General features: G+C 40.9%; 1 protein-coding gene across 1 annotated transcript; it reads left to right on the top strand.

The window, feature by feature from the left end:
• Positions 1-40,863: 40,863 nt before the first annotated feature.
• LOC136874404 (kunitz-type serine protease inhibitor A) lies at positions 40,864-92,151 on the top strand. Its single transcript, XM_067148037.2, has 5 exons — positions 40,864-41,044; positions 58,627-58,810; positions 62,212-62,366; positions 86,059-86,232; positions 91,634-92,151. The coding sequence occupies exons 1-5, from the start codon at positions 40,954-40,956 to the stop codon at positions 91,639-91,641; spliced, it is 612 nt and encodes a 203-aa protein (XP_067004138.2). The 5' UTR covers positions 40,864-40,953; the 3' UTR covers positions 91,642-92,151.
• The last annotated feature ends 26,666 nt before the right edge of the window (positions 92,152-118,817 follow it).

Genomic DNA, 118,817 nt, shown 5'->3' with positions numbered 1-118,817 from the left:
GCGGATGTTGCTGAGAGGTGTCCGCCTGGCGGTCAGGCGAATTTTCGCGTGTTAAGGATTGCGACGTGCTTTTCTCGCGTCTGGAAGATCGCGTTTTTGTCTCGGGATATGCCTCTGCTACTGATTTCTGATGTTGCGGCATGCCCTCCGATGCGAGACAGTCCCCCCGGGAGACGTGATCCGGGTAGGTGGCGAGGATGTTGAGAGAGGTTGTTCACTGATCCCATTCCAGCACATGACTGCCGTAAATCAGTGCTTAATCAACATTCATGCCAACTCTACAAGAACGATGATAATATGTTCTAGACGAAATAATTATTTCACGGCCGAATATTAACTACTGTTTATGAGCATTTCGAGAACCTTAACTAGGTTCATTTGCCTGTAATTTGAGCATAATCAACTGATTAATTTTTTAAAACATTCCTATCAAGTTTTTTAAATGAGTCTATTCTCATTACTTCAGAAGACTAGTGTCAAGTGAAAAATTTTCATGTGGACTAAAGTGTTCCTCAATGTACTCGTATTTATACTTTTAGCTCAGTGTTTACAAACCCCATTTTATTTAATGATTGTGCCGTTATTTTAGTTTAACTTGTGTGAATGAATAGTTGAAGATGACCGACTCAAACGGTAGAAACTAATCCTATTCGTAAAAAATAAAATGCATTGATTAGATGGAATAAAAACATTAGGTACTTGACCAAGATTTTAAGAAGTGAGATATGTTTTATTATATAAAACTATTTCTTTGCATTTCCCAGTGTAATAATAATAATAATAATAATAATAATAATAATAATAATAGTTGTAGATTTATTTCTCTATTTCTATTTGAAGCTTAGAATCACTATCAAAATATTTGACTCAAAGTGACTTTGTTTCTCTACTGACTCTCTTTAACAGATAATATTGTCTTACGGTCTCCGGAGAGGCCTGATGCAGGTCTTTCAATTTGGTGCCCTATAGGCGACTTGCGCATCTGTGAGAACGAGACTCTACCTGATATGAATTTTACTGATGAAGACGGCACAAACACCCAGCCCCCGAGCCAGAAGAATTAACCAATGAAAGTTACAATCGCCGGCCCGGTAGGGAACCGAACCCGGAACCTATTGGAATTGGACAAAAGGCTTGCATGTTGACCATTTAACCATGGAGCAGGACTACTTAACTTTTGACAGTTTAGCACAATCCTAGTAATGTTCCTTTGGTCTTACTTTCTCGTATGATCATCTGTTTATCATCATCTTTCACTCTTGCAGTTACCTCCTGACTCAATATATATTCTTCATTTTGAATCACCTGACTGGGTGGCTCACACGGTTGAGACTTTGGCCTTCTGACGCCAACTCGTTTCGGTAGATTTAACGGCACGTGAGAGAACTGCGCGACTAAATTCCGGCATCTCGGCATCCCCGAAAACCGTAAAAATAGTTATTGCTGTGTAAAGCAAATAACAGTTAATCATTCTGAATCTCTTTATCCCAGCAGTCTCCACTACCTATTCTGTCTTGCATCCTTTCTACCTTGCTTAACCATATTTCTAGCATATGTCCTTCAATATAGTACTGGTGTCAGGAAAGGCATGCGACCGTAAAACTAGGCTAAATCCACATACACCGCCGGCACCGAGTAAATGGGTAAAGATCAGGAATTAATAAAAGGAATTGTAGTGTTAGCCTATTTCTAGCAAACATATTACATAGTTTACATGACTGTCACTAGTAAATTAGCATGCGTATAAATTGCGTATAAATATGAGAGCGTCACCGATGTGAAACCGTGATTCATACTTTCATTGATCCACTCTGGAGAGCTCGTACGGATGTAGGCATGACATTGAACATTTTCTTGGCATGAATCAGAGCGTTGCACTGTACTTGTCGCTGGGTATGGATCCGTGAACTGTAATCTGCTTGAGTGTAATGTACTGCTAAATATGTGATGGGGAAGGAACACACTTTATCGTATCTATGAAAAACTTAACATCAAGAAACTCAAAAAAGAGCATTTTTGTTCAAATCTCATTAATACGGCCTAACATATTCCACAAATATACCATTCTCCAGTTGTCTTGTATGGTGCTGAATGTTGCCGTCATCGAAATGCTGAGGTGGACATCGGGACTGATACTGCACGACTGTATTAGAAATGGCGTAGTTCGCAGGCGAAATGGAATGGCACCAATCATTGAAAATTGAGAGAAAGCCGTCTCACGCTGGTACGGGCCTGTACGTGGACAGAAGCAGTAAGAGTTGTAAAAGATTCTTTTATATTGCACGTAGATGAGAAACGGCCGGTAGGAAGACCAAAACAGCGTGGGCTTTACATCCTGCATGATGATCTCAAGCTAACAGGCCTGCACCCTGATCAACCACACGATCGTGTAAAGGGCAAATAAGGGTCTAAACAGCATACCCTACAGGGACAAATATTAGGGTATAAAGGGATAAAATATATGTCAAAAAGGCCAATAAAACGACCATAAATTCCTCAATATGACTGTTTGTAAAAAAATAACTTTAAAAATATGAAAGAAAATATTTACCCTCAAGACGATATCCAAGGGATCTAATAAATTGTGTCGTTATGGATTGGTATCCTTAGTATCCGCCTCCATGGCTAAATGGTTAGCGTACTGGCCTTTGGTCACAGGGGTCCCGGGTTCGATTCCTGGCACAGTCGGGAATTTTAACCATCATTGGTTAATTTCGCTGGGTGTAGGTGTCGTCTTCATCATCATTTCATTCTCATCACGACGCGCAGGTTGCCTCCCGGCGTCAAATCAAAATACCTGCATCTGGCGAGCCGAACATGTCCTCGGGCACTCCCGGCACTAAAAAAAGCCATACGCCATTTCAGTATCCTTATAACGGAGATTTATCCCATCAGTCGAGTGAGGTGAAAAATTATATAGAACAAAACTTAATAAGTATTATTTTAGATGGTAAATTTTTTTAACCCGACATTAAATTGTGATATTGAAGTACATAAACATAAAATACAGTATTAAATTTAATAAAAGAGTCCCTAGTCCGCCTTTTTTGGTATAGTGGTTAGTGTGATTAGCTTCCATCAGCGGAGGCCCGCATTCGATTCGCGGCTCCGCCACGAAATGTGAAATGTGTTACGAGGACTGGAGCGGGGTCCGCTCAGTTATCCTCCAAGTGGTTTTCCGTGGTTGCCCAATTCTCCTCTAGGCGAACGCCGGGATGATGTCTAACTTAAGTGCACGGCCGCTTCCTTCCCTCTTCCTTGCCTATTCCATCCAATCTCCCCGCCCCCTCTACCCACAACGCTCCTGTTCTGCATAATAGGTGAGGCCATTTCGGCGAGGTACTGGTCCTTCTCTCAGTTTCACCCGCGATCCAAAATCTCACACTCCAGGACATTGACCTCGATGTGGTAGAGGTGGGATCCCTCGACGAGTCCGAGGGAAAAGCCAGCCCTGGATGGTAAACGAATTAAGAAATGATAAGAAAAGAGCCCTAAGAAGACGATAGAGCTTATGAAGACCTTCAACATCATGAGTTCATCGAATGGGGGCTGAAAGCGCACAGGGATTATCTTCTTATTCTCAGGCATCATTTGCATTCGCCGGACTGAAATTATGGACCCTTAAGATATTTATATTTTAACGAAATTGTTTGAATGTATTCTTTGTCTCAAGCAGCCACCATGTGGATGAAGATTTTGGAAGTAAAAAATTGAAAATAAGGAAAGGTGAGTATTTTGTTCTGAAATTTAATCCTTGCCCAACACACACTTTCCAAATTACGTTCCATCAATTTCACTCATTGCACTGCGACCTCCATTAGCTTCATAGAATCTGTCCATAACTCAGACGCCTTCTAAAGCTTCACCCACTGTTGGTATAGGCGCTTCAGAAGTTTATTCTTCCTCTTCTTCATGGTCAATGTGGCCCTTATTCTCTACTTCACTCCACTTAACAATATCGTCGTCCCTTTCTGCCTCCATTGTAACTATGGCATCGTATATTGTAGTATATGTTTCATAGTGATTCAGAATACCCCAGTCTATTTTTTGCAACAATTGAAATGACGGCAAATTTTCATTACCATCATTTACGTCTTTAGTAGCTACAGAATGCTCGAGTGGCAAGATAAATATTAAAACACTTTGTTTCTTAGATTTTCCTAACTCCTACTGAGGTTTCATATGAGATTATGTATGGGGGTAGACTCGTATACGGCTGTCGTATTAAGGAAGGCTGGAAAAGTGCTTAATCGGATATGAAACGAATAACTTTCCTTTCTTTCTTTCTTTCTTTCTTTCTTAATCCGTTTACCCTCCAGGGTTAGTTTTTCCCTCAGCCTCAGCGAGAGATCCCACCTCTACCGCCTCAAGGGCAGTGTCCTGGACCGTCGAACTTTTGGGCCGGGGGATACAACTGGGGAGGGGACCATTACCTCACCCAGGCGGCCTCACCTGCTATGCTGAACAGGAGCATTGTGGAGGATGGATAGATTGGAAAGAATAGACAAGGGGAAGGAAGGAAGTGGTCGTGGACTTAAGTTAGTTACCATCCCAGCATTTGCCTGGAGGAGAAGTGGGAAACCACTGAAAACCACTTCGAGGATGGCTGAGGAGGGAATCGCTCCCCCCTCCCCCACCCCCCATCTACTCAGTTGACCTCCCGAGGCTGAGTGGACCCGTTCCAGCCCTCGTACCACGTTTCAAATTTTATGGCAGAGCGGGGAATCGAACTCGGGCCTCAGGGGGTGGCCGCTAATCACACTAACCACTACACCACAGAGGCGGACGAAACGAATCACATTATTATACAATAAGAATTAAATCAATGACACTTAATTGTATTTAGAATATCATGTGAGAACTTGACTAAATTTGAGGTGAGCGATATGCCGTGCGCCCCATGGTTATCTTCTCAACAGCCGTAGTCTGACACAAGTGCAGACGAGGAGTCATTTTTTACAAATTGCTTTGCGTCGCACCGACACAGATAGGTCTTATGGTGACGATTGGATAGGAAATGGCTAGGAGTGGGAAGAAATCAGCCGTGGCCTTAGTTAAGGTATATCCCCGACATGTGCGTAGTGTGAAAATGGGACACCACGGTTAACTACCTCCAGGGCTGCCGACAGTGGGGTTCGAATCCACTATCTCCCGACTGCAAGCTGTCAATTACGTGACCCAAGCCTTGCAACCCCTTGACGAATCTCAGCTGGACTGTTGTACGGAGCGTAAGTTTTAAAACATCAGTTAGGCGATGTTAAATGGGGATTTTTATTGATTACGAGTAAGATGAAACGTAATGTTTAGTTATTTGTCCGCCTACTTCGTAATTTCCAAGAAGGGATTGATAGGAGACTCCCATTGTTCCCGCATATTTATTTCTCTTCTTATCACAGTCACATTCACCAGGGTTTCCATTACCAAAACAATCTGATTCGTTAGTTTAAAATAGCTAACATGCTGACGAATGTTTTGTAAATATGGTGATGCTAGCGTTCTCATTTATAAGCTCCGCAAATCCCGGCAAACCCTCCCCTATATCGTTATTACACATTTTTCCTCAGAAACACTTACATTTGATAACATTATAGAACAAATGAGAGGTTTTCAAAATGCAAAAATTATACAGTAATTAATACCAGCAAAACCTAATATGTGTGACTGATACAAAAACGTAAAAATTATCTCATCATCAACAAAGTGTCTTTATCAAGCTGCTGATTCAAATCCGAAGCGATGGTCTGAAGATGAGTATAAAGAAACGTGTAACTAAATTAATTATTTTCATTCACAATTACTTGATCTTTTAAAACCATTTTGCCTGTAAGAAGTGAACCTTTCCTTCAGTACATAGATACTCACATGTTGGGAGACTGTACAGAAGGGGAAATTTTGATGTCATATGTACATTAATTTATTCATTTATCAGGTCAAAATTTTATTTTTACTTCTGAGTAAGTTGTCTGCGTGCCCCCTGATAATTCTGTCAGGCCCCATTGTGGGAACCACTGTTTTAATGGGATGTACAACTAGACAAACATCCTCTCTTATCACTAAGTAGAAGTAAGAAATGAAGAGGTTCAACCTTTCAAGGAAATTACAGCATTGGCAAAAGGGAAAGAAAAGGAGGGGGTACACAAATACGTGGAAATTAAAAACTCCCTAGGTCCTACAAGCCTAATTCCTTTGGGGTTAGAATAGAAGAAGAGTTGACCAAGGAAGATCAGATAGAAGGAAATAATAATTGAGGACCGATTGAGTTGATCTACGTGGTCCGAGAGATCGTGGGTTCAAAATTCATTGTCGTTAGCCCTGAAGATTGTTTCCCGCGGTTTCCCGTTTATACTACAATTTGTTTATATCATACTGACACAGAGATGTCTTATGGCGATAGGATAGGACAGGGGTAGGAATGGACAGAAGGTGATTGGTTTGGTTTCGTTTGGATGTGTTTGGTCTGTGAGGTCTTCACACGACATGGAAAGGATTCTTTTGTGAAAGCATCAAACAAAATTATAATTTTCATAATGTACAAACAAAATGTTATACAGCATATAAACATTAAATATTGAGAGAAAATCAATCAACATTCATATTTTAATCTCACTTCTGATCATAATATTCCTCGAATCACGACGTTTTTCTTGACTTTATGTCATTTTATTATTATGTTTTAATGGTAATTTCACTTCCTTGTAAAATGATTACTTTCTATTGGCAGCATTTCAGATAATTAGACTAACTACTAGTTAATCATCAGCATAGCTTCTTATTGCAACCCAGTTAACCACTTTCAAAGTTCGTAATACTTAGAATTAACCACTGTATATATTTTATGTAATTTATGTTTATATTATTTATGTAACTTAACTTATCCTCTTCAAATTTCAAACTCAAGATTTTACTTCAATTTTCTTCTTCTACTACTACTACTACTACTACTACTACTGAGCCGGCCCCGTGGTGTAGGGGTAGCCTGCCTGCCTCTTACCCGGAGGCCCCGGGTTCGATTCCCGGCCAGGCCAGGGATTTTTACCTAGACCTGAGGGCTGGTTCAAGGTGCACTCAGCCTATGTGATTAGAATTGAGGAGCTCTCTGACGGTGAGATGGCAGCCCCGGTCTAGAAAGCCAAGAATAACGGCCGAGAGGATCCGTACCACACGACACCTCGCAATCTGCAGTCCTTCGGGCTGGGCAGCGGTCGCTTGGTAGGCCAAGGCCCTTCAAGGGCTGTAGTGCCATGGGGTTTAGTTTGTTTTTACTACTACTACTACTACTACTACCACTACTACTAAAATACTTTCATTCCTCCCCTGAAGGGGACGGTGAAATGAAATGAAATGGCGTATGGCTTTTAGTGCCGGGAGTGTCCGAGGACAAGTTCGGCTCGCCAGGTGCAGGTCTTTCGATTTGACTCCCATATGCGATCTGCGCGTCGTGATGAGGATGAAATGGTGATGAAGACAACACATACACCCAGCCCCCGTGCCAGAGAAATTAACCAATGACGGTAAAAATTCCCGACCCTGTCAGGAATCGAATCCGGGACCCCTGTGACCAAAGGCCAGCACGCTAACAATTTAGCCATGGATCCGGACAAGGGGGCGGTGGGGCTCCTAGACGGTGACGCCGTCTCTCATACCGATTTCTATCGGAGAAGAAGATGTGCGGAGAAGGTAAGAGGGTTAGCGGCCGTGGCCTATACTAGGCAGGAAAATGGAAAACCACGGAAAACCATTCTCAGGGCAGCCGATGTTGGGGACCAACCCCTCTACTTCTCCCGAATACAGAGGCGTAGAGCCACGGTAGAGCCGTGGCCACTTCTCCTCTGCTCGGTCGGAGTGCAGAGCTGTCAGACCACGGACCAGCCGTGGCTACTGGTGGGGCGAGACCCACTCTGCATTCTCCGACCATAATAATTGTTCTGTGTAATTTTTTAATGCCACATGGAGGGATTCATAAGCCTCAGTGGCAAATAGTAACGAATACATTGAAGTTCAAAATTCAATTCAACGATGAAGAATCCAAAGAAAAATAACAGATAAGAGATTTTAAAATGTATAAGAATAACATAAATGGTATTCTACTAGTTTGTCGTTGACGGGCTACTGTTTGTATAATAGCGGTAATACTGTCTGTCATCTAGTGGAGAGAAAAGGCATCACACCATTTTTTTAATTTTTTTGCACACGTTAATTTACAATAGTCATTGTTATAATATCGTCGAGTTGTTTTAAAGGCTTAGGGCAATAGAGGTTATGGCCGCTGTGTAGAAACGTATCTGATAATCGACGTTATTATGGTGGCTGAAGCAATGACGGTAATGCAAAGCTTGGTTAACTGCTCAGGATCCTTGAATAAGGTATTATTCCCATCAATTTTTAGAAGAATGCAGAATACCTTGAGAGAAAACCACCCACAAGGGAACTGTTTGTGTTGGATCAGTCCGGTTTTGAAATGAGACTTAGAAGGAGATCAATTAGGGCATCATAATAATGATAATAGTAATTTGCTGTGAAACACTACTTGTCGTAGTTTTAAATGGATTTTTTTCCCTAGTGGTTTAACGTCGCACTATCCGGTTCAATAGTTAAATGGTTAGCGTGCTGATCCTTGATCACAGAGGTCCCGGGTTCGATTCCTCGGACACTCCCGGCACTAAAAGCCATCCGCCATTTCATTTCAACGTCGCACTAACACATCGAGGATTTTCTATGAGTTAAGGATTGGAGGGACGAGGATTGGGAACGTGCACTCATGACCTTAATTAAGGTATAAGTCCAGTATTTGCCCGGCGTGAACATGGAAAACCACGGAAAACAATTTTCAGGGCTGCTGACGGTGAGATTCGAACCCATTAGCTCCCGAATCTAAGCTCACAGCTACGCGACCCTAACTGTCATCAGCTTGGCCTTAAATGAATGAACCACTTGTATGTTGACAGGGATGAAAGCAGAATCAATTCTAGGATTGTTGAGACTGGAATTCGAACACCCTACTCTAGTTGTCAGTAATCGTGAGTCGTAAGAATGAATCATGAAAACAAGTGCTTCAAGTTACACCACCCACACCAGGATTTTAGCTTTAGCACCGCTTTTAGGCAACACCATACCACGTGCTGGGTATGATTACTCCTGCTCTTTACCAATACATACCTATATTCTAGATGGTTCTAGAACGAAAATAATATCTTCAGCCTTCCGGATGCGGACACACTATTTCTCAAATCGAAGGTTAACCTAATATGCGGGCGTACTGGTTTGTAATAGCTGCTGGTAAAAGCGCATGGCGCTGTCTGCTATTGCATGATCTCGATGCGGGACAGGTTCACTAACCTGGCGAAGGAAGCTTCCAGACACGCCGCGATTTACGTCAGTGTGCTTTAGTATCACCTTTCTCTGGCAGTGAACCAGTGACATGAGACTGGCTGCCTCCTTTCTCCCTATCTAGGGTCAGCACGCAATGTAGGACCGGCACCCAGCCTTATAACTAGACATCGGATTTATATATGCTGTATAAATCACATACATAAGAAAATGATGAAATATGTAATTGAGTAGGCATTTATTTTCATGCTATTGATCAGCTGTATAAATTGCGAACGATAACATTTATTTACTAGACTCACGCGATTCACCCACACCAATGTATAATAAAATCATTACCGTATCACGAATAAACAACTGAACTAAAACGAAGAAATCACACTACTTATAGCTGCGGCTCTTCCACTAGTACAAACAATCCGTGCTCATTTTGTGAAACGTATCCATCTTTTAGTAAGGTAAGGTGAGGGTGTATTCTGCCCGAAGGGAGGTCCGAACCTCCGTAGAGGTGTGCCTGAGCCGGAGTTTACGTACGGTAGGGTGGCCAGTTCCTTTGCGTTCCTCCATTCCCTTACCCACCACCAACAACAGCGCGTGGCAACCCATCCAAATCTTGACCACACCCGATGTTGCTTAACATCGGAGATCTCACGGGATCAGGTGTTTCAACACGGCTACGGCCGTTGGCAATCTTTTAGTGTTCATTGTTAAAACATCTGCACACGTCTCCTAGAGAGAGAGAGAGAGAGAGAGAGAGAGAGCGAGAGAGAGAGAGTGTGTGTGTGTGTGTGTGTGTGTGTGTGTGTGTGTGTGTGTGTTTTGTGAGCTCGCATCCGGGAGATAGTGGGTTCGAACTCCACTGTTGGCAGCCCTGAAGATGGTTTTCCGCGGTTTCCCATTTTCACACCAAGTAAATTCTGGGGCTGTACCTTAATTAAGGCCACGGCCGCTTCCTTCCCATTCCTAGGCCTTTCCTAACCCATCTTTGCATAAGACCGATCTGTGTCGGTGCGACGCAAAGCAACTAGCAAAAAAAGACACAGTGTGTTACTTAATATATATGATAAATCAATTAGTAAGGTTGTAAGAAAACTGTGAAAAAAACACAAACGTAAAGAAACACGCTTAAATACATTCTTTTTTCTTCATTTTACACTGCACACCCTACTATTCCCGTCCATAATTTGCTTTGCGGTACACTACATCAGTCTTTTTCAAGTTTTATGGTATAATTCTGCCGCGTTTGTCTGTTAAAACTAGCCCCAATGTGGAGAATTTTCTCTACATCCACGGATGTGACAGGGTAGAACTTGAATTGGGGAGCGAGTGTAAGTGTTAAAACATTCTGGTAGATTCACATTATCAATCCCAGCCAAATATTTGTTTATAGCTATAATGATGTCGTAGCCTGGATTACATTTAAGGACATGTCCGAGGTTTCCTGGAACACCTTCCAGTTCACGCTTCATGTTCTCTATAATGTCAGAGAATCACCAAGACGCATCCCACGTGTTTCTAACATCTTCATTGATTCTGGTATGATTTGGAAGTGTGTTTTGTTAAGTGACAGCTCCCTTTGTACCATTTCATTGCCTAAAGAGTTCACGGCATTAATTACTTTAAATTTTCTTGAAGACTGCCTGTAAAACATGTAATATTCGCAATAAAAGTCAAAAACACGAACAATAAATCCGAAATTTAAATATATATGCACTAATCTCATACATTTTCTTAAATTGTATTTATTTTATGCCTTTTTATGTGGCGAAGTTAGGACTCACGACCCTCTCTTGCACTTAACCAAAACATACAATACATAGTTACATAACTGGAAAAAATAACACCGTTTGCAGTCTCTAGAAACTACCATAATAAATGGAGTAAATAGTATTATATTTTTTATTTTGTTAATGATTAATATTATCTATCTACATCACCCAACATTAGCTCCAAATCGTACTTGCTCTCATTCACACTAAAATTCATACAATCTGTTCACGTGTTTAAGAGGAAACAACGGAGTTGATCACCACTATAAAAAAGTGGAAAACCAAATCCCGTGGCCACACACAACGTCATAACAAATTCCTCACGACCATGCAAGAAGGAAAAGTTCTGAGGAAGAAGGGAAGAAGAAGACTGGGAAGGAAGTATGTGGATTCCGTGATGGACAAACTGAATTTCAAGAAATATGCTGACTTAAAACGCTCAGCATAGGAGTGAAAAACGTGGTTTCAGCGACAAGGCCTTGCATTTAGGGAATGAATGAATGAATGAATGAATGAATGAATGAAGAGTCTGGGTTGAGTGGCTCAGACGGTTGAGGCCCTGGCTTTCTGACACCGAATTGCCAGGTACGATCAGCTCGGTGGTATTCCAAGGTGCTCAAAAATACGCCAGCCTCTTCTCGGTAGATTTACTGACACGTAAAAGAACTCGTATGGGACAATATTCTGGTACCTCAGCGTCTCCGAAAACCGTCAAAGTAGTTAGAGGGACGTAAAAACATTATTTATTTAGTTATGTTGTTGTACGTTGGGTATTCAGCCCGAAGGCTGGTTTGATCCCCTGCAGCTCCGCCAACAGCTGTCATAAATAGCCTAGGCGACACTGGAGAGGCGTACTAGGGAAATGAGGAGCGAGGTAGTTTCCCGTTGCTTTCCTCACTGAGCCAGAAGTTGCTATTACATATCAGTCTGCCAAGTCCACTGAAATGCATGCACCAACCCACCCTATGAGCGATATTTTCACACCATTCATAACAGGGACTGGCTGCATAAGCAATGGTATTACTAGCATCACTCATACCTCAGTCACTTTCATATTGTCAAAGCCAAGGATGAGACTGAGACAGGTCAATGAAACTAACAAATTTGATATAGCCCATACCGGAAGACATAGTGCACTGTAAACACTACATCTCGCCAGCAAAGGCATATTTATTTAGTTATTCATTTATTATGAACGAAGATGATTATCTCATGAGTTGTCCTTGAAGATAAGGATAATATCACGACACTTCACTCATTATTACAATCATTTTATTAAATCATCATGAATTCACTTAGCTCTACTGTACGAGTACATAGCACTGAAAAATAATATTGGAGCTGGGGGCTTCCTTCATTCCATTGCTGACTCCGTTGAATGACTGGTAGTAATGCATTTATAAGAAAACAAACTTAGATGAGATTAGCATAATCTGATATTCTGCCAAGATGTTCAGTTAGGCACGATCGCACAAATTCCCAACGTGCAACTAGTCAGCTGTGCGCAGTAGCTTAAGTGCGGCCAGTATCCAGTATTCGGAAGATAGTGGGTTCGAACCCTACTGTCGGCAGCCCTGAAGAGAGTTTTCCGTGGTTAACCATTTTCATACCAGGCAAATGCTGGGGCTGTACCATAATTAAGGCCACGGCCGGTTCCTTCTCACTTCTAGCTCTCTCCCGTTCCATCGTCGCCGTAAGACCCATCTGTGTTGGTGCTACGTAAAGCAACTAGCAAAAAAAAAGAAAAAATGTCAGCTGTGCTTTATCTTGTTTGTATCGCACGTCAGGAATCTCGATTTCTCATGAAAAGCGAACATTTCCTTCTCCACATACACTTTTCGTTGTCGTAAGGTGTTTGATTGGTTAGAATTAACTAAAAATATTCCGTGTTTACATTACTTAAGTAGCATTACAAGCATAACAACAACTGTGTCACGCAGTGACTTTCTACTCAGTCCGTCGCATCCTGTGAACAACATTCTATCTACGAAGAGATGGTAATATACTGTGGACATTAAAACAATTGTATCTCCAACTTTCATTAAAACATGTACATGTGTCCAACCGTGGATCACATTTTCACTAGACCTTGATCTGTATACCAATTCAACATGTTTGATCTTGAAGCATTAATATTACAAATTTAGTGAATATTTTTTGTACCTTTACGCCCAGGTCTATTCTCTGCGAGATACAGTGCCCACAGTGTCTTGAGGTATGGGAAAAAACAAATTTCTTCCCTTCATAAATATCTTTTGGTCTCATTCTTGGCTTTGACAATGTGAAAAGTATGAGCTATCCTAGTAATTCATATTTCTTACAGTCAGTCCCTTTGATGAATGATATGAAAGTGTTGCTCATAAGGTCGGTTGGCGTGTACATTTCAGTGGGCTTTAGAGACTGATACACAATAGCACAGCGAGGAAAGCAACGGGAAACTACTTCACTCCTCATTTCTCTAGAACAAGTTTTCAGTGACGCCTAGACTGTCTGTAACAGCGGATGGTAGAATGAAATCCTACAACCTGTTTTCCAGTCATTGACCGGGTCAGGGATGTAATGAATGAATCAGATATAGGCTGTTAGTGCGATGGGGTCGCCACTCCCAAAGTGATTTATTAATGAATGATAGATGCTATGAAATGAGAATGGAGAGTGTTGCTGGAATGAATGATGAGAGGGAAAACCGGAGTACCCGGAGAAAAACCTGTCCCGCCTCCGCTTTGTCCAGCACAAATCTCACATGGAGGGACCGAGATTTGAACCACGGTATCCAGCGGTGAGAGGCCGACGCGCTGCCGTCTGAGCCACGGAGGCTCAGCGGATGGTAGAGCTGTTGGGAATTCAAACAACCTTTTGGCTGAAAAGTCAAACAAAACCATCACGTCTATGAATGTGGCTGGTATAGAAGGGATGTCTGTCTACAGTATCTACACGATTGCTATTCAGTCAGATAGCTGAAGATGTAAGAGTCAGCACGAAGACACCTTCAAGCAAGTTGCTTAGTTTTCAAGACCGAATTCACTGCATCTTACAGCAGATAGCTCTTAACTGTCCTTAAGAGGGTTGAGTGAACATAATTCGAAACTTCATACTAGGACTGACTTCCTTCATGGTAGAATTGCCAGCGTTCTCTAAGTATTCACTTACAGTTTCAAATCAGTGCAATATACCATACAAGGTAGTTTTTTCCTTCGTCCGGCTTCGTAGATAACTGATTATCATGATACCCACGACTCAGAGGACTCCCGGCTCGATTCCCGGGCACTTCGGGGAGTTTAACATTCGTTTATTATTTCCTTCGATTTGGGGATTGCATGTTTGTTACGTCTGCAACATAAGATTTTATCCTAGCTAGGGCACGATCCTCACAGACGCGGAGGTCATCCATGGGCGTCAACGCGAAATAATGGATGCAACACGTCGTTATTATATTATCTCCTTCGATCAACTGCCGAAGGACCAGACACAATAATTTACTGTCAAAAATTCAAACGCTTGATTTTTCCTGAACTGTCTATTCAGCATTTCCCAACTGGTGATCCGCGTACCCGGAGGGAAACACACCGAGCGGTTAAAGGGTACGAGAAAAATAATCAGTAATAATACAAAAAGTCCGCCTCTGTGGTGTAGTGGTTAGCGTGATTAGCTGCCACCCCCGGAGGTCCGGGTTTCGATTCCCGGCTCTGCCACGAAATTTGAAAAGTGGTACGAGGGCTGGAACGGGGTCCACTCAGCCTCGGGAGGTCAACTGAGTAGAGGCGGGTTCGATTCCCACCTCAGCCATCCTCGAAGTGGTTTTCCGTGGTTTACCACTTCACCTCCAGGCGAATGCCGGGATGGTACCTATCTTAAGGCCACGGCCGCTTCCTTCCCTCATCCTTGCCTATCCCTCCCAATCTTCCCATCCCCCTACTAGGCCCCTGTTCACTATAGCAGGTGAGACCGCCTGGGCGAGGTACTGGTCATACTCCCCAGTTGTATCCCCCGACCAAGAGTCTGAAGCTCCAGGACACTGCCCTTGAGGCGGTAGAGGTGGGATCCCTCGCTCAGTCCGAGGGAAAAGCCAAACCTGGAGGGTAAACAGATGATGCTGATGATGATGAATAATACAAAAAGGCGTATACAGATTAAATCTGCGAAAATTAGAGGAGCTGCAGAATAATATAAAATAACAAATACTTGTACCTTGTACCTCAGAAGCAGAGTTGCTTGTTAAAATATAGTTCGTGGTCACTATAGTGGCCTTTGTTTCATATGGCCGGGGTTTGATTCCCTGCTGGGTAAAGGATTTTAACAATATTTGGTTAATTCCTCGAGCTCGTGGATAAGTATTTATGATCGTTTTACCAGCCATTTTCATTTACACATAACATATCACACCACTCACTAACCGCAGAAACACAAAATAGTGAATACATCCCACCACATAGTGTTAGCATGAGGAGAACAAACGTTCGCAAAACTTGGCTTAATCCACGTAATTGGTCTTGCCTTTCAACTGGGAAATAAGTCAGGAAATAAGTAGATCATGTTTAAAATTTGTTTAGAGATGCTGCAACGCGAGTGTAAACATTTATAGGAGCTTCCTCGGAAAGGTCTAGTTCAGTCTTAACTGTCGGTCAGGCGTTGAACCAATTGTGTACCCATGTACAGTGGATTCCCGCTATCGAAGCTACACTAAGTTCTGTGCTACGAATATTATAAAGTTATACTGGCCTGTATCTTTAGTGTTGCAGTTGATTTTTATTCTATACTATGACGGATCTGAATTCTTTCTACACTCAAAAGCGTACGGGAAATGCCAGTTCACGCTCCAACAGCTACTTTCCGTACACTCACATTAAAAAAAGCATCTCAGATTGGCGAGATTTTGGTTCCCTTACCAACAGCTTCTCTGATTGGTTAAAATGTAATCATGGGTATTGATTTATGAATTATAACCCCCCCCCCCATTTTAATCATTTGTTCACGTATTGTTGTATCGATTGTGTTGGTCTTGGCCGCTCGATCATGCATGATTTGGTTGGTGAAAAATGAAAATCCACAGCCCGTTTCCAGTCATTCGACCGGGTCAGGAATGGAATGAATGAAGCCCCCATTTAACGGCGACGATAGGAAACGTGCCGGCTGCCAAGCCTGTCGCACTCCTCTGAGGCGATGATTAATGAATGACCGATGAAATGATATTGGAGAGTGTTGCTGGAATGCAATATGACAGGAAAAACCGGAGTACCCCGGGAAAAACGCGTCCCGCCCCCGTTTTGTCCAGCACAAATCTCACATGGAGTGACCGGGGTTTGAACCACGGAACCTAAGAGGCCGACGCGCTGCCGATTTGTGTAGTAACGTACGAAAATTATATTATACTAGCAAATGTACACGTGCTTTGCTACGGTATTCTACCTTGTATACGGAGTTCTATGTAAATTACTATTCACGCAGTGAGTAAGATTATATTAAATTGCACGTCTCTTAGCGCTATTCGAGAAACAAAACGGGGAGGACCCCATACGTTGTTTCCGATGTAAGGTGCACGTTGGGAAAATTTTGATGATAATGGCAGATTACATTTCTTACAGCCATTCACAATCGTGTTCGGGAGTTTCTATAATAACGGCAGGCTCACTTGCCAACTGCCATTAACCATAGTGATGGCTAGTTTTTATTATAAAGACAGGCCCCATTTCCTAATGCCACTCACAATCGAGTTGGGGAGATTTGATTACATTCTAGAAATGCTGCGGTATCTAAAGTATAAAGAATCGAGATACGACAATAAGGCATAGGACCAAAGTTGTAGATCTCTCCAAATTGAGCAGCGATTGTGCAACCTGCTTTGTGAAAGGACTTACCATTTAGAAAGTAGTTAGCACGAACCTAAGGACTGCAAATCATTGAAATTGCCTCCACATATCGATACATTCTGGGGCCTAAAAGTAATTCATTTGAACAGGCTGGAACTTTCAGTCACCGGGCGAGTTGGCCGTGCAGTTAGGGGCGCGCAGCTGTGAGCTTGCATCCGGGAGATAGTGGATTAGAACCCCACTGTCGACAGCCCTGAAGATGGATTTATATGGTTACACATTTTCACATCATGTAAATGCTGGGGCTGTACCTAAATTAAGGCCACGGTCATTTCCTAGGCCTTTCTTATCCCATCGTCGTCATAAGACTTATCTGTGCCGATACAACGTAAAGCAAGTTGTAAAAAAAATCCCTCAAACGAAAGTGCCCAGTGACCAAGCTAAATTATGTACATAACAAAATTTGTTTTATACGAAACGACCTTTCAGATATAATGCCCGAATTTACAGAAAATCAATAGTATAAGAGAAAATGGAAGAAAACTGTTGTTGTTTACCTATAAAACCCTATTCTACCGAGTGATTTTTAAATCATATGTACATTTAAACCTTCCTCTGAATGAACATACTCTATATACTGTATGAAGTTTGGTCGAGATCTATTGAGCCGTTTCGCCGTGATGGTAGAACAGACGGACAAACAGACACGAAACCTAAAAACCACTGATCCGGTCTTGAGTTGACCTAAATCGGATAAATATCTGAAAAATTGGCAAAATAAACGAAATTACAGGCAGCGGACCCCCTACAATTTTATAAGTATGGGCACGTTTAGAAGTGCATACCTTCATTTCCAGATATACTGCTTTTAAACAGTACGTCATATCAACAGACGGATTCCGTCATCAGACGCCTCTTTTAGTGTCCTACATGGCTGGTCCTATGACATTTTCTCGTATCTCCTATATTTATGGGTTAGATTGAGTTAAAACATTAAATAGGTTGAAATTTGGGTACAGGTTTCACATATTAATTTATTTCTCGGATACTTATGTGGCAGCTGGAATCATAAAATTTGGCTAACATATGACCAATGGTCGTGTCAATATGTGTACCGACTTTGATGATTCTGTCTTTCCTACAAGTGTGCCAAACAATAAGATATACGTGTAAAAAGTACTAAATTAACTTTAAATTGAGAAACGCAGTTCTATCTAACGCATAAGATATCGAGATACGACAATATGTCATAGGACGAAAGTTGTAGATCTCTCCAAATTGAACGACGAAAATACTATCTTGTTTAGTGATACGACTTACCGCTTAGCCACCAATTACCCCGAAACGAAGGTCTGCACCATCATTAAAACTGCTTCCATATTTCGGTATGTTCCGGGGCCAAAGAGTGATACATTTGAACAGCTTGGAATTTTTTCTCAAAGAAAGAGTGTCCAGGTTTCTGGATTGGCACTCGGACACATACGGAGTAATTAAGGAAGAAAGTATTACAGGTAAGAAAGTTGAAATTAATACAAAATAGGATTATAACTGACTACAGCTGGATAGGACAAATAGGTAAATACTAAGTGGCTGTAGTAAAATGAAATGTCGCGCACTAAATTGTGATGATATGAGTTACGGATATAAGAAGGCAGCAACAGAGGAGAAATGCAGACGTACGGATTTTAGGTAAACAGATAAGATGACCTAGGGTGTTATTACTTAAGCCTAAAGAGGCAAGACAGAGGCAGTAAACTGAATGCGGAAAACAGAAGTAGAAGAGAAATGAAGTAAAATTGTCAGCAATCGCCAGAAAACACCTTACGGTGTGAAATCATGGCTACACTCAGCGCTACTGTTCAAGTATTAACAGCCCCTTCAGAGCTATTCAAAGACGATTGTAACCTTCAAGGATATTCAGCAAATTTTCCCCCGGAATGGCAGAATGACTCCTCTCTCACCTTCTACTCAAGGAACAACCACGAGTTTACAGGAATGTTGATGAAAATGACATTATATTACGGGTTCGATTCCCGGCCAGGTCGGGGATTTTTATCGCCTCGGATTAATTCTTCTGGCCCTGGGACTGGGTGTTTGTGTTTGTCCCAATACTTTCCTCTTCATATTCACACAACACACTACACTATCAACCACCACAGGAACACACAATAGTGATTACATCACTCCATACAGGGTTGGCGTCAGGAAGGTCATCCGGCCGTAGAACAGGGCCAAATCCACATGTGCGACACAGTTCGCACCCATGACCCCACAGATGTGGGAAAAACGGTAGAAAAAGAAGAAGAGAGCTAAAGGAAAGACAGTAAGGAAAGAGGAACACGGTCTGCAGGTGGAAAAAATTGCATGGTTATATTTTATTACGACATGTTTGTTTATGATTTCTCACTGTGAAGGATATTCTAAAACTACCACACTGGAGAGAAGAGTCCTTGTGAATGACGTTGCACATAATCTCTCACTCTCTACCCGTATATTGCTCTGCTTTTAGAACATTAAATTGTTTCTTTATGTCATTTTTATTTGCTTTGAAAAGAAGTACAACCATTCATCGATCTATTAACAAATAGATGTTACAATAATTACTGTACAGAATTGGTAAAACAAGATCCAACATTTAATTTCATTAATTGGAACTTAAAACTGGTAGCTGACTTCTTATGATGATTTATTTTAAAATCGTATTTCTGGTGAGTGATATTTCAAAGCAATATTCCACATGACTTCGTTACTCACTGTTTGTGAACTGTACGTTGCTTTCGGGCGGTTCAAGCTACTACTGGGCTGAGCTCTACCAACAGACCCTCCAACAAGAGTCCGATGTTAGAACAAATGGGTCCAACCTCAGTCGCATACTCTGTTAAACACATGTTTTTTGGGGATTAACATAGTGGATTCTTTCCCGACGAAGACTGATAACATCTGAGGGTGACTAAATGCGAGAACACCACGTCGAGTAACTAAGATGGTAGAGCGTTGGCCTTTTGAGCACAAATCGGCGCGTTCGACCCCAGGTGGTATTTAAAAGTGCTCAAATACAACCAGCCTCATATCGATAGATATACCGGCATTTAAAACAACTACTCTCGGATAAATTTTTGGTACCTCAAAGTCTATGAAAACCGTAAAATTATTTATTGCGACGTAAAACCATATTATTATTATTATTATTATTATTATTATTATTATTATTATTATTATTATTATTATTATTATTAAATGCAGAAACCTCATGTCGTTAACTTCCAGGACGTTACAAGGACACCTGTAGGGTAAATTTTTGAGATATTAGTTTCTCTTGAAATCTATAGGAATTGAAGGGGCGTTGGACAAATAAAATTATTATTATTAATAATAATAATTTTTAGATCTATGGAATTTCTTTGAACAGGTGCCATTAGAGGTGCAGGAGGCATGGGGTGTCAGATGGGACGTGTACCACCCAAGAATTTTCTATGCCACGTCTCATTTAAATGCTTTATTCCTTTTTTTTTTTTGCTAAGGGGCTTTACGTCGCACCGACACAGATAGGTCTTATGGCGACGATGGGATAGGAAAGGCCTAGGAGTTGGAAGGAAGCGGCCGTGGCCTTAATTAAGGTACAGCCCCAGCATTTGCCTGGTATGAAAATGGGAAACCACGGAAAACCATTTTCAGGGCTGCAGATAGTGGGATTCGAACCTACTATCTCCCGGATGCAAGCTCACAGCCGCGCGCCTCTACACGCACGGCCAACTCGCCCGGTGCTTTATTCCTTTTGCAATGATAAAATGGTGTAATTTGGATTAATAACAGAACAGTAAATGTAATGAACATATTTATTTATTTATTTATTTATTTATTTATTTATTTATTTATTTATTTATTTATTTATTTATTTATTTATTTATTTATTGACTACCCTGGTAGTTTTAACCCAATTTAACATGCTTGAATTTGGGTTTGGGTTTGAACCTCACCGTTGGCAGCCCTGAAGATTGTTTTACAATGTTCCCCATTTTCACACCAGGCAAATGTATGGGCTGTACCGTACTTAAGGCCACGGCCGCTTTCATCCCACTCCCAGACCTATCGTTTCCCATCGTCGCCATAAGACCTACAGTATCTGTGTCGGTGTGACGTAAAGCAACTTGTAAAAAAAAAAAAAAAGCCCTACTAACGGCAAACGGCATTAATAGTCAAAATGTCACCCACAGCCTTCTGCTGTTAAGAGTCACAACTTAAGTAAGAACAATTCACCAACCGCAGCAACGTTAACTTGATTTCTTCCCCCTTCATTTACGATTCTCTTGAAAGAAGATAACATAACCATGAACTAAATACACTAGATGAAACGTGAAGTAATTCCAAACAGAAAAGTGCAAATCGAGTTTCTACTAAATTTTTCAGTTTTTTCTGTTTACTTATCATATCCTGTTCTTTCTTTATCCACAGTTTCATTACTCTACCTCAAAATACTTATAGGGAAAATAAAAAATGAATTCCAAACAGCGTTGAAGTTTTAAGTACGGTTTTTGAATAAATGTTTTAAAACGAAAACATGAAATCTTTACAAATTTTTCCATCTACCATTTTTACTCGAATATGATAAGAAAATTGTTTTTTCTGAAAAAGATTACAGTAAACAAAAAATTATCATTTGCAACAATTTGATTGGGTAATTCTTCAAAATATAAATTAAATCTCTAAACGTATTTGACATAAGTAGATAATTTTACTCATTAGTATTCATTAGTCCTTTTAGAAAGCATTATCCAAGTTCCAACTTTCCATATCTAACAGTTCCCGAAAAGGAAATTCGATACCTTCCTTTACGAAAATATAGTATCGAGAAAATGTGATATACAGATGCTGATTACACCATGTTGAAGAGATGCGCAGACCTTTTAAATAATTTTAGAGTTAAATGCACACCTAAGGTAACAAACGTATATACTTTGTGTGTATAATTTTGTTCAGAAAATTTCGAATAATTTATTTCAGAAAAAAACAAAAATGAACTTTTCTTTTTGCTATTTACTTTACGTCGCACCGACACAGATAGGTCTCATGGCGACGATGGGATAAGAAAGGCTTAGGAGTGGGAAGGAAGCGGCCATGGCCTTCATTAAGGTATAGCCCCGGCATTTGCCTGGTGTGAAAATGAGAAACCACGGAAAACCATTGTCAGGGCTGCCGACAGTAGAATTCGAACCCACTAGCTCTCGGATGCAAGCTCACAGCCGCTCGCTCCTAAACGCACGGTCAATTCACCCGGTAAAATGCACTTTTTGATCCCTTCACAGTAACCAATTCGAACATAAGTTTAACTTATACAATAAATTTCACCAGATTCACCTAGAGTAGATTACGACGAAGGAAATGATACTTATTTTTAATGAAAGAACATATAATCTGTAACTTTTACCTGAACACTGTTGACATTTCCGTTTGACAACATAAAAAGCAGCAAACACAGATTTCAAGTGCTGTATTCTGAGACATCAATGGCCATCACAATGACAGTATTCATCCCAGTTCCACTGCGTATTGTTTTTATTTAAAATGTAACATGAAAGGGTTCATATCAAGCTATCTTATTTACGTATGTGTCATACATACCCTGTAGTTCGATAAGTTAGTGAAGCGCAATCTACTGATTTCTGAAAACAGAGCGGAACGCACCCATTGGTGCTTACCGTTGTATTGAAATTTCACTGATAAACAAGCTGCCATTGTAGAGTCAATCAAACCATCAGTGACCCTTTCTATTTTCTACTTTATGAATGACAGTATTCCTTATGGAAATATAAAAACAAGTCAACTGTTTACTTATTTATCAGTGCATGTTTTGGAGTCCTTGTTTTAGTTCCAAGTTGATAGCAAAATTGTTTACGCTTTGTATTCAATCAATCTTCTGCAATGTGATTTCCCCGTGTGTAATATATTTGTTTCGATGTACTTGCACAGAGAGAAATTATTTTTGTTGTAATTCTCATGGACTATATGCGATTAATTACAACGGATAGAGTGATAGTAAAGTACGTTCGTATCACCTCATAACTTGCCATCCTAAACGTTTGATTAAAAATAAACAGACTGGGCGAGTTGACCGTGCGGTTATAGGCGCGAAGGTGTGAGCTTGCATCTGGGAGATAGTAGGTTCGAACCCCACTTTCAGCACATTTTCACACCAGGCGAATGCTGAGTCCGTACCTTAATTAAGGCCACGACCGCTTCCTTCCCATTCCTAGGCCTTACCTATCACATCGTCGCCATAAGACCTATCTGTGTCGGTGCGACGTAACGTAAATTGAAAAGAAAAATCAAGTACTGTAGTCGAAGATATATTGTTCAGTCATTGGCCACGTTACAATTCCGTTATTGTATGTGTGTCGTCTGTCCACATTCATATATAACAAAAAAACAGAAGTAGAATTGTTGTGATTTATAAAGGTAGGTACAATATTCTCTGGAAAAACTGAAATTTGTAACTCTCTGAGTATCAGAGCCAGAATTGTGGATAGGGAGGGGGTGGGGGCATAATGGATATTAGGACTCAGAATGAAGACAGCATTAATACGCAAACTATGGTTTCTTTACACCCAGTGGGAAATATGTTCCTATTTAATTTACAGAGGGATCCAAGGAACTAAGAACCGGCTGATGGTGATTTTCCAGTGAGTGCATGTGCATGTGCATGCATCTCGTAAAGGGGACAAGGTTTCGCTAGTTGTTCGCTGTTAGTTTGGATCCGAATGTGGTTGAGTTCAGTTCGGTTGTTACGCGTAGTGGTTTTCTTTCCTCTTTAGTTTGAAGAATGCGGTTTACCTGGATAATCCATTCATTAATATTATTACGTTACACTGTCCATTATATCGATAATCACCAAACTCACGAATGTTCATGTGCAGGTTATTCGTGCATCCTAAAATATTTAAATGTACTGTCGTGTGCATTATACACTGACTGAGCAAATGTCATGGGTTAGCGGAGCACTGATGCGTAGGTGTGTTGTCTGCGCACCCCCCCCCCCCGTGTGCCAGCGGCAGTTGTATAGGAGACCTTGTGAGCAGCAGTGGCTGTGCATGTGACAGGTGTAACATGGAACGTCGTCTTGAACTGACACCGTTCGAACGGGGTGTGGTGGTCGGGGCCCGACTGATGGGAAGTGCGATTTCGGAAGTGGTGCGGGAATTCGGCTTCACACGATCAACCGTATCCAGGGTGTATCGTGAATGGTTGAATGCGGGTGTCACCGTCCATAACAGACGAACGACCGGCCGTCCAGCCACCCTCGATGACCGTGACCGGCGACATGTGAGACGGATTGTCAATAGTGACAGACAGGCAACCGTGCAACAAATCACTGCTCAATTCAACACAGGCCGTGCTAGACACGTCTCCCAGTGGACAATCCATAGGAACATGGGCTCTATGGGGTATGGGAGGCGGCGCCGCACACGGGTGCCACTGTTAACCCAACGTCATCGGGCACAACGACGCGCATTTGTCGCCAGTCACCAGGGATGCACACTGGAACAATGGCGTAACGTGATATGGTCAAACGAATCACGATTTCAACTGCACCATGCCAATGGGAGGCACCGTGTATGGCGCAGTCCACATGAAGCGATGGATCCCGCCTGCCTCGAAAGTGTGGTCTAGGGCGCTGTGTCTCTGTTATGGTCTGAGGTGCATTTTGCTGGTATGGAATGGGCCCCCTAGTTGTTCTGGAAGAGACTTTGAATGGTACGCGGTATGTTGAGCTGCTCGGAGACTATCTCCACCCATTTTTGGCCTTCCAGCGCCCAGACGGTTCTGCGGTGTTTCAGGATGATAACGCGCCCCCACATCGCTCCCACGTCGCCCGGGAATGGTTCCAGGAACATGCTGCGGAGGTCCAACGACTGCCATGGCCACGCAGGAGCCCCGATATGAACGCTATCGAGCATATGTGGGATGTCCTGGAACACAGGATCCGTGCCATGGATCCTGCACCAACGAACAGACCAGCATTGGCGGCCGCTCTGCAAACGATTTGGTGTCAGCTGTGTCCAGAGGACTACCAGGGACTTGTCGACTCACTTCCACTGCGTCTCACTGCAGTTCGCAGGGCCAGAGGAGGCCCCACACGCTATTAGGTGACTATCCCATGACATTTGCTAAGTCAGTGTATTTCCTTGCCTTTGAACTAGGCTTGCTGTAAGTTGAATTGTTAAGAAAGGTAACTTTTACGACAATAATAAACCCTTTGCTGCGTGTCAATAGAGTACTGCAAAGCAAAGCAAAGTCACCTCCGTACAGGCCATGAAGGCCCTTGGAGGAGTGGAAGGTAAAGGCTTCCGCCATTGTTAACCTCGGCACTTGATGGGTAAAGTGGTTAGCTCTACGCCCGGCCGCTTTTGCCCCCGGGAATTAACCTGGTACTCATTTTTGGCGTAGGCTGAGTTAACCTCAGGGCCATATGCACCTCCGGAAGTGGAAATCTCGTTTCTTAAATTTTAAGACTTTCTGGCGGGGATTCGAACCCACGTCCTTTCGGACGAACCGAGCACGCCTTTACCGCCTCGGCCAGGCAGCCCCTAATAGAGTACTGCATCCACTGTTATTGGCCCAGCGTCTTTGTAAACACTGAATTTAAGCTCAGATTTCTGTCGTTAATCAGTCTGTGCGGCCCTCAGTTCTCTCTCTTCATGGCAGAAAATCGTAAGAAAACTGATTTGACAATAAAACAAAAATAGCATATTTTATTTTCGAGAAAGAAGATTCAGATTACAAGCTAAGCAGATTATGGAACAGGAATACAAACTGTTTCCAGTTCTGAGAAATATAAAGCAAAGCTGAATGATTTTGTGCGGAACAGTGGCAGTAGTGGGGAACCTTCAAAAAGTAAAAGGTTTTAAAAATCTACTTTCCAAAATAAATATTCTCGCTGTGTTTTAAAATACCTTACTATTCTGTTGCCATACTTTTTACTGAAATGGATTATCCGCGTTCATTGATTTTTCGTTTCAGTTGTCCCATTTAATGGCACAAATATCCGGGAGTTTATTCTATGCAATTAACACTATTTTATTTATTTAATTTTAAATTTATTTATTTTTATTTTTATTTTATTTATTTTTTTATTTTTTATTTTTTGCTTAAAGTTCATTGAGTTTTATACATGTAGCGAAGTAGACGGGTACTGTTAGTCTGAAATAAAGACGGAAAATTTGCGTATTCATGAGCGTCTATTTGAATAGCTTGCTTCCCAGTATGCTCCACACTTGAAAATTGGCTTGTGAATAGCTTTCATAGTTCAGACAACGTAAATAAATCTGTACAAATACGCATATAGGTTTTTGAAGGGGAAGGGCTGATTGTGAGTAGTGGACATGATCATCAGGTGTGTGACTTGAACCTGCAACATATCTGAAATATTTGGCTACAATGTTCACCCTTCGGGCAACTATGACTCTTCGCGTCGACTGTCGCCAGAATTTAGGTGGCACCCTCTGGTCGCCTTCTCGGATTTTAATAGTTAAATTCCCAACCACTCTAAGTTTAACTATTTCAGTACTATAATCGACATTTCGACTTGCAACAGATAAAGGAGCGTCGAGATCACGACTGGTAATCAGACCAAAGGAAAAGAAGCCAGGCTTGGATTTTCTTTCAAGGCATAGAACTGCGCCTGGTTACTATACGGATTTGTTGCACTGCTGGTCCCACAGTCTAGGGTTAGCGAGTTCATACGTTCGATCTCGGCCGAGTTAGTCGATTTTTGAGAGGTGATAAAATAATCTTGGCCTTCCATATAATTTTTGTTGGCATGTTGGCTTACTCATATGATAACATTAAATTCAGTCAGCCATTTGAACCAACCAGTACAAGTCCACTTTTGCTGCTAGACAGCAGCACAATCCTTAATTGTTAAGCAGTGGTGGTGGTAATTATTGTTTTAAGAGGAAGTATAACTAAACAACCATCCTCTATATCACACTAATCAGAGAAAAAAATTGAAGGGGTCCAAAAAATTCGAAGAATGGAGGTATCGGCCAAAGAAACGTGGCCTCGAATTCTCTAATACCGTCGTAGGGCCGATGACCTAGATGTTAGGCCCCTTTAAACAACAAGCATCATCATCATCATCATCTAATACCGTCAGGGTAGGAAAAGAACAAGAGTTGACTAAGAAAGGTCAGATCGGATAAATTAAAGTGAGGAGCGTGGCAAGTAAGTAGAAACAATGTCAGGACTCAGCCAAGGGCCCAATGGTTGCCAACACTCGCTCCCAAGTGAAGAGCCCCGTAGCCCCTTTTATTCGTCTCTTACGACACTTAGAGGTTATCGTGGGTATTATTCTACCGCCCTCACCCATAGGGGAAATTGGTAGGCAGGCTGTCTACATGCCACCACTTCGGGAGGTCTACAATTCAGTAGGGTTTTTTTCTACTTGCTTTACGTCGCACCGACACAGATATGTCTTTTGGCGACGATGGGACAGAAAAGGGCTAGGAGTGGGAACGAAGCGGCCGTGGCCTTAATTAAGGTACAGCCTGGTGTGAAAATGGGAAACGACGAATTCAGTAGCTGAGGCTATAGGATTATTATTATTAGTAGTAGTAGAAGTAGTAAGTAGTATTGTCCGACTTGTTGGCTGAATGGCCAGCATACTGGCCTTCGGTTCAGAGGGTCCCGGGTTCAATTCCCGGCCGGGTCGGGGATTTTAGCCTTCATTGGTTAATTCCAATGGCCCGGGGGCTGGGTGTTTGTGCTGTCCCCAACATCCCTGCAACTCACACAGCACACATAACACTATCCTCCACCACAATAACACGCAGTTACCTACACATGGCAGATGCCGCCCACCCTCACCGGAGGGTCTGCCTTACAAGGGCTGCACCCGGCTAGAAATAACCACTCGAAATTATTATTATTATTATTATTATTATTATTATTATTATTATTATTATTATTATTATTATTATTATTATTATTATTATTATTATTATTATTATTATTATTATTATTATTACCTTAATTAAGACCATGACCAACAGCCTCCCAGCCCTTACCCAATATAGGCCAAGACTAGCATACAAAAAGGGTTATAGATTTATCATTTCTTTCCAATATGTCAGTCTCGTGTCGATAGTTACGCCAGCACGTAAATGAATTCCTAAAAGAAAATATTTCCGGCACCTCGGCTTCCATGAAGACCATTATTAGGAAATAAAACCAATATATACTATCAGAATTCCTTTAAACAGGGTCAGTTTTCAGAGATACCGGAGTACAGAAATATTGCCATTTAAAAACTCAACTGGCAAGTTAAAAAATTCCATTCCACCACTTTAATAATTTTTGATTATCCTTACATTAAAATAACATTAGTATATTTAAAATCGGTACATGTACACAGAGGCGGGCCCGGGGAGCGGCTAAAGGGGCTTTAGCTTCCCCCACCTCCTTGTGTATAATTTAGAAGATTGCAAATTTGATTTGATTTAATTAAAGAGTTTTCTTCTGCATTAAATAAGTAGGCTGTGTTATTAAAATTACCTAGGGATTAATGTAGTATTGACTATAGAATAGTAAGTATTGAACTCGCCCTAGCAGTGGCCGGAGGACTGGCAACAATAGGCTGCATGTTGGCAATGACCGTCGAATCAAGGGCTTCAAAAGTTACGACGAGCTTGTGGATGCAGTGTGTTACCATTCACAGAGAATATACTTCTTACTTTACAAGTAATACTTGAAATATTAGCTGAAAGTATACAATTTTTTATGCAACGAATAGCAAACGTAAATTTTCTAGTGTTAGAATTTTATTGTTCTTCGAAAAGCCCAAAAAACGAAGCAGAAAATAAAACATACAAATTTTTTTAGATAGAGACTTTGTAGGCCGCCCCTAGTGGACTTTGAGTGAACTAAAAACCGTAGATAACTCTTCTTTGCCGAGAGAAAAAGCGGCAGAAAAAAGTAAAGATGGAGTGAGCTGTTTTTGTACATTTGTGTAGCGATAATTGTGGTGTAAAATAAAGTGTAGTTAAAGCAGATTCAGTGTGTTGTGTACGTAACTACAGCTACTTCTAGCGGCGTTGCCAAGATTACTGTTGTTAACAAAGTGAACCCTTTATAAGGGCTTATTCCCAGTAATTTTTCGTTTTCAGTAGACGGAATTATTAAAGCAGCAGAGATGTATGATGCAGATTGCATAGCAACAAGTGCTGAATTTTTTCACTGCGGAAGTAAACTGTCCCAACTACTCGTTTTTGTTTCATGGTATTTTTTTAAGTTAGCCCCTCCCTTAAGGGAATCCTGTATCTGCCTTTGCGATTTAGGCTACATGTTTTGTTTTCTTCTGAAAACATCTTCAGCCGTGTTCAAGATTAAAATACTAGCAAGTAATCAGGTGTGAGTCAGCCGTGGGAGGTGACACAGGATATGGCAACAACAACTGCACGTAGAGTTGCTTCTTAATTCGAACACAATCGGTCCATTTGGTCCGAATTAAGAAATTTTCCCTTTCAACTCTCAGTAAGTGACCTGCCGAATGCTCTTTTCCTGACTAATTGTATATAGCTGTAATTCTTCAGAAGGTTATTAAGATAAATTTTAAAACAAATGTTCAAGAGGATTTCACGTCTAACGTGCCTTTACGTGCAAGATATGGCACTCCAAGACTCAAAGACTCATAGATGTTTTCTGCTATTTGTTTTTACGTCGCACCGACACATAGAGGTCTTATGGCTACGATGGGATGCAAGCTCACAGCTGCGCGACCCTAACCGCACGGCCAACTCGCCTGGTCATAGTTGTTTAAGCCTTTTCGACGATTAGGACAACACAAGCTGATGTACCCGTGCTTCACTATATTGTATACAGAATTCTAGGTTAGGTAGTGTACACCTTGTGAGTAAAATTGTATTAAATTGCATAGCTCTTAACGTTACCCTAGAAACGCGACGGGGATGTCACCAAACGTCTTTTCTCATATGAAGACTGGGTTAGGGAATTTTCATTGTAATGGTAGGCCCGCTTACCTACCATCAGTCACAATCAGGTTGGGGAGTTTTCATTATAATGGCAGACACTCACTCTCCACCTGCTTTTTTACATCCTCAGAAAAACTATCTAAATGGTTTTCCCTAGTGAAATGAACATAGGTCATTACAATGATGTCAGTAGGAATGGCGCGATTAAAAGCAATATGAAATACTCCATCAAATAAAAAACACGCATTTTCTCACTTTTAACGAACAGTACTACGCTACCGATCTAACAGACCAAAGTTCCAGAGCTGGAATGACCAAGCCGCAGACAGCCGTGTTCCGTGAACACTCTTCCTCTTTTTTCGGCGGAGGGGGAGGGGGGAGGGTAGTTGGGAGTCGAATAGTGGAGCGTCCAAGGGAAAATCCATGCCCTTCTACTAATCTGTTTCCTAGGAGTGCCCGATGAGTCAGAAAACCTCATTTCGCTGCGCTGGCGGCGGAAAAATATATCTGAATTGGAGGCAATTCTTACTTCCAAGCCAGAGGAGAAAACTCCTCTTCACTGCTAATTTGGAATAAAATGAATGTTGAATTTAATAAAAGTGAAGAGGAAGACGCTTTCTTAAGAAACGCCTCTTTTCAGGGTTGAATATTGAATTATTTAGTGAATTGTGGGGCTATAATTTAGAATAGGCCTAAATTGTAATTCTAGACCAGGTCATACTACTACTACTACTATATGAGCCTCTGCCAAATGTGCACACTGCTCATTCAAAACAGCGAGTCAGAGTAGGGATCGAATAGCTGGAATACTACTATGAACCAGTGTGTTACGTTCCAGCAGTAACAGACAATGTATGAACCAGAGGAATGGCATGCTAAAGAAAAAAGTTTTCTAAATCCGCAGCTATTTCCTGCCAATATTCTGTCAGGCTGTTATACTCGGTACGCAGCAGTAACCCCATCGATCGGTGTTGAGGGCACCATAAGATGCAAAGAACATCACAACAAACAATGACCATTGTAATGTAATTGTTGATCAATGTTACGTGCTTTCGATTCTGTAGGCCTTCACATTTAGTTTTCTTCCGACTCTGAAATACCATAGTCGGTACGGTAAAACTGAAAAAAAGAACATAAATGACCGGAAATTGTATTCTCTATAGCTTTTGTTATGTAGTACTTTTCTATAGGACCAATAACATAGGTACTTAAAAATTAAATTTTAGGCGCCTACCCCTAAACTACCATTTCACTCAGCTTGAATAAAATGATATATAGCCTACATTGCAGTGGTTCATCCCCCGACTCTACATTAAATTGTCTTCAGCCGTTTTCTCGTGATGCGTGTACATACAAACAGACAGACAGACAGACAGACAGACAGACAGACAGACAGACAGACAGACAGAAATTACGGAAAAGTAAAAAGTGCATTTCCTCGTTACTGTTGACATGTCCGATACAGAAATACCATTGTCTTCAAATTCTTAGCAATGTACAGACAAAACTCTTATTTTATACAGGGTGTTAGGTGTATACGTGCAGATACTTCTTGTAGCAATACAGAACGATGTGACGAACCACTATATATCAAACTTTTAGTAATCCGCGGAAGTTATCTTCGAGAGCAAAGTGATACGATGTTTTTAGAATAGGTAGTATGCCTTGTTCTTGAATGAATAGCTTTCCGTTGATAACAGGCAAGTCACGCGCCATCCGTGCCAAACTGGTTTCTGTTTATGTTTCGGAGCAAATGTACTACTGTAACAGCTGAACGCTACCTTTGTAATTCCACGAGATGTTACGCAATATACTTGCCAAACTGGTTTTATGTTTACGAGCAACTGAACTACGATAACAGCTGAAGGCTGCTACCGGTGTACACCATGTTACGTTACATTCTCGCCGGACTGGTTTTGTTGTTGTTAGTATTTAGTTTCCGTCTTAGGGGCGTCAGACAACCCTAGTTATCGGTTTCGGACCCTGGAGCTGTATCGAATTGTCAGAGTTAATACTGGTTCATTTGCTGTTACGTCATTTAGGGGATTGGGATATCTGTGGTCGTCAGCCCCGTGGTCTAGTGAGTATGAAAATGACCTGAAAACATATGTCTTTACGCCAACGAAAGCAAGCATGGGATTGAATTGAATTAGGCAAGCACAGCCAACGTTTTACTTCAAACGAATAATGGACATGTTATGCAAATAAATAAATTAAACGTACATACATTTCGTGCTTCCTGCCGGGCTGTGAAGCTCAGACGGTTGAGGTGCTGGCCTTTTGACTCCAACCTCGCAGGTTCGAACCTGGCCCTGTCCGGTAGTTTTTGAATGTGCTCAAATACGTCACACTCGTGCCGGTAGATTTAGTGGCACGTAAATAGAACCCCTGAGGGACTAAATTCCGGCACCTCATCGTCTCCGAAAACCGTAAACGTAATGCAAATACCATTATTATTATTATTATTATTATTATTATTATTATTATTATTATTATTATTATTATTATTATTATTATTATTATTATTATTATTATTATTATTATTGACTACTCGCCAATAATGTCTGCCTAGAAAATACTTCTCATCGTTTATAACTATGGATCTCGACAGTTGTATAATGTCCTAATTATGATGATTTTTAAATTTGGCTTTACGTCGCACCGACACAGATAGGTCTTTTGGCGACGATGGGACAGAAAAGGGGTAGAAGTGAGAAGGAAGCGTTCGTGACCTTAATGAAGGTTCAGCTCCAGCATTTTCCTGATGTGAAAATGGGAAACCACGGAGAACCATCTTCAGGGCTGTCGACAGTGGAGTTCGAACCCAGTATCTCCCCAATGAAAGTTCACAATTTGACGCCCCTAACTGCACGACCAACGTATTCCAAGCTCTAATGCCGGGCTGAGTACCTCGGACGATAGAGCGCTGGTATTCTGATCCCATCTTGGCAGGTTCGATGGAGGCTCAATTCGGGGGTATTTGAAGGTGCTGAAATACGCCAGTTTTGTGTCTGTATATTTACTTGCATTAAAAAAGTCCTGCGGTACAACATTCCGGCACCTCGGCGTCTCCAAAACCCGTCAAAGTAGTTATTGGGACGTAAAAAATTACATTATTATTTCGTGCTTGCAAACGAAAACGCATATGTGTAATGGTAAAATAAAGCATAACTTACTGTTGCCTTTTGTAGTGCTTAATAAATTTATCAAAATAAAAGTGGCCATACTGAGCTGCTCAGACGTTTAAGGCACTGGTTTCTTGTTTCCAACTTAGCAGGCTCGATCTTGGGTCCGTCCGGTGGCATTCGAAGGTGCTCGTCAGCCTCGTGTCGGTAGATTTACTGGCACGTAAAAAGAACTCCTGCGGGACTAAATTACAGCGCCTCCAGAAACAGTATGAGTAGTTAGTGGGACGTAAAGCAAATATCATTACTGGTATTATTATTATTATTATTATTATTATTATTATTATTATTATTATTATTATTATTATTATTATTATTATTATTCACCTGTTCATACTTTCGTCTTATTCCTCTTTTTACTTTCCTTTTAAGTCGTATACTTGTTATTCATATTTGATGTTTTGTTATTAATATTATTGTTATTTATTATTATTATTATTATTATTATTATTATTTAGTTTATTTCGTTTATTTATAACTTCTCTTTAGCTTCATGTCACACAATACTTTTTCCGTCTTTAATTCACCTTTTGTGTCGTGTGCCGGAGTCCTTTATGTTTCTGTCCTGTGCTTCAAGACAGTGCTGCAAGATCTGTGTTTGTTTCCCCAGCCGGGTGTGTTTCGTTTCTCATGTGTCACAGTTACATCTTACGTTCTGTTACATGTTTAAGTTTGGCCTTGTGATACATCGCCTTTAATCTGCTCTGTAGCCTTTAAGAGAGTAGCATGGTCAATGACCTCAGTGCTTGTTTTGTTCACATATCTGGACTAAGAACTCGTCTCACTCGGCACAGCAAGTTCAAGGCCAACCACTTCTCTCTGTTTGTTTGTTTGTTTATTTATTTACCCAGGTATGCATGTCAACATTGTACTATGTCAACATCGTACCATGAAAATTTACTCAATAAATGTGGTGTTTGGGGGGTCTCTGTCCTGGGTGGTGTGTTCTGCGGGCCTCCTCTGGGGTCCGTGTTGTTGCTGCGGTTATCTCTCTGCGCGGTCAGGTATTTACTAACATGTTCAATTCAATTTATTGTATGTACAAGACATACGACCAACTTGAATTATTTCATCCTCACAACTCTACTTCCTTACTCCATGGCCCAAGAGCTACACGTACAGCCGACGGCCCACCCACCCCTCTGCGAGGTGTGGGAATGAAATAACTAATTTGATTGATTTTTTTTTCATATTTCAGTAGTGATGAATATAAAACAAGCATTTTTCGAATTTTTATACGTGTTAATGATGATGATGATGATGAAGATGATGATGATGATTGCTGTTTTAAGGTCATCGGCCCTTAAAAACCCAAAGTGTCTTCTGTTTTAACTCGTAGTGAATAAGAAACAAAATATAAATTCCTCGAACACACGTAAAGAACCAAAAAAACCGAGCTCGATAGCTGCAGTCACTTAAGTGCGGCCACTCTCCAGTATTCGGGAGATAGGTTCGAACCCCACTGTCGGCAGCCCTGAAAATGGTTTTCCGTGGTTTCCCATTTTCACACCAGGCAAATGCTGGGACTGTACCTTAATTAAGGCCACGGCCGCTTCCTTCCCACTCCTAGCCCTTTGCTGTCCCATCGTTGCCATAAGACGTATTTGTGTCGGTGCGACGTAAAGCAAGTAGCAAAAAAAAACACATGCAGTGTAGGATTGAGCAACTGCCGAAATGCGTTCAAGGTCAATGTCTAGCGTTTTAACAAGCACGTCTTCCGCACTCGCGCACTGAAACTCTCGATTTATAATTTTTGTTACCGGTACATCAATCTCCCTGCTCGGATTTATGACAATATCGACCTATGGAGACTCAAAATACTATAACGATACTGTACTGTACTCCCAAGCCATTACGTTGCAGAAATGGCGTAACATCTGACATACCAAAGTAAAACTCGTAGCAATTGTTCAAAGTGAACACCCTGGGCTTCTCTGCAGGTTGCGACGCATTCGAGCCAAGACACCAGGGTTGTGTCCGACTCGTTGGCTGAACGGTCAGCGTATTGGCCTTCCGTTCAGAGGGTCCCGGGTTCGATTCCCGGCCGGGTCGGGGATTTTAACCTTAATTGGTTAATTCCAATGGCACGGGGGCTGAGTGTATGTGTTGTCTTCATCATCATTTCATCCTCATCACGACGCGCAGGTCGCCTACGGGAGTCAAATGGAAAGACCTGCACCTGGCGAGCCGAACTCGTCTTGCGATATCCCGGCACTAAAAGCCATACGACATTTCATTTCATTTCACCAGGGTTGTTCAGAATATCCTCTGCTGCTTAAACAATACGTTCACGGAAGTCGTCCGAAGTGGTTACTTCAGTTCGATATACTTTGTGTTTCATTTTCCCCCAGACATAAAAGTCCATTGGAATAAGGTCTGGAGATCTGGCTGGCCAATTGATAGTTCCACATCGTCCTGTCCACCGTTGAGGAAATGTCTGCACCATCGTGTAAAATCCACGTGGTTCTGCGTAGTCGAAGCGACACGTCCTCTGAAAGCTCAAGTAACGTACTGTATCTACAGGAGCAAGGTAACATTAATAAAAAGATGATTAGTCCACGTAACCGACTTTTACTACACCCATCCAGATATTAATTCATAACCGGTGCTGGAAATTGCCTTCTCCTACTGAATGGGGATGTTCCACAGCCCATGAGTGGGATATAGTGGGTTCGAACTCCTCTGTCGGCAGCCCTAAAGACGGTTTTCCGTGGTTTGCCATGTTCACACCAGGCAAATGCTGGTGCTGTTCCTTAATTAAGGCCACTGTTGCTTCTTCACGATCCTAGCCCTTTCCTGTCCCGTCGTCGCCGTAAGATCTATCTGTGTCGTGGCGAGGTACATCAACTCGTAAAAAAATAGTAATCAGCTGTCAAGGACACTGCACCCGTTGAATATGGTCAGGATGCACTCGTTCTTCATGCAGTGTCCTACGTATGGTCCAAGTTGGTACAGCAACGGCACGTCTTATACTATGCGTACGGCGCCCGGGATCATCGTTTACTATTGTTAGGATGCCCGGCTCCTTGGCAAAACGGTTAGCGTGCTGGCCTTTGGTTACAGGGGTCCCGGGTTCGATTCCCGGCAGGGTCGGTATTTTAACCACCATGATTATTTTCCCTGGCATGGGGCTGGGTGTATGTGTTGTCTTCATCCTCACTTCATTCTCATCAAGATACGCAGGTCACCTACGGGAGTCAAACCAAAAGACATGCACCTGGCGAGCCGAACCCGTCCTGGGATCTCCCGGCACTAATATCCATACGCCACTTCATTTCCATTGTCAGGATGTCTTCTTCCGCGTCTAGAATTACACGTGGCCGTTTAGGCCATCGCTTCTGAAAGCGTGATGTAACACAACCTGTATCGCGAATACGCTGCAGTACAGCAAGTTTCGTTGCTGGATTCGGCACCTGTCTGTTGGGAAGCCTTTTCCGATAGATTCATGGAGGGCGACGCGTGTTCTGTTCTGCCACACGATACACTAGCAGTATATCATGGTATTCGTGGTATTCATACACTGGCATTATTCAAATACTACTACAACGAAGTAACTCGCGTACTAGTACGGACGATAATTCGCCCCTCTGACAGCTGTTATTCAGGTCAAGGTCAGACAGACAGCTCATACCTCTAGTCCGGTGGTTTCATGTAGGGGCGGGAACCCGTCCCACCACATCCCCGTCGCTAGGAACAGCAGACAACCTAACCGGCACGTGACAGGTCTAGTGAATTTGTCAAACTGCTTACGTGAAATATTCTCCCACGGTGTGATTTCAATACTATGGATTCTTCGTAGACCAACTCGCCATATGCAGAAACACCCCATGTTGACGTGTACGTAAATAAAGTTTCTTACGTCAACGAAAGAATGCATGGGATAGGATTTCCAAGTGAGTAGTATCAGAATTGAAGTTTCAAAGCACATCGAACATTTTGCTTCATACCAATAAGGGACATGTTATAAAAATAAATAAATTAAACGTACCTCCCTTTCGTGCTTCCGAACGAAAAGAACTTGTTTAATAGTAAATTAAAGCATTCTGCTTTTGCAGTGCCTATTAAACGTATCAAAATAAACGTTGCCAGGCTGAGTGGCTCAGACGGTTCAAGCTTTGGTTTCATGAACTTAGTAGGCTCGATCCTGGCTCAGTCCGCTGGTATTTGAAGGTGCTCAAATACGTCCGCTTCTGATCGGTAGAATTACAGGCACGTTAAAGAATACCTGTGGGAAAAATTCCGAAACCACGCGTCTCCATTGGCACGTAAACATTTACTATTATTATTATTATTATTAGTATTATTATTATTATTACTGAGCGAGTTGGCCGTGTGATTAGGAGCGCGCGGCTGTCAGCTTGCATACGTCGTAAAGCCACGTACCAATATTATAATAAAAACTGTGTTAGTCTATTATTACTAACTATTATAAAAATAAAAGTTAAACTCCCCACTGAAACTTCGTAGCTGGTAATCTGTCAGAAAATACTAAAGAAAATAGTGAACTTTTAACAAGTCCGAATTATTATTAATCTTATAATTGCGGACATGTCTCCGAAATTACCGAAACATGTACTTACATATTGTTTTACGTCGCACTGACACAAGTAGGTCTTACGGCGACGATGGGAGAGAAAAGGGATACAAGTGGGAAGGAAGTGTTCGAGGTCTTAATAAAGGTACAGTCCCAGTATTTCCCTGATGTGAAAATGGGAAATTACGGAAAATCATCTTCCCGGCTGCCGACAGCGGAGTTCGAATCCACTATCACCAAAATGCAAGCTCACAGCTGCGCGCCCCTAACCACTCGACAAATTTATTCTAACCTCTAATGCCGGACTGAGTAGCTCGGACGATAGAGCGCTGGTCTTCTGATCCCACCTTGGCAGGTTCGATGGCGGCTCAGTTCGGTGGTATTTGAAGGTGCTCAAATAAGTCAGTCTCGTGTCTGTAGATTTACTTGCATTAAAAAACACTGCGGTAAGAAGTTCTGGCATTTCAGCGTCTCGGAAAACCGTGAAAATTAGTTAGTGGAACGTAAAGACATTATTATTATTATTAGTAGTAGTAGTAGTAATATTATTATGATTACGGAAGTTCTAATTAAGCGGGTCCATTACAGTCATTTTACCTATCGGCACTTACTGTCCAGTAATAAGCCTTCTGTCCGCCTCTGTGGTATAGTGGTTAGTGTGATTAGCTGCCACCCCCCGAAGGCCCGGTGTCGATTTCCAGCTCTGACACGAAATTTGAAAAGTGGTACGAAGGTTGGAACGGGGTCCACTAAGCCTCGGGAGGTCAAATGAGTAGAGGTGGTTCGATTCGCACCTCAGCCATCCTGAAAGTGGTTTCCCGCAGTTTTCCACTTCTCCAGGCAAATGCCGCGATGGTACCTAGCTTAAGGCCACGGCCGCTTCCTTCCCTCTTCCTTGTCTATCCCTTCCCATCCCCCCGCAAGGCCCCTGTTCATCATAGCAGGTGAGGCCGCCTGGGCGAGGTACTGGTCATTCTCCCCAGTTGTATCCCCAACCCAATGTCTCACGCTCCAGGACACTGCCCTTGAGGCGGTAGAGGGGGATCCCTTGCTGAGTCCCAGCGAAAACCAACCCTGGAGGGTAAACATATTAGGAAAAGGAAGAATAAGCCTTCTATTACAAATGCTCGGCGGCAATTCCACAGTAGCTCTTTTTCCTTCGAGCAATGTTCACGATGGTTCAAACTACGGTTTTTGAAATTTGTCTCATTAATAACAATTTCACTGAACACTTATAGTCTTTTCTTTCAGTGTCCACCGTCCTTTCATTGACCTGAAAAGTTTATGAATAAGCATAGACAACTCGCATTGTCTATTGTCAGAAGTTCATCGTAGACTGTCGCAATAACAGCACAGAAATGTTGCGCCCATTTTTCATTACTTATTAACTATCTCCTTTAATTTTGTCAGCTTGGATCACTGAGTAATGCCATTGACGTCTTATAAATCGCACACAACTACACAACACTTGCTTCGCATGCATGTGGTGGTACGGATCTTCGACGTCACTGTAAGGATTCTGTGTACTTTTCACACAGACTACCCTAGACCGGTTTTCAAGTGCAGCAAGTGGCCAGACACGTGAGTCAACCTCTCCTACTTGCCAAGCCTTTAGGGGAAGTGCACAACAACATGTGTTGGCCTGCGATAAGAAACAGGTTCAACAAGCCCTATACTCTGCTATTGTACGTCCACTACGCGTGGACAAAATGACGTAACCGGCGTATCCTGTTACGGCCGTTCAGAACACATTAGGTCCTGAAATATTTGGGTCAGTTACGGGCAAACTAATAGGACAAGGTAAAAAGTATATAGCATATATTGTGAGATGTATTTTTCTTTGCCGACTAGCTTAATATCTGCACGTATACCCCTAACACTCTGTATACATAGATATTCTTAACAATGTGTTGTTAATTGTGTGTATTTATGAAACTGGTACTTTGTGTGAATTTTAATCTTCAACTATGAACACGGTTGAAGATGTTTTCAAAAGCAAACGAAACATATACCTTTTTTTTTACAATTTGATTACGTCGCACCGACGCAGATAGGTTTTACGGCGACGATGGGATAGGAAAGGCCTAGGAGTGAGAAGGAAGCAGCCATGGCCTTAATTAAGGTACAGCCCCAGCATATGCCTGGTGTTAAAATGGGAAACCACGGAAAACCATCATCAGGGCTGTCGACAGTAGGATTCGAACCCACTGTCTCCCGGATGCAAGCTAACTGCGTGTCCCAAACCGCACGGCCAACTCGCTCGATGTGTACCGTTTTTTAAATAGATTAATGTTATTTTAACGTAAGAATAATCAAAGATTATTAAAGTGGTGGAAAGGTGGAAATTATAGGGATTGGAATAACTTACCAAGGGAGATATTCAATAAATTTCCAATTTCTTTGAAATCATTTATGAAAAGGCTAAAAAAACAACAGGTAGGGAATATGCCACCTGGGTGACTGCCCTAAATGCAGATCAGGATTGATTGATTGATTGATTGATTGATTGATTGATTGATTGATTGATTGATTGATTGATTGATTGATTGATTGATTGATTGATTGATTGATTGATTGATTGATTGATTGATTGATTGATTGATTGATTGATTGATTGATTGATTGATTGATTGATTGATTGATTGATTGATTGATTGATTGATTGATTGATTGATTGATTGATTGATTGATTGAGTTGTTAACATACTAAATTTCCACCATGGACCAATATGAAGTTTACAACATGTAATGAAATGTTGCCAGAAAGAAGTTCTTTGAATGCCAGTACCGAAACAGATATGACGCATTTTAAGGACTCTAATGAGCTAATCTACGTAGCAGTTACGAGAAGCAGTGAAAACTTGACCACCTTAAATCTATAAAGTACATAAGCCATTAATGATTTTTGACTGGGTAAAACTTGTACGATGTTAAAAATTATACGTGCTGCGATTCAGTATTGCAGTCTTGATGGCAGAATATACCTAGCCAGTCAATAGAGGAATCCAATACTGTTCAGAACTGGTGGAACGACCTCGGGAAAGTTACTAAGTTAATGAAGATGCGGCTAGATTATGGACCATAATACACTATCTACCACCCACACGTCTAGGACAATAGTATTGTTATTCCCCACCCATATACACCTGTCGTGTGTAGCCTCCCCCACTGAGGTATTATCAAATCGCCTGCCCCCCTCTCTTGAAGCACCTCTCTCTTTATAAGGCTGAGCTGCACACGACCTAGCTAACAGCCGACCGTTACCTGTTCCAACTACCAGTCAGTCTACAGACTTCAAGAGAGCGTGCTTAGACTTTCTTCACCAGTACATACCAGCAGTGTTTAGTCATGGCCTTCTACAAGTTGCTATTGTTGGCGAGCGTTATCACGCTAGCGTGGGCGGCAAGCAAACGACCTCAATACTTCGATGCCATTGTTGGTGAGTACATTTTTTTTTTTCGCACTTCAGAATGTTATTTACGTCAACCTAGTTATTTCCTTCTCCTTTCGAAGATGTCGGGTTCAAAAGTAAATCAGAGATTGGTAACACGTAGGAATTTCAATTTTGATGGAAGAGGCGTATCTAAAGAATCTCGTAAAATTTTGTTTGCTGCAAACCCAAGAGAAACTGAAAAGGGTTGTAGAAATTCACATTTCCGAAATGAAATGAAAATAAAAATGAAAACCTACAACCTGTTTGCGAGTCATTGACCGGGTCAGGATATAATGAATTAATCATATATAGGCTATTAGTACGATGGGGTCGCCACTCCCAAAGTGATTTATTAATGACTGATAGATGCTATGAAATGAGAATGGAGAGTGTTGCTGGAATTAAAGATGACAGGGAAAACCGGAGTATCCGGAGAAAAACCTGTCCCGCCTCCACTTTGTTCAGCACAAATCTCCCATGGAGTGACCGGGATATGAACCACAGTATCCAGCGGTGAGAGGCCGACACGCAGCCGTCTGAGCCACGGAGGCTCTTCCGAAATGATATTGTGTTCAATTCTATAAGTACCAAAATTACATAGATCTCTATAGAACATACGTAATAGCGATAATCGCCGCCAAGAAACCTAAAATGAGTTAGTATGGGATTTAAAAATTAATTTTCTCAAGTATTATCTTGTAACCAACAAGATGTAGGATTTTTTTTTTTTTTTTGCTAGTTGCTTTACGTCGCACCGACACGGATAAGTCTTATGGCGACGATGGACAGGAAAGGGCTAGGAGTGGAAAAGAAGCGGCCGTGGCCTCAATTAAGGTACAGCCCCAGCATTTGCCTGGTGTGAAAATGGGAAACCACGGAAAACATTTTCAGGGCTGCCGACAGTGGGGTTCGAACCTACTATCTCCCGAATACTGGATGCTGGCTGCACTTAAGCGACTGCAGCTATCGAGCTCGGTATATAGTATTTTAACAGAAAACTCAGAGACAGAACTTTTCTCAACAGAAATCCCACTTGCATTGACCGCCATTTGAACTGGGGCCATATTGGTGAGAAGCAAGTAACCACTCGGCCTTGTAATTCTCAACTTCTGAGGTATGGTACATTACAGTAATGAAAACAACAAAGCTGTTTCCATAACTAAGAACGATGTCAGAATGCAAAAGTTATATAATTAGTTGTAATATTATTGTCAGCTAGTTTTCTTACTCGTATGCGAGTGGTTTACTTTTAGAAGTCAGTGCGCCAGTAATTATTTTGAGTTTGGATTCATTTCGATACCCTGAAATAAGTTGCTCCCACAACATTCACGGGTTACGTAAAAGAACTCCTGCAGGACAAAATTCTAGCACCTCGTCGTCTCAGAAAACCATTTAAAAAGTAGGCCTAGTTAGCGGGACGTAAAACCAATAACATTATTTGAGCAGTCCTACGAGCCAGGTGATTGTTTATGGAGCCGTGTCATTAAGCTTTTCGAAAGAGCCAGGAAATGGTAGAAAAATCTCACATTTAATTAATTAAATTAAGTATAAAATATGCACTTGTATTCTATAATTACCAGTAATGTGTTAAACTCCAATAATTGAGAAATATGTTATTTTAAAATAGATAGTTGACACATTTACAAATCGTAAATAAAATATAACCCCTGTCGTCCGAACCCATTCTTAAATATATATTCCTTTATCGGCCCTGAACGGATTTGTCATAGGACACATTATCGTACAATTTTTATGTCTTGTAACATAAATGTTTCCTTGAAAAAGCATGGACCCCGCACAGTTGAGTTAGTCTCGACCAGCGGCTACTAGATGAATATATACTTTACCCTGTTCGTTTCTGGTACGTTATGGAGACTAATCTTAAAAATCTGACAGAAGCAGAGTTCACTAAGATTCAGATAACACTACTATGTGATTAAAACTTAATATGATAATCGTATGGCCTCAGCTACCGTGTGCAGACATTGTGATTTGACGCCATCTGGCTGTCTGCTCATCAATTTCGACGTTCCGTTTTACTCTAGGTCCGCTAGATGGCAGACATAGTAAACCGGATCTCTCTTGGACGTCTATGGCTGAGATTTAATTAATTTTGTCGGGTAAATACCAAATGTATCACCAGAGATCTTTTACATGGAGACATCGTACGACATGGAGTATCGAATGGACTTTTTTCCGCCCTTCAAAAATCCGACTATCTCTGCCGGGTTTGAACCCGCAATCTTGGGATTCGGAAGCCGACACTCTACCACGGATCCACAGAGGCAGCTATTAAAACTTAAGTAAGCCATTCTGGAAGTATTTTTCCATAGTTTACATCATCAACTTCAGATGAACACGGGAGTGGTATTTAATATATAGGCTAAAACAGCTTCCTTTTCAAACTACAACTGCATCTGCCGATAAAGAAAACTGTTTTTTTTTTTTTTTTTTTTTACAATTTGCTTTACGTCGCACCGACACAGATAGATCTTATGGTGACGATGGGATAGGAAAGGCCTACGAGTGGGAAGGAAGCGGCCGTGGCCTTAATTAAGGTACAGCCCAAGCATTAGCCTGGTGTGGAAATGGGAAACCACGAAAAACCTTTTTCATAGCTGCCGACAGTGGATTTCAATCAAACTATCTCCCGGATGGAAGCTCACAGCTGCGCGGTCCTAACCGCACGGCCAACTCGCCCGGTGATAAAGAAACCACAGCCTCGTAAATTAACAGACGGATTTTATTCACATCAAGTCGACGGTATATCGGTGTAAATATTCGTAATCTCTTACAAAAAATGCATATAAACATAACTTTGTTGCCGTTCCTCCCGTCAGCAAGCTTTAGCGTGTAAGAAGGAATAAATAAAGGGCTTTCGTTTAGTTTAATACAAATCTTCTTAATCTGCAACTTTTTCCACACTCTGATAGCGTCATGGTTTCAAGATGTTTGCGCATGTGGATTTATCTTTGTTTTACGGCCGGATGCCCCTCCTGACGCCAACCATATGTGGAAGAACATATTCACTATCGCGTATTTATTTCTGTGGTGGTTGGTAGGGCGATGCATTGTATGTGTATGTATGAAAAGAAGTGTGTTGCTACAAACACAAAGACCCACTCCACGAATCTGAGGAGTTAACTAGACTCGATTGAAATCCCCGGCCGAGAATGTAAACCGGGATCTTCTGAACAGAAGGCCTCGATGTTGACCATTCAGCCCACAAGCCTGACTTAATATACATATTTTTGCTTACTATCACGCTTGAGAATTATTATTGTTAAAGATAATTTAGTAGTTTAAATTACATTAGTCTGTCACGCTAGAACCTTAAACAACTCTGCTACCACCTACACCTTAAGTCTCAATGAATCATTTCGTGTTATTTGATCTTACCTGTACTTGTCAAAATACCCTCCAGCGGATAGGAATCTAGCCTTCAACAAAACGAATATAACAAAAACTGGTTTCTCTGAACCAATTCAGTCTGCTTCTCGTGCTGCTAAGACAGGTCCTTAGGTATTATATGTGTACATTCACGGTATTCCCGTGAATGCATTTAACATAAATTATTCAAAATCAGCTATGTTCAATTTTTTGGAGGAAAATTAGTTTCGCTAAACGGAGTGTAAATTCGTTTACCACGTTAATTTCCTAAGGCATCAAATTAAATCCTACATCCTTCTAAACAAGGTTCGAAATTGGCAATAACTTATACAGTATTGATAGACCTGACCAAACCCACGCAATTAAAAAATATCAAATTATGAATAAATTGCTTAAGCGTTTTGGATAAGATTGCTAAATTTATGTTTATTTTGCTAATTTGAAGTATTTAATTGTGTAATCAGAACTATGGTATGGACAGGAATATAGGTGATAATGATGTGTTGTGTGACGATAATGTATGAGAATCCAATTATTTAAAATCTGGAATTTTTTGTCATTAATTTTTATTTATTAAGAATTTTGAGTGTAGATTACATACCTAATATCTCTTCGAAATCTGATTTGTGGGCAAAGAATATATTTATTATAGTAAGTTTCTCGAAACAACAAGCAATATATACATATAACTGCCGAATCTAGGCCCAGTTATGCTTCTTCTTCTTCTTCTTCTTCTTCTTCTTCTTCTTCCTCTTCTTCTTCCTCTTCTTCTTCTGCTTCCACTTTCCCCATACTCTGTTGTCCCTTTTTTACGGCCGGATGTCCTTCCTGTATTGTTTGGTATAATGTCGTGCTGTGTTGTGTGTATATGAAGACATGTAAAATAGGACAAACAAAACACCCAGTCCCCGAAGCGGATGAATTAATCGGACGTGGCTATAATCTCCGACCCGGTCTGGACTCCATCTCAGAGCCCTCTGAACTGAAGACGAAGATGCTTGCCATTCAACCAACGGGCCCTATGTCCAGCAATATTAAGAAAGACAATTTTCTATTTCCAGAAAATCAGTCAAAATTATCTATACCTAAATGTGGTTTCCTGACATAGGATGAGCTCACAATGAATTTAACTTGTTAATATTGCCTTTCCCCGCGTAGATTTACCTCCACTTAAATGTCTAGCAAAAAAGATAGACTGTTACAGTTACAGTTACCACAGGTATACTGCAATTAATTTCTTGTCAATACCGGATATGTTTCACTCTGTCTATTTTGATTATTATTATTATTATTATTATTATTATTATTATTATTATTATTATTATTATTATTATTGGCTCCATAGCTAAATGGTTAGCCTGCTGGCCTTTGGTCACAGGGGTCCCGAGTTCGATTCCCGGCAGTGTCGGGAATTTTAACCATAATTGGTTAATTCGCTGACACGGGGGCTGGGTGTATTTTCCATCTTCATCATCATTTCATCCTCATCACGACGCTAATGTCGCCTACGGGAGTCGAATCAAAAGACCTGCATCTGGTGAGCCGAACTTGTCCTCGGATACTCCCGGCACTAAAAGCCATACGCCATTTTATTATTATTATTATTATTATTATTATTATTATTATTATTATTATTATTATTATTATTATTATTATTATGCTTTTCCTTACGACGCAAAGACACAGATAGATCTTATGGCGACGATGGCGACCAGGAAAGGGCTAGCAGGGGGAAGGGAGCAATCGTGGCCTTAATTAAGATACAGTCCCGACATCTGCTTGGTGTGAAAATGGGAAACCACGGATAAACATCTCCAGGGCTGCAAACAGTGGGGTTTGAACCCACTACCACCCGAATTCAAGCTCACAGCTGCACGAGCTTAACCGCACGGATACTTGCTCGGTTGATTTTAATTCTAATATGTACAGGTAACTAAAATCTGCATATTTTATTAATTCATTTATCACTAGCTCGATATTGTTGTGAGTAAAGCTTATTATTTCAATTTTGTAACTGGATACTTCGTGGCTAACAGCGTTTATTAGGATACCTATATTCCTTAACCTGAGGTACTGTGGTGTCTAAACTGATGAGTGTATTAGTAGTTAAATGAGACCTGGATTGGGAAGATTTGTGTTCTAAATAAAAGTATCGTCTTCATTGTTGTCTGGAACTGAAATGGGATACCATGAAAATTCATGTCAAAGGTATCCATCGGTCGGATTTGAGTCCACTTGTTACCAAACGTTACGTATCAACCTGTGGTGGTTGACAACCACTGGCAGACAACCATGAATGTTAAGCTTATTTAATCAAACTTATAGAAAAAGTTACTTTGTTACAGAACTATGAAGGCATATTTGATATTGTCGTTGCGCCTGCTAAAACCGTTGTGGTAATATTTTGGAGAAAAACTGACCTGCAGCACATATATTATGAAGAGCGAGAACCTTAGATGACAGAATCTTACCGGCCAAGGTTCAAAGCTGAAATATTTCACACAGTGATTTTTGCAGGCACAACATTATCTAAACCAACTGATCAGAAAATGAATGCCACATTAAGATGCAGCTCAACGAGGACCTTGACATGATTGGTGACTGCAGAACTGCCGCTGCGCGTATGAAGTGTGCCCTCTTTGTTTAGTAGAAAGGGACTCTGCTCACAATGGGGAACGAGAGGGGAATATTTACTAAATTAATTTTGTACATGCTAAGTTTCTCTGTGTCAACTATTCTGAAACTTCTGAGGTCCAAGTTGAGTGCGTGAAATTTGTGCTGGACGCAGAAAACTGGCTAGCTCCTGGGTGTAGAGGATGCCTGCCTGCGTTTTATATGGAGGCTCTGTGTTCGATACCCACCCAATCCAGGTATTATATTTCGAGCTTGAGGACTGAAAGGGCCAACCTGTGGCATTATAAAGTATCTCACCAGTAGTTGAAAGGTGGTTGAACATAACAGTAGTGTTTCAATTGTTTTCCTCTCTGGACCTTCAATCCAGATGCGCAAAGTTCTCGTCTAGACAACTAGTCATAAATTTTCCCAAATATTGACCATGAAAAGTTTAGAACTAGACAAAGAGAGATCAGTTAATGATAAGAGTCCTCAGTAATAGATTTGATTGAATTAGGAGTAATCGGTTCAATGCTACAGTAATGCATCTTGGTCTCTCTTCTATTTATCATCCCTCACTGTAAGTTACTGGATTTATTTCCTTGTCCCTTTCAAACTACTGTGCTCAGTGATTTAGGAGCATGGTTACTGGGGGGGGGGGGGGTGTTTCGATCCCCACTGTCGGCAGCCATGAAGATCGCTTTCCATTGTTTCCCATTTTCACACCAGACACATGCTGGGGTTGTACCTTAATTAAAGTCACGGTCGCATCCTTCCAACTCCTAGGCCTTTCCTATCCCATCGCCGCCATAAAACCTATCTGTGTCGGTGTGACGTAAAACAAATTGTAAACATTCTTCACTGGACTTTTATAACATATGAAAATGTACTGGTAAATTTACTGATACGAGTCTCTCGCAGTTAATTACTCCTCTATGCCAATCTACTGTCTAAAGTTCAAATTTGCAACCCTAAGCATAGAAGACAAGCACTTAACCAACTATACAACCGTTCAGGCGACGATGGTATAGGAAAGGGGTAGGAGTGGGAAGGAAGCAACCGTGGCCTTCATTAAGGTAAAAATGGGGAACCCACGCAAAACCATCTTCAGGTCTGCCGAAGCTGGGGTTCGAACACACTACCTCCTGAATGCAAGCTCACAACTGCGCGCCCCCAACCGCACGGCCAACTCGCTCGGTGTGTAGGTTTGTGTCGAAGTAGATAGATAGATAGATAGTTAAGGCTATTGAGACTTCTCTTACACTAAGCCAATTAGAATACATTAGTCATAATTAATTCTACCGTAATTAAATAGTAAATAAAGCACAATTAATCACAATCAAATTATATAACTAAAATACAATTCCACCCCAGTGAGACATACGTACGAACAATAATAATAATAATAATAATAATAATAATAATAATAATAATATCCTAATAGCACGATCAATGAAAGACCACATATGCACAGTTCACTCTCACCCTGCTGTACCTCTCTCTTAACGCTCTTTTCAGTGACGCTGTGTACTATTACTCTGTACAGTTGCTTACGCTAATTCCATATAGATCTCCAGACTAAATTAAATTAAGTATCAGGTTAACATTAAAATAGTTGCCTTAGTACAGACAGATGCAGCATACAAAGCCTTTAAAACGTTGCCTGTATGTTTTCCATAAAAATTCTACATAGACTTACCGTTAGATATCCGCTCCTCTTCCCCTTATTTTTCACTAGCCTATATCGGTTACATATTAGGAAGAGAAGTTTTTTATAATGTTCCTGAAAAATCAATCGTAAGAGAGATACATCGAGATTTATGTTTTAGGTCTCCTCTGAAACCCTCCACCCTCTTGTTGATTTCTTTTTTTTATTATTTTTTTTTTTGAACTGGGTATATGAGCGTTTGAGGGTTGGTCATACTGATAAATAATTTGAAAGAAATAATTCGATACCTCCCACCGTTGGCATTTTATCAGCTGCTGAAGTTAGCCAGTTAGATCACTTCGCGCGCGAATTCAAATGGGCTTTGCGAGGCGGTGTTGCTAAATCTGTACGTGGCTTAAGACTGGAATGAGAACACCAGTCGAAGAATAAAACCTCGCCAGGGGAGAGGTTTGAATAGAGACCTCCAAGCTGATAGGATCGCGCCAAAGCAAGTACATTACAGTGACACTGGCTGAAACACGCGGTGGGTTTGTGTTCGATGCTGATTTTTGGCATGGCCCTCACGCTATTTTTAAGCCACGTACAGATTTACTAGCACCCCCGCAAAGCGCCTGCTTAAATGTTTTAATTCCTCACCTGAAGGGGGAGGCGGGCCTCCTAAACGGTGACGCCGTCTCTCAGGCCGGGAGAGTTGTTACGGTGAAGGAGATGTGCTGTGAATGTTGACGGCCGTGGCCTACACTAGGAACTGTCCCGGCATTCGCCTTAGTGCAGGAGAATGGAAAACCACGGAAAACCATTCTCAGGACAGCCGACGGTGGGTACCAGACCCTCTCCATGCCCCCGAATACAGAGGTGTGGATCCACGGTAGACCACAGCCACCACTCCTCTGCTCGGTTGGCCAGCCGTGGCCACTCGTGGGCCGAGACCCGCTCTGCATTCTCCGACGCGATCTGATTGGCCAGCTTAAGCAGATGATAAAATGACAACGGTGTGTGATATCGAATTGAAAAAAAAAATGAAAATCCACAGCCTGTTTCCAGTCATTCGACCGGGTCAGGAATGGAATGAATGAAACTCCCATCTAGCAGCGAGGATACGAATGCTGCCGGCTGCCGAAGCCTGTCGCACTCCCCTGGGGCAATGATTAATGATTGATAGATGAAATTAAATAATATGATATTGGAAAGTGTTGCTGGAATGAAAGATGACAGGAAAAACCTAAGTACCCGGATAGAAACCTGCCCCGCCTCCGCTTTGTCCAGCACAAATCTTACATGGAGTGACCGGGTTTTGAACCATGGGACCCAGTGGTGAGGGGCCGACGAACTACCGCCTGAGCTCTATCCCACCATTCTTTATCCTGAACTTAAATGCTTTCATGAAAATCCGTTTTGCCGTGATGCTGAAAGAGACAAACATGGATACAGTTCTACCTGGACGACAACCAGAGATACTTGTAGTGAATACACAGATAATGGTCTGTGACAGGTGAAATGACTGGTGAAACTGACATTGATGTGAATAGTCTGAGTAATTAACATACTTCAAACGATAAGAGTCGAGGAACTCTAACGGTTAACACATTCTCTACTAGGCAGTGGTAACACTTACATTGCACCGAGTGAGCTGGTCAAGCGGTAAGTCGCGATGATGTGAGCTTGCATTCGGGAGCTAGGGGGTTCGAATCCAACCGTCGGTGGCCCTGACGATGGTTTTGGGTGGCCTCCCATATTTATGAGTTATGAGCCTCAATATTTGGTCATCGTAGAAGTGGTTTGCCATTATTCCGGCCTAGCTTTCGCTAGTCCTGGCTAGTTGCTCGCTACTATATGAAGGGCTCAGATGGCAGCACCCTTCAGTGTAATCATCTGAAGGTCACCCACGCGGAAGTTAGGTGGACAGGAGGAGATCGATTGTATGGCTCTGGGCTACACGAGATGATGGACGATATGACTTACCATTATCTAGTGCATCTGCCCACAGTAGCCAATATTGTGTATTTAGGCCGAACGTGTAAGTACGGAAGTGGCGTAAGATGTAATAAATGTTTTTGTTCCGGGGATACCCGTGGAGCAGAAAGAGGTTAAAGAAGGTTAAAATTAATTTAAAACTTGAATTGAAGGTTATATGTCTTTTAGAACTTCAAACTTAACAATTTTTCACTGAATAAATATAACAATGAAACATCAGGTACAATGACGATTTCATAATTTGAAAAGTTCACGGTTCGGACCTTGACAATTCTGGGCTACAAGCCCCCTTAATTCAAGAGCACGTGCTCCCTAAATTACAATATCTAGCCTTCCAGAGCCAACTTTACTGTTACAAAACTTTGAAAAAGAGCTTACAGGCTCTCAGTTTTCCCAGCCTACTCAAGGCAACATTACATTAAAATTTACAATCTCTGGCCTTTCAAGCCACCATTTACAAAATGAATTGGTTTTTACACAGGGGTATCTAGTACCCAATCTACAGGGCCTTTGCGAAAAGGAACAGGTTAAATAAACGGCCCGAACACAAATTGAATGGAGGCGAACACTGAGCTCCAGATAATGAAATATAAAATCCTAAAGGGCTCTTGGCCGATGAAACTGGGGCTATCCCACACTACTGAGGTGGCTCGCATGGAAATAACCTTAATTCATTACGGGAAGGAAAGGTTGCTAAAACGGAGTCACCTCAAACCAAGATGAAGGGTAGCTCGAGAGGGTTACTCACTCTCTATCCCCGATTTACAGTTAAAGATTTTATGAAGTTTTTACATGAGCCGAAAGAAAGTTACATTTTAGAAAAGTATGGTTACATAATTAAAGAGTCGGACCTTCCCTTCGAATAAAGCTGCGGAGGTAGCAAGAAAGAATGAAGTTATGTGGCCATTACCTTATAGATGTTCTGCTGGCCGAAGAAAGAGGCAGCCCCGTCTCCTGCCTTAACACACACACTTATCAAGTCGGTGATCAATTGAAAGGAAACATGAAAAGCCGCAGTTTATATACCCACAGGGAAGGTTCGAGATCATTCAAGACTAATCAGGACACACCCTCTTAATTTTTATTGGCAGATTCAAAGTGAACAGGAAATGCGGGATTGGTGGAAAATTTATTACCAAAATTTATGATTGGTCCGATTCAAAACTGGCGGAAAGGAAAGGAAGTGTTGCCAATCCAAAAATAAATGAACATTGATTCAGTTATGGACAACCTAGAAATACAAAACTTCTTTAAATTATAAATTCTTTCATTTTGCAACAGAGTGCATGATCATAGTTTTTAGTAGTGTCATCTGTAGAAAAATGTCCAAACTTCTTGATGTATAGCAAAACAAAACAAGGAGAAATTCAGTCAGTTTAGGAAACTTCACAACAAAACAATTACTTAATAGTTCAGTGGTGATATCTTCTGATTAAAGTTCCAAGTATGTGTAGTTTCACCTTTTGACCGATAGAGGCGTTCATTAAGGCGCTTATTTTGAATGCGTGGCGTTGAGGTGTACCTCCCGGTACATTTTTATTTAAGCAAGTTAATGTATTACGGAGGGCGTCCGTGGCTCAGGTGGCAGCGCATTTCCTTTTCACCGCCGGGTTCCATGGTTCAAATCCTGGTCACTCCATGTGGGATTTGTGCTGGACAAAGCGCAGGTGGGACAGATTTTTCTGCGGGTACTCCGACTTTTCCCTGTTATCTTTCATTCCAGCAACATTCTCCAATATCGTTTCATCTGTCAGTCATTAATCATTACCTCAGAGGATTAGGACAGGCTTCGGTACCCGGCACAATTATTATCCTCGCTGTTAGATGGGGCCTTCATTTATTCAATTCCTGACACGGTCGAATGACTGGAAACAGGCTGTGCATTTTTCAATGAATTATGGCTTAAGAACCATCGTTCCTCACACCAGTTCCAGGCGTAAACTGCCCAGCGCAGACTATACGTATTGGTACAGACATCACAGCGTAACAGGTTATCATAGAGATATTTAAGTAAGTGGATACTTAGTCATTACAACGTCCTGATATCTTTAATCAAGCAACAAAAAACTCATTATCCAACTGGCAAGCTCCTTGGCCTCGACTAGCCTTGATCGGTGAAATTTTAGAGACGGAGAAGGTGTTTACTTTCTCTGCTCGAGCCAAGGCCTGTCATTGGCCGAGTAGTTTAAAGAAGAAGAAAGCTGTGCTTTGGCTTGCTCACATTATATGCTGCATGGCGCTGGGTCTGCCTGCTGACAACTTGTCAGACACAATAGCGCTCTGAACACAATAGCGAGCTTCCGAACTCAGCCATTACTTCTCATAAAAGATACTGTACTTAAATAATACCAGCCCATGATATAATAGTAAATTATTAACAGAAGAAAAACAGGATTTACAACTAGCTTACCTCTGTAGTAATACAGTATAACACAACGTAAGCTCATGCAATATCATCTCCACGCAATATGGAAAGTTCCAACGGAAATCTGCAAGAAACCAGAAAGTGTCGCTAAGCTACAAATGTTTACATTAATCTTAGTTTTAGTATCTTTACACAATTTACAACATGCACACAATATTATTATTATCATCGTCATTCATTCATTCATGATGATGATGACAATGTTGGTTGTTTAAAGGGGCCAAACAGCTAGGTCACCAGCCCCTAATGGTACAAGGTGCAAAGAAATGACACGATAATAATTCAAACTTCAAAATATAGGCTATCCACTGACTAGAATTTAAAACGAATAATGATGAAAAATACCATGAATCCAAAATAATCAGTAGATCCAATTCACAATGGCTTATTTTCTGAGATGATGCTTGTCCAAAATCAAGGTCACCGGCCCCTCTTACTAGCCGGTCCCGTGGTGTAGACGTAGCGTGCCTGCATCTTACCCGGAGGCCCTAGGTCAGGGATTTTTACCTGGACCTGAGGGTTGGTTCGAGATCCACTCAGTGTATGTGATTAGAATTGAGGAGCTATCTGACGGTGAGGTAGCGGCCCCGGTCTAGAAAGTTAAGAATAACGGCCGAGAGGATTCGTCGTGCTGACCATACGACACCTCGTAACCTGCAGGCCTTCGGGCTGAGTAGCGGTCTCGTGGTAGGCCAAGGCCCTTCACGGGCTGTAGTGCCATGTGGTTGGGGGAGGACCCTCTTAACAGTACTAATCACTGGTAAAGCAGAACTATGGTTCATTCTATAGTGGTACTAATCATACGTAACGTAGACTCATGGTGTTCCTCGGATGGTGGTAGTGATCACAAGTGATGTAGACCCATAGTGTTTCTCACACAAGGGCACTACTCACAAGCAAAGCAGACCCATGGTGTTCCTCACATAGTGGGACTAATTACGGTTGCCGTCAAGATCCGTGGTGTTGCTCACATAGTGGTACTAATCACAGGCAATGTAAACCTACGGTGTATCACACATTATGGTACCACCCACAAGCAAAAGAGTTCCTCTCATAATGGTTCAAACTCTCAGGCAACGCAGACCTATGGTGTTCATCACATTATGGTACTAATCACGAGCAATGCTCAAACCCGTGTTGTTCCTCACATAGTGGTACTACCGTAATCACAGGCAACATACGTTCATGATGTTCCTCATATAGTGGCACTACCCGTAGGTAACGTAGACCCATTCTGAATACAGAGGAATCAACACAATTTAGAGCAACGCAAGGCACCTACTCACGCATTGACATTAATGTATGCAATCGAGCGTGCCTGCTCCCCTGTCTCAGTGGGATCCACACGATGGTACTAATCATAGGCAACCTCCAGACCCATGGTGTCCCTCATATAATGGAGCTAATCACAAGTAATATCATGGTTCGAATTCCATCATCCCTTGATCACACCTTTTAGTCACCTCTTACGACAGGCAGGAGATATCGTGGGTGTATTCTTCATCAGCCTCCCCCACCCACAGGGGTTGTCATTCATTCATTCGTTACAGCCATTGAAAAGCAATGCTTACACAAGCCACCTATTTTTCTGTCCCTCAGACATCGTACTCTCGCAAAGGTCCTTACACCTTTAACTCCTCATTTCCCGTTTTTCCATGCATTTGTTTCGTGGCTTGGCCAATTGTTTCTAGGCGCATCCCTCGTTTGCCCCAGTTTTCTTCCTGAAGAGCTGCACTCCTGGTGGTGCCCTTCCGTCAATTCCTTTCAGTTTCAGCTTTGCAACCATACTTTCCCCGGAACCCAAAAGCTTTGGTTTCCCGAGAGCTGCCCGCCGAGTCATCGGAGGAACTTCGGCAGATCGCTAGCTGGCATCGTTTATGGTTAGAACTAGGGCGGTATTTGATCGCCTTCGAACCTATAACTTTCGTTCTTGATTAATGAAAACATACTTGGCAAATGCTTTCGCTTTGGTCCGTCTTGCGACAATCCAAGAATTTCACCTCTAACGTCGCACTACGAATCCGCCTGTCCCTATTAATCATTTCCTCGGGTTCCGAAAACCAACAAAAGAGAACCGAGGTCCTATTCCATTATTCCATGCACACCGTATTCAGGCGCAGCCGGCCTGCTTTAAGCACTCTAATTTGTTCAAAGTAAACGTGCCGGCCCACCTCGACACTCAATGAAGAGCACCGCGGTAGGATTTCATCGGGGTCTGCCTACGGCGCGCAGCAACCGCACGCGGATAACCACGGCGGCCGCGCGATTTCGACTCGCCACCACCGGCTATCTCTCTCCCTCCAAGTCTTGGTGTACCTCCTTCAGCCACAGAGCACGGGTTTTCATTTTCTCACTCTCTTTTTTTTTTCCTACCTTTCAGTTCACTGTCCGGGAATCTAACACGGGACTTCCAGGTAAGAGGGGCTACTTATTACCTTAATGTTCACAAGAACATATATATTAGGTAGATATCTGGCTCCGTGACTAAATGGGTAGTGTGCTGGTCTTTGGTCACAGAGTTCCGGGTTCGATTCCCGACAGGGTCGGGAATTTTAACAATCATTGATTAATTCCCCTGGCACGGAGGCTAGGTGTGCGTGTCATCTTTATCGGCATTTCATCCTCATCACGACGCGCAGGTCGCCTACTTGCGTCAAATCAGAAGAACTGCATCTGGCGAGCCGAACATGCCCTCGGACACTTCCGGCACTAAAAGCCATACGCCATTATAAGGCTGGATGGACTTCCATTCGTAATGTCCCTATCCAAGTGAAAATTCATTTTCCAGAATTAGTCAGTGGGGTTCGAAGCCGCAAATAAAGAAAAATGTGTAGAAAATTTCGGTCGACATGTCGCATCCCTGAAGCCACATAGATCGCGTGAATTTATGGGGCTTCAGTAAGTCGTAATTCCCCTCCTTTACTAATCGGTTCATTTTATTACCGGCAAGTATTATTATTATTATTATTATTATTATTATTATTATTATTATTATTATTATTATTATTATTATTAGCCTATTGTTATTATTATCATCATCACCATCATGTAAGTTATTTTGAAATGTTGGTGGTAAATTGTGTTCCATACGTAGGTCGCCCAGCACTGCCGTGTTGTGAGGGAGATTCATTGCTGCCGGTATAAACCCGACCTTATCAGAACAGCATGAGTCCGTGAGTAATTGGCAACATTACCTCAGGTGATGCAATTACTTTCACATAATCACATGTGCAACATTCAGTCGATACAGATCAGTCAAAATTCACAAATTCGTTTCCTGGAATGGTCAACTATCAAACAATATTTTTCATCTTGCTTCTAAGTGGATGAAATAACAGAAAATTGATATTTGTCAGGTACATTTTCGGAACAAGAGAAAAAGTCAAAGTAAAATAAAGCGATCTTCGTATAGGCCCCTGATGACAAATGAGAGGATGAAAAATAAATATTTCCATTACCCATAACTTCGGCAACACCCAGCCACCATTATCCTCAGGAATTCGTCTATTGCTCGTTCCCTGTGTAGGCTGAGTGAACCCAAGTGCCTCTATAGACGTGGAAGCCTTGTTTATATAAGGACCATTCAAAACGAAACGAGGTGGAGGCTATAAAATGAAAACCTGTTTTAAAAAATATTGCCCAGCACTGCTGAGGCACTTGTCCCAATGCGACACAAGGCAGTGAATGGCCGTCTCGTAAAATTCCTGGAGCCGAGTTGTGAACCATTTCCGAACGTACTGCTTGACGTCGGTGTCCGACGTAAATCGTTTGCCTCTCAGAACCTTCTTTAGCTCATATTGGATTTTTTGGGTGGCGACGACCCTGCATACTTCCACTGGAGACTTTGTCGTTTTTATTCGGGTTCGAAGGGATGATACCATGTCTCATCTCCAGCGACATCTCGTTCCCTCCCTTAGCACAGCGCAGCAGATGTTCAAGAGAGAGCTCCATTCGACATGCTTTCTGTGCTGGTTGAATACTGTGAGGTAACTATTGGGGGCGCACTTTTAGTGAAATTTCCATCCGACGCTCAGTCCGATCTCTGCGGCAATGGCTGCTAACGTAACACGCCCGCCCTACATAATGACGGCATCCACCTGCTAGACAATGGCATCGGTAATGCGGTGTGGCGTTCCAGACCGTGCATCATCGGCCAACGACATACGTCCTTCCCTGAATCGCTTGTGCTATGCCTTGACCCTTTCAACGGCCATGCAGTGCTCTCCGTACATTTGTGCCATTCTTCGATAAATTTTCATTCCCCTCACTTCTTCTGTTAGGAAACGCTCTACACTCCTTTACTCTTCTTTTGAAGCCTCCATTTCACTGTTTTCAGCACGACTGGACGCAGTGCGCGTACTCGCTCTGTCGTCACGTGGGTTGCACCCATATACCTCTAGCGGCGAGTTTAGAACCTCAGCGCTCTTATAGGTAGAACCCTGCGCGGATGCGGATATCCACGAATGTATCCACGGATATCTGCGAAGTTAGTGTCTTGGCGGATGCAAACTGTATGACAGTGCGTATAATTTGGTTGATAATTTCTAAATAATGAATTTTATTAATTTTCACTCAGGTATAGGCCTACTCGTATTTTTGCTTGTGGTTGGGCGACCTTCGACAGTGGTATGGGAGAATGGTGATATATAAAGAGCCTTGAGACCATAAGCTGTAAATCTGACCGTAACCTAACTGGCTCCTGCCCACAATTAATGGAAGTAAAGAACAAAGGTCAATACGTCGATACTTGTCGCAAGAGAAAATCCCTCAAAGTCGTGATTGAGGGGAGTCTGGTGCCAGGTGTCAGACCTATTGTACTATGTTAACAGATCTAAAAAAGTGGAATACATTGTCATAATTACCAGTACCATTTATTTATTTCATGACGTCACTCAGCAAGTTTACATTATAACACAAATAATTATTAAGAAACTAGCTTGGATAACCCTGATCTTATATCCTATAATTTGCATAAATTCACACACAACGCAAAATAAAACAACCCATGTCAACCCATTTAAATTCATTTCATTTCATCGGTTGATACATTTCAAGACCGTAAACTTTATGACGACGTTAATTTTATTCTTGGTCTTGAAGAATAGGGAGTGGGAATAGGAACACCAAGCTTACGGCTCCTTAGCGGAATGGTCAGCTTATTGGCCCTCGGTTCATAGGGCTGACTACGATTCCAGGCCGAGTCAGGGATTTCATTTTTATAATTAATTCCAATAGATCGGGGATTGGGTATTTGTTTGTCTTAATACAGTGAATGCATCCCTCTGGAAATTACTGGCGCCGGGAAAGCCATCTGGCCGTAAAAATCAACTAAATCCATATAAAGTGCCAGCCCCAGCTAGATGGGAAAAGACAATCGATAACTTGTTTTGGAAAGGTTCGGCACTTCACAGTAGTGGTGTGTATATCCTCACGGCCCACGTCCTTTGACATCACAATTAATTACCTAAATTTACATATTTTTGTAAGTTAACTAATCTGATATATTATGTTTTTCAGTGGATGCTGAAGGGCGGTCAGACGACTCTTCTGAGGAACCCACACCCACTGTTCAGCTTTCAGACTGCCTTTTGCCTATGTCCAGAGGACCTTGTCGGGCCTATTTCCCAGCCTATTACTACAATCCAACCAGTGACAAGTGTGATAAGTTCACATACAGTGGATGTGGAGGCAACAACAACAGGTAAGATCATAATGTCCAGTGATATACCACAAGAAAAGTAATCTGCATTATGGGAGTTGTTTTAAAATGTGAAATTGAAATTAGCCTAGAACTTCCCATATATGCAATGGACTTTTTCAAGTGCCGTGCGAAAGGTGGCTAGTTTGAACAAACTTGGGTAGTCATTTAGGAAAATTCCAGCCTCTCTCTATCTCTTTTTTTCACGAGTCTCTCTCAGTTAGGACTACCACACAAGCCGAGAAACCTGGATGGTCCCGGATTCAAGGCGGAAATATTGTCCTGGCCGTGTCAGTAAAATTCCTTTGTAAGTCCCGAATTTATTTTACATTTACCCATTAGGTGCGTATTATGATATAAGATTTAAATAAATTCAAACTTCCGTCATCAAGTGTGGCTTTTCTGCCCTTTGGAGTTATAACTCTCATGTTGTACAAGAGATGGCAGAAATATCAGTACTGGATCTGCTTACATTACAACTTCCAGTTCTGTTTCCTCTTGATTTGATACACGTGTTGGTATGTGGAATTCCATTTGTGGCCACCGTGGACTTAATTAAGGTACAGCCCGAGAATTTGCCTGATATAAAATTGGGAATCCATGGAGAACCATCATCGGCACTGCCGATAGTGGAATTCAAACCTACCATCTCCCGAATGCAAGCTCTCAGCTAAGCAACCCGCAAAGGCAACTATGTCACTATATTATTTCCTACCTGTCGCTTTTTTCACTGTTTCATTGGTTGTGGGTGCAAACTTACGCAGATGTAGACTTGTTTCTGTTTTACGGATGGATTCCCTTCCTAACACCAAACGTATGCGAAGGGATGTATTCACTATGGCATGTCTCTGAGATGGGCAGGGAATCGAACCCGCGTCCCTCTGATACAAAGGTTACTACGCTGACCATTCAGCCACGGAGCCGGGCTAAGAATTTATGTTATACTTAAAGTAAATAAATGTATTCTTACTTCAGTAATCTGTTTTATGCTATGGTAGTCTAAGAATAAAACGGTGAAATATTATTACAATCATACTGTTAATATAGTGTACATATACAGTATTACGTTAATGAAATTGGTGAACAATGAGATATTTGAGAAAAATTTTTAATGAAATTTCGTTTAATAAAATAAGAATCATGCAAATTTTTTAAGTCCTCTAACATTTTGTCGAAGTGTAAGAATGTTCCACATTATAAATAGAACATGTGTTGTTATTATTATTATTATTATTATTATTATTATTATTATTATTATTATTACGTAGCACAGCACCGTTAATACTCGTACATTCTTGAATTAAGATTATACCGTCAGTGAAGTTAAAAGGACTTGAATAAGAAGTAATTCATATTTGTCAACATAATTATGTAACATTCTTTTAATTCTGTAGTACTCATTCATTTTCATATTTTAATAGTTGAATACAACTTATTAGAGCCGAACAGTTTATTAAATATGTTTTCTATTTTATATCTTAATCAATTCTATCAAAAATGCTTTATGGCTGAGGGTGACTCAAAGAGCCGTAACATATACCAAAGTTGATTAAAATAATCTAAGAGATTATTAATTATAGGTGGGCATTACGTTCTTCATTTTGTAATTGTTAATAGCCAATACGGAAACTGAAAAAAGAATTTCTTCATTTAAACTGTGACTTCTGTTGGTTTCTGTAACGGTTTATTGTTTGTAATACGTGAACTTCAAGGAAGTAAAGAGTGATGCATGGGTGACATATCTGCCTAAATATAGTCGCCCTATTGGTTCAAGTAGTATCCCAGCGGACCGCTAGCTGAAGAATACCCCGACCTTTGGCGGGTGGCGGAATCATTCTTCAATGGCATCTCGGACTCACTATCTCTTTCGAACCGCCAGCACCCGCTGGTTATTTTCCCTTCTTTCATTTTCTCACCAAGCCATCCTCTGAGCCTGACCTGGTTCTAGCTCGTGCTTACTCGTCCATGATGATATCCCCAACACCATCTGAACACTGAACGATGTGCACTCATTCTTGTCGTTGTTATGTCATCAGGCCGAAGGCTGGTTGGATCCTCAAATAGCATCACCAAAGGTTACGTGGTTATAGCAAAAGCGAAAAAACCGATAGCGGCTCCAAAATGAGGCGTGCTAGGCAGGATGAGGAATGAGGTAGTTTGCCATTGCTTTTCTCACAAGGCCAGAAAGTGCTATTGCAGCCTTATGGATAGAACCTTTCATAACACTCAGATACTAGTTGTGCTCCGAAAGTCGTTATTCAGCACCACCCATACCTCAGCAGCTTCCATATTGTCACAGCCATCAATGAGATACGATGGTAAATATCGGCTTCACCAACCAATCACCACTGATCTGCATTTAGGGCAGTCTCGCAGGTGGCTGATACCCTACTTGTTGTCTAACGAGTCTTTACTTAAATAATTGCAAAGAATTTGAAAATTTATTGAACATCTTCCAAGGTAAATTATTCAAATCCCTATCTCCTCTCCTTATAAACGAATATTTGCCACAATTTATCCTCCTGAATGTCAACTCTAACTTCATATTGTGATCTTTCCTACTCTTAAAAGCACCATTCATACTTATTAACCTACTAATGTCATTCCACACCATCTTTCCACTGACAGCTCGGAAAATAACACCTTGAAGAAATTCGTTTTTCAGGTTCCGTATTGACTATAACATTACTACTGAAGTATTGGTACCACTGCTTCCAAATTATCACCACACATTCATAGATAGATGAAAGTCTTGAAACTCTAGAATTTTAACGTTTGATAAATATTTATCTCTTTAGTTATAAATTAAAATTTAATTTAAAAATATTGTAAGTTTTAGCAACAAAGAAAGGTTTATAAAAAACACAATTTCGAAGCAACATTAAAAATTCTAGAGTTTTAGTATCGCAGTACAGTCATACATGAGCGTGCAAAATTTCATATCTCTAGGTAGAATAGTTTAGGAGCAATGTGTACCAACATGATGACATGTTTCAATAAGACCTTGAAAAATGTCTCATATTCAAAAAATTCCTTACAAGAAACTAGAAGTCTAAATACTATAAATTGCAATCGATTAGAATCGGAAGGGCTTTGACTTGACATGGTAAAATTGGTGCATTTCTATCTTTCATGTTATAATAGATATTGTGAGAAATGTTATAGTAAATTTCAGCATTATTTCAGTGGGCGCTCACGTACTTCTGCCCTTAACACAATTTGCCACCATATACTGTACAACCGACGCTGAGCAAGACTGTACCTAGCCACTTTGCTTCCCACAGACAAACAGTTCACTAACTCTTACTAACGATACCAGATTTCTTCTTAACATGCACAGCCATCCACCAACGCATATTAATTTGGATAACCCTTACATAAACCGTGTTCCTTGTATTTTTCAGGTTCTCCTCGCTGAAGCTCTGTGAGCAGAGTTGCAAGGATGCTCGGAAGCTGCTGAATGTTGAGGACCAGTGTGCGGACCGTAAACCCGTTTGTTCAAAAGGCTGCTTCCTCGTCAATGACTTCAAAGACTGCCCTCGCTGCGAATGCTCTGCTAGTAAGTAGGCCCTACTTCATGATCCAGCAGGAAATCTTTTTTTTTAATAAAAAGGAATAGGCTATAACTATTAACGATGTGTTTCGTTTATGTCGCACGGACACAAGTAGGTCTTATGTCGATAATATCAAAGGAAAGGACTGAAAGAAAGAAGGAAGCCTCCATGGTATTAATTAAAGTACTCCAGCATTTGCCTGGTGTGAAAATGGGAAACTACGGAAAATCATATTCAGGGCTCCTGACAGTGGGGATCGAACACACTACCTCCCAAATGCAAGCTGACAGCTACATGACCCAAGCCGCGGAGCCACTTGCTCGGTTAACGATGATTACACGTACTTTCTGATCACAGATATAAAATCATAAAATCCATTATAGTACATCACCTTACGAATACATAAGGCCAGAAGAAAGGTAACGTGTCTACCTCTTACTCGGATACCGGGTCTGATTCCTAGCTCCTCCAAGGACTGAGGATTGGGATAGGGTTCACTCGGTCTTGTGAGAAGAGTTGTCTACTACGAGAGCCAGATGACGGGGTCAAGAAAGCAAAGCCAAGCTACGTAGGTCGAGTCATAAGTCATGGCAACTATTTTCTTTCTCGCGAACAGGAGACAACACGGAAAATCTAAGATATGCATTTGGAAACGTACGGTATGTACTTGGGTATGATGCCACACTAGATGGTGTATGTAAACAAGAGTGTGGGTCTAAGCATGCCCCCAAGTTCAGTGTGTGAGTGAGAGCGTCACAAAAATGGAAGTCAACAAACAGGAGCCACCTTATTCGCCTGATCTGAGCCCATGTGACTATGATCTAATCCCCAAAGTCAAGAAGCTATTACGTGGATAACGGTTTGCTAACAAAGGGGACATTGTAACACAGCATTTCGGAGAGAGGTATCACGCGTTAGCGATACACATGCAGCGAATGGTATTCAGCACCTGCCCCACCGCTGGCAACGCACAGTGGAAACCTTGGGTGAATATTTTGAAGGTCTGGAACCAGTAGAGACCTGTCCTTTGAACGTAGTTTTGTGTATTTGCTGTCTATACCATAATAAAACGATGTTTACCAATGGCCTGTGTTCTGTCACTTTTCTACGAGAATCTCCTGAAGTCAGAATTTATCTTCAGGCACTACGCATAAGTAAATGTCCTATATTTACAAATGCATATTAGACTTTCCGTCTTGTCTCCTGTTCGCGAGAAAAAAAATAGTTGCCATGACTTATGACTCGAGCCTCGTATACGGCAAAGAATATCGTCAGGTTGATCAGGTTGCTGGTAATTTGGGTGGGCCACAGTCGTCTTGGCAGACCAATGCTCTTAAAGGGGACACGGGATTATCTGCGCTCACAACGATGAGTTATGTAATATACATATTATAAGGAACATTTTCTCCGTACTTACAAACAGTTGGCTACAATAATAGTGTTACTGCTCTTTTACGTACCGGGCGAGTTGTCCGTGCAGTTGGGGCGCGCAACTGTGAGCTTGCATCGGGGAGATAATGGGTTCGAAACCCACTGTTGCGAGTCTGAATGTGGTTTCCCGTGGTTTCCCATTTTCACACCAGGCAAATGCTGGGGCTGTACCTTAATTAAGACCACGGCCACTTCCCTCCCACTTCTAGGCCTTTTCTATCCCATCATCGCCATAAGACCTATCTGTGTCGGTGCGATGTTAAGCAAACTGTATTGTTCTTTTACGTCCCACTAAATACTTACCGTATGACGGTTTTCACAAGTTGTACATGCAACCGAGTGGAGTGGCTAAGCGTGTTAACGGGCTACGGCTGTGGAACCAAGCTTTGCATTCGGAAGACGCGTGGGTTCGAGCCCCACCGTCCACTGTCCTGAGAATGGTTTCCTGGAGTATCCCATTTTTACTTCCCGGCAATTGCCTGGACAGTTCCTATTCATGAGCCAAAGGCGATTCATTCCACCACCTTAGTCCGGCTCCATGGCTGGCGTGCTGGCCTTTAGCCACGGGAGTCCCGGGTTCGATTCCCGTTGGGGTGTATGTGTCGTCTTAATCATCATTTCATCCTCATCAAGACGCTCAGGTCGCCTACGGGAGTCAAATCAAAAGGCTTGCTTCTGGCGAGCCGAACTTGTCCTCGGACACTCCCGGCACTAAAAGCCATACGCCATGTCATTTTTCCACCACCTTACACAGTTTCATTCACCATCATCCAACCCATTAGCTCCTCACCCCGAAGTTTAAGACCACCAGCGAAAATCAATTAATGAACTCAACTAAACAGAGAGAGCAAGCATCATTAAACATGAGAGTCAACAAGTTGGAATTGGCCTATCGACTGACAAAGAACAAAAGGTCTGTATGTCATGGAGTGTCTTTCGTTGAACCGAAGAGATCTGATGGAGAAACTGGAAGTCAGACAGAAGAGAATTCTCAAGTTTTTTTTTACAAGTTGTTTTATGTCGCACCGACACAGATAGGTCTTACGACGACGATGGGACAGGAAATGGCTGGGATCAGGAAGGAAGCGGCCGTGGCCTTAATTAAAGTACAGCCCCAGCATTTTCCTGGTGTGAAAATGGGAAACCACGGAAAACCATCTTCAGAGCTGCCGACATTGGGGTTCCCGAATACCGGATACTGGCCGCACTTAAATGACTGCAACTATCGAGCTCGATTCAAGATCGATCCGAGCTCTACGAACGTATAGAGAAGCTCTCTGATTGTGCTAGGAAAAGGAGCGTAGCTTTCTATGGCCATATAGTAAGACTGTCTCCCAAAAGTAGTTGTTTTTTTTTTTTTTTTGCTATTTGTTTTACGTCGCACCGACACAGATAGGTCTTTTGGCGACGATGGGATATGAAAAGCCTAGTAAGTGGAAGGAAGCGGCCGTGGCCTTAATTAAGGTACAGCCCCGGCATTTGCCTGGTGTGAAAATGGGAATCCACGGGAAACCATCTTCAGGGCTGCCGACAGTGGGGCTCGAACCCACTATCTCCCGATTACTGGATACTGGCCGCACTTAAGCGACTGCAGCTACCCAAAAGACTGACCAGTCGTCTGTTCATCTTCTGGCAGAGCAAGATGATTCGTACCACTTGGCTGACAGAAACTCAGGAGGACATTGAAGAACTAGGAATATCAGATCTTCAAGACAGACAGTCTGTACGACATATCCTGAAAGAAATCCATGGATTTCGGGGGGGAAAAACCGGAAGAAAGTTACCCCCTGGACAGATGAGAGAAAACAGTTACACCGGCAGCAAATGGGAGAATACTAGGCAAAGATCAAAGCCCAACAGATGAACAAACGTCGTCCAAAGTAGGCCCATTCAAACCAAGAAGAAGAAGAATTCCTGGTCCTACATTTATTGTACGAATTGTTCTGTAAGTTATTTTGTGACTTATTCGTATTAATATACACATTATGAAAAACAACCATTGGCATATCGAATGAAGTTTAAGAATTACAATATTTCAAACATTTTGAGAACCTATGAAAATACCCCACTATTGAGTGTAAAGACCATCCTGTTCCCTCTACAGAACGTATACATAAGATTAATTTACTTTTTCTAAATAACTATTCAATAGAGTGCATATTGGTACAAAAGTCAAAAGATGAAGGTATCACAGGCTGGTGCTTTTTTTTAAAAAAATTGGATTTCTGACGATGTTCTTTTGGAAATTTTCCACTTCAGTAATAAAAACTAACACCGTTTTTAGAAATGCTTGAAAAATCTCTGGAATGAGCTCCGCCACCGAACTTGCACTCTTCATGTAGTAGAGGCTTTGCTCAACAGATCGCAGGGCTCAAGACGTGTTACAAATAGAGAATTATTGCTTACTGGCGTCTTATCTTTGAGGTTACAGTTAGAGCTCTGCACGGATGCGAATATCCACGAAATTAGTGTCTTGGCGGATGCGAACTGTAGGCAGTAAGGATAATTTTGCTGATAATTTCTCAATAATGAAGTTTATTGATTATCAATCAGGTATACTCTTATTTTTGCTTGTAGTTAGACGACTTCAACAGTGGTGTGGGAGAATGGTGATAGGCCTATATAAAGATCCTTGAGAACATAAAACCCTAAATCTGACCTAAGCCTAATTGGCTCCTGCCCGCAATTATTGGAAGGAACAAATATCATTACGTCGGTAGTTGTCGCAGGAGAAAATCCCTCATCAACCTCTGACTGTAGGGAATCTGATGCCAGGTATCAGGCCTATTGTAATTCGTTAACAGATCTATCCGTTTCAATTCCTTGGGTGTCCGGATCCATGGCTAAATGGTTAGCGTGCTGGCCTTTGGTCACAGGGGTTCCGGGTTGAATTCCCGACAGGGTCAGGAATTGTAACCATCATTGGTTTATTCCGCTGACACGGGGCTGGGTGTATATGTCGTCATCATCATCATTTCATCCCCATTACGAGGCGCAGGTCGCCTAAGGGAGTCAAATCAAAAGACCTGCACCTGGCGAGTTGAACATATCCTCGGACACCCCCGGCACTAAAAGCCGTACGCCTTTTCATTTCAATACCTTGGGTGTAAATATACTGTAGTTAAATATTTACAATATCCGCGGATAATCATTCGTGGATTCGGATGCGGATAATATTTTGTATATCCGCGCAAGGCTCTAGTTACAGTCACCGTCAAAACTGGGAAGTGAGTGTCGTGAAAAAATGTAGAATAAACGAGGCTGTGATAGTTTCATCTTTCGGGTTTTACGGAAATTCACACTCTGTTGGATATGTAGGCCTATTTAGAAAAAGTGAGGCATTTTCATAAGTTATCAAAATGTTACAAACATTATAACTCAAAAACTTAATTCGACATTAAATTGTTCTTTTTCATAGGTTGCGTATCAACACACATAAGCCAAAAATATTTGCAGACCAATTCGTACCATAAATGAGGACTTCATTAACTGATTTCCGCTGGTGGTCTTTAAAAACTTTTGTTAGGTACTGTACAACAAGTTGCACATGCATATCTTGGCTTGAAACTGAAATGTTCAATTTCAAAGAAAACATTTTACTAGTAATTCCTTCTGGGGTCAAGAATAACGGCCAAGAGGATTCATTGTGATGATCTCGCGTCTTCTTGAGGTCTGCAGGTCTTCGGGTTGAGCAGCAGTCGCTTAGTAGGCCAAGGCGCATAAGGGCTCTAGCCCCATGGGATTCGGTTTGTCTTGGTTTCGTTTCAGATGTCTCCTTAATCAAGCATGCGCCACAAAATTTGGCTTTCTTTTTCTTTACATATTCATGAGGGACACTAAATATTCTGTTATGTACACCATTGAGAACGCAGTATAAAATTTAATGTTGGTTGTTTGAAAGTAATTTAAATAGAAATAGGCGTCTCCGTAAGTTCAAATGATTACATACGTATTTACATTCACATCCTACGTTGGGTTGTAATTAGTGGTATTTGCGTCTACCTCTACGAAAGGAGAAAGCTGAAGAAAGTGTGAACGTACTCAGCGAGAGTGAAACCATGTTAAAGAAGGTACAATTTGTGGCACTCTCTAAGAACACACGTGATGATTCATATATAATAGGTTTTGGACTTAATAATCTGCATGAGCAGGTTCATTATTTGTTATGTCAGAAGCAGTGATATGTATATTCATTTATTTTTTGCATTATGTCGCACCGACAAAGAGAGGTCGCATGGCGACAATGGGATAGGGAAAGGGATAGACTTGGGAAGTAACTAGTCGTGGCCTTATTTGAGGTACAGCCCCATAATGTACCTGGTGTGAAAGTCGGAAACCACGGAAAACAATCTTCAAGGCTGCAAACAGTGGGGTTCGAACCCACTATCTCCCGTCTGCAAGCCGTGATAATGACAAGGCACCAGAATCCACTAACAAATAGTTTCTCGTTGCTGGATTATTACAAATATAAACGCGACCGTTGTTCGAACCCGGCCAATGCATGTTGTACTTTTGAAACTGAAATTCACGTCCTTTTGGCTCGGATTTCATGTAAAATTCTTGGTCCCGTTTCTATGTTCACGATTTCAATAGTCGAGTAGAACCTTTAGCGTGATTAGCTGCCACCCCCGGAGGCCCGGGTTCGATTCCGGGCTCTGCCACGAAATTTGAAAAGTGGTACGAGGGCTGGAACGGGGTCCACTCAGCCTCGGGAGGTCAACTGAGTAGAGGTGGGTTCGATTCCCACCTCAGCCATCTTGGAAGTGGTTTTCCGTGGTTTCCCACTTCCCCTCCAGACGAATGCCGGGATGGTACCTAACTTACGGCCACGGCCGCTTCCTTCCCTCTTCCTTGCCTATCCCTTCCAATCTTCCCATCCCTCCACAAGGCCCCTGTTCAGCATAGCAGGTGAGGCCGCCTGGGCGAGGTACTGGTCATACTCCCCAGTTGTATCCCCCGACCAACAGTCTGAAGCTCCAGGACACTGCCCTTGAGGCGCTAGAGGTGGGATCCCTCGCTAAATCCGAGGGAAAAACCAAACCTGGAGGGTAAACAGATGATGATGATGATGATGAGTAGAACCTTAAACTTGCTTTCTAATAATAATAATAATAATAATAATATACAGAGTGAGTTGGCCTTGCAGTTAGTATTGCGCTGATGTAAGCTCCGGCAGCTTGGCATCTCCGAAAACCACACAAATGTAGTTATTGGGACGTAAAACGAATAATATTATTATTATTCAAACTTAAGCAGGCTTAAATGCCAGCCGATTGTAATGGGACTCGATCCCGCAATTATGAAGTGAACATCTCAACCCGGTCAGTCCAGTTATTGACACAAAATGCACATATATCAATAACGTAATCTGAGTTAAACAATCGCCTGCTAATCCTGACATTTACATAATTCAAAATAGTCCACATAAATTACTTCGAGCGCCAAGTTGTCTCGCAAGTATGCTAATAAATAAAACATGGTTTGTCCTCATTGAGTTATCTGGTAACGGTACGCATTTTCTACAGTTGTCAGTGTGAATCGCTATCGGCGCTATTTGCGGAATATTGCACGCCAACAACTTCCGCTCGTGGGCGCTAACTGGAACTGTGGAGAAAGTGTTTTTACCAGACGTTTGGCCGTGCAAGTGACAGCTCTCATATCAGCAATTTGTTCATTTAATCGTGTTTTCCTATTTGTACGGCCACTTAACTTGTTAAATCGTATAAGGACCCTGGACGGACTTAATGGCTTTATCTCTAAACTTGTTATTTATGAACTAAACTGAAAAGTTTTCGCACGCTTTTTCAGCGCCACGGTGTGTGGACGCAGAACTATAATTAAGGCTATGCCTTGTTTGGTGTGCTTGTTATCCACAACACAGCTTGTCAGATCGACATATAATTACTAGCCTATAAACCCCGTGGTACATACAGCACTTTAAGGAGAAGGTACGCCTCAATGGGTCAAGAATTACATTTTTCAATTTAATTATTTAATCGAATAGCACTTTAAAAAAGCACGTACAGGGCGAGTTGTCCGTGCGCTTAGGGGCGCGTGGCTGTGAGTTTGCATCCGATAGATAGTGGGTTCGAACCCCACTGTTGGCAGCCCTGAAGATGGTTTTCTGTGATTTCCCATTTTCACACCAGGCAAATGATGGGGCTGTCCCTTAATTAAGGCCACGGGCACTTCCTTCCCACTCCTAAGCCTTTCCTATCCCATCGTCGTCATATAACCTATCTGTGTCGGTGCGACGTAAAACAAATAGCAATAGCAAAAGGAAGCACGTTAAATCAACACTTCAGTTCTCTGTATATTCCTTCTTCCCCTTCGTCCATATTTGTTTCATCCGTTATGATGCCTGTTTTCGAAGCTGTTGGATGTATATGGTTGCTTTCTTTCTTGTTCCACCCTGAAGATCACTCTTTGAATATTGTAGCCTGGCTGAGTGGCTCAGACGGTTGAGGTGCTGGCCTTCTAACCCCAACTTGACAGGTTCGATCCTGACTCAGTCTGGTGGCATTTGAAGGTGCTCAAATACGTCAGCCTCGTGTCGGTAGATTTACTGGCACGTAACAGAACTCCTGCGGGACTAAATTCTGACACCTCGGTATCTCCGAAAACCGTAAAAATAGTTAGTGGGACGTAAAGCAAATAACATCATTATTATTATTATTATTATTATTATTATTATTATTATTATTATTATTGAACTTTGTCCCTAAGTAACGTCGTATTATGTGTATCCTTAATGTCAATGTTGGCTTCTTTGAGGTCGTTTAATGTCTGTGTAAACCAGGCTGGTTGCACTTTAACATATATAATTTTTTTAATGTGTTTTTTCAGTCCGTCATTATTGATTGTGTTTTAATGTCCGGAAAATGACGATTGTATTTTGCGCATAGTGTGTATTATATCCTCCACATCTCTTTGTTAGATTGTGGCCTGTTGTATTCTGCTTCCGTCGTCCATGAACCAAGTAGGCCTATGCTTCTAACCAGTTTCTATGTTCATCATTTGGGTTTGTTTACGCATTAGTTTTATTTATTAAAGTAGAAATGTATAAAGTTTCACAATCGTACTTGGCACGGTGAACCTTGAAAAACATGATAGTTTTAAAATCGGAAAAAATAATTCTAGACAACACTGTCACGACAATGTTCAGTGCCTCATTGTAAAGTATAAGAACCAATGTATCCAGTAACAGGAGTCTTACCTCGGCAGAACAGCATCGGATGATGGAACAGTGCCTCCATCCTGAGGTACAAAAATTGCCACGGCGGGTGGCTGACTATCGGTATAGCTTTGGATTATTGCGTGATAGCATGTCGTATGATGTATCCATTTATTAGCCTCAGTGAGTTCTACAAGTATAATTGCCAAAAAATAAGAAAAATGGAGTGCGAAGAAGGGCGAACTATTTCTTTGTTTCTTTCTTTCTTCCTTTCTTTCTTTCAACATATTCAGCCATTAAGATCAAATCATCGGTATAGGCTAAATCGTTTACTACATTTCCAACTAACTGAATCCCTTACAATGTTATGCCTTTGATTTGTATTTACAAGTTGCTTTACGTTGCACCGACACAGATAGGTCTTATGGCGACAATGGGAGAGGAGAGAGTAAGGAGTGGGAAGAAAGCGGCCGTGGCCTTAATTAAGTTACATCTCCAGCATTCACTCGGTGTGAAAATGGGAAAACACGGAAAACCATCTTCAGGACTGCCGACAGTGCGGTTCGAACCCACTATCTCCCGAATACTGGATACTGGCCGAACTTAAGCTACTGCAGCTATCGAGCTCGGTTCTACTAAATTAGGAGCAACGGCTGTACTTTCTAAACATCCTAAATCTGAGTGAATTGAGGGAACTTTGAAACGCATTTATGTCTTGCTTCTGACCACAATGAGGCAATAGTTATTTATATCCTCGTTTACATTAAAGGAAAAGTGATTTCCGATGTTCGCACAATAGTTGAATTTTCTGTCGTAAACATAATCTCTTTTTTTTTTTTTTTTTTTTTTTTTTTAGTTATTGGATATTTTTGCTTATAGCAGTCATCTATGAAATCACTTCAGAGATATACAAAAGCAAAACCTGTGACAGAATTGTATAAATATGCTTACGCATTACCGATTTTTAGACAATGAAATGAAAATCATATTCACATCATCCTATATAGTATAATTTGAATATAACTTGTGTATATAATATCCTTAAAGATATAACTCACGACAGATTTGTATTTAAGTGATATAATCTACTGCATGAAGTCCACCGGATCGCCACAACCGTTAACGCGTTATTGGCCAGTTCGAGTCCCGTTGGTGGAAATAAATGTCAGAATGATAGCTGGCAGGGTATGAGAGGTGGTGGTATATAATTTCTAATCACTACATTAGTTGCCAAAAGCCTGGATTCAAGTCCAAACCTCTCCGCAGTGTTCAACTGGTGTGAGGGGATATGACGCTGTTGATGATGACTGATCCGTTGGAAATGAAGGTTAAGGCTTTAGCGGACTCCTAGGTGTTATTGAACAGGAGTGGGCTGAGTGTCAATACCTGGTTTCACCCTCTCCTACCTCGTTATCATCATCATCCTGCACCCAGACTTTGAGGTCACCCAGGGGCGTCAAACAGAAAGAATCACACCGGATGAAACACGTTGTCGTACACTCCCGGAACTAAAAGCCATACGATAGACAGATGAATAGATGACAGAGTTAGATTTTTATTTTACTTTTCCATGTCGCACCGACACGGACATATCTTATGGTGAAGATGAGATGGGCAAGGACTAGGAAGCGGCTGAGGTCTTATTTATGCTACAGTCCCATTTACCTGGTGTGAAAATGGGAATCAACCGAAAACCCTCTTCTGATCTGCCGACAGTGGGGTTTTAATCCGCTATCTCCTGAATACAAGTTGACAGCTACACGACCCAAATCATGCAGCCACTCGCTCGGTGTTTGATTTTGATTTGATTTGATTTCATAGGTGGAACTATTGCATAGTAGTATTTCATTCACATACAATTCAACATCCTACCAACTACCACCAAAATACAAATTTGGCTTCAGAAAGGTCATCCAGCTATGAAACAGCGTCAGGTTCACAAGAAACACAAATATACCACGTAAGATCCTAGTGGTGGAAAAGGGTGGTGGGAAGGAAAGATAGAAAGAACCGACCACATAGCAGAATATTTTTCTTGCTAACGTACGAAGATTTCAGACCTTTCTCTCGGATATGATGAATTTCGTCTCTTCGTAGAAACTATTTACTTCTCCTTCTTCTTATTCTTCCGTGCCATCTCTTCACAGAAGGTTGGTGACAATCATAGAATATTTGTTCTTATTTCGAATTCCCAGTGTCAGAGTTGCCGTTTCGTGTAAGTAGAATTGCTGTCGGAGGTTGCAAACAGATATCCACGTTTATCTTCTGCCTTGCTTGATATGATAAATTGAAAATATTTACCGTATTTGAATAAAGAAGGTGTTCTGATTATTAACTGAGGCGTTCAGAAGCCAAGCCGACTAACTCCATCAAATACAAATGTTCAGTACAAACAGTTGAAGTTACTGATCTGTAAAAAAACTCAATTTATTTTTCAGCATATTTACAATACACTCATGTATATTCTTATAATTAAGGTTATGTATTCAGCACTTTATAAATATATACAAATATTTCATTGTCTCTGCACCCCCTAAAGAAGCCACTTTCTATGGAGTTAGTCAGATTGCCAACTGAAGGTTTTGAGACAGTATTCTGAGTGGTTTGTATACAAGTCATTTTATTAAACAAATATGCACAAACAAAACCCTTTTACATGAACAATGCACTAGTATTATCGTAAGTCATTAAGTAGTACTTAAAATACACATAAAATGTGACTAAAATACAAATACGTTATTCGTTGCCTCTATTCTGCATACGTGATGCAGTCGTCTTCACTGACAGATTCATCTCTTGCAGTCTTCAAGTTTTTATAGTAGTGGTGATGAATAGGAGGTATAAACTTCAAGAGGTCCATTACATCCTTTTTTTTTATGGAGGTCGGTCTGGATGTGATGTAAAGAAGATCTTGTGGTACATTAGCTAGGCTTTGAAAAGGACGTCCGTTACCATTTTTCTTCTGGATATTAATTTTTCCAAAAGGCATTTCTGTGCAGAAAGTAGTTTTAAATTTGATAGTGAATGGTTCAGCCTTCTCAATCCAGATCCATCTCATTGTCAGCCAGTTAACTGGTTCACCTTCGACACTTTGTTTCCTGTTGGTGATACACTTTTCTAAGTTTTCCGTTGAATGCAAGTATTCATGGTTCATTTCTGTGAGGATATATTTGTTTGTTCTCCTGCAGCCAAGAATGAGATCATGAGATCATAGATGTGGCTACAAGTTTTTGCTCTTTTTTCAGTAAAGGAAAAAGCTGTGGAGTTAATCACTTTGGCCACTCAAAACCACTGGTAAAATGTTCCGTTGCCGGAGCAGATAGCGCATTCTGGTGGCGAAACATTTGACTGTGGAGTTAGTTGTTTTGGCCACTGACAAATATTTAGTGATGCTACCCAACCATGTTATTACTTGCACTTGTCAACATTTTGGAGTTAGTTGGCTTGGTTCTTCTGAACGCCTCAACTATACTAAATGTTACAGCACATACTTTCCTTGCTTTAGTAATATCCCTTCCTCAATTTTGACATAACGCTGCACGTTCTGCTGCAGACAGTATTGTCTACGGAGGAAATTTACATGTCACCCTTTTTCTGTTCTTAACTGCGCAAAAAAAAAGTGTCATAAGGCAGTGACTTCTCAATTACAGCGCACTTTATGTCGTGCCAGTATCTCTCAGAGTAAACATGCCTATGTTTAGTGTGAGGTAATAAATACACGTTACGCCTGACAAGTTTTTTAAAACGTCTGTCGTGCTGAGGATATGCGAACAAAGAAAAATAATTTGAGGTCGAGCTTTAATTATTTCTTCCCAAGAGTAGAATGGATATCAAGGAAGTCTCGGAAAAGAATAACTGGAATTGTGAAATCCTGTTAGTTAGCAGACCTTACTGACATTTCTTGTGAAATCCTGAAAATGATTAACAAATCAATCAATATTCTTGTCGATGCAACTACTCTCTTCTTTCATTGGCTGTTCGTTTCAGTTCCATGTAATTGTTACAACCTAATCTCTTCTTGATGTCGTCCAAATACTTCATCCTAGGACTTCCTCTCCCTTTCTTTCCCATCACTTTTCCTTCAAGTATGTTAGTGATGTAAGTATTGTGTCTGATGGCATGTCCAATAAACTTTATTTTCCTGTTTTCCATTTCTTTTAAGAATCTTCTCTCTTCTTTAACTTCTTTTAAAACTTCCAGGTTGGTTTTTCTTTCCGTCCAGCTCGTTCTGGTCATTTTCCGCCATATCCACATTTCAGCAGCTTCAAGTCGATTCCTTTCTAATTTACCCAGAGTCCAACTCTCACTTCCATACTGAAGTGTACTCCATACAAATGATTTTGCAAAGGATTTTTTGACTTCTTGTTTCATGTGTGTGCTGGTTAAAATGTTTTTCTTAGTCAAAAATGCCTGTTTTGCCAATGCTATTCTTCTCTTTACTTCCAGGAAGCATCTATTACCCTCTGTTATCATACTACCAAGATAACAGAATTGCTTCATGATAGTAAATATTTAAGTGATAGTTTTAGCTCGAGTATACGTACAGTAGACCAAATTTGGTTGTCGCACCGAATGTTAAAATATGTTTTGATAATCGTGATCATCGTCCTCATTCGTTTCTATTTACCAATCCTTTAAGAGCGCCAGTAGTTATTTGATCCGGGCTGAGTTGTTTCAGACGGTACAACACTGGCTTTCTGATCCCAAGAATTCGATCTCGGCTCAGGCCGATGGTAATTCAAGATGCTCAAACAAGCCAGACTCGTGTCAGTAGATTTATCAGCAAATTAAATAAAACATATCAGGAAGAAAGTTTCTGGAACATCGGCGTCTTCGTAAATTGTAAAAGTAATTAGTTGGAAATTAAATTAATAACATCATTAAGATATTAAATTGACATTGGCCAATCTTGGAAGATCATTTGCTGCAAAACTTTTACTAGTTGCTACCCAGCTTGCAACGTAGGCCTTTCTCCAGAGATTGACTATTATTTTTGAGATTACTACCAGTACGACTGAGCCAACATTTCGTGGCCAGTTTGATTGCGGGAGATAGGTTACATGAAAGTAGTATATGCTTTGATTTTCTCATCACCGAGCTCGATAGCTGCAGTCGCTTAATTGCGGCCAGTATCCAGTATTCGGGAAATAGTGGGTTCGAGCCCCACTGTCGCCAGCCCTGAAGATGGTTTTCCGTGGATTCCCATTTTCACACCAGGCAAATGCTGGGGCTGTACCTAATTAAGGCCACGGCCGCTTCCTTCCCACTCCTAGCTCCTTCCTGCCCCATCGTCGCCATAAAACCTGTCTGTGTCGGTGCGACGCAAAGCAACTTGCAATATATATATATATCATCCACTAATATGTATCGACGGGTGTGTTTCTTTCAAGAACTGCTATACCGGAATCGATTTCCTTGATAAGGTTAGCCAGTAGATTTAAATTATTTCTCCGATAATACTTCAGTTAATGCACTAACACACCGAGCTCGATAGCTGCAGTCGCTTAAGTGCGGCCAGTATCCAGTATTCGGGAGAGGTTTACCGTGGTTTCCCCATTTTCACACCAGGCAAATGCTGGAGCTGTACCTTAATTAAGGCTACGGCCGATTCCCTCCTATTCCTAGGCCTTTCCTATGCCATCGTCGCCGTAAGACCTATCTGTGTCGGTGCGAAGTAAAACAAATAGCAAAAAAACAATTGCACTAACAACTGCAGTAGGCTGGTAGTCATAGGAAGGTATATGAAGAAATATATTGTACTATATGGACACACGATTATTCACCTCTATCTATAACTACACTAGTTCAAAAGCTCACTTCTTCAACTGGAACCAAGAAGTCAAATTTAAGGTAATTAAATTAAATATTCCTGAAACATGCTAGTCCGACTCGTTGGATGAATGTTCAGCGTTCTGGCCTTCGGTTCAGAGGGTCCCGGGTTCGATTCCCGACCGCGTCGGGAATTTTAATCGCTTCTGATTAATTTTTCTAGCTCAGGTACTGGGTATTTGTGTCCGTCCCAACACTCTCCTCTTCATATTCACTCAACACACTACACTACAAACCACCACAGAAACACACAATAGTGATTACATCCCTCCATATAGGGTTGGCGTCAGGAAGGGCATCTGGCCATAAAACAAGGCCAAATCCACATATGTGTGACTCAGTTCGCACCCGCAATTCCACAGGGGAGGGAAAATAATAATAATAATAATAATAATAATAATAATAATAATAATAATAATAACAATAATAATAATAATAACAAGAAGAACTTTCTTGAAACATGCTACTTGTAAATTGGGAAAAGAAGGGAGTTTTGGGTTTAAAACTTGCCTTTGTTTACAATAATTATGAAGATTTATTCCATAGCATCTTTTATTCTTCATTTGAAATTGACATTTTCTTCACTGAATTCGATTTTCTTTGGTAGGTTCAGAACCTCATTTCTGATATTTAGCAGATTAATGATACTAACATTCTGATTTAGATTTTGCTGTAGCTGATTTTGTAAGTTATTGAACATTGTTATTAAATGTATTTAGTATACCACAGCATAATCTAAATACTGCAATATCTAAGTGAATAATCCATATCTCAAATTAAGTCCAGTGATAATCTTGCCTCTCCTCAATACGACTCGTAATGTGGTCAGTATTTAAAATTAAGTGATTAAATCATGTATTAAAGACTCTTTATTCCAGCGAAAACATTTAATAATAATAATAGTAATAAATAATAATAATAATAATAATAATAATAATAATAATAATAATAATAATAATAATAATAATAATAGCCTGGTTGAGTAGCTCTAATGGTTGAGGCGCTGGCCTTCTAACCCCATCTAGGCTCAGTCCGATGGTATTTGAAGGTGCACAAATACGTCAGATTTACTGGCACGTAAAATAATTCCTGCTGGACTAAATTCCGGCACCTTGGCATCTCCGAAACACACAAAAATAGTTAGTGGGACGTAAAAACAAATAGAAGTTAATAATAACAATGATAATACTAAGAAAGTTATAACTGCCGCTTGTCTACAGCTACTATTGAAGTTGTTTCCATAATTTAGTAGATGATATCGTATCCCAATACTGAAAACGTTGACCATCTTTGATGTTAGTTTTTGTACACTTCGGTGCACAGTTGCAATCGAGGTTGATCAACAACTATGGATATTCCATTCTGGAAATCGAAGGATGCTTCTCTGGGTAAGACTAAAGAGATAAAAATGGTCGGAATGTACGGTATTCTCAGTGCGTACGGACAGGCAGGGAGCATGTGTAGAGCCGTCAGTCCCAGAGCCCCCTGCAAGTGATGCCAGGGCACAAATCACGGCCCCCGCGGTTTTCTTTCTCGTCCGCCTCGTTTAACGGCCGTTCAAGAGTTTATTTAGCTAGCGCACTCGAGCGTGCTGCTGGGAAATATGGTTTGCTGAGCGCACCCTCCCCGCTAACACGTGCCATTCCATCGTTGTAAGGCTGGGAGAAAAATGTGGTCTTCTTAGCAATCGCCGTCGCACTGCAAAAAACACAAAGCTATTTATTGATACCCTTGTAAACCTCGGTCAATCATGACAGAGTTCCTATCAATCTTATGAAAAATCATTATCCATGTGGGCCTCCATGGCTCAGGTGGCAGCATGCCAGCCTTTCACCGCTGAGTTCCATGGTTCAAATCCCGGTCACTCCATGTGAGATTTGTGCTGGACAAAGCGGAGGCGAGACAGATTTTGCCTGCGGGTACTCCAGTTTTCCTTGTCATTTTCATTCCAATGACACTCTCCAATATCATTTCATTTCATCTGCCGGTCATTAATCAGTGCTCCAAAGGAATGCGACAGGCTTCGGCAGCCGGCGCAATGCCAATTGTCCCCGCTAGATGGGGGCTTCATTCATTCCATTTCTGACCCGGTCGAATGATTGGAAACTGGTTGAGGATTATCCATTGTCTTTTAAGAGCACATACATTATTTATTGAAATAATTCATCTTAAATAGCATTAACGGCTTGACTCACAGAACCTATGGGTGAAATAATAACTCATGAATAGTTAACTATTTTTCTTGATCAGTTGCATGGCGTTATTGGTGCGCCTCCAGTCTTATTTGTTCGAAGTTGTGGGATTTTGTATTTAATATTGCCTAATGCGCGAGATCCGCGTCAGTACATTTAAGGTACATAATTACAGTTTTCTGTACAAAATAATCTGGCTATTTTTGGCTGATTTACTGTGCTTTTGTTGGTGAGACGTAGTGTTTACAGTACTCTTTGTCTTATGGCATGGCTTAGATCAAATTTGTTACTTTCATTGACCCGTCTCAGTGTATCCTTGGCTTTGGCAATATACAAGTGTTTGAGGTATGAGCGATACTATTAATGTCATTCCTTAAGCAGCCAGTCCCTGTTATGAACGGAGTGAAAATGTAACTAATCTTGGAATCTCCATCAATGAGAATCTGACCTGGAATGAACACGTAACAAATGTATGTAGAAAGGTTCATGCAACTCTATATCCCCTGAAACGTCACAAGAATTCTTTTCCTCAAAAACTTAAATTAAAATTAATCCAAGCACTACTATTCCCAATTTTAGACTACTGTGATACAGTACTAGTCAATCTAAATGCTGAACAAGCTTTGAGACTTCAGCGAGCACAAAACTCATGCATACGATATGCCTTCCAACTGCGACATGACACTCATGTTACACCATATTTCAAAACATTGGAATGGCTACGCATAAATGAACGAAGGAATTATCACCTAATGACACTTGTTTACCAAGTGCTCTCGACGAACACTCCTACTTACCTCTCTTCTAATTCTCGTTTCCTTTCCTCATTCCATGAAATTAGTACCCGTTCTGGTTCCTTACTTGAAATTCCACTAAGTCGAACCAATTCCTACAATCAATCCTTATTAGTTACCGCATCGAGACTCTGGAATACACTCCCAATGGACATTCGGCGCCTTACTTCCTCTCATAAATTCAAATCTGCCTGCAGAAAGTTTTTCCTAGTAACATAAAACTGAGTTGTGTGAGTCATTGTGTGTATGTTGTGTGAATGGGTTTTCTTCATTTATTATTATTATTATTAATAATATTAATATTGTTGTTATTATTAATATTGTTATTATTATTATTAGTAATTATCACATTAATTGCTGTACTGATATGTAGGCCTAACTTACCGGTAGTCTTAGAATTATCTGTCTGTACTGAAAACCTACAACCTGTTTTCCAGTCATTGACCGGGTCAGGAATGTAATGAATGAAACATATATAGGCTGTTATTACAATGGGGTCGCCACTCCCAAGGTGATTTGTTAATGAGTGATAAATGCTATGAAATGATATTGGAGAGTGTTGCTGGAATGAAAGATGACAGGGAAAACCGGAGTACCCGGAGAAAAACCTGCCCCGCCTCCGCTTTGTCCAGCACAAATCTCACATGGAGTCACCGGGATTTGAACCACGGTATCCAGCGGTGAGAGGCCGACGCGCTGCCGTCTGAGCCACGGAGGCACCTCTGAGCCACGGAGGCACCTATCTGTCTGTACTATTATTTCTTTTTAGAATTTCTATGTCTTACTTTTATGTTTACATTTTTAAATTCTGTTTATAGTGGTTAAGTGTAAGAGAGGGCCGTGAGCGCTAACTTCGCCACAAATGTAAACCAGGAATAAATAAATAAATAAATAAATAAATAAATAAATAAATAAATAAATAAATAAACAAATAAATAAATAAAACTTCGCACATTGGGTCGGCTGGTGCATGGATTTCAGTGGACTTAGCATACTGGTAATAGCAAAGTTTGCCTCGGTAAGGAAAACAACGAGAAACTACCTCTCTTCTCGTTTCCCCTCTCCAGTGATGCCTTGGCCATCTATGACAGCTGATGGTAGATCTATTGAAGATCAAAGCCGTCTTTGGGCTGAATACTCAACCAAATAATTACTGTTACAACAAATAGAAATAAGGATCCCACTGGGTCTATTCATATACCACACTGTGAGACTAGTTTCAATCGTATAATGAACATCCTCAGCCACTTATAGCTAAACATTGGGCATAGACTCTGTATATATACCATAAAACATTGACAAAACCTATAGCCTACATTAAAATTGGGTGATGTGCTCATAAGCTGTGTTATGAAGTTTGATGTGTCTTAAAAAATTACATTTTGCATCTGGTGACGCAACAACAGATATAAATTATTGACATTAAAATTGAAATTACTTCTAATAGCTCTCATATTGAATAAAATAATATTTTGATTAATGTCAAATTCATCCTATTTGATTAGTTGAGTCTCTGGAAAGTACATCCATGAGAATTTCAGCATTCACTATAATCATTTGTTTATTTATTTATTTACTTTCTTGCCTTTTTATGTGGCGAAGTTAGGGCTCACGGCCCTCTCTTACACTTAACCACAACATGCAGTACATAGTTACAACCTTTTTAAAAAATAACACTGTTTACAATCTCTAGATCCTTCCCAAATTAATGGAGTAAAAGAGTATTGTAATCTTTATTTTGTTCATGATTAATATTGTCTATCTGCATCACCAAAAACAGCTGTAAATGATTCTTGCTCTCATTCACACTAACATTGATACACACCGGGCGAGTTGGCCGTGCGGCTAGGGGCGCTCTGCTGTGACCTTGCATTCGGGAGATAATGGGTTCGAATCCCACTCTTGGCAGCCCTGAAGATGGTTTTCCGTGGTTTCCCATTTTCACACCTGGCAAATGCTGGGGCTGTATCTTAAGGCCACGACCGCTTCCTTCCAACTCCTAGCCCTTTCCTATCCCATCGTCGCCATAAGACCTGTTTGTGTTGGTCCGACGTAAAGCCATTAGCAAAAAAATAAAAACATTCATACAAGCTGTTCACGTACGCGTATTTAAGAGGAAATCTCGAAAAGTCGTTTGAAATGAGGCTACTGAAGTGCTTTTACGTATACTGACAGGGAAGAGTGTTCCATAGCCTTGCCCCAGACACCTGGAATGAGAGGTTATATATTTATTTATTTAATTATTTAGTTATTTATTTATTTTATGCCTTTTTTATGTGGCGAAGTGATTAACAGGTAACATAAAGGTAGAAGTCGATCGGGTGTTATGCCCATGGATAGATGAGAGGAAGTTAAAATGTCCGGATAGGTATTCAGGTGTAGATTCGTTCAGAAGTCCAAAAATTAGTGTCGCAGTTTGTAGGTTTTGACTTTATAGATTTTCAACCAGGATATATTCTCATAATAAGGGAATATATGTATCCTAAAGTAAAAAGAAAATATAAATCGTATGCAAGAGTGCATTGCCCTTAGAAGTTTCAGAGTGCTGTCAGTTGAAACCCGCAAATTGGATAATACAATTATGCTGGGGGAGAAATTGCAAGTGTTTTTTTCCTACAAGAGCTTCAATACAGTTGATTGCTCGTGATTAATTTGTAAACTTCTATCATTTTCTGGAAATTTCGAAACGAGGTGTGGTTGACTGACATTTGTAGAACCTCGTAAACTGTATATACGTTTGTGAATTGTACTGTGTAGAGATGAGAAGAATGCAAGAATGAGGAATGCGGCCTGCAAGCACGAACTTCCTCTTCAGCCCAGACAGATCGGCTCTTATCTGCTCTTATCTACTACACGAAAACATTGACTCATACTTTGCAGTTCGCTGGATTACATGAGCCAAGAGCTGTCAGTAGAAGATAATATAAAGTCGCCTGGGTAGTAGTGGAGTTGCTATGATAACTATTGCCTCACCGGCTCTCCTGGTGAAAACCCTTCGCCCCGTGCCTCACCGGGTATATGCATTCTTCTGATCTCCCAACAATACCAATACGAGTTGTTGAAGATAGCATCTCCGGTAACAACGTCACAGACTAAAGATCCACTGACCACTGACGAGAGTGTGTGAGGAAGGTGAATTATTATTGTATTTGTAATAATAAAGACCAATATGAAGATGAAATGAAATCAAATGTCGTATGGCTTTTAGTGCCGGGATATCCCAGGACGGGTTCGACTCGCCAGGTGCAGGTCTTTCTATTTGACTCCCGTAGGCGACCTGCGCGTCGTGATGAGGATGAAATGATGATGAAGAATATGAAGATAATTGCATACGATACTAATTGACTGCTTATACAGGACATTCTTTTTTTTTTTTTTTTTGCTAGGGGCTTTACGTCGCACCGACACAGATAGGCCTTATGGCGACGATGGGATAGGAAAGGCCTAGGAGTTGGAAGGAAGCGGCCGTGGCCTTAATTAAGGTACAGCCCCAGCATTTGCCTGGGGTGAAAATGGGAAACCACGGAAAACCATCTTCAGGGCTGCCGATAGTGGGATTCGAACCTACTATCTCCCGGATGCAAGCTCACAGCCGCGCGCCTCTACGCGCACGGCCAACTCGCCCGGTACAGGACATTCTTGCTCAATCATTTGTGTTTTAGACACCGAATAATTAACATTCCGTTTACAAATATCTGGCTCCCGCATATTATAATCTAGCTTTGTAACACTCCACCCGCATATATTGAATTATTATATAATGCACACTTACATGGGACTGATAACGCCTGATTTATAGCCTAAGTTTTAACTGACACGTTTCTGATACCGAACTATGGTGAAGGTTACAACCTTCCCTTAGGAAATAAAAAAGTAAAACCATCTGTGTACACACTGTAAAGGTCCCTGGAGGAGTAGAAGGTACATCCTTTTGCTGTACGTAACCTTGGAACCAGTTGGGATAGTGTTGTTATTTCCATGCCCAATCGCCTTTGACCCCGGGAATTAACCTGACATTTCTAGTGCACTCTCAGTCATCTCTAGGACCAAGAACCTCTCCACAAGCAAACACACTAATTTCTAAAACGTGCTGACTTCATGTTGCGGAATCTAGCCCATGCCCTTCCGGGCGAAGAGAGTAGATCTTTATTGCCTCGGTGAGGCAACCACCTTCAGTTAAAACATAAGGGTAAATGTTTTTGACAATGGGGGTTGCTCTTAGCTGAACTTTGTAATTCCTTATCGTGAAAATCTAATAGCATACTTTTTCGAAAAACGGGAAGTATTTATTACAGTCTGTTTAATTTCTTAAGTCTTTTATCCTTCAATCAGTATCAAAAGAGACCGATAATCCTACTGATTCTTCTCACATAAAAACACAATCACCTGCACTCAGCCACGACACTGTAACAATTAAATTACAACACACACAATCACAGAGACAAATGATATGTTATATCATATGTTATAAGATACGTTATATCATATTTTACACACACCCTCACACAAGCTCAGAACAACACTGATCTAGTGATAAAGAAGCCAAAGATAAGACATTTTTCTGGACTGCTGTTATATAGGCCTACAGTTCAAACAACTACGTACAAACATACCGCAATGATTTCGTTTTTTTTACATAATTCAGCAATTCAGCCTTATTTAACTGACTTTGTTACATATTTCAGGAGGTTAATAATAATAATAATAATAATAATAATAATAATAATAATAATAATAATAATAATAATAATAATAATAATAATAATAATGGTTTAACGTCCCACTCATAGAGTACTTTTTATGGTTTTTGGGGACGAAGAGGTGCCATTATTTTGTCCAAAAAGGAGTTCTTTAACGTGCCGATAAATCTACCCACACGAGGCTGACGTATTTGAGCGCCTTCAAATACCACCGTACGGAGTCGGGATCGAACCCGGCAACTTGAGCTCAGAAGGCCGACGCTCTACCGCCTGAGCTACGCTGCCCAGGCAGAGGGTTATTATTTTCCTAAATAAAGTCATATAATTCAATACAGCTGTTTTAATGTTATGCAGCAAGAACAAAATTTCTTTAATCGATAACACCTTCTCTTTATTACGTTTATCATACCACTAACTGTTCTCGAGGGAATATACCCTATAAAAATAAACCCCACGGCACTTAACGCCCTTGAAAGGGCTGTGGCCTTCCCAGCGACCGCTGCTTAGCCCGAAGGTCTGCAGATTACGAGGGGCCGTGTGGTCAGCACGACGCATCCTCTCGGCCGTTATTCTGGGCTTTCGAGACCGTGGCCGCCATCTCACCGTCAGATAGCTCCTAAATTCTAATCACGTAGGCTGAGTGGACCTCGAGAGAAAAGTCCCTGACCTGGCCGGGAATCGAACCCGGGACCTCCGGGTGAGAGACAGGCACGCTACCCCTACACCACGGGGCCGGAGAATATACCCTATGCACATTAGCAATATGCCCCTATGTCTATGAGTAACCGAACAAGTGGTTGTGCGGTTCGGGAGATAATGGGTTCGAACCCCGCTGTCGGCAGCCCTGAATATTTTTCCGTTGTTTCCTATTTTCATACCAGGCAAATGCTAAAGCTTTACATTAATTAAGTCTGCGGTCGCTTCATTCCCAGTCCTAGCCCTTTCGTATCCTATCATCACCATAAGACGTTCTGTGTTGGTGTGACATAAAGGAAATTGTACCAAAAAAAATCTATTAATGCAGAAATAGTATATGTAAAATTCAGCTTAAATCAGTTGTTCTGAAAATTGGTCGGGAGATTTCCACGATGGAAAAATAACCGACACCCATTTTACATCAGCTTTCAGACTTTTGTTGCTGTCAGCTTCCTCCCCATCTAAATCTTTTCACACACAACATTTTGTCAAGTTTTGTCAAGCATACTGACTGCGCAAATAACAAAGAGTCCTTAATGGGATAACTTCTTTTTGCAAAATAATATGTACCGACTTTCAATGTTTTCCCCCACTCGTCTACAATCCTCCAGTTTAAATCGCAAAATTATGCCAAAATTATGCAAAACATACATTGTATTTTTTGGGTTTGTTTCTTGAAAGAGTTTACTTTTCTGGTCTCAATGTTCAAACCTTAGTGTCATGTCTTTCTCCAACACTGGTTAATTAATTGCCTAATACAATAAAAACCTCATAAACAGCACTTAAAATTGAATTAGGGAAAGATATATATTATGTTGCCAAAATTTGGGAAATGATATTCTCAACCATTAATTTGTTGTTGTTTTTTTGTTTGTTTGTAGAAGTTCGCCAGGCTATGTGCAGTCAGCCGCCGGTTCGAGGACACTGCAGGGCTCTCCTTCCCAGGTGGCGATATGATGTCGAGACCAAAACCTGTACGGAGTTCAAATTTGGCGGCTGTGACGGCAATGGAAACAACTTCATTTCCGAACAAGAGTGTCTCAATGCGTGTGAAGGTAAGGGAGCAGTACATTTCCGTCCTATACTAAGACTAACACAAACCTGAATAGCATGTTCCAAATCATATCATAGCTTCTGCATGTTCGGTAGCGTATGAACATAAAATTAACAATCCGCAAATACGCCATCAAAGGTCATCATCAGCGTTGAGGTCAAATATAGTACAGGAAGGACTGCATGGCTAGTATTTTAGTCTTTAGTCACCCGCTGTAAGAAATCTCAGTCACTGGAGGTTATATCACTCCCACCACTTGCGATGTACAACTAATTTTGTGCCCCTGTTCAGCTAGGATAGAAAGAAAACCTCGAAGATTTGAACATATTTTTGATGATGATGATGATGATTATTATTATTATTATTATTATTATTATTATTATTATTATTATTATTATTATTATTATTATTATTATTAGATCCCGGGTTTGGTCTGGGGACTGGGTGCTTGTATCGTCCTTAACGTTCCTTTCCTAACACTCTACACTTCCGCAATTCCAATTACACTCAGGTTCCTATCATGTGGTGCAAGTAGGGGCAAGAGATCTCTATAGGTCGACACCCCGAACAAATAGCATTTCAAAAAAAAAAAAATATATATATATATATATATATTACCGAGCTCGATAGCTGCAGTCGCTTAATTGCGGCCAGTATCCAGTATTCGGGAGATCGTGGGTTCGAACCCCACTGTCGGCAGCCCTGAAGATGGTTTTCCGTGGTTTCCCATTTTCACACCAGGCAAATGCTGGGGCTGTACCTTAATTAAGGCCACGGCCGCTTCCTTCCCACTCCTAGCCCTTCCCTGTCCCATCGTCGCCATAAGACCTATCTGTGTCGGTGCGACGTAAAGCAAATAACAAAAAAAAAAAAAAAATATTAACTGCTCTAAAATCCAGGCTCTAAATATTATAGTTCTACTTATAACATTTTTATTAATGTTATTATTATACAGTACTACCTGATAAAGCACTGTATTATTATTATTATTATTATTATTATTATTATTATTATTATTATTATTATTATTATTATTATTATTATTATTATTACATGGGTAAAATATCGGTCGTGTTTCAGTCTTTATTATTGCTGCCAAATTGTTACTTCATATGTTAATATAACTGTCTCAACATTGTTCACGTAGGCATATACACAACTTAGAAACTATTTCGTACTTTCTTCTAGAATATAGCTAAGAATCGCCGCAGAAATTCTTACTGTAAGCAAACCTCTAACTTCTTCGAGACAAATACGCTGCAGTACTCTCCAACATTTCAGTGTGCTAAACCACAGAAACTGAGATAATGCCTATCGTAGCGTAAATATCTTAAATTTCCTTTTCTTCCTGTATTGTTTGTTGGTCACAGAAATCTATCAGAATTTTCCTACCAGTACCCTTCGAATGTCCAATGATATTGTACGGTATTGCGTTTATATCAAGTACTGCTTACGTAATTGTCGCAAGCAATCGGCTACTTGGCACTGGGATGAAGTTTATACGAAACTAAACACCGTAATTAAAAAGGTGTAAACCTTCGATTTTTACATGCATATGTTTCATGGCTGGGGGTCATTCGGAAATTTGAGCCCAGAAATTAGCGATACAAAATGTGTGATGTGATCTTACCTAGTAACTGTGCCGGCTGCGATGTGAAATACTGGTGGATGACCATGAGTGAGAGACGTATTTTCAAAGAGGGGTGTTAGAGTACAGACCTTCGACGTGATATTGCAGCCTGTGATGTGAAGTATTGATGGATAACCATGACTGAGAAACATATAAAGGCTTTTTATCAAAGAGGCTTCATCTCATCATTCTATCATCTCATGAGTGGTTGTTTCCTAAGCCCTCAACTGAATCATACACTTGTCAACTACAAATTACACACAGATGTCTCTGACAAACGATTCGTTATTTGCAGATAGTTAATCATTATAAAGTTAAGTTTCATTTATTGAGAGACATGTTTTTGATCATTTGATTCTACCACAGGGAAATTTGACACCATTGTAAATTAAAATAATATCAACTTTTTACTACGTGATACATTGCTGTCTCCTCATCGCCTGTACAGTGTAATTGGAAGTGAATCATGCAGCAATTTAACAATCATCTTTAAAATAATATCACATGTACACTTCGATTATATTCAAATATATCGATTTTGTTCAATGGAGCGGGAAAATTCATACACAGTTATCTGCATTGAGTGGAACTATATTTATACGAATGATTATATTATATAAGGTAACATGGCAAGAAGATGTTAGGTCTACCAAACAGTGTGTCGCAAACTCAGAGGGAAAATTCTTGAGTTCACCTAACACCTGATATGAACATAACAGAATCAGTTGATTTCAAGCCTCCGTGGCTCAGGTGACAGCACGCCGGCCTCTCACCGCTGGATACCGTGATTTAAATCCCGGTCACTCGATGTGAGATTTGTGCTGGACAAAGCGGAGGCAGGACAGGTTTTTCTCCAGGTACTCCGGTTTTTCCTGTCGTCTTTCATTCAAGGAACACTTTCTATTAACATTTCATCTGTCAGTCAATCATTGCCCCAGAGGAGTGCGACAGGTTTCGGCAGCCGGAACATTTCCTATCCTCGCCGCTAGATTGGGCCTTCATTCATTCCATTCTTGACCCGGTCGGCCAACGGCCTTAGCCGTGTTGAAACACCGGATCCCGTGAGATCTCCTAAGTTAAGCAACATTGGGCGTGGTCAAGATTTGGATGGGTTGTCACGCGCTGTTGGTGGGGGGTAAGGGATTAGAGGAGCGCAAAAGGAACTGGCCACTCTACCGCACGAAACTCCGGCTCAGGCACACCTCCGCGGAGGTTCGGACCTGCAGAATACACCCTTACGTGACCTTGACCCGGTCGAACGGTCGAATGACTAGAAACAGGCTGTGGATTTTCAGTCAGTTGATTTCCCTTTTTTTTTTTTAATTGACCTCCGGTTACTTTTACTTCCACTATAGTACTCTCAAAATTATGAGATGAAGGCTTCTAGCACTGCCACATCCAAATGGTAATGTACTGGCTTCCTTTATTCAATATTAGAGATAAAAATATCTCTGCACAGGCAGTTGATACTTAAGAATTCTTTAAGTAGAGAGACCCGTGTCTATGCTTTCTTATGGACACAATAAATCATCTTACAGAAAGAATTTCTCAATAACATTACAATCTGCTTTACGTCGCACCGACACAGATAGGTCTTATGGCGATGATGGGATAGGAAAGGGCTAGGAGCGGGAAGGAAGCGGCCGTGACCTTAATTAAGGCACAGTGCCACAATTTGCCTGGTGTAAAAATGGAAATCAACGGAAAACCATCTTCAGGGCTGTCGACAGTGGGGTTCGAACCCACTATCTCCCGAATGCAAGCTCACAGCTGCGCGTCCCTAACCGCGCGGCCGACTCGCTCGGTCCTATAACATTAAATCCCTTACGATCGACTAGTAATGTAAATAAGGAATCACTTCTCCCCCGTGGTGATTTTCTTCCATACCATACAAACACCATCGGACATGAACTCTAAGGTTGTCTAGGACAAGCGTCATCACGTATTTGCTCTAGGGAGCCGGTGTTACTTGCTCCGCTCGGGATGGGTGTTTGTCACGTGACAAGAGAGCAGCAGTCAGGCGGGTTGCATACCGTGGTCGTACTGTACTTGCGCCACTGGCCTTCAGTACATACTACGTCATGCACTTCCCCTACTTCTTCCCCTACTTGCTCTCTAAGCTGCTCTCGTTCCTCGAGAGCGGGGAGCAAACTGGCTCCGAAGGCATTTCGCTCTCGATTGACGATACCTGGTCTAGGAAGTAGAGAAGTGACTACGGATGGAAAGGCTGCCGGCTCCGTTCGATGAAATCTTAAGACGAGATGGTGTCTCGGTACATCTGAGCTCGAGCTATTTACACTAATAATGTTATTGGTTTTAAGTCCCAGTAACTACTTTTACGGTTTTCGGAGACGCCGATTTACCTGAATTTTGTCCCGCAGGATTTATTTAAATACCACCGAACTCAGTCGACATCGAACCAACTTGAGCTCAGAAGACCAGCGTTCTGCCTTCCGAGCTACTCATATCGGCAGAAGAAAATTTTTATCATATGGAAAGTTAGAGAGAATACGCGGAAATGCTCTTAATTTCGAAAATCTCGGACATTTGAAAAGCACCCATGGGTAACAAACGTTATCAGATAAGCGACTCAGAATCAGAGGTAGAACAAAATTCAAGCTCAGTCCATCAACTACTCAGAAAGACCCAGGCAGAGTGGCCTTTCGTGTTGAATGTACACCACTATCACATCGATGTTAGTTAATTCCTCCACCACTAGTCTGCAAATGATCACACGTATCTCCCAGTTGAGCATTGCTCTTGAAGAGAACAGAACCTATTATAATAATATACAGTATAAGATCCAAAACACAAAAGTCTAAAGTCAAAAAGGAAGTAAATTATGCATTTGTTCACATCATTCAACCTTTGATTCACATTGTTTTTCTCTCAGGATATTACGAAAGAAAATTATAGATGTGTGATCACAATAAGTTTTAAAGATGAAGAAAATCAGAAAGAAAAAAAAAATCAGCTCATCATCTTCTACTTACCCGCAAGGATTACTAATTTTTGGTGTGATGTGTTACCAGATAATTGTGGTACACAGAGATTATGTCGTGGTAATCTCGACATCCATGTGTCACATGTCGCAACAATGACTGAGTGTCTAACGCTTGTTGGCAACAATGCGGACGGTAACATACTCGCCTCAGCAATGCTTGTCGAAGGTCTTCTTCGTGTCTCGCATGTGAGGGTAGCATAATGTAACAACCCAGGTTGTTATTTTAGCTCCAGATAGGTAACAGTGTAGTATATGGCGTCCAGGCAAACTTTGTAGGGTTTCCATTGCCTTACCGATTCTCTAATGTAAACGATTCTATCGGTACTAACGTAGTATCCCAGACGCGAATATTTGCATATGGTCAATACGTTTAACATAATATGGTATTACAATTAACACAATTATCTACCTAATGACAGCATAATTGGTCGTACACATGCTTAAAGTGAACGTAGGATGCACGCTGATAAAATCAACTTAGATTATTGTGCATGTCTTCTTTAAAAAAATGTGGTTCAAAACATCATAACGCTTAAAAATGAAAAACCACGCATCACACAAAAGTGCATATAATAAAAATTATGTAAATAACCTCTGTGCATGGCTTAATTTTATGTCGAAGTGATTCACATATTAACCACCACGGCAGTTAATCAAGATTAATCATTTATTAACAGGTGACGCATGGATTGCATGCAAATGAAATTTACTGTCTTCAAATTCGTGCCCTATAATCTTAATGCATTGTACATCTATTTCTATTTTCAGGTGTATAAACATATCCACATCAGCAGAATCATCTCTCATCATCCAGGCTTTATTTAACTTATTAGAATCATCTTTATCATCCTCATCATTCGTTGTCATCATCCTTACCAGATGAAGAATAATCGGCGAACAGTGGTTCAACCATAGGGGCGTAAATTTTCCCTTCACAATCGCTATTGCAGTTTGATAATAACTGAGAAATAACAATTGTAGTCTTGTAAAAAATGTAGAATTATGTGTTTGTCCAAATAGAGTTTAATGACAATCATGAAACTGACGTTCCTTTAACATTTCTTATAAGACTGAAAATTGGTGAACGTTATTTAACTGGTTAAAATTTCACGCCTAACTATTCTACTTTCAAAATCCTGTTAACTACGATTTCCCAAAATCACAAATCCAGTCATGTTCATGTGACTCATTGTATTATAGAATAGTATTACGCAACTGAATTGAAATTATAATGTATTTTGTTGTATGTAAGTTTTAGAAATAAAGTTTTAATTTATATGTTCTCATTCTATGTTTCTAAGCATTATTTTTAACTTAGAATTGTCACAAAATATAACATCTAAATTATATGTCAATTCTTTTAGTCTAAACTGTTGTACTCTTACCGTACTTTTAAGTATTCGTTAAGGCACACAATTATAAATGCCAGTAGACACAATGGCGTGTTATGTAATATAATCACTGCGTCGCCGTATTGACGAGATCACAGGTACTAATTAATTCCTGTGAGAATCAGTCATTTCAAAGGTATTTTAGTGTTATTATTTCGTATTTTTACCAATCTGACGCTGTAGAAAATCATGTTAGAGGAACGAGACGTACTCGAGAGTCTAGGATACTTTTAAAAATCTCAATAGCTTAAAGATTCGGAATTATGCAGTCAAATTACGTCCTGTTATATCAAATTACGTCCTATTATATCAAATTGTATTTATCACAAAAGTACTACATAGTTGTAAGGTATAGCTGAAAGTAATGGAGCATTTTCACAAAGACATACAGCATGTTAGATAACAGAATAACAGTGTAAACGGTTCGCGAGTATTTATATAAATAGTACATGCATATAATATCACACGCAACAAAAATACGCTCAATATCTATAAATGCACATACACAAATACAGTATGTATAAAGGAAATTGTAAAGCTTATAATTGAAATGTCCTAAAGAAACGGTAAATATGGGGTAGACTGTTACACTATGAGGGAAGAGATATTTAGACATCAGTACAATTAAAAACTGTCTGAGTCCATGGCTGAATGGTCAACGTCATGGCCTTCGGTCCTTGAGGCCCTCAGGTTCGATTCCCGGCCGGGTTGAGAGGTATAAATCGTAAAAGATTAATTTCCTTGGTTCAGGGACAGAGCGTTTATGTGCTCTACCCAACATTCCTGAAACTCATATACCACACACAGCACTTACTCCGTCATAATAACACGCAGTTTCCTATACACGGCAGAAGCAGGCTAGGCTAGCAACATGAAGTTACTATTAAATTAATTGTCCGCCTCCACAGCTAAATGGCTAGCGTACTGGCCTTTGGTCCAAGGGTCCCGGATTCGATTTCCGGCTAGGTCGTGGATTGTAACCTTCATTGGTTAATTTCGATGGCTTAGGGGCTGGGTGTGTGTGCTGCCTTCATCATTAGAATTCATCATAGGCAGGGCTCCCTCCTCATAGACGCGTAGGTCACCTGTAGGGCGTCAACTCGAAAGACCTGCACCAGGCCTCTTTGGAGGCCAAATGCCATTCAGCTTTTACTTCCATTAATTAAATGAATTGATATTATGGATTAATTTGTAATGCAATGAAGTTAAATTGTCGAAAGTGTTCCTCACAAATGAATACTGGTATTTTTGGATAAGAAAAATGAAGGATAAAAGCAAATGATTTTAACTTGTCGTGCAGTTTTCGCAGTTTATCTTACTGATATTTATGCAGAAACAATGATGTAGGCCTACTAGTACAGTACTTATTATTTACCAGAGCCTTAAGACTATTTGTAATAGTGCTTAGTTTAGACCCTGTATTCTTCATTCACCTCTCTTTCTGTTAAATTTTATGTTATTTATTGTTATCAATTCCCTTAGTCTTTAAATGGTCTATTTGAATGTTAATACAAATTTATACACTTTTATTGAAGAGAGAACGTTTGACATCAAGTATTTCCTAGATTGCCATATAGTAGTTTTATGAACCAACTTCAACAGATTTTGGTGTAATTTTAAGGATCCTTCTTTCCTGTTAAAAAAAAAGTAGTAGGTACTCTCTAACCGGTTTTTTATTTTCGTTTAAATATTTGTTTTCCATAATGTTTTTGATTATTAGACCAAATTTAATTATAATTTTGTTAGGATGAGACGGCTTGGCATTGATTTCTGGTGTATTTCCCCCTTCAAATTGCTAAAATGAAAAGAAATTAACATTCGAATTTGCTTATAAAGACTTGGAGAAAGCAGTAAAGATAGATGGCACAGGTCATACCCTCAGCCCCACGCCGCACGGCAGATTTACAATAAATACAATATAGATATTGTGTTTGTTTACTGTAATATTTTAGTACAACCAACGTGGCGGCCGCGCGTGTCCACTGGCTTCAATTTAGGTAGTACATTAGCGATGCTATACTATTCTGTGCTCGCTGGTCTGCTTTAGCTTTGACTGAGTGAGTTGGCCGCGTGATTTGAGTCATGTATCTGTGAGTTTTCATTCGGGAAATGGTGGGTTCAAATCCCACTGTCGGCAGACCTGAAGGTGGCCTTCCGTAATTTCCCATTTTCACACCAGGCAAATTTTGGAACTGTACCTTAATTAAGGTCTCGATCGCTTCCTTTCCAGCGCCAGCCCTGTCCTATGACCTGCCTGTGTCGATGCAACGTACAACAAATAGCGAAAAAAAAAAAATATGTTCATGCAGTTATAGGAATACCACTAAACGTGTTGGCATTGCTATAAAGATGTGTACTACGAAATATGAGGTGAGTAGTAGATTTCCACTGCTTTCCTTACGGGGCCAAAAGTGCTATTGTAACACGACCAACCCTATAAGGTAGAATCTTTCATAACATCGAGATGTTTTTATTGAACACAACTCCCATATCGCCACAGCCACGAATAAGGCCAAGACTTAAGTGGAAGCTGTATTTTGTTCTGCCCTATACCGAGATTTTTTTTTTTGCTAGTGGCTTTACGTCGCACCGACACAGTTAGGTCTTATGGCGACGATGGGACAGGAAGGAGCTTGGAGTGGGAAGAGAGTGGCCGTGGCCTTAATTAAGGTACAGTCCCAGCATTTTCCTGTGTGAAAATGGGAAACCACGGAAAAGCATCTTCAGGGCTGCCGACAGTGGGGTTAGAACCCACTATCTCCCGAACACTGGACACTGCCCGCACTTAAGCGACTGCAGCTATCGAGCTCGGTCCTATACGAAGAGAACAGACACAAAAATACAGCATCTACTAAGAAATACCAACCGGTCGATTACTGTGAGAGTACAATCTTAATGTGTTATTTGATATGTACTAGTAGTGTAGTTCTCCAATATTACATTAAGTGATCATTGGATTATTGCTTCTCCTAAGAACACGAAATACGGTATTTCATTGAAGAGAGCACCCGGTTCGTTCCCCAAAGTAAGAGAGAATCTGAACCTATGGGTCAATAGTTCTTTTAAAGTAAGAAACTAGGGAAGAGTTTATAAGAGTTTGATAAAGAGGACATTGGTGGAAAGAGAAAAGGCAGCTCAATTCAGCCCACGAGCCACCACGGACAAAATACTCCGATAGTGTCATCAGAATGGAAAAGTAACCAACTATCAACAAACTGCAGATAACGTTAAAGGAACACAGAATGCCCTCTGTTCACAATGTTAAATAATGTCACCAGAAATGCGAAATTGAAGTATTATTGATATATGAAAAAGTCCGATGAATGAATTAATTACTTGTCTGAAGTCAAAATAGTACGAACATTTCTGCTAGTGTCAAAAATTACCAACATCCTCCGTTGATCTGGGAAGCAAAATATACAAGAACCGGGGATCGATGCAGAGCTTCGGAACAAGAGCGAACGCAATATTTTATCCTGGGAGCCGCTTCGGATGCAGTCACTGATTAACCGATGCAGCTCTCTATAAGTCGATGTTAAGTAAAACAGAGAAAGAAAGGAAGAAAAAAGAAACAAGTTTTCCGTTTGCGAAAATCAAATAATCATAAATATGTCTCTCGTTCATGGCCATCCATCAACGGCTGCTAATTTCAGATGGCCACCAGCAAAGTTGCTAGGTAACAGGTTACACATCTGTCGCACATTTTGTCGCGTCAAGTTACACAAATTTTCAGTTGGCACCCAGCCAATAAGACATACTTTTGTCAAAATGTAAACTTTCCCTTTTGCAATAGCTAATGATCATGAATCTTTAAATGCAAACACTCAAATATTGATAACGAACGATTTATTTCCATCATTTCACAGAGATGTGTATAGAGGTTATTTTTCAACACAGTCCATTTATAGAAATCTACAGCCCGTGCACATCTGAAGGTCACTGTTGCTTGGTAAAACATTCAGTGACGTCACTTTATGTCACATCACGCAAATATTCGGATAATCCTCAGCAATAAGACATATTCATGTAAAAGTAATCTGTAATTATAAAAGGAAGTGTCTGTCTGTCTGTCTGTCTGTCTGTCTGTCTGTCTGTCTGTCTGTCTGTCTGTCTGTCTGTCTGTCTGTCTGTCTGTGCGCGATGTCCAGCAAAATCTACAGCACTGAGATATCTGAAATTTTGAACATAGGTCGATGAAAAGGGGTCCGAATGCACCTCGAAGCCGGAATTTTCATTTTCGCTTTCGTTGGTGAGTTATGAACGAAAAACCATCGGAAAACGTGCGTTGGGATATGACAATCCAAGGTGCTGTCACCAAGATTAAATGCATCGAGACGCTGTCGCTAGGCAACGTACGTAAGATAGGTACAGAATACAGTATTCAAGGAGCCATTTTACGTCCAGGGCGTAGGAAACCGTTTTTGGTCTTATATGGTGTGAGGGCATATGACGCTGTTGATGCTCTGCGATGAACACGGCTCTGAACCTGATGACGAATATTATTGAAGCCACCATCATTACTGAGCATGCTGCGGACGAAGTAGTATTCCTCGGACTGTAAGTCCATTGAGTAGGAAGCCATTTTCGGTCCGCGACACGAGGAGCCCTCAGCCCGTAATATTCGGAAGTGTTTGGGTACATGTGTGCGAAGCCCAGTCAAATCTACGGCACACAGAGATCTGAAATTTTGACATGGGATAATCGCTTAAAGTTGTAGGACTCCATCTTCGAAAACGGTGCTTTTGCCATTGTCAACTGTTCGTGGACTGTTCAAGAGTACGAAAGGCAAACACAATACAGTATACATCTTACCTCCGAAGCTCTATAAGGAAACAATATATTTTGTATTATATAACATGGTCTTTTACATGGTGTTAATATTATTTGTACCATCCATCAACCCGGTATCTTAAGCATTGAAAGTAACAATATAATAAAAATAAAATAATGTATTTCATGCAATTTACGTCAAAACTATGTGAGTTAATAAATATAATGTTTTAATTTGCTTTCAAATAAATAGTTTAGAAACATTTAACAGTTCAGTTAATAAACGCGGGCAAAGCCGCGGGCACATGCTAGTATTCAATAATCGTATCGTATGTGAACGAGCAGATTTCAGAGCTCCTCTGGGAAACATTCTACCTATGTATAGTTGGCAACTGACGCAGATGAAAAACACACAGTTCGTTCTAATTCAACAAACTGTGTTCAACAACGATAAAGATAACACACTCTGCCGGGGCACACGTTAATGATCTGTTATATAGCGATTACATTCCCATCTCTGTCACGTGCGTTTACCTACGCTTCAATTTAAATGGCCTTTGAGTCAATTTAAATACTACTGAGTAAATACAAAATGAAAACACTGCGGTGGATCAAGTATGCATTGACTAAATCCTCATATGTATCAACAAGGTAACACGTGAGTGCGAGTGTAGTTTGTGCATTAGAGGGTGAATGTTCATCTCCGGACATGTGGGTAACGTTCGTACTGGACGTTATAAAATGTTTCGGAAATCACATGGTGAGAACTAAATTAAAGAGAACACTGTGTGTTCTAATTTAACTGATGAAATTAATGAATAATATTGAACATAGTCCTGCGTGTTGAAGAAAACTATCTATATATATAAAATGAGAGTTTTGTCTGTACATTGCTCACAATTCAAAAAGGATGGTATTTCTGTATCGATCGTGTCCATAGTAACAAGGAAATACACTTTTTTAATTTTCCGTAATTTCTGTCTGTCTGTCTGTCTGTCTGTCTGTCTGTCTGTATGTATGTATGTATGTATGTATGTACACGCATCACGAGAAAACGGCTGAAGACAATTTTTAAAAAATCGGTATGTAAACTCGGAAAATAAGTCGCTACAATCTAGGCCATAAATAATTTTAATCACGCTGAGAGAAATGGTAGTTTAGGGGAAGGCCTAAAATTTAATTCTCAAATATTTATGTTATTATTAGTGGTCCTGTCTTAATGAAAATCGGTATTCAAAGTCGGAAAATAAGTCGCTACAATCTAGGCTATAAATAATCTTATTCGCACTGAAAGAAATTGTAGTTTAGGGGAAGACCTGAACTTAAATTCTCAAATGTTTATGTTATTAGTGGCCCTATCTTAATGAAAATCCGTATGCAAAGTAGGGAAATAAGTCGCTACAATCTAGGCTATGAATAATTTTATTCACGCTGAGTGGAATGGTAGTTTAGGGTAAGGCCTAAAATTTAATTCCCAAATATTTGTGTTACTAGTGGTCCTATCGACAAATACTACATTACTTAAGTTATATAGTATTAAATTTCGGATCATTTATGTCTTAACCACTTTTACCGTACCGGCTATGATAACAGAGATATTCATGAATTTGGATTTTTTTTTTTTTTGCAAAGTCCATATCAGCTTAAGTCACGAGAAAATGGGTAGACAGAATTTAATTAAAATCGTTATGTAAAGTCACGGAATAAGGAACTACAGTCTACGCTACAAATAATTGCGTAAGACGCCCTAATATCACAGTCGAAAGAAAACTAAATGTGAAGGTCTAAAACAACAATACAACATTGACCATTGTTTGTTGTGATGGGCTTTGTGTCTGCTGTTGCCAGTCATGCCCGATAGATGGGATTATTGCTGTATATCGAGTATTTTATAAAATTTAATTTACGTCACACCGACACAGATAGGTATTATGGCGACAATGGGATAGGAAAGGGCTGGGAGTGGAAAGGAAGCGGCCCTGGCGTTAATTACGGTACATCCCCAGCATTTGCGTGGAGTGAAAATGGGAGGCCATGGGAAACCATCTTCAGGGCTGTCGACAATGGTTTTCGAACCCACTATCTCCCGAATGCAAACTCACAGCTGCGCGCCCCTAACCGCACAGCTAACTCGCCCGGTCGAACCGAGTATAACAGCCTGCCTGAATATTGGCGGGAAGTAGCTGGGGAGTTAGCTAACTTTCTTCTTAAGCATGCCATTCCTCTGGTTCATACATTTTTTGACACTACTGGTACGTAACAAAGTGGTTCATCATAGCATTCGAGCTATTCATTCCCTACCGGGACAGTGGCAGAGGAGTGTTCGCGGCTGTCTTCGGCCTGGTCATACCACCACTACAACTTTGGACTGTTAGATCGGCATCGTAGTACCGTTCGTTGAAAGTGAAAAAATGTGCGGTTTTCCATTTTAGCGAGTATTTTATATGATAACATTGCTTTTAATCCCTACATTCCTACTGACGTTTTTGTAATGGCCTAAGTTAAGTAACTATAGTTAGGAAAACCACAAAGACAGTCTTTCTTAGAATCCCGTAGCGAAGCACGGGTACATCAGCTAGTTTACATATATAATTGTCCTTTTGTCCATACTTTTTAATATTAAACTGAATTATAGTTTTTAAATATGGCAGGGCAAGTAATGGACAAGCTCAGATTTGGTTTAATTTGTATATGTTTGCCTGTTACAGCATTACCGGAAAAGAACTAGATGAAACTTCATAAAATTTGGTTTACGCCTCGATGTGAGTTTTCCTTTCAAGTATTTCGTTACTAATTGGTTTACAATTTATTTAAATTTCTTCATTATACGTGGTTAGTGTCTTGTTACGTTGCCCGTTATATGTTTCATAAGAATTTTAGTGAAGTTATTGAAACATTTCAAGTTAGTTAACTGTAGTAAGGTTTTGTTCTTGAATTATCTATTAGACTATAGTTATATATTTTATTGATTGTTTGTATATCTTCATTATCGATTCGTTTTGTATAAATTAGATTCGTCGTTTTTGTATTTACGGTAGTTTGAGTTAAGGGACTAGCTTGCGTGTTTGAGGCGTACTTTTCGCGCGAGCATGAAAAGTGAATTTTAACTATGTCCGACGATAGGCCTTGAACTCCGTCTGTTGCTAATGCTCCTGCTGTGAATGAAGAAGGGAATAGAGGTATCTCTTCATGGCCAGACACGAGAATTTATTATTACTGTGCGTGAGTACTTTGAGAGTAAAACAGCTAATGCTGGGCCACTTTTGCCAGTTGACAAACTGTTATAACGAACATGTGCCGCTGTCAGTAAGACTACTGTTATAAATATTTGCAAAGAGAAATATGTTCAAGAGGAACAGTTTGCACTTGAAACTCCACTTGAAACGCCAGGGAAGAAGTGTCAAGTTAACAGCATGACACAATATAGACGATAATAATAAACAAGGAATAATACATATATCAGTCAGGATGCCATTGTAAGTCCGTGGAATAGGAAGCCATTTTCTTTCAATCCATGATGTCTGTCTATTTATCTGTCTGTGTTCATGTGTGCGATGCGCATCATACACTCGTTTCAGTCATTCATCCCTATGGGTATTTTTGAAGAGTATTGGTTCCCATTAAATAAATGGGCGCAAACTTTTTTATGCAAGTTCCTTAAAGGCAAAGAATTTGGTAAGTTAGTGTGGATCGATGAAAATTGAGTTAATTCAGCCCATGGTCCTACGATAGTTTGGATGATCACACCACTTAAGGTACGATGCCAGTAGCTTCAGGAAATGGGTAGGAGACTCATTCTTTAACATCCAGGTACCTCTGAAGGATTTGTTCCAAACTGTACGCTTTTGTTCAGATCCGAGAAACCCGCGAATGACCATAAGGAAATAAACAGCACTAAATATATTGAATGGTTAGAGCAATGCCTAATTCTCAACATTCCCCATAAGTCCGTCATTATAATGGATCACGCCCCCTATCACTTGGTAATACTCTATAAGGCTCCTACACAAGCTAGCCCTAAACCTGAGGTCAGCGAGTAGCTTAGTAGGAAAGGTATTGAAATAGGAGTGCACTTGAAGAAGGCTAAGCTCCTGGAAGTTGTGAAGCAAGTCAAGCCTTAGTTTCTAAGATATGCTATTGATAAGATGGCGTAAAAGCATGGGCACAGTGTTTTATGATTGCCACCATAGGCCTACCACTTCCACTTCAATGCTATTGAGCTCACTCTGAATTAGGTCAAAGGTTTCGTTGCCCGTAACAATAAAACTTATAGTTTAAGGGAGGAAGAAAATTTAACGTAGCAAGCCATAAGTAAATATTTTTAAAAACTATCTTTTTTGATTCACCTCCCTGAAGGGGAGGGGCGAGCCACCTTGAAGTTTACGCCTTCACCCTGGCCAGGACAAGCTGTAAGTTAACGTATGCCATCTGAGAGGTGGGCACGTGCAGTGAATCACGTGAAGAGAGTTATTCAGGAAGCCTTGGAAAAGGAAGGAATTCTGGATTACGTAATGGAGAAGTTCATTATCTCCGTGGAGAGTGGCAGCTCATCGGATGGTTCTGCAAGTGGCACGGGGATACAATGTCGTTTCATTACACTCATTGTAATTTGTAGTATTTTGCATATTATTTTGACATACTTGTTACTTTTCTTACGTTAATTTTGTAAGTGCGGGATAATTCTGGCGTGTGATCTGTTTGAGATCTTACACTTTCCAAGTGAAATTTACATCCGCGAGTGATTCATTCAGCTAATGTGGCTGCCGTTTCTTGTTACTGCGTGGAAACAAACTAAATTGTTACTTGCTTTAAACTCGATAACATCTATTGAAATGTCAAGTAAAAACAAAAACTGGATAAGTCGTTGAAAAAAGAACTTTGGAGCGATGACAGTTGCAAAATGAATGGTCGCGGGAGAAGGTGTACGTAAGAGATCCGTATTCTGTATACAGAAAACTATGGAACCTGTCAACATTCGCAAGAAATTTGTGCGAGTATCCAAAAATGAATTCTGTTCAACAAGTGGGAAAATGGTGCTATGAATTTTCAGAGGATCAACGGCTGTGAAATGTAAGGAGAGGAGTGACCATCTATAAAATTCAGACGCATTCTTTAATGCCACTGATGAATATCTGCGGGTCAGACGATTTACCAGGGCCGATGTAGAAAAAAAATTAACTGGTGAAATTGTCCAATGAATAGGATCCCATTCCCTATCCTGAGGGAATGAAGAATTCATTGTACATTATGATAAATGCTTGAATAACTTTGGTAATTAGGCTGAAAAATAAAGGACTGGAGCTGAAATAACACAGTATTATTTATACTGATCAATCTTTTGCATTCCATTACTGTACAAATAATTAGGGGAATTTCATAACGAACCCTCGTATATGTGAATCCACTTTTTTGCATTTCAGAATCATTATTCTCCCAACTCACTTGTGGACGTGATTTTTTTTAATTCCTTAATATTACCCAACATTTAAATTGTGTATTGAGAATAATTTTTATCGCCATGGCTATTTACGTCATATTCTAAGGCAGTGCTCTACCCTCAGTAAGAATACGATGCCATGTTTATATGTCTACACTGAGTCTTAGTCTTTTTATAGGCACAGGCATTTTGTACACCGACTAGGTTTATTTATCAGCGTCTTTACTTAACCTTACAATGTCACCTCTAATATTCAGTGTTAATGTAGAATTTTACTATCCGGCGAAAGGATAGTAATAATATAAACGCATATTTACTTAACCCTACCTTTAAAGCCACTAAACTATGCAATTTGTTCTCAACCTCGTGTTTATTTTTCATGACAGCGGTACAGCCTTAGGAGGGAAATGGACACCTGAGTACAGGGGGACTAATGCATTTCAAGTCCTTTGTTTCCAAATTTCCAGACTTGTCATGAAGGAAAGAATTGAAGAAGTAGAAGAAGAATCATTCATTGAATATCCGTACATTATATCTGTACGCAGGTCAAATAATATTTCCTCGGCGAACAAAAGTTACGACTTTCTCTTAAGATCATCTTTTGAGTTTAATGTTTTCCATGGTGATGCAGACTATAAAGTAACCTGGTAATTGTAAGTCACCACAATCGCAGTGGTGGTTTTTAGATTCCCTTAACGGGTCGTAATAATAATAATAATAATAATAATAATAATAATAATAATAATACTTTAATATAAAACGTTTGGTACAAAAGCATATTTAATGATTTATACTTTAATGTGTAAGTTAGAGAGCCCCCGTGGCTCAAGTGGCAGTGCGCTGGCCTCTCACCGCTGGGTTCCGTGGTTCATATCCCGGTCACTCCATGTGAGATTTCTGCAGGACAAAGCGGAGGTAGGACAGGAACTTTCTCCGGGTACTCCGGTTTTCCCTGTCATATTTCATTCCTGCAACACTCTCCAATACCATTTCATTTCATCTGTCATCCATTAATCATTGCCCCAGAGGAGTGCGACAGGCTTCGGCAGCCGACACAGATATCCTCGCCGCTAGATAGGGGCTTCATTTATTCCATTTCTGACCCGGTCGAATTACTGGAAACAGGCTGTGGATTTTCATTTTCAATATGTAAGTAAGATATACAGGGTTATTCACCTAACATGTTACACGGAAATAACTTCTAAACCATTAAAGATATCGGCATTCTTTTTTCATATTCGTAAATGATATCCAGGATCTCGTAAATTAACGTGCTACTTAGTCTCATGGGGTGATTAATACCCGACATATTGATACTAACTCCATATTTTTTAATGGAATGGCACAAATTCATACACCTGGCCTAAAAGTTCAACTTCGTATAAGTTCAAATATGTAAGTATTTTCAAAATCGGACAACTACTTCTTGAGATAGAAATAAGAACAGCATGCGCGATTTTGCATGCCGCATCGGACGGCATGAAGTCGGGCAAGGACATATTGACGCGCAAGCAGTTTCCTGGGAATGAGTTCAGCCACAGAACGGATACCAGGCATGTACTGTAAACATAATGTGATGTACCCTAACATACCCTTGGTGTTCAACGTTATTGTATGACTGGAAACACACAATGGGGAAGGGAGATTACAGTTTTTCTGCTTTGTTTTGTTTTGTTGTTTTGACATCAATGTGTAATAGGTTGCGCTCAGTTTAGCGTTTTTCTCCACGGATGGCAATGTGAAGGATTTCGAAAGGACGTCGGCCGTGGCCTATCCCAAAAGTACCTATCCGGCATTTGCCTGGTGTTTAACATGGGACACCATGAAAATCGCTTTCAGGTTGGGCGAGGCAGGACTCGAACTTGCGCTCTCCCGAATGCACGCTACTACAGTCGCGCTAGAGCTCCGCAGAGATTAATGCGTGTAAAATAAATAAATAAATAAATAAATAAATAAATAAATAAATAAATAAATAAATAAATAAATAAATAAATAAATAATAGTGTTGCTGCCATCTCACCACGATCAGTTCTGAACATCGCACATAATAAGTTGAGCTGTTTGTCTCCTAATGTCTAACCTATCCCAACCCAAATAATCCAGCATTGGTAACATTGCTCCTTCGCCTGAAATAACCCAAAACACACACACACACACACACACACACACACACACACACACACACACACACACGCACGCAAACGGGGCTACATGACCACGCTGTCTAAGCCTGGAAATGCAATAACAACAAACAGCCACTCTTCTTCGTAGCCTGTCGAGTTTCTTAATCACGTGTAGCGGCTAGCATTCGTAGCTGTCGCCGCGGTGGTCCGGGTTCAATTCCCGGCTCTGATAAGCAATTTAATTCTGGTTGGAGGGCTGGAACGGGCTACGCTCAGCCTCGTGATGCAAAACGGGGAAGAGGTGGGTTCGGTACCCATCTCAGCTATCCTAGAAGTGTTTCCGTGATTTCCCACCGCTACTCCAGGCAAATGTCGGGATGGTTGCTTACTTACTACAACGGCCGCCTCCGTTCCAATTCCTCACCGGAATTACAAATACAGTACAGTACAGCACTACAGACACCACAATAACACAGGTTATCAGACACATTCTAACAGACATACAGTACACACACACACCCAAGCACATGGGGCTACACGACCACGATGCATTACTGGAAGTGCGACCGTATAAGCATTACTGTTCTGGAGTAAACTTAGTGTTTGAAAATGTGGATGTTGTCATGCAATCGCAATTTTTTTTTTTTTTTTGCTAGTTGCTTTACGTCGAACGACACAGATAGGTCTTATGGCGACGATGGGATAGGAAAGGCTTAGGAGTTGGAAGGAAGCGGCCGTGGCCTTAATTAAGGTATATCCCCAGCATTTGCCTGGTGTGAAAATGGGAAACCACGGAAAACTATCTTCAGGGCTGCCAACAGTGGGATAGCTTTCGTTATGTACCTTTCAAGGCAAAGTACTTACTTTATTCCTTTTAAACACATCACATCAACCCTACCTGTCCCGTCATGAGTTCGCCTGTCGTACACACTTTGCAAATCCATCACATGTGTACGATATGTTTACATGCCTGGTATCCATTCTTAAAATGAACTCACTCCCAGGAAACTGCTTGCGCGTCAATATGTCCTTGCCCGACTTTACGCCGTCAGATGCGGCATGCAAAACCGCGCACGCTGTTCTTATTTATATCTCAAAAAGTAATTGTCCGATTTTGAAAATACTTGCATATTTGAACTTATACGCAGTTGAACTTTTAGGCCAGCTGTATGAATTTGTGCCTTTCTATTTAAAAATCTGGAGTTAATATCAATATCTCGGTTATTAATCAACCCTTGACACTGAGTAACACGCCATTTTAAAAGACCCTGGGTACCATTCACGAATATGAAAACAGAATGTCGATATCTTAAATGTTTTAAAAGTTATTTCCGTGTAACATATTAGGTGAATAACCCTGTATAGTCCACTAACGCGGGAGTCGGAACGATTACACCCAACTTTTCTCCTCATTGGCTCGTAGAGCTGCGCGAAATGTCATGTGGACTCGATCAAGCGTATTTACAAGAAATGGGTTCCAACTGCTGACATTCTAGTACAAACATTATATTCTGTAAGATATTCTTTGACAAGCTTGAACATTTTCAGTACCTAGCAAATGACATTTCTGGAGTTTAATCCCACAGCTTTCAGCACAGGAGAGCATCTAATCAGCTCGCTATACATCAGGTTAGCACACTCATGTTCATAAAAACCAGAACACCTTGAAAGACTAAAAATAGGTTCATATTCACAGGGCATGTGCAATAGTATGTTCTAAAGAAGTGATTAGCATTTGAACCATGTCGGCCCTCAGTTTCAAGGGCCACATCGATATTTCGGCGCACCATCATCGACTGGTAAAATGTGCCGGCGGCTCTCGTTGTCGCTATAAACCGAAGGTAATGGGTCAGTGTGACTGGAGCAGACGTGCAGGATGCCTCGCAGACGTATGCGAGAACCGTACCGTCAAATGATTGAGTTTGAAAGAGGGCGCATTATTGGCATGAGAGAACGAGATGCATTCATCCGGGAAACTGCTGCTCGTGTGGGACGAAGTGTGTCGACAGTGCAACGGGTGTGTACAGAATGGTTAACAGAAGGCCCTAGAACACGACTGATGGGTCTTGTCGCACCACCCAATCCCCCCCCCCCCCTCCACCCGAGAAGATCGACATCTCATCCGAATTGCATTGCAGGACAGATCTGAGTCCTCCTCGGCTCTGGCGCAACAGTGAGACAGTGTAACACATCGTACACTATCAGGAGTGACAGTCCGTCGCCGTTTAGTACAGTCTGGGTTACCGACGCGTCGTCCACTTCACCGCCTACCTTTGAATGATGTGCATAAATACGGTAGACTGCAATGGTGATGGAACGACGTCTCTGGAGACAGGATGGCAGCAGATAGTGCTTTCAGACGAATCCAGGTTCTGTTTGTTTGAAAATAATGGCCGCGTTTTGGTTTGCCGCAGACAGGGGAAGGGGCATCACATTGACTGCATTCGCACAAGACATACAGCGCCAACTTAAGGCCTTATGGTGTGGGGTACTAATGGATCAACCACAAATCGCAGTTGGTACGTGGCCAGGGCACTGTGACCGGTTAGTCATACGTGAATGACATCCTGCGATCCGTAGCCATACCCTTTCTGCACCACACCCTAGATGGCATATTTTAGCAGTACAATGCGTAACCGCATGTTGCTGCACGGACATGTGCCTTCTTGTTGTCACAGGATGTCAGACTGTTGCCCTGGCCCGACCGATCACCGGACTTATCGCCAATCGAATATGTGTGGGATGTGATAAAACGACGGCTGCGGCACTGTGACCCAATGCCAACAACCAAAGATGAACCAGGTGAATACAGCATGGATTGCTATACCCCAGGACACCATTCGCGCCTTAATACGCGTCGATGCAATCACGCATGGAATACGTCATCAGTGCCCATGGAGGACCCAGTGCCTACTAGGCAGCAGGACACATGCTGAACCTAGGTGACTGAAATGCTAATCTTTTCTGCAGAACATACTAATGAACATATCCTCTGAATATGAACGTCCTATCTCTAGTCTTTCAAGGTATTCTGTTTCTTTTGAACATTAGTGTACATAAAGGTTTAGGCAGCGAAGAGTTACGGGAACTTTAGCCGGTGCTGTCGCGCTGGTGGACTGGGAATACTCTTGCTTAGTGCCCGAGTGGCGGGGATAGTGTGCGCGGTCAGGCAGCGCAGCGGCATGGTTAGCGGTAAGCGTACTAATTGAATGTTTAATTTATGACTGGAGTTCCTGTAAAGCGCACGTTATTGAACGCTATTTGTGTTAGCTATCAGTATGGAGACACAGTATTTGACAATGGATATTCCTATTTGACACATTTCTTCTAAAGAAGAAATCATAAGACATAATTTTTTTACAATTTAAGTGCCTATTACATTTATTTGTGGGGAACTTTAAAACATAAAATGTACACGAATAAACCACATACCGGTACTCTTGATGCCCTGGACAATGAAATCCGATGACTGATACATGAAATTTCAGAGACGGAGATACAACGAGTGTTTAGGATTAATTTTTTCAGCTAATGTAACTTTTGTATAGAGAACGATGGACATGATTTTCAACAGATATTTGATGAATACTTTAGTTTTCAACTTCATTATTAACAATAATTTAGGCCTGCCGTTGTGAAAATGAGCATTTGGGAGATAGTGGGTTCGAACCCCACTTTTGACAGCCCTGAAGATTGTTCTCCGCAGCTTGCCACTTTAGACCAGGCGAATGCTGCGGTTGTACCTTACTTAAGGGCACGGTCACTTCCTTCCCAGTCCTAGCCTTTTCCTGTTCCATCATCGCCATAGGACCTATCTGTGTCGGTGCAACATAAAGAAAAATTGTAAAAAATAAAAAATATATTTTGAAAGCGACCGCCTGACCGCGCTGGTACAGTTTACCGGTGGATTGCGGCAGTCTGTTCTCCCAACTTTCCCTGCATAGTGCGGTAACTTTTCCCTGCCTCTTCCTGAATTTGGCTATGCTATATTGGATGCTTTAGAGATTCAGAACTAATGTAGTTATTTTACTCGGAATCTATTTGAGTCATCTACAGCATCTAAAAACAAATCCAATAAGAATTTGGCTAACATTACTTTGTAGACATATACGTTGGGACACTCATCGCAAGAAGACCATGGAGATAAGTGTTTTATCGCCGATCACGATAAATTATAGCAGTTTACTCTACCTTGGCCCAATTCATCCAGGATATTCGCATAATCTCGTCAACAGATCAGTCTGATACTGTTTCTTGCCGGATGGAGTGTTTTTTTATCTGTCTCTTGGTGTAGGCGAGAGCAAAATATAGCTTCCACCGAGTTTCCAGTCTGGTTTATAAGCTGTGACAGCGTGGAAGCTGCTGAGGTATAAGTAATGCTGAGTAGTGACATTCGGAACGTGACTACTGTATTTGGATGTTATGGCAGCTGCTACTCTTAAGACTGGTTGTGCTGCATTAGTACTTTCTGGTGCGGTGAAGAAAACAATGGGAAACTACCGCATTCCTCACTATCCCTTGTACGCCTCATTATGACGCCGTAATCAGTTTTAATGTCCTTCCTACAACTTCGCAAAATTTAACGATGCTACAGGAATATTCTGAGGATGCAACCAACATCTGGACTGAAGACTGAATTAACAGATTCAACAGATGATTTTCTTAATGCCAAGTTTTGAGCGTTAGTGATGTGATCCGTGACGCCAAAAATGCCTACGGATCAGCGACGAGTCATCTTGAGAGGAAACGTATTTTTGGAATTAGATGCCAGTTACTTTCCGTTACTTCACCAGATAACAGAACGTGGACACACATTCACTTTTTGATTGTCTGTATCCTAATTAACTTCAATTAACTCATTGAATAGGTGTTTCAACAAGACAGCGCTAATACTATTCAACATAGGTCTATATTACAATAACACAAGTACTATAAAATATCTATATACAAAAATGTGCATTGGTTGAATATTATTGTGTCATTCTACGTATAAAAATACATCAACAACTAATTTGAAAACTAAAAAGTTTGTCTTTTGTCCCTTATCTTTTAGTTTCTTCTGTTTACTACCATCAATAAGAAAAGTGACGAACATGTACATAATTTATTCTATACACTATAAAACCTGAAACTAAAATCCGTTTAGAAAATTTGATTACCTGTTTCACCTCATTTGAATTAAATTTCAGTTTCATCTCTTTCAACATTTTCACGTTCTCCAATTCAGATAACTCTTCGTTTTCCAATTGAATTAATTCCAGTTTTAGTCCAATATTTTAATTCCTCTTGAAGTTCTTTATTTCAGCTTATTTTGACGACATTCAAAAGAATTGATATTTACTAGCTTAAGGGACCTTGAGGCACATTTTCCTATACTCCAGACTGTTCGACAAATCAACCTGAAAGTTTAATGACATGTTTATAATAACAACAATAGAACTGTATTTCAATTATTTCATTTCACCAAGTTTAAAGACCTTTTACTCCTTAAAACAAAGAAACTGTTGAAGATTTTTTTAAATAGGCCTACTGAATTTTGTTTGTCTGTTAATGAAATAGCTCTATACTAGTTTTTATGCGAATTGGGTTATATTCACATCACATGGAATATTGCTCATGACAAAAATGTACGTTCTGAGAAAATTGAGCTTGAAATCAAAACATACCAAAAACTCATAAACTGGACAACAGTTTCTCTTGAAATTCGCCAGTACCACAGGTCTGGTCTTCCTGCTGATTTCTGCATTACTTCGCTTGTAGCATCTTAATTTTCAGTTTTCTCCTGGCGTTTTCTGAGCAGAGCCAGACCGTCGATTGGCCTATTTTCTCTTTTCGTCTTCTCGTGTAGCTAATTTATTAGACTTTTGTGCAAGTCCCTAATTTGTTAGAGCTACATCCAGATCCTGTGGTGAACTACATCCCATGCTAAATTCTCCAGCGCCCTGGGAAATAGGTACGCTCAAACGTTTGGAAGACACGAAGACCTCGTTTGGAGATTTTCTGCTCATCGATGCATGCAGATTTTCATTGGCATTTTGTACAAATCCTCGGCAACATCTTGAATGAAATTCTATTGAATCCAGTCTCCTATACAAGGGTATGAGTAGCATTGATGTTGGGAGCTGAATATACATAAGTATATTTTTATGGTTTCAGGAGTTATTCCAGTAACAGAGGGGGCCATGCTGGGCCATTTGAATATGGTCGAACTCATTCAAAAATGGTCACAACGGTACAAAATCGACTTTTTCGGATAGAGGAAGCTTTGGGCTGTTCCTCTGTGCAAAATTTTAGAAGTTGAACATTTCAGGCACTTTATTCCAAGGTCCTTTAATATTTTTAGTAGTTCCATATTAAAACTATAAGTTTCTCTCCATCTCATTTAACTCAGGGGAGCTAAGAGATTTTAGGGCATTTATTCGTTGCTATTTTCAGGAAATACACTCTATAATAAGGGACAGGAAACGTCAACAGTAAATGACCATCTACCATCCCCTGTGGGTGGGGGCGGTAGAATAACAACCACGGTATCCCCTGCCTGCTGTAACAGGCGACTAGAAGGGAACCCAGGAGCTCTGAAGTTAGGAGCGTGATTTGGCGACCACGGGACCTATAGCTGAGTCCTGGCATTGCTTCCAATGATTTGTACCAGGCTCCTAACTTTCATCTTGACATTCCTTGGTCAACACTGTTATTTTCCGATCGCGTCGGTATTGGAACATTCGAGGCCTAGGGAGTAACATTTTCACTCCCTTTATGGCCCTTGTCTTTTTTTGGCTGATACCTTTGTCTTTCGAAATATCTAACACCTTCAATTTTTCCTCTGATTGATGTTAATGGAGGATGGTTTCCCAATTGTACTTCCTCTTAAAATAAAAAAAAACACCACCATCTTATCGGCTAAGTGTATAAGTATTTCTTCATTTGACTTTTATGTAAATATTGAATCGATTAAACCATTAAGACTAGTCCTTCAAAGAAATCAGTGTTCATTTCCTCGTTTCCCTATTCCTCCTACAGATGAACTTATTTTTTTGTGCAGATTTTGCTACGAGACAACTGAAAATATCTGATGTATGTAATCTACCTTTAGAACATCCAACGTGTAGACAAGCCATAAGGATGTACTTCTACAATTCCACTAGTAGACAATGCGAAGATTTTATGTACGGTGGTTGTGGATCTAAAAAGGCAAACAGGTATGTATTACACTTGCCTATGAACAGGTTTGTTTAAATTGGTTTATATATTGCTGTACAGGAATTAAGGACGAATGTAACTTTCGCATGTTGTGTTACTGACAGGTAACATAGCTCGATGAAACTTGAACTCTATATATAGGAAGAACTGCTACAGTATGGTACGGTAGGCAACTGAAAGGAAGATGCTATGAGACGAATATAAATGACACTTTTATTCAGAGACAGTAATTTACACGTAAGTCACTGCGACACATGATGGTCCCCTGGATATTACAAACGAAGAGACATGGTTCTTAAAAGGGTGTGTGATCACGATGGACCGCTAGTGGCTTTACGTCGCATGGACACAGATAGGTCTTATGGCGACGAAGGGATAGGGAGTTGTAAGGAAGCAGCGTGGCCTTAAGTAAGGTACAGCCCCAGCATTTGCCTGGTGTGAAATTGGGAAACCACGTAAAACCATCTTCAGGGCTGCCGACAGTGGGATTCGAACCCACTATCTTCCGGATGCGAGTTCGCAGCCGCACGGCCAACTCGCCCGGTGCCACAAGATTGGTAAGGAATTCTTGTGGTAGGGCGCTCCTCCACCAGCGTGGTTGACAACTGCAGGATGATCATTGGTGCATGTGGACGTGCTGCAATACGTCTGCCCAACATGTCCCACACGTACTCCATGGGATTTAAGTCGGGGGAACGGGCAGGCCAGTCCATTCGCCAAATATCCTCTCGTTCCAAGAGCACTTCTACCTGCGCTGTTCGATGCGGTCGTGCAATGTCATCCATAAAAATTAATTCAGGGACGAATACACCCCTGAAAAGACGTACATGAGGAAGGAGTGAACTGTCACAATAACGTTGACCGGCGAGTGTACCCAGTTCAAAGATTTGGAGGTTGGTGCGCCCTAGCAACATTATGTCTCTCCACACCATAACACTTGGACCACCAAAATGAACATCTTCGACCATCGCAAACGGTGCCGCCGGAGTGCGGGCGTCAATAGAACATAACGCACTGGTCGTCGGGCAAACAGACCACACCCATGCAGTCACCGTGCCACTGAGGAGTGTGAGATTAGGTGCCTTGCAGTCCTGTTAAATGTGGTTGAAATTGCACCCGCTGTTTGGCATGAGTCTCTTCTTGCCTGTTGCACAATGTACCGGTCATTTGCTGCTGTAGTTGACCGTGTCCACCCCTCCTCTCCTTCGGGCAGCAATACATGTGGTTCGGAATGATCTCTATGCATGTGAAACAATAATGTGAACAATACAAAACTCCTGGGCTACACTCGTCACACTTCATCCTTCTTCCAGTTTTCCGATGATTCTTCCCCGTGTGAAGTCATTCAGATGTTGTCTGCGGTCCATGTTGTAATGAATAACACCACCACAGTGCACCGCAACAGCTCGCTGATTGACTCATGCACTCCTTTCCCGTTCCTTCAAAAGCCTCATTTTGTGGGGCCAGGCCCATTTGGCGCTATAGTCGCGCTGACCTCACGCCAGGTTTCTATGCACTTGTCCCTTGGTCAACTCTTGTTCTTTTCCGACCCCAACGCTATTAGGTTTGCGAGGGCTAGGGAGTCCTTCATTTTCACGCCCTTCGTGGCCCTTGTCTTCCTTTGGCCGATATCTTCATTTTTCGAAGTATTGGATCCCTTCCATTTTTCCGTCTGATTAGTGTTATATAGAGGATGGTTGCCTAGTTGTACTTCCTTTTAAAACAATAATCACCACCACCACCACCTCTATGCACGTGTGGGAGACCTCTGGCAACATGTTACCGCACTTTCATTCGTTTCCACCGAATAGTTGATATGTTGTGTTACTTTATCTATCTCGTCCTCAAGGTTTGCACAACAGTGTATACGTAATGTCCAAAGATAAGTCTAAAGACATATATGGTACCTACTAAGTATGGTGAGTAACATTTTGTACAAAGTGTGCAGATACGCAGGGTTATTCAACTAAGATATTACACCAAACAACGCATAATCCACTGAAGATGTAGATATTCTGTTTGCGTATTCTTAAATTGTATTAAAGTACTCGCAAGGATTTGAGCTACGTTTTATCGTAGGATAAAGATTAATGACCGATAGGTATGAATATGACAAGCAGTTTACAGCACTTGTAGGATGTGGAAGTAACGTAGAAATGAAAAGGTGAGCACATGATATGGTGTCATGGAGATTTGCATCAAACCAGTCTATGGACTGATGACTCAAACAACAACAACTTCAAACAACTTCAGATTTTAGGGCCTGACAGCGAACACTGGCCTTGCCGTATCAGACCACCACAGTCGCAAGGCCTGGTTGGCATACATAAGCTGCTTCCTTGTTGTTATCCCAGCCACATAAGTATTAATGTACGTACAGTACATCTCCTAAATACAATGAGATGTATCCCTTAGATGTGACGCTTTTAAGGCAGGCGAACTAAAGACGGAAAAGAGAAGTTTATCAACGGCCTAGTTCTAATACCACGTGTATAACAATGCTGTTCCTATCCATTATTATCCTTAAGCCTGGTCACGCCTCGCAGCCACATATGTATATGCAGTCCATCAGAACAATTTTCTTTGTGTTCATTTTCCTATGCTTACGAGTAAATGAACCTCAGATACAGTACTCTATAGGCGTGCGTAAATACTTCGCACAAATAACATTCCTATAGTACGGTACGGTAAGGTTTTCCATGAGCATAGGAAAATGAACACAACGAAAATTGTTGTGATGGACTGCAAATCCGTACGTGGCTGGGAAGTGTGACCGGTCGTAAGGAAAAATAATGGATAGGGATAACACTGCCATTGATGCTTTCACGGCCCGTACTTATAGACATAACATAGGCTTTTGGGCTTATGTCGTGTCATGAAAATAAGGTGAAATTCTTTACGTTTCGCAAAGAACTTTGCTTTTTTATATTTTAAATCATCTTTTAGGGGAACAATTCAGCCAGTCTGCACGCACTGTTCCTTGGGTAGGTCAATGGGCTAGTAAAGACATGGGCACCTCTCCATTAACCAGAACCCATTGTTATCTGGTACTCTATTTACCCATACGCTTTCTTAAGTCGGAACCCAATCTACAGCATTTCTCTTGTTCGGGATATGTTTACCTTTCCCAGTGGTGCCAATGAGTTCAGGAGGAACTAGTGTCATAGGGAAACAAATGTCGTGAATGGTGAAATTCGAAAGATAAATATCAGTGGATTACGCGATGAGGGGAAGATTGTCCCCATCCCTGGTGGTTTATATTTGACACTGATCGGGATTAGAATTACAGACACTTGTGACGTGGTCACTCAGTTATCGTCAAGTACTAAGAAGATCCTGAAGATTTTATGCAAATTTTCAAATACGTAGATTCTTCCAAGATGCAATTTTAGTTCAGTGAAAGTTGTGATTGAATTTGTTCAAAGTGGTCACGAGACAGTTCCTTGGTCCCAGTTGATAATTTGGTGACTTAACCGCACATTGCCCAACCACTTTGTGACAATCACCAGTGCGAGAAGACAGATCTGATGTAAGAGAAGTCAAAAGTGTAGATCCATTGTCTGAAACTATTTCTGAATTCCACTAAAGTATCGAGTGTTGAAATGAATTGTCAGCTTGTGGAAAATTGAAAGGATTGTTGCTTCTGCAACCATTATGACCAGGGTACTCCTAACTTACACTGGATGAGAGACTTTGGAGCATTAGGCGCATAATCCTAAACTGGCTCTAAGTGATTTTTAGCGCATTCTGCCTGTAAAGAGACCTCTCAGTGACTGCAAGTTTTAGAGGCACGATGTCGATAAAATAGATGAACTCACAGGACACCAAATTAAGTGGCCGAGTGCAATAAAAAACTAGTCCCAGTCATTATGTTGACAACGACGCCATTAAATACAGTATATCTTAACTTTGTTAAGCAGATTCTGGATGTGTACTGTAAGATTGTTCAGTATGAAATATATTGAGTAAGACCTTAAGTAACTGTAAAAATAGGGGGAGTGATAGCCGAGTGGTATATTAATTGGCTTCTCACCAAGACGGCCAATGTGAAAATCTCGGCCAATGCATGTGGGATTTTTGAAGTGAAAAGTCACGCACCTGTGGTTCGTATTCTACGTAAGTCTCTTAGCTATTTTCACGATATCAACAGTCACGGAGAGCTAAGCTTACTTTTAGTCTGTGAAGACCATGATGGTACGTTACAAACTCTTCTGTTATTTTTATCTCATTTCTAATGACCCTGTCTCTGGTATTAGTATTATAAAATACCAAAGATTTATCAACCAAGAGCCAACGGCCGTAGCCGTGTTGAAACACCGGATCCCGTGAGATCTCCGAAGTTAAGCAACATTGGGCGTGGTCAGGAGTTGGATGGGTTGCCACGCGCTGTTGGTGCGGGGTAAGGGAATGGAGGAGCGGAAGGGAACTGGCCACCATACCGCACGTAAACTCCGGCTCAGGAACACCTCTGCGGAGGTTCGGACCTGCCTTCGGGCAGAATAACCCTTACCTTACCTTATCAACCAAGAAAATGTTACAAGTAATTAAAATGTCCAAGAAAGTGGCCGCATGGTTTGGGCTTCGTAGCTATCAGGCTGCAGTCTGGGGATTGTGAGTTCGAACCCCACTGCCAGCAGCCCTGAAGATGGTTTTCCGTTCTTTTCACACCAGACAATGTTGGGGCTGTACTTTAATTACGGCCACGGCCGTTTCCTTCCCACTCCTAATCCTTTCCTATCCCAGCGTTACCATAAGACCTATCTGTGTCGGCGCGACATAAAGAAACTTGTAAAGAAACTGATACAGTACATATCCCATGAATATTACTTAGATATAAATGTTTAAAAGTTAGATGACCTAGTCTTCTGAGGTACTTCCTGCACTTTAACCACGTTAATTAGTCAAGGATACATCCTCATGTATAGTCTCTGATTTCACCGTGTTTAGACTTCTTTTCCCATATTCCTCTGATAATATTTCATAATTTTGCGGTTCTTCGTGTTGTTATTCATTGTCTTTAATAGCTTAGTAAATGTGTAAAGTTCAGGTTAATTTTTAATTTAACTATTTCTTTCTGATTGTTCCCGTATATGTGCAAAAAAAATTTACAATTTGCTTTACGTCGCACCGACACAGATAGGTCTTATGGCGACGATACAATATTTTAGCAGATCGCCACTTCCATATGTTTATCGCATAAAATGCTTTGATTTCCAGTTTTATTCTCTCTTAAGTCGTTACTAGCAGTTTCCCGCTGGCTCCGCCCGCAATGTACAAAGTATGATGTTGTTCGTTACTATCCTCACGGATGTATTTGCAAAGTTTCGAGTTAATGAAATAAAGCACATGATCTGTTGTGGTAATATAATCGAATATTATGTCAACAAAACATTTGAAAATACATCACACAAAGAAATTTAATTAAACGTTCCTTGGAACAACACTACGCGCCGAACTATTAAAAAATCCTTCAAAGATCTTCGTCATGGAGACAAATGTACTCATAACTTTTCTCAGAATCTCTTGATCCAGTGTTTTTAAACCAAAACGAACTGCGTATCTCAATTAGAACGAAAGATATGATTGCTTCAATGAGACAAAATGTTGACGAAATGAGACGTCAAATTGAATGTGCACTCATAACTTTCCTCAGAATCAACCAGTTTGAATAGTTAAGAGCTGAAATGAAAGAGTTTGATCCACTGAGTGTTCGTAGGCCAAAACAAACTCCATACCTCAATTGAAACTAAATATATGATTGCCTCAAAGAGGCAAAAAATTGTAAAATCGAATAATTTGAGGAAGGCGGAAGTTAAGTGATTTATAGTACATGATGACTAATCTGTGCATGAACACCTTTCAGTTAAGAAAAGAATGAAGGAAATAGGCCGGATAGAATGGCCGAACTGGCTGACTTTAGTTTTCGTAATTTTTTTAAATATATATACTAGCAGTTTCCCGCTGGCTCCGCCTGCAATGTACAATGTATGGTGTTGTTCGTTACTATCCTCACGGATGTATTTGCAAAGTTCCGACTTAATGAAATAAAGCACATGATCTGCTGCGGTAATAGAATGTAATATTATGTCAACAAAACACTTGAAAATACATTACACAAAGAAATTGAATTAAACGTTCCTTGGAACAACACTACGCGCCGAACTATTAAAAAGTCCTTCAAATATCTTCGTCATGGAGACAAATGTACTCATAACTATTTTCATAATCTACCAATGTAAGTAGTTATTACCTCAAAAGAAATCACTCGATCCACTGAGCGTTTTTAGATCAAAACGAACTGCGTACCTCAATTAGAACGAAAGATATGATTGCTTCAATGAAAAACAAAGTTGAAGAAATGAGACGTCAAATTTAATGTGCACTCACAACTTTACTCAGAATGAACCAATTTGAATAATTAAGAGCTGAAATGAAAGAACCTGATCCACTGAGTGTTCTTATGGCAAAACGAACTCCGTACCTCAATTAGAACCAAAGATATGATTGCTTCAAAGATACAAAAAATTGAAAAAATGAAATAATTTGAGGAAGGTGGAAGTTAAGTGATTTATAGTACCTGATGACAAATTTGTGCATGAATACCTTTCAGTTGAAATAAAAATGAAGGAAATCGACCGGATAGAATGGCCGAACTGACTGACTTTAGTTTTCATAAAAAAATTTAATATATAGATTCTTGTATACTCCAATCAACAGTCACATTATCCCTCTCATTTCCCTTTCTTATTAACACTTGCAGCCTTATTGCAATATTTTCGCTTATTTAAAAAAATCTACTAGTATTCTCTTGCTATTACATTCTGTCATTGTTTGCATTTCTGTATCTTTCGCTCTTTGGAAAAAAATTTCACAATATCCTGTCATCCCTTGATAAATTTCTTTCCCAGTAGTACCCCATCCCTATGTCGCCTAGTAACTTCTTCACCACATCCACCTCATTTTGATATTTCAATGGCGTTGATACTCTATGCCTGTAATTTCACCCCTGTTCCCATTTTTGGTCTCAACGA

Source organism: Anabrus simplex, chromosome 5 (assembly GCF_040414725.1).
Source record: "Anabrus simplex isolate iqAnaSimp1 chromosome 5, ASM4041472v1, whole genome shotgun sequence".
Classification (NCBI taxonomy): domain Eukaryota; kingdom Metazoa; phylum Arthropoda; class Insecta; order Orthoptera; family Tettigoniidae; genus Anabrus; species Anabrus simplex.
This window is presented reverse-complemented; position numbering and strand designations above follow the sequence as displayed.

What these genes read in the sequence shown, in the direction of transcription:
- LOC136874404 (XM_067148037.2), top strand. Translation starts at nt 40,954, where the DNA reads ATGGCCTTCTACAAGTTGCTATTGTTGGCGAGCGTTATCACGCTAGCG. An exon ending in ATACTTCGATGCCATTGTTG is followed by an intron (nt 41,045 to 58,626) that starts GTGAGTACATTT and finishes TATGTTTTTCAG; the next exon opens with TGGATGCTGAAGGGCGGTCA. An exon ending in TCGCTGCGAATGCTCTGCTA is followed by an intron (nt 62,367 to 86,058) that starts GTAAGTAGGCCC and finishes GTTTGTTTGTAG; the next exon opens with AAGTTCGCCAGGCTATGTGC.